Source organism: Aedes albopictus, chromosome 3 (assembly GCF_035046485.1).
Source record: "Aedes albopictus strain Foshan chromosome 3, AalbF5, whole genome shotgun sequence".
In the NCBI taxonomy this organism is placed as follows: Eukaryota; Metazoa; Arthropoda; class Insecta; order Diptera; family Culicidae; genus Aedes; species Aedes albopictus.
Window position 1 is genome coordinate 132,565,585 of NC_085138.1, and position 144,179 is coordinate 132,709,763.

At 40.7% G+C, this 144,179-nt stretch overlaps 1 protein-coding gene across 1 annotated transcript; it reads right to left on the reverse strand.

Annotated features, from left to right (window-relative positions):
• Window positions 1–25,559: 25,559 nt before the first annotated feature.
• LOC109622374 (B-cell lymphoma/leukemia 11B) lies at window positions 25,560–107,220 on the reverse strand. Its single transcript, XM_029878742.2, has 5 exons — window positions 105,826–107,220; window positions 75,317–75,466; window positions 75,000–75,188; window positions 74,557–74,922; window positions 25,560–30,513 (listed from the first exon to the last, which is right to left on the reverse strand). The coding sequence occupies exons 1-5, from the start codon at window positions 105,920–105,922 to the stop codon at window positions 27,950–27,952; spliced, it is 3,366 nt and encodes a 1,121-aa protein (XP_029734602.2). The 5' UTR covers window positions 105,923–107,220; the 3' UTR covers window positions 25,560–27,949.
• Window positions 107,221–144,179: the final 36,959 nt, after the last annotated feature.

Consider the following 144,179-nt stretch of genomic DNA (forward strand, 5'->3'; position numbering starts at 1 on the left):
GGTGGACAGGCCTAATGACCATGGAGCCTAAATGACTTCGAACTGGTTGATAACGTTGCTCTCCTAGCTCAACGGCGCTCTGATACGCATAGCAAGCTCGATGATCTTGCCAATCGCTCCTCAGCGGCAGGTTTTACCATCAACGTCAACAAGACCAAATCGTTGGATGTAAACACGGTCAACCCTTCCAGCTTCACGGTAGCTGGGCAATCAGAGGAGAATGTTGAAAGCTTCCAATATCTTGGTAGCCAAATGGCGGCCGATGGTGGCACCTAGATCGACATTGGTGCACGGATCAAGAAGGCGAGGGCTGCTTTTGCGAGTTTAAGAAATGTATGGAATATCTACCAGATTAGTCGACGCACCAAAATCAGAATTTTTAACTCGAACGTGAAATCTGTGCTGCTATACGCCAGTGAAACCTGGTGTGTATCAATGGAGAACACTCAACGGCTGCACGTCTTCATCAATAGATGCCTGCGGTATATAATTCGTACATGGTAGCCTCACAATTGGATCTCCAACGTGGAGCTCCATCGTCGATGTCATCAAAAGCCGATAGCGAAATAAATTCGGGAGCGAAAGTGGAGGTGGGTCCACCACACTCTACGCAGGGGAGGAAACGAAATCTGCAAACAAGCGTTAGATTGGAACCCACCAGGACATCGCAGCAGAAGCAGACCAAGAGGCTCATAGCGGCACAGCCTCAACAACGACATCAAGCAAGTCGATGGCAGACAATCGCCCAGGAAGGAGATCTTTCAATTCGGCCCTCTGCACCACCGTGGGTGCCCAGGAATAAAAGGAAGTAAGTAGTATCAACTATCTTCGAAAGAATGTCAATTGCCATTTTTCGAAGGTAGGTTTTTTTAAACTGGTCTAGCCTCACAACCCAGTCAGCACACGATCGTATATGATGTTGAATAGGATGCAAAAGTGGAGGCGATATACGCCCTCTTTACACGCGGTTAAATGGAAGCATGTACGCATATGGCCTCCACTTTAGCATCTTATTCAACATCATATAGACTTTGTGTTAGCTGGGAAGTCTCTCATATACCATATTATCAGGTTAAGCTTCCGAAATGAGCTGTTGTAGGTGGTCAAATCTAGGTGAGTTGAAATGATATTTTTGCAATTTCTCATCGTAATTAGGCTGTTTTACCTCACGCAAATCTGACAGGAAAAGGCCTACTTTCCCACACCAAATTAACAGTGCTGTAATGGTTCATTACAGCACTGATTTGCGTTGCGTAATGAACCATTACAGCACTGTTTTCAGTTTTGGTCAACTGCTTGATGCTTTCTGGACGCAGTTTTGAAAAATTGCGACAACTGCACAATATAACATGTTATGTTCAGATTTTCTTAATTTATTTGTAATTTATTTATTTATTATTCATAACATCAACAGGCTTACTAGTGCCCCAATGATGTAAACTTAAAACTAAAAATAAACATCACCAATATTCATACAAAAACAAGAAATCAATAAAAAAAAAATTAGCTTGAACATTGGAAACACAAACATTAGGTACAAAACTTCTACTATTTAACTCTACCAAACCTAGCACACAACTACAATTATGACATAAAACAAGAGTAATTGTTATTGCAAATTAATAAAAATATATCTTATCACACAAGTTCGGGTCTCCACGTGCATCGTATTTTACGGAACTCGCGAAATTTAACGTTCTGAGGCCAAGTCGTTGATAACATTGCGCTTGATTTCCATTTACGATTCAAGACGACTTTAAAAGAGATGTAGTCCAGAGTGCTGCAGTCAACCCATCGTGGAACAAGTTTTCGTATATGTATGAACTCATTGTCGTGTGCGCCTAAACTACGAAAGACCATTCGTTGTATATCATCCTCCGTAACGCTTCCATCGATGTTGGTAAGTAGCAAGTCGAAACTCTCATCTTCACGTATTGAATCTGTCAACCGGTCCGAAGCATCAGGTAGTACATCTGATATTTCACGTGATCTGCTATTGCTATTCATTTGCCGCGATGAGTTTGGGGCATTTGGAGTTGAGTGTCGTATTCCAGCATCCACATTGAAAGCTTCATGTGAAGCAAGAACCAACCGCATGGATTCTACTTTGTTCTTCAACTCTTCGACGTCACGTTGAAGGGGGCATTTTGGCTCCGATACTGATTCGGCGATTAAACATTTTTTGTTTTCACTTCGTTCTTTTCTCCATTTAACGAATTCGACCACGCACTCATCACACAGCCACATATTGTTTTTGTTCGGCGGTGATACCGAAGCAAGCTCGACATGACTCAACCCGACACAAGCGGCATGGTGTACAGCAGCACACAACCCGTTGCAATAAATGTACGGGTGATCTTTTGTTATCACTGGTAGACGACACTTTTTGCAATCCATGGCGAGTTTGATCGAACTATATGTTTTCAATTATATCGTCAAAAATGATACACGATTTTCAATTTCAATTACGGATAAGCGCGGAAAGACGATGGCCGTATTTCTATAATATTTTAGAGAATTATCAACATCAATTTCATCGGAAAATTGAAAATGCAGTAAGCGGTATTAAAAACTGCGTCCGACAATTAAACATGGCTATGAACATCAGTGTGTAGTTTGATGAAAAAGTTCTGTTAAAAACTATCCTCACGGGTATATTATGAAATTGCAAAAAACGTAGTACGCAACTCGGTGCAGAACTCGATTTTTCCAGCACTCGTCGTAATTATCCAACTCGGCAAGCCTCGTTGGATAATTGTACGACTCGTGCTGAAAAAATCAATTTTTTGCAACTTGTTACATAAATAACTATTTTTTGTATGTCACTATCTTTATATCAGTGTTGCATATATTAGTTGGAAAATATAAAAAAAAAGAATACACATTTAGAGATCATTTGAGTATTGCTGCAAAAGCTTGCTTAATTGCTTACAAAACACGACTTAAATATCGATAGAGTTTATTTCATTTCAATCTATAAAAACCGATTTGGCCTTTCTGTGAAGCTCCGTCATGATCCGAAATCGAATACAATTTATAACCTCCACCCCCTTCTAGTTCCTTCATAGCCATTGGTCAGCCCAAACGTTTTCACCAATACAGCACCAACTGAGGACAGTCCAGCAAATCCAATGATCGTCCACTTCAGGCTACAGCACCCTTTCCACCCCACTATTAAATTCCATTCACTGTGGGTGCTATCCTTGCAGTGGCCATTCCGTTCCATGTCCATAAAAACACCCTCTTCTCGAACTAACCAATATCCAACAAAGCGAACACATCCACTAGCACACCAACAGCCACACACACATTCGGAAACTCGGCGAAACAGGGCCCAGATACTCTGCTCGGTTCTTCGCTCGTACAACACTTTTTGTGCACCGGTAAGCAGAAAGCGTCCAGCATTCGGTCGTTGAAATAGCCTCTCATCGTCCCCGGCCACGTCCTGACCAGCATCCTCCACCACCGGGCCTCCCCCATGATTCCGAGAAATTGGATGCTGCTGGTTGATACTTGATACGGACGCCACCATCCAGCCATCCAGCTAGCTAGCCAGTCAGCCGGCGGAACCACCAACGACGACGATGACGACGACCCACTTCAGAGTTCTCTCATCCGAACAACATTCCTCATCCCAACAGCCAGCGATAGAGTCGGTCGAGTACCGGCTGCTGACTGACTGCCTGGGTCGGGTCGAAGCGAACGAATTTACCCATTCCAGCGAAACCGAACCCAAACACACATACGAAGAGCTCAAAAGGACGACGACGTCGACAACGGCGACGGGGACGAAGCAAAAAAGGATCGTTCAAAGTTTTATGGCATACAGAGCAGCGCACAGCCAGCAGCCAGGGGTGCACAATCACACGTACATACACATACATGCACAACAGATGCGGCCACCACGGTCGAAGGATACGTTCACATACGACGACGACGTGGACGACCGGCAGCGTGCTGGCTGTCTCTATAGCTCTACATCCCTACAGCAGCAGCAGGGATGAAGGAATGAAAACAAAAAGGAAAATTATGAAAAATAAATTTTGTGGTAGGGGATGGAGGGATCTCGAGTCTACCTTATAGAGCTCCTGGCTAGGGAGGGGGAATGGTGTTCTGTTCCGTTCGTTAAAGACTGGACAACGGAAGCAGTGTTGCTGGAAATCAGAGAATGCAGTACCTGTGCCATGATCTGTGCTTAAAGATTTCTAATGCTTTGGAACGTGTATGTAAGTATTTACTTTAATGCTAGACAATGAAAACTTTTATAGCCAACTGAATGTTATCTTGGTTCGGATCCCAGAAAATTACATCAAGATTCTCGGAGGTTGATTCCGACAGCTCGGAAAATGAGCATATTATGGGGCGCCATGATCTTGAAGAAATGAACAAAAACGGAGAGGTTCAATGATACATATTACCCTTTTGTGGCATTTACCAAATTGGCTGGTATGCCAGAAACATACTGGAAAAACTTGTAATTAGAAGGTACGAAATATTGCTAATTGACAAATAGAGAGATAAAATTTGTGAAAAAAGTGCATTCTGGCGGGATTTGAACTCACGACTCCGTATTCGCTAAACCGGCGCTTTAACCAACTAAGTCACAGAACAAGTAACAATTCTGACGAATATAACGGAGAACTGTTTACAGAGAGTTTTGTGGCACCAACGTCGTGGTGATTGAAAGATCGCTCTTTCCTCATCGAGCAGTACACAAAGTGACTCATATCTGTGATGGCTTCAGAGAAAAGTAAAGCAACCACATCTGCATAAGCTGAAAATGTAGACTGAGCCTCCTTCGTACCCCATTTAACACAAGCTAGAACCTCCAAAACCCCCGAAAACGCATCCGAAATCCCCTGAAAATTCTCTGGAACTTCATGAAATGTCTCCAAAAACTCCGTGAAATACCCATGGACCCCCTGCACCACACCTGAGACCCTCTTTGACCTCTTAGGGGTGACTATAACCCTTGAACATTGAAATCCGCTGAAAATCCTCTCAAACTTCCTGAAAAATCACCGGAAACCCCCTGAAACCCCTTGGATAACCTATGATGCATCTGAGACCCTCCTAAGCCTAAAAAACGCCCTTGAAACACTCCATAAATCCCCTGAAAATTCTCTGAAATGTTCTGAAAGCATTCGAAAATTCTCTGATACTCCCTCGGACCCCTTGTAGCGCACCTGACATCTTCATAATCCCCAGAAAACCCTTGAAATCTCCTCGAACCTCCTGTAAAACATTTGAGACCCTTCAAAACCCCCTGAAAATGACAATTGAAACTCCTGTGAGACCCTGTATGGCTTAACTTCAATATTCTAACACTTTGTGGAAAAACCAGATTAATCCACCTAGTGGTGATAGTGCCTTTCTCGTCGAACATGTACTTATGATCTTTCCTTGGTTGGGACGGGATGATTTTGCTTCAGAATGTTGGCTTCATCCTTTTGGGGGAATCGAAAACACTAGTTTATCATTTTTTCCGACGTTTCGGTCCGTATGGGGCCTTTTCAAGGGTTCAATCGGTCAAGGTTTCCTAGTCAAGATGGCCTTGCCTAACTTAAAAATGTCATACGGAAGTTTTGGTATTTATTGAGTCCGATCGGTTTGAAACCGTCGTGATGTGGACAATCTCCTACCTATCGGGCAGTCTAGAATTCGGTCCCTGTTTTTGGCATCTTCTACTATGGCTTTGTTTAGCTAGTTTCTGTGCAAGGGCCATCACTCCGAAGCATGATCTTTCCTTCGACGTAATGTGAACTTTTCCTGAATCCTGAGAATACCTTATTTAGAAAAGCAATAATTTTAATAAAATTGAGAAACTTATTAATTGAACATATTCCGACGTTACGTTAAACGTATAGACAGAGCTGAAAAATATCAGAATTTTCAGTTGACTGCTTGAGCACCTTCACTATCACTGAAGACCGATCAACATCAAGACGATAATTACAAGCTAGGATATAACGTCTTTCACAATCACTTGTATGTGTGTGTGTGTTGTGTATGTATGTGTGTGTGTATGCATGTGTGTATGTATGTGTGTATGTGTGTGTACAAATAAACTCACATCAGTTTTTGGCAGTAAACCTCAACCGATTTTAATGACCGATGATTCATTCGACGCGGCATCTGGTCCCATTGTTTCCTATTGAAAATGGTTCGGATCGGTCCAGCCGTTCCGGAGTTATGGCCATTTAGGTGTTCCGGATCGGTACCCCTGGAAGGGGCTAGACATGAAAATGCACCAAACCCATGCATGCGACCCATCAAACCACGGAATTTACGATTATCTGATGAACGGTATGCAGGAAAATAATCTCAGACCATATCTGAACCGGTAGTGTTCCGGAACCGGTTCTGGGTGTCCCGCCGGAAGTGGCCAAATATCAAATTGAACATAACCCATGCATGCGACACATCAAACAACGGCATTTTCGATAATCTGGTAGTGTTCCGGAACCGGTTCCGGATGTTCCGCCGGAACCAGCCAAATATAAACGAGTACCAAACCGATACATGCGACACATCAAACAGCGGCATTTTCGATAATCTTATGAACGGTAAGCAGGAAAAAAATATCAGATCTGAACTGGTAGTGTTGGAACCGGTTCCGGATGTCCCACCGGAAGTGGTCAAATATAAAAGTGAATTAAACCCATGCATGCGACACGTCAAATCACGGTTTTTTCAATAACCTGATGGCCGGTTATTAGGGAAGTAAGCTCAGACCACATACGGGACAGCCGGTTGTATTCCGGAACCAGTTCCGGAAACCAAACCGTACCAAACCGATGCATGCCACTCATCAAACAGCGGCATTTTCGATAACCTGATGAACGGTTAGCAGGAAAACAGTATCAGACCATATCTGAACCGGTAGTTGTCCGGAACCGGTTCCGGGGGTCCCGACGGATATGGCCAAATATAAAAGAGTAGCAAATCCATGCATGCGATACAACAAATAACGGCTTTTCTGATTACCTGATGACTGGTTTTCAAGGAAATAGGTTAGGGCCACATTAGGGACAGCCGGTAGTGTCGCAAGCAGTTCCGGGTGTCCCTCCAAAAGCGGCCAAATATAAAATTGAACTGAACCTAAGTATGCGACACAGAAAAGCTCGTATGTTTTTGATAACCTTATGATCGTTAGCAAGCAGACAGGTTCAGACTGGTAAAAAAATGTTTTACGCATATGGTCAAATCTCAACCGTTACGTAGTAATTGAAGTTTACATGTTTTTGACTTTGCTTGCCTGAAACTGGCTATAACTTGAAAATGGTTAAACTTATACGAATTTGAAAGATTATTAAATTTGCTATCAAAAAAGATCTTGGAATCTATTGGTTTAGTTAGATAACTAAAGCAAAAAGCTCAAAAGTAGTGTTTTGCCTTTCTCGTACACTTAGTGTACTAGAAAACTATATGTTCACTCAAAAAACGATTTTTCGAAAAAAAAGGCTCGTAGGATGAAGTCGCATATACCAATCAACTCAGTTCAACGGTTTGAGATTATTTGTTGGGTTTAATCACCGTTAACAAAAAAGATATAGAATTGAGATTATGTCTGTATGTGTGTATGTATGTATGTATGTATGTATGTATGTGCGCAAAATAAGTTCACTCACTTCTAAGACTCTTCCCATTGGCCGATTTTTCGGAATTGTTTGCTATCAAAAATGGTCCAGATCGGCCAAGGCGTTCCGGAGTTATGGCCATTTCAGCGATCCGGACCAGCACCTGTAGAACTAGCCGTATATAAAACTGAACTAGCCCCATCATGCGATACATCAAACTGTGGCGATTTTTGTAACCTTTAGCATGGTTGACGAGTTTTGTGCGGAAATCAACACTGGAGACCAGAAACTGCACGATGTCGACCCAAAATTCAAGATGGCAGCCAAATGTTCAAGGAGGCGGCTCAAAATTCAAGATAGCGGCTGTTTAATAGAGATTTAGGCTCTTAAAGCATGCTAAATGGAAATATTTGATATGGGGAAGATGTCTGGACTCCTAAAATGGCGACTAGAATATCCAAGATGGCGGTCTAAAATCCAAAATGGTGTCTGCAAATTCAAGATGGCGTCTGTTTAATGAAGCTTTAGGCTCTAAAACCATGCAATATGAGTATATTTGGTATGAGGAAGGTGTGTGGAGTCCAAAAAGGCCGACCAGAATATCCAAGATGGCGATCTAAATTTTAAGATGGCGGCTTTTTACTGAAGTTTTAGGCTTTAAAACCATGCAATATTGGTATATTTGGTATGGGGAAGACTTCCACAGTCCAAAATGGCGATCAGGATCCAAGATGGCGATCTAAAATTCAAGATGGTGGCTCCGAATTCAAAATCGCGGCTGTTTAATGGAGTTTTAGGACCTGAAACAATGCATTATTGGTATATTTGGTATGAGAATATCCAAGATGGTGGTCCAAAATCCAAGATGGCGGCTCCAAATTCAAGATGGCAGCTGCTTAATGAAGTACATTTTTCGTAGGGAAGATGCCTGGACGCCAAAAATGGCGACCAGAACATCCAAGATGGCAATTTTAAATCCTAAATGGCGGCTTCAAATTCAAGATAGCGTCTTTTTCTTAAGAGTTTGAGGCTCAAACACTAAAAGTCAGGTTTACGATATGATTTCTGGTATCATGAAATGGATTTCTGTTAATTGTTTGAAAGTGCGATGTACATCAACATTTCGCTTGAGTTTTATGAAATTGGGTTTGGAAGGCACGAGAAAGGCGCCATCACCGCTAGGTGGATTAATTAGGGTTTTTATATATGGTCTCGGTTGTCATCGGTTGACTCGTGACCCGTCGATTGATGGCATGTTCCATCAACTTGTAAGAAACAGAGCTATGTTGGAGGCTGCTTCCATGTTGTCAAATCACCACTTTGCAACCCCTCATTAAACTTCAGTTTCTTTCGTGTTCAGAACTGCAGAAGATTGCTGATTCACTACAAACTATTCTGCCAACACTGCCCACGTCATATATCCCTTCTTTCTTCCAATTTTCTCGTTACATGTGTGCTCTAAATTGGTTCGAATACTGCCCGACTCCTTTCGAGTCTCATATCCTACTATTCTTGTTACAGCCCAGCTGCGCACACATGTATAGGTCGACTGGCATGTTTGTTCGCACATCATAAAAACGAACGGCGGACGACGGTCCCTGCTGCTGCTGGTCTGGTGGAAGGTAGGTAGTGGTCACACTATCCTTTACCGTTAAAACGAAATGCCAGTTGGAAGGGACCGTAAAAACCCCTCCATGTGAAACAGACAGAGAGGGAAAATGTGTCCCGTAAATTATTAATGCTTGTATTTGTGTGTGAAGGGACAGTCTCGGAATCGTCCCTAGTTGGTGGTTCTTGGCCACTGATGCCGACCGAGAGGGGCGCAATCAACGGTTGTGGTAGTGTTTCGGTTGAGTTGTATCCTTCCAATTGGAGTTATGATTTTTCATGCTATAATCCAATTTGAATATCGGAGAAAGGGCTCACTGCGACAAGGACCCGCACTACTGCCGGACTAATTAAATCTAATGACTCGACGATTTCGACACATTCGACAGCCACAACGGCGTACTGGAGGTCGACTCGAGGGTGGACTTTTTCCTAACGATTCTAACTTTGCATTCGAAGAATCGATTACATGACGGATAGGACTTTGTCTGGTGCTCAAACGACGATGCGAAGATGAGGTTTAATTTGCAATAATGATGTCAGCTGAATCCTTCCGACTCGATGTATAGTGTGATGTGTGAACGATGTATGTAGCGTAGCAGTACGGCGGCACATAAAAGGCATATGCTAATTTGGTTCGAGCTGAAAACATGTGATGACAGATGACTAGTAGGTTTCCGGATATGTATGGCGAAATGTATTTGTCAGATTGGTGACATAATTAATTGCCATGTTTCATTTGTCATGCCTTCCGTTGTTGGCTTTAAGTGGATTTTGGTGATACATAATGCATGGCCAAAATTTTAATCACAATCTAATGTCCATGATGATGACAATACATCTTCAGGCGTTTTATAATTGAGTTTCAATTTGGATAATTCTTTTTTTATTATTATTTCAGAACCTAAACTACATGATAACGGCCTTACAGCCACAGCTGTAAGGGCCTGTCCATAAACTACGTAGACTCATTTTTTGCCACCTCAGACCCCTCCCTCCCCCCTCGTAGACTTTTGTTCATACAAAAATTTCGAAATGTGTATGGAGCGTAGACTTTGGCCAGACCCCCCTGTCCCCCTACGAGTCTACGTAGTTTATGGACAGGCCCTAAGGGCGTGGGTATTCAGCAGTGACGGGTTCGAATCCCAGTCATTCCAAGAATTGATCCTAAAGGAAATTTCCTTGACTTTCTTGGAGTATCTCCGTGTCTGCCATACGAAAAACATATGCAAAATGACCATATACAGAGGAAGATGTCACTTGATAACTGTGAAAGTGCTTATAGAACACTATAACCCAAATAACAATTCAAAATCATTAATAAGCATACCAGTTGATTAAATGTTCTACAAAGGCACCGACAGTTGTACAAGAGTATATGTTGAACAAAATGGCGAATAAATGTTTCATGCAGTGGAAACAGCACGTTTGTTAATCATGTTTCTGCTCATTGAATAATCGTACAGAAAACAGTTGCTTAGGTATTCACATCAGTACCTAATCCGGGGTAACATTGATCAGAATTTTCTATCTTTCTTGAATAATTCTCTTGTTAAAGCAAACGTTACATGTTTTATATTTTTAAAACAAGTACTGCCCCTCTGAGCATGTGTTGAGCTACTCGAAAAAGTATTGTAAAACTTTAAAACATGTTTAAATAAGTTTTTTAATCTAATTTTTGATTGTGTTGATTTGGGGTAACATTGATCATGTCAGTGATCAATGTTCATTTCCCAAGTAACAATTATACTTTTGTGGCAATCCTGAAGTAATTTCTAAGATTGAATAATAAAACTTAGCTATAAAGCTCTTTGTTCTGAAAATTCGAGATAAAATAGGTATAAACTATCCATAAGACTAATCTGGCCCACTCTTCAGGAGATCTTCAAGACTGGTTTTGAAGACTGCTTTGAAACTAGTTGTATTTATGTACTAACACTGATGATTGGTTATAAGAACTTCATAAAACTTTAACAAGAATAGCTTGAAGCATGTTGATCTTTTAGCTGTCTTTCTCAAAAATGCTAATAGTGCATGATAAATGAAATCTTTTACCTCAGCATTATGCAGATGCGAACTAGTTTTGTTTCATGGATGAAATGTTAATTGAACTGCGAATTAATTTTCATCAAATTGAAATGGCTAATGCATCAAAATTGCCTGACAGATCATTGATGACAGGGAATCAAAATTTTCCGTGCCATACCCACTTTGTCATTGATATGCCACCCAAAACATACGAAAATAACAAAGCGCCTCAAAAATAATATCATTCATGAATATACGAAGACATAAATTTCCTGTAAACACAAAAGGCTACGCAACTTTTCCAATTCTTTCTAAACATGGCTGCCGTTCCAGGCGAACAAAAGTCATGCAGCCGCCATCAATTGTTATTACCTTTAATCCAAACCACCTCAAAACAATGATGGAACCAAGTCACCTTGCATGAAATCTACAGCATTTATTGAAGATTGTTTTTACTAGTGATGATCTTAAGGCAGATTTGTTCGTCTTAAATGAAACTTATTCGTTTTATTCAAGAGTAACAGCTTTTGACAATTGTTTGTTTACCTTTTTGGAGCTTGAAGGTTGTTTCTGTACATTTTGCTTCAGGAACTGCCTATTCTATTATAATTTCGTCTATTCAATAAGTGCATTTCTAAAACTTACTAGTACATATTACACTATTTAGCATACGCACGAGCAGAGATGGCATGCTCCTCAGTGCGAAACGTGAGAAGAGAAAACATACACTCTACACACGACTTTCAACGAGAGCGAGGGTGAACTACGCAACTTTTTTCACACACAAACCAGCCGCTCACTCTCTGGCATCCATCAGCGGCACACTCAAAATGAGTGCTCAAACAAATGATAGAACAAAGCATGTTTTTCAGTTTCTGCGTGCACATTTTGTGCGCACAGAAAATGTGCACACAAAAATTCGTTGAGTGCGCACTCAGTCGTGCTTCCAGTGCAATACTGTGTGTACCACAGGGAGTATGAAAGTACTATTACGCCGTCTAGTAGCAAATGCATCTGCTTGTCTAAGATATCACATAAATCATAGACAAATAGATATGTGACACTAACGAAATTTCAATGTCATATATCTCATGATCCTGATTACTTAGAGAGTTGGTGTCTTCGGCAAAGTTGTTTGGCTGGTCAAGGACTAACCGATAATAAAACTTAAGATTCAAAATTCCACCGCTAGGCGGTGCTAGTGAGTTAACAAATTTTATTTTTCATATATATCAGGAAAATTTTCAAAAAACTGCAACTAGCGCCGCCTAGCTGCAGAAACTTGAACCAAACGGTAATTATTCTGAAAGCCCATAATCTACTAAACAATATTGCCGAAGACACCATCTTTCTACAAAATCAGGATGCTGAGATATGCGAAATTTAATATTTGTTTGCTCTCTAGCGCCGCCTAGCGGTAGAATTTTGAATCTCAAGCCTTATTAGCGGTTAGTCCTTGACCAGCCAAACAACTTTGCCGAAGACACCAACTCTCTAAGTAATCAGGATCATGAGATATATGAGATTGAAATTTCGTTAGTGTCACATATCCATTTGTCTGTGATTTATGTGATATCTTAGACAAGCAGATGCAACACTGACAAAATTTCCATCCAATATATCTCAGGATCCTGATTACTTAGAGAGTTGGTTTCTTCGGCAAAGTAGTTCAGCTGGTCATGGGCTTTCACAATATGGGCCGTATGATTCGTGATTTCACCGCTAGGCGGCGCAAGAGAGCGTACAAATTTTACATTTCACATATCTCAGTACTCTGATTCTTTAGAATGATAGTGTCTTCGGCAAAATTGTTTGGTATATCAAGGGCTTTCAGAATAATTACCGTTTGGTTCAAGTTTCTGTAGCTAGGCGGCGCTAGTTGCAATTTTTTGCAAATTTTCCTGATATATATGAAAAACAAAATTTGCTAACTCACTAGCACCGCCTAGCGGTGGAATTTTGAATCTTAAGTTTTATTATCGGTTAGTCCTTGACCAGCCAAACAACTTTGCCGAAGACACCAACTCTCTAAGTAATCAGGATCATGAGATATATGAGATTGAAATTTCGTTGCAATTTTTTGCAAATTTTCCTGCTATATTTGAAAAACAAAATTTGTTAGCTCACTAGCACAGCCTTTTGGTGGAATTTGGAACCAAAATATCCATCAACTGTAAGTTCTTGACCAGCTTAATACGTATGCTTGTCTCTGATATCACAGGATTTGATACCCCTGGTTTTGGACTCACTGGCATGCTTTCGGTTCACCAAATGCTCAAACAACACTGACCCCTTTGAACACACTGCGTGTGCACTGAGTTCTGTTTTTTCAGCGTGCGCGCAGAAATTGCGCACTGGGATTATGATCTGCGGGCTCTCATTGCTCTCACGCAGCACTCTAATCACCCGCACAAAAACTCTGCGTGAGAGAAACTATGTACATTTTATTGTGCGTTTTTTCTCTTTCTCTTTTGTAAGAAAAATGAAAGTGAGAAGTTCAGTGAAAGATGAGCGTAAATGGGCACAGTTTCTGCGTGATATGCCATCCCTGCGCACGAGAAGAGTCACAGTAAGTACCCATTTTAGTTTCGATTCAAGCTGCTGTGGCCTGTGTGAGTAACTGGTTGAAGGTTGGACGACCTCAGCAAGCTACTCGCATTTTTGATTGGCTATAAAATGAATATTTCGTCGATATGATTACTTTTGAGCACCAAAACGGCAAAATTAACAGTGAGCAAAAATGTTTGAGTGTTTATATTTGCATAAAAAAGCCAATTTATTGCATAATTTATTATTTGAATTATTAAGATTTTATTACTCCGCTCAGTTCTTGTTCCAGACTAGTGGCTCTAGCTCAAGAATTGAAAGCTTTAAGAAGTTTTTAAAGGAGAATAACTCAGATGAATTGTACTTGAATAAACGAAGCATAAACTTTTAATAAAGTTTGTTGATGTAATGTGTTGAAAATAACTTCAAATACGTCTTAAAACTCATAATAAGATCAAATGCCTTAGGGAATCAAGTTGTTTTATGCGGAGTTTTCAAAATTAACTTGAAGAAAACTTAAAAACCGCATACGAACGGAGATTATTTTCACTTGATAAAAACAACTATAAATGTTTCATGAATTCTTCATGCTATGATAAAGCTTCCATAAAAATAAACAAATCTAAAAGGAATTTAAATTGCTACTTGGGTTTGTGTTGAAAATACCCTTACTTACTAAATTCGGGGTCGCTGATTTCGAATATGTTGTCCAAATTCTTACAAATTATGTACTTTTTAAGTTATTCTAGGATTAAAATCCTCTAAACCACGAATAACGCCTAAAGGTAGGCAATAGCTTAAGGAATTGATAGCCGACTTTTAATAAATCGTATATTTTACTGAAAAATAGCATTTTCATAAAAGTTTCGTTTATTGAATCCAACTCTAGGATATCATATTGAAGTAATACAGTGATTTCGAACTACATATTGTATCTAGTATTCACGCCAAGCATGAATGTTTGACAATGTATCTCATTGCGCTACGAAACACAGTTATGGAAAAATCGATTTAATTCAATGTTTATGAAATTCAATTTTCTTAAATTGCATGTCATTTAATAGCTAAATGATAGCAGATTACGATATACCATTCCATAACAGAAACTGATTCAATGTAAAATGCTTGTTTGAACATTTCATGAGGTGGGTCAAGCCGATCAATGTTACCCCGCTGATCAATGATACCCCGGATTACGGTATTTTATTCACTGAACAACCCAATTCTTCAGATGATTTCGCTAAAAACAACGGCGGTTGTTAGCTGTAGGTATTCCAACAGATCATTTACAACAAACCTTGGGCTGGTAATATAAGGTGAGACATTTTTGCAAGTAGGTGTATTGTATTTTTTACGAATAATCAGACTTTGGCGACGAAATTGAACTCGCCCTAATATGGTACTAACCTAACATTTATGACACATTTTCGCCTTCTTTTCCCGATTCAGGCGAAACCAGCTGATTTTGTTATGAAAACATAAACAGCTGGTAGCCGAGAACAATAAGGATGAACGTAAACATCGGTGAACCAGCTGGTTTTGCTGGGTAAACATGACCAGCTGGTGGACCGAGAACAAAAGACCCTAATGGTAAACATTGAGACGGCCGACGAAAACTGTCACATTATCGGGCGAGTTGCAAAAACCCTGCGACTGAGATTGACAGCGAAATCGAAAGCGAAATATGAGTACGACGAAATTTATCGCATCAAAGTCTAAGTCGAAAAAAATCGCAATACAATTCCATAAAAAATAGTAATCAATGAAATAAAAACAGGAAAACCAGTCATTTTTATTATTTTCAAAGGCAACACGGTCATAACAGATAAAAGCGTTTCAAATGTTCACTTTTTTCTAATAAGAAAACTTCAAAAAAGGATAACTTCTGTCATTCTCAGCATTTGATAGCATCGGCGTTGTGTCCAAGATTTCTGCCTGCTCCGAATCTTCAGAGGTGATGTTTGAGTTTCCAGTTACGCTTTGCCCTGGCAGTACACTCATTGCACAATTATGGGTCACACACAATTATTAGTCACTTTCTACTTGAATAGATAAATACTAACTAATTGCAAGCTTTTGTTAGCCATTATCATTTTTCGTTGATGAAATGATTTGTTTTGTGTCACTATACGTATCGCACACGGGCTTATACGTCAAAACATACCTATTTTCAGTCATTTTTTGTTCGGAGTAAAACCATCTGTCAAAGTAACGCTTCGATTGTGTACATCAGAAAGTGCGTGCGCTGTTTTCGTAAGCTTTGTAAAGGCGAGCTTTAGTGATTTTCGAGTGCGAAATGGTATCGTCACCAAAACAAAGGTATAATTTACGTTCATGTGACTGCAGCTAATTAAAGCTTATTTCAGACAAAATTTAAATGACTCATTGTGACAAGGGACACCGAAAATCACACAATGGATCATTGAAGCCGACTTTTCCGCTACTCACCGCATCAAAACAAAAGAGCCACCGTATATGGACTGTAACACAGTGACAGCAGTCGAGTTACGTCAAACACACACGGCTACGGTGGCGCTATCTGTTCATTTCATAGCGGCCGTTTTAGTTATTTTAGTGATCCATTATGGGTCACTTTTTGTGCAGCATAATATTGACAGTTCTGCGTGTATGGGAATTGCATACTTTTAGGCGTTTATCAGTGGTTGTGTTGGAGATTTTGTCCCAATTTTGAAAAATTGATTTCAAATCGTGAAAACACGCTTCGTTAAGAGGTTTGAGACCAGTTTTAGATTCCATTATAGTTGATCTAGGGTTTTGTACCATTTGGGCAGGTGTTCCTATTTTCGGCACTTGCTGCTATAATTAAGTCAACTTCAAACCGATTGATTTGAATTTTTGTATAGAGTTAGATACTGTGCGTGCCTAACACTATACAAAAATTCAAATCAATCGGTTTGAAATTGAGTTATTTATAGCAGCAAGTGCCCAAAATAGGTACACCTGCCCAAATGGTACAAAACCCTATCTAGAATAAGTGACCATTCATTGAAAAAATAGACAAAACATTATTGTTGAGCCAATTCCTCTTGAGTGACCCATAATAGGCAACAAATTGACCCATAATTGTTACACAGCCGATTTTGACCCATAATTGTGGTTTTCATTATTCACCGACATTTCAGTAATTTTCACCGCCTAAAGTGAATTTTACAAGCAGATTTTTATATAAAACAATAAAAAGGAGTTTCAATGAAGAGAATATAAAATAAAAATAATGAAAGTGTTATTTTTGTATGAAAAACGATTCATATTATGAAATGATTGTTCCTTGAGTGACCCATAATTGTGCAATGAGTGTATTTAAGAGGCAGATTTTTGAAAGTTGTTTCGAGCGGATTTAAACACCAGGTGTCCAAAATATATGCTCAAGAGAATCCAAAATACATTGGAGTGCCCAAAGCAGTGAGAACAGATGCTTTAAAAATAAGTTTTTTCATCAAATTTTCATCCAGAAATTACCTACTGGTCTCTTTTAACGGACAGTGGAGGCTTTTACGATGATACTACATCATCATTATGTGTAACACCTGCTGAATCTGTTTGATTTTGACTTAAATTCAAACTTATGTCCTCTAGGGGTCCAAAATTCGACCGTTACCCTATACACTCAAACCTCCATTTAAGTAATGAGTCGGGGATACTTAAATGGATCCATTACGTAAATGGATTCATTACGTAAATGGATTCTGTTTTTGACTTAAATAGAGTTCATGCTTTTCCATTGCAGTTTCGTCAAAACATTTACAGTATTATCGAATTAAGCCAATAGACCGTTAGGCCGAAAACGTTATTAGGTCGAAACGGCCATTAGGCCGAAAAAGTTGTTAGGTCGAAGAGGTCATCAGGCCGATATATCGTTTGGTCGGAAAACGGTCGTGTGGCTGAAAAATATTGTAACATCAAAGTGTTTATTTGGCCGAATAGATCATTAGGTGTAATTGGTAATTGGGCCGAATAGGTCATTAAACCGAATAGGTCATTAGGCCGAATATGTCGTTAGGCCGAATAGGTCATTAGCCCGAATAGGTCATTAGGCCGAATAGGTCATTAGGCCGAATAGGTCATTAGGCCGAATAGGTCATTAGGCCGAATAGGTCATTAGGCCGAATAGGTCATTAGGCCGAATAGGTCATTAGGCCGAATAGGTCATTAGGCCGAATAGATCATTAGGCCGAATAGGTCATTAGGCCGAATAGGTCATTAGGCCGAATAGGTCATTAGGCCGAATAGGTCATTAGTAGGGACAATGGAAATTCGCGATTTCGCGGAAGCCGCGAAATACGCGAAATTGCGCCTTGATCGTGAAATTTTAAATATCCCGCGAAATGCTGCGAAATCTGGCAGATTTGAGAAACCTCCAACAAATTTGCATTGATTTTAAACTTTTAAGCAAAAATTGACTGTTAGCTTTTGACGGTGTAGAGTAATTTACGATTCCTTATCTGCATGATGAAAACTTTTCTTATCTGATTTTCATCAAACTTGTTACTTTTTCGATGAATTTATGATTGCTCTTCACAAAATTCAAACAAATTTTTCATTTGGTCTTCAAAATTGAAGTTTTCCTCAACAAAACGGTCAAAAATATGAGTCCGCGAAATTGCCGCGAAATTCACTATAGCAGTCCGCGAAATTTGAGAAATTTTGCCGCGAATTTCCATTGTCCCTAGTCATTAGGCCGAATAGGTCATTAGGCCGAATAGGTCATTAGGCCGAATAGGTCATTAGGCCGAATAGGTCATTAGGCCGAATAGGTCATTAGGCCGAATAGGTCATTAGGCCGAATAGGTCATTAGGCCGAATAGGTCATTAGGCCGAATAGGTCATTAGGCCGAATAGGTCATTAGGCCGAATAGGTCATTAGGCCGAATAGGTCATTAGGCCGAATAGGTCATTAGGCCGAATAGGTCATTAGGCCGAATAGGTCATTAGGCCGAATAGGTCATTAGGCCGAATAGGTCATTAGGCCGAATAGGTCATTAGGCCGAATAGGTCATTAGGGGTAATAGGTCATTAGGCCGAATAGGTAGTTAGGTTGAATAGGTCATTGGGCCGAAGGTGTCATTTGGCCGAAGGTGTCATTTGGCCGAATAAGTCATTAAGGCTGAATAGGTCATTAGGCCGAATAGGTCATTAGGCCGAATAGATCATTAGGCCGAATAGGTCATTAGGCCGAATAGGTAATTAGGCCGAATAGGTAATTAGGCCGAATAGTTAATTAGGCCGAATAGGTCATTAAGCCGAATAGGTCATTAGGGGTAATAGGTCATTAGGCCAAAAAGGTCATTAGGCCGAATAGGTCATTAGGCCGAATAGGTAATTAGGTTGAATAGGTCATTAGGCCGAAGGTGTCATTTGGCCAAAGGTGTCATTAAGGCTGAATAGGTCATTAGGCTAAATAGTCCATTAGGACGAATGGGTCATCAAAAAGTATGTACAAGAAACCTTGCTCGTCATACAGTCGAACCTCCATGAGTCGATGTTCCTTGACTCGATATCGACTCATGGAGGTAATTTTTTCCATACTGAAAAATAATTTCTGGGTTACTATGATAGTCCTTCCAAAATGCCTCTAAAAAGATTTCTGTTCCACTTCTCGATATTTCCATGAATCGTTGGTCCCTTCAATATCGACTCATGGAGGTTTTACTATATTTAGACCTTTTCGGCCTAAAGACCTTTTCGGCCTAAAGACCTTTTCGTCCTAAAGACCTTTTCGGCCTAAAGACCTTTTCGGCCTAAAGACCTTTTCGGCCTAAAGACCTTTTCGGCCTAAAGACCTTTTCGGCCTAAAGACCTTTTCGGCCTAAAGACCTTTTCGGCCTAAAGACCTTTTCGGCCTAAAGACCTTTTCGGCCTAAAGACCTTTTCGGCCTAAAGACCTTTTCGGCCTAAAGACCTTTTCGGCCTAAAGACCTTTTCGGCCTAAAGACCTTTTCGGCCTAAAGACCTTTTCGGCCTAAAGACCTTTTCGGCCTAAAGACCTTTTCGGCCTAAAGACCTTTTCGGCCTAAAGACCTTTTCGGCCTAAAGACCTTTTCGGCCTAAAGACCTTTTCGGCCTAAAGACCTTTTCGGCCTAAAGACCTTTTCGGCCTAAAGACCTTTTCGGCCTAAAGACCTTTTCGGCCTAAAGACCTTTTCGGCCTAAAGACCTTTTCGGCCTAAAGACCTTTTCGGCCTAAAGACCTTTTCGGCCTAAAGACCTTTTCGGCCTAAAGACCTTTTCGGCCTAAAGACCTTTTCGGCCTAAAGACCTTTTCGGCCTAAAGACCTTTTCGGCCTAAAGACCTTTTCGGCCTAAAGACCTTTTCGGCCTAAAGACCTTTTCGGCCTAAAGACCTTTTCGGCCTAAAGACCTTTTCGGCCTAAAGACCTTTTCGGCCTAAAGACCTTTTCGACCTAAAGACCTTTTCGGCCTAAAGACCTTTTCGGCCTAAAGACCTTTTCGGCCTAAAGACCTTTTCGGCCTAAAGACCTTTTCGGCCTAAAGACCTTTTCGGCCTAAAGACCTTTTCGGCCTAAAGACCTTTTCGGCCTAAAGACCTTTTCGGCCTAAAGACCTTTTCGGCCTAAAGACCTTTTCGGCCTAAAGACCTTTTCGGCCTAAAGACCTTTTCGGCCTAAAGACCTTTTCGGCCTAAAGACCTTTTCGGCCTAAAGACCTTTTCGGCCTAAAGACCTTTTCGGCCTAAAGACCTTTTCGGCCTAAAGACCTTTTCGGCCTAAAGACCTTTTCGGCCTAAAGACCTTTTCGGCCTAAAGACCTTTTCGGCCTAAAGACCTTTTCGGCCTAAAGACCTTTTCGGCCTAAAGACCTTTTCGGCCTAAAGACCTTTTCGGCCTAAAGACCTTTTCGGCCTAAAGACCTTTTCGGCCTAAAGACCTTTTCGGCCTAAAGACCTTTTCGGCCTAAAGACCTTTTCGGCCTAAAGACCTTTTCGGCCTAAAGACCTTTTCGGCCTAAAGACCTTTTCGGCCTAAAGACCTTTTCGGCCTAAAGACCTTTTCGGCCTAAAGACCTTTTCGGCCTAAAGACCTTTTCGGCCTAAAGACCTTTTCGGCCTAATGACCTTTTCGGCCTAAAGACCTTTTCGGCCTAAAGACCTTTTCGGCCTAATGACCTTTTCGGCCTAAAGACCTTTTCGGCCTAAAGACCTTTTCGGCCTAAAGACCTTTTCGGCCTAAAGACCTTTTCGGCCTAAAGACCTTTTCGGCCTAAAGACCTTTTCGGCCTAAAGACCTTTTCGGCCTAAAGACCTTTTCGGCCTAAAGACCTTTTCGGCCTAAAGACCTTTTCGGCCTAAAGACCTTTTCGGCCTAAAGACCTTTTCGGCCTAAAGACCTTTTCGGCCTAAAGACCTTTTCGGCCTAAAGACCTTTTCGGCCTAAAGACCTTTTCGGCCTAAAGACCTTTTCGGCCTAAAGACCTTTTCGGCCTAAAGACCTTTTCGGCCTAAAGACCTTTTCGGCCTAAAGACCTTTTCGGCCTAAAGACCTTTTCGGCCTTAAGACCTTTTCGGCCTAAAGACCTTTTCGGCCTAAAGACCTTTTCGGCCTAAAGACCTTTTCGGCCTAAAGACCTTTTCGGCCTAAAGACCTTTTCGGCCTAAAGACCTTTTCGGCCTAAAGACCTTTTCGGCCTAAAGACCTTTTCGGCCTAAAGACCTTTTCGGCCTAAAGACCTTTTCGGCCTAAAGACCTTTTCGGCCTAAAGACCTTTTCGGCCTAAAGACCTTTTCGGCCTAAAGACCTTTTCGGCCTAAAGACCTTTTCGGCCTAAAGACCTTTTCGGCCTAAAGACCTTTTCGGCCTAAAGACCTTTTCGGCCTAAAGACCTTTTCGGCCTAAAGACCTTTTCGGCCTAAAGACCTTTTCGGCCTAAAGACCTTTTCGGCCTAAAGACCTTTTCGGCCTAAAGACCTTTTCGGCCTAAAGACCTTTTCGGCCTAAAGACCTTTTCGGCCTAAAGACCTTTTCGGCCTAAAGACCTTTTCGGCCTAAAGACCTTTTCAGCCTAAAGACCTTTTCGGCCTAAAGACCTTTTCGGCCTAAAGACCTTTTCGGCCTGAAGACCTTTTGCAGTCTAACGATTTTTGCGGCCCAATGACGCATTCAGCCTAATGACCTATTCAGCCTATTGACCTGTTCGGCCTAATGACGTGTTCACCCTCATGACTGGGCTGAAAAGGTCCCTATTCGGCCCATTCAGCCTAATGACCTTCTCGAAGAACAGATGTTTTCGAAATCGTAGCATATTTACATTTGTTTTGCTGTGGATACAGTCAAATTCTATTTAAGTTGCGTTACTTAAATGAAGGGACTTTAATAGAATTTACTTTAATGGATTCGACTTAAATGGAGGTTTGAGTGTATATGCAATTTACCGAGCAATTGCTTCCTGTCCGAACTCGCTATGCTCGTCTAACCTTAAAAAAGGGATAACATGCATGGATTATTACAGGTCGGACTCGATTATCCGGAGACTCGATTATCCGGAGACTCGATTATCCGGAGTTCGATTATCCGGAATTTTAGACTCGATTATCCGGAGTATTTTTATTGCGATATTTTTTTTTTATTTCAATGATAAAATTTGACATAATTAAGTATTATAACATAGTGCTGATACGATTTTGGAAGCCCCCGATTCGTATTCCTCCGATTTAGTCGGCTCTTTGACCCGATTATGTTAGCCTCTTTTTACGAGAAAATTAAAATATTTTACACTCAGCACTAACATTTAACATTTCCAGTATTTTACAGTGTATCTCAAATTTAGTACATTTGATATTTTTTGGCGTCATATACAAATTACGGAACAAAAAAATCTCGCGTAATATTTGAAATGGGCCAAACAATTTTAAATCTCTTCTCAGTTAGAAAACGCTAAATGTTTCATCTGTTTTCAAAACATGCCGTGAATCATTCAGGAAATTTTCCAATAATGGTTGCTGGTATTTCTTCAGATAGTGTTTCTGAGATTTCTCCAAATTTTCCTTCAAAGGGAAATTTTTCAGAGATTTATTTCCTTTTGCTTGGTATTCCTCCAAGAATTCTTCCTGAGACTCCTTTGGGAATTTCTGCTGAGATTCCTCAAGCAATCTCTGCTGGAATTCCGCCAGATATTTTCCGAGGAGATTTTACGAAAAATTTTCCGGGCAATTCTTGTTGGGATTCTATCAGGATTTTATACTGGAATTCTTCCACGGATTTTTGTAGTTATACTCTAAATACCCACAGGTGGATCAACAGTTTTTTTTTCTAGGAATTATGTATAAGATTTTTATGGGGATTTCTCCTGATATTTCTTAAAGTTTTCTCTGGAATATTCTGTTGATATTCCACCAAAAGTCCTTGAGGATTTCTTTAGGTATTCATGAAGAAATTTCTCCTGGGATACTTTCAGGAATTTCTCCAGATATTTTTTTTTTCATTATTTTCTTCATGATTTTTTGCATGGATTTCTTCAGAAATTCTCCCGGATATTCCTCAGAACTCTTTTAGAGATTTCTCCAGAAAATTAGGCTTGTCCACTTTTTCAAAAATGTTCTCTGATTCTCAAGTCCACCCCCATATTTTGATTGGCATCCAAAAAAAAGTAACTGGTCAAAACTTCAGCCAAATCCATTGAAATTAAGAGGTCTAAAGCATGATTGGCCCCGAAAAGCTAGATTTAGTACACATTAGGCTTTCACGAATTTTAAAAATTTTCGCTCAACTCCTACATCATTGATGCCAAAGAAGCAAATAATCAGCAGGAGCAGTTATTTCTTTTTGGAAGCCAATCAAAATATGGGGGTGGACTTGAGAATCACAGAACTTTTTTTTAAAATTAGACTTGCCTATTCTACCTATATTCCTTCAGGAGTTCGATCAAAATGTTTGTTGGGTTGGTATCACTGCTCCCAGTATCGTGTGACACACGGAAGAGGCTGTTTCTAGATTAGAACACTCTGAACATTAACACTGAATTCATCATACAACAGCCCCATTCACTTCAAAAGTTTTTTTTTCTCGTCCCTCAACATTTTCTCCAATTTACACAAATCACACCCTTTTTCCTCAACCATGCCTTCTTTAGGAAACATCCATTAAGTACGTTACGCCAAAATTGGAAAATTTTTATACGGATTTTTCTGTGACGTACTTAATGGATGGCCCCTTACTGTTTATGTTTTGTTTCACGAATCCATAATCTTTTTATTTAGTTCAAAATTGACAGAAAAGTGCCCCGATCTTATCAACCTAAAACACTATAAGGATCTTACTGAATATAGCATACTAAGGGAATGTCCATAAATTACGTCACATTTAAGAGGGGCGGGGAGATGCAGCAAATTGTGCTGACCCATTAAACCTTCAGAAAACTTGTATAAAAAGTTTGACTAGGGGAAGCAGCAAAAAAAGTTTTTTTGACGTAATTTATGGACGATCCCTTATTCGAATTTCTGACTACGCCACTGCTTCATGAAAATAAAATAACAATAACATATATTTTCATACGTTTTTGAATTTTGATTTTATTTTTATATGTGATTCGATTATCCGGAAAATTCGATTATCCGGAGTGAAATAAAAATCGATACTCCGGATAATCGAGTCCGACCTGTATTATGCATTTTTAATTTGTTTATGAAACTTTTGTTATCTATTGCTGACTACATCCCTGTTTCTTCTCTGGAACTTCTGGAATTATTTTAAGCGAATAATCTTTTTCTTTATTTGTCGTTAATATTTAAGCCAAATTTATAACGGGCGTATCTACAATGATCGATTTCTCTTCGTCGATTTTCTCTTTTGTTAATAGCTTTGCCGGAAAAACACTTTTGGTAGTTTTTGTTGTTTTAAATGCTAGTCCTCGTCGTCCTTCACCGAAACACACCGAGAAATCGATCATTGTAGATACGCCTGTATGACACTAAACGCGAGAAAATCGACACTGATTCTTCATTAGGGCCTAACTGACATTTTCGATTTCTCTTCATCGAACCTCTCTTTGTGTTATTACAGAATGTGTATTGAGTTTTCCCAAAAAAAATTGATTGAAATGTTAAGGAGATGACTACATCTTGCTATAGAAACAAAAAGAATAATGATTTTGTTCGGTTTGATCAAGTTATTTGCGAAAGAGAGAGTCGACGAAGAGAAATCGATCAAGTCAGTTAGGCCCTTATGACAAATCATATTGAATTGGAGTTCTTGAGGAAAATACTTTGAAAGGGCCAAATTGAGCGTTTTATTTTATTTTGTTTTTTTTTTTTTGACCGTCCTATCTTAAAATTGGTCACCCTTATGACGAATTAAAAAATACAAGTTTAATGATTTTAGATGAATCATGTATCACCGCCATACCGCCAAGCGTTGAATAGCGCAAGAGCTCACGCCTGCAACGTAGGCAACCAGCTCTGCTCATCCAGGTGCGCAGCAATGCGAGCTTTTTTACCTTTTCGTACACCTTTACGGGTAGGACTTACCTGCCTTACCTGTTCAGTTCAGCCCAAGACGAAAGCATTCCACGGCATCACCGAGGGTAATCGACACACGCAAGAGGCTTCGAGCATGCGTGCGCAGCCAAAGTAAGGGGAACGGAACAAGCTTTTATTATTTTCCCTCTTTATGAAATATGGTAGGTAACGAGCATACGACGAGCATCATGCATACATTCAGGGTGAATCATTCGCGACAGAAGCGGAAGCGAATGAACAGTGGGGTTACCGGCAGACAAAGTTCGTAATAATTGTCATCAACTAATAAGATGAGATTGGGATTTTTTGTAAACATTTATATTTTATTTACTTCTTTTAAGTACGTTTTTATTATCGTTATACAATATAGGATTTTGTAGGTTTTTTTCTGATCTTTTTATTCTCGTTATTTCGCTATTCTTGCATTAAATACAGTAGTGGGATTTTTCATTTCGATTAAATATTTTGTGTTTGTGTGTTGTGATTTTTAGTTTTTCTTTTGTATAATAAGTATGCTCGTTTCATCGTGTGGATGTTTGTGTGAGTTTATGGGTTTGTCTATTCATTTGCGTTTGTCCGTGTATTGTTGAGAACATTGTATAATGCCTGTAATGTGCAATGATGGGATTTCGATTTCCGTCTCATCATTTGTCTTTTTCTAATGGGGATTTTTTATTGTTTGATGAGCTGGTTTTGTTTGTCTCTCCATTAAATAAATTACTAAGTTTTCCTTTGTTGTATTACTTGATTTTCCCATCGTATTTTGTTTATACTTACGATCGATTTGTACATTTACATAAATTCATAATGTTTAATAGGAATCTTCGTGTGATTTTTCATGTTTTTTTCGCCGCCTTAAAAGTTAAAATCAACTGTCGTGACTACATTTTCTCCAGATTTTTTTTTACATTCCGAGTTTCTATTACTTCACAAAGTTTGTCTTTCTCGCAAAATGAAGAGGTTCGGGAATGTCAAACTATTGAAACGGTTATCAATTGTGCTCTAGCAGTTCCGAGTGGAATTGATTTGTTTGTCTTTAGTTGGGATTAGAATGTACAATTTCGAGATCCTTAGACGTTTTCATGAACACTCCTCCTGTGCGGATAGGGAAAGTGTCTATGAACTACGTCGAAGAACTGGAACTAAACGATCCAATAAATAATCCAATAAAATTATTCTAAAAACGCAGAGAAAATAGATCAGTCTTAACTGTAATAACCTAGCACAGAGAAAAAGAACTTCGACTGCCAGCTGGAATATGATACAAAGATCCGGAAGATCACCAGTAATATATACAAACGGGAACGGGATGAAACATAACCTTCGAAACGTGTGTCTAAAGACGGCTCCTAACCTCAACAGAAATAGAGAAAAATAAAGCAAAGAACGCTAAAAAGAGATGAAAACAAACAAGTGAAAATGATTCCTTCTACTACTGCTACTGTTTGCAAGTTTTGGTGATTTCAATTAGCCTAAACAATTATCTTACACAAACAGAGGGGTTAGGGAACAAGGAAACGGAAACTTCTACAGAGATAAGGAAGAGTAGTTCCATTGAAAATTCCATTTTTGTTTTTTTTGTTCTGCTCAAATTTTGCACGAAAAATCCTCGTGCTCGAAACAGACAATATGCATAACTGTTTTTTTAAAGGATCTAATCAAGAATTCCTCAAAATTTACTAAAAAGTTCAAAAAAAGTTGCACTGTAAAAATATTTGTTTTTTTTTTCAATTATTTCAGAGAGAAAAACTAAAAATCAATTTTCTCATTAATGTTTTTTGGTGTTTTTCTTTTGTTATGTTGGATATTTTTAGCAGAGAACTTATTGCACAGTGGGTCAGAATGAGGAAATAGTTGACAAAAAATATATATTTTTTTCAGTCATCGAACCGATTTTATGGAAGTCTGCAAAGTTTGCCATTAAAAAGTTTGCCATTAAGAATAACATTCAAGCAAAATTTGTGCCAAAACAAAACAAATCTACATTCGAAATCGAATGGAACCTCTCGAGATAAAACTATCAACAAAAACATGACCGTTCGCTTCATTCGTCAACAATGCGAATAATCAAAATGGATTATTCTTCTGGGGGGTTTTCATATTTTCTTATCGATTTGAGGGTAATGCATTTACGCTCAAAATTTTCGAATCACTTTTTTTGTTTTGTTTGGGGGGTTGCATTTATTTGTGCCTTAAACCAAGGTTGGTATAGAATGTACATGTTGTCTCTTTCTCGTATAAAGGGAGGAATAATTTATCATTGTAATATATTATATAAACTAAAATTAAATGCCATTCTGTTCACTTACACAGCTAGTATGTACACGGGGTGTGGAGAAATAAAAATCATTTTGTCTAATAATTCTGCCTTCTCGCTGATTTTGTTTTTAACTTTGGTATTAATGCCTCTATTTTCGTCGTAAAACTATGTACTCTCGGTCGTTTTAAAATGGTATAGAAGCGGAAGTGTCTCCCGTTTGGCGTAACGGCCATCCGGCACCCTATGCCAAATGGGGGTACTCCCGTGTGGAACCCTGTCCCTACCGGAGGGCGCGATGCGGAAAAGCGGACACAGCTTAGGAGATCGCAGCGGCGCAGCGCCGAGGATCCCGTACGTTCCGTCCGGGTTTCCCTTCTAGTAGATTCTGGACATCATTCGATTGGGGGGCAACTCGTAGCCACTCCACGGGGGGTAAAGTCATGCGGTGGCCGCTTCCTCCTTGATGATCGGAGTGGCGGGATTGCTGTTGGAGGGTGTGCTGTTCCGGTCCTGGTGCTCCGCCAGGGAGCCCATGGGCGGCGGGACGGGCAGTGGCGGTAGCAGGATAGCGCCCGGGGGCGCATGGTTGGGCGAGACCGGGATCATCGGTCCTTGAGGTTGCTGTTGCTGCTGCTGCTGGAGTTGCTGTTGGAGGTGTTCGCGATGGTGATGCTGTTGGGCGGCGGCTGCCACGGCAGCGGCTTGTTGTTGCTGAGCCGCCGCAGCTGCTGCCATCTGTTGGGCTGCCAGTTGCTGTTGCGCTGCTAGTTGCTGCTGGTGGTGGAGCTGTTGCTGGTGTTGCAGGTGCTGGAGTTCCCGTTGTTGCTGCTGTTGTTGCAGCTTGCCTTGGTTGACGACGCACTTCCGCATGTGCTTCTCGAGGGTCGAGGGCACGCTGAAGGGCATTTCGCAGAACCGACACCGGTAGACGTCTTTGCCCAAGCGGCCGTGCGTTTTCATGTGCCGGGTGAGCTTGGAGCTCTGCGCGCAAGCGTAGGAACATAGTTCGCATTTGTAAGGCTTTTCTCCGGTGTGGCTCCGTCGGTGAACTGTCAGATTCGAGCAATTCTTGAACACCTTGCCGCAGTATTCGCACGTGTCGTTGCGGGACTTGTGCTCTTTTTTCATCATCGGATGCATGAGGCTACCGGAGCCGCGATCACGACCTGGTTTCATGTTTTCGAACAGCGATTCGTTCCGGTGCAGGCCGGGAATGTTCCACCAGCTGTCGCCACCTTCGAGTTTCATGCGCTTGGATGCTTCGAAGGGGTTCTCAAACGGGTTGAACAGAGGAACTTGTGGAAGTTGGGGATTGTGATGCTGCAGCATGTTCTTCGCTAGTTCCTCTTTGATCCGCAGCGCCGCCGGAAGTCCGTTCAACTTCTCGGCCAGGCCGGGGATGGCCATGGCGCTGTTGTTGTTATCTCGATCTTTACTGGTCAGCTGCAGCTTCAACGCGTTTCCCGACTCCTGTAGGGCTTGTTTGTAGGCTTCGGAATATTGGGCAATGTTGGACAGTCCGAACTTGTCCATCAGCTCCCCCACCAGGGAGGACTGCATGTGCACCTGCCCGTCCTTCTTGGCGTGGCTCTGGGTGCTGCTCATGCTGAGATCTTCGGCTTCCTCGCCCAGCTCTCCGTCTCGGTCGTCGTCATTATCGTCGTCGTCGATGTCCTCGGCGTCCATCAGCTCGTTGTCGGAGTCGTCCATGTCGGACTCCATGCTTCCCTGATTACTCATGCCGTCTTCGCTCGGAATTCCGTGCGTTTTCATGTGCTGCTTCAGCTTCGTGATGTCCTCGCAGCAATATTCGCAGCTGGTGCACTTGTAGGGAAGCTCATCGGTGTGCGTCCGACGGTGCACAAGCAGATTCGATTGAAAGCGAAACTTCTTGCCGCAGTACTCGCAGGAGTGCATCGCGTCGGTTAATTGGCTTTGCTTGTTCGGAGGGGTGGACGCCGACCGAGGGGTGTTGGTGATTGATCCGGACTCGAGCCCTCCCAGTTCGGTGTGCTTTTCGGGTGGGGTGAGACTTTGCGGTCGGGAGTTGTTGGTCAACGGGGTAGGGGGAAGCTGTGAGGGAGAGGGGCTGGCGAAAGAGGGGGAATGCTGCTTGCGGGGACTGGGAGAGTTGGAGGTGTTTTGATTAGTCCCTGGACTGGTGGTACCCGCGAGCTGCCGCAAGCGCTGTGAGTAAAAATCCATATGGGGTTCGAGAACCAAACCTTGGGTACCACCTGGTAGCGAGATGCTCCCTGATGAGGGAGGTCGCTCTGTTGTCGGATTGCCGCCGCCGCCGACGCCGCCACCGGCATTAAACTGTTGATTGTGGGTTTTCAGTTGGTTGGCCGCCGCGACTGCAGCCGCTGCAAGATTGAGACCATGGCTGCGAAACTGCTCGGACATGAGATGTTCCATGCGAAAGTCATGGTGACCGCGGCCGCCAAAGAGGGGACTGTGCGGGTGGTGGTTCAACGGCATTCGCAGCAGGTTGAACGGGTTCGGATGCATCTCCGGAGGCGGAAGCAGCGGGTGATGTCTCAAACCCGGCGGTGGAAGACTTTGCGAATCACGTGGTGGTTGTTGTTGTTGTTGCTGTTGCTGCTGCTGGGGTAGTTGCAGCTGGTTCTGCAGCAGATTGATTCCACTGCCTCGAGAGCTATTGCCACTGGAGGAGTTGTTGTTGCTGGAACAGTTTGAACTACCGCTAAGGTTATTCATGGAATGGGATTTACCGCTTTGGGCCAAGGTTTCCGGCTCGTCGTTGTGTGCCGGAGTGTCATCATCGTTATCGAGCTCCGGAACGCGGCTCGATTCGACCTCGGCCGGTTCGTCATGCTCGTCAGCTTCGTCTATATCGCCACAGTCCTCGCCGTCATCGTCATCGAGCAGCGATACCACCTCGTAGATTTTCACCCGGTGGGCATGCTGGACATGTTGCACCAGCCGCCACGCCGAATGGTATTTGGTTTTGCACGTGCTGCAAACGTAGTTACTGGGTTCTGTAATGAGAAGAGAGAGAGAAAGGAATTGTCTAGATTATTTTGGCAATAGTAAGAAATCAAAGCTTGTTTTTCTCAGAGATGGCGCCACCACATTAAAAGTAAAATCACTTTTCTTGTATGGACAAATCGTTGGCTTACACTCGTTCCGCATCGCAGCGATTTGTGCCTTGGGGTAAAAAGTTGCAAATTAGAAACAAAATCATTATCCCTACGCGTTTCTTCTGGATTCATTGCAGTAACTGAGAATTGATTACATCACCATACAAATTTCAAGTTGTTTACTTCTTTTTTTCTGACTGGCATTTTCCACCCGTGTTGCGCATGATGTTTCGAGTGGATAGGTGCCAGGCGGCGCCGCTGTATACGTGAAAAACACATGGAATACGAGCGCCGTCTATGATTCCGTAGCGCAAACTTTTCTGCTTGTTTACACTGTTATCACGTTTACCGCATTTATCAGAAAAGCGCCACTACCGGCACTTTAGCATAAGCGCAGCTGCTTACTTCCTATTCACGATTGCCATGACGTATAAATAGTCATAGCAGAGAGTTAAAATATCGAAAATTTGTTTTGAAAATTGATATTCCCCTTGTCTCTCGTGTGTCATTCTATTCAATATTTGGCAATCCACGCACCAACGTGAACCTCTGCCAAACATTTCTTTCCCAAACACACTGACATCCGCATGAACTTGCGCAGACGCAGTGATACATACATAAGGTAAGCAGGCGACTTATATAATCACTTCCTCCCCCATCTCCTTAACCCTTATGTAGCCGGCAGGGTACCCGGGTACCCAGCACCCATTTAAAATACACGGTGTAGAAAAAAGCATAACGGTTAATGACCTGCATTTTGACGTATCATGCGTCATTCTCGCCACAACATAGAAGATCATCGACATTCACACACTCAAGATGATTGCTTGGGTAAAAGTTATAGACACAATTCCACATGCACATAACCTCTACTTGTCCACTCGATCAGTATGTGAGATTTAATCCTCTGAGCTTTCGTCAGAAATCAATTTTTAAAGTAATTCTACAATCTACAAACTTCCCGGTATGCCTTGGCGTTCGATTTTGTCCCGAAAAAAAAAAAACATTTCAGGAATTGCACGCATCAAAAAACGGTTCATCAAAGTGAGATAAATATTTATGCTCCCTCCATATCAGAGGAGAAGGAGGGACATTCCCATTCGAATGCAGGGCTGATTGAAAAATGCAGCTGCATCCAGTCGGAATTCCACCGCGTTTGGTGTACCAGATTCATCCCCTTTGGTCAGACAGGGAACTGAAAATCGGTGATCATCAGAGAAGGAGGCCCAGTCAGCAACGGGTGCAGAGAATTGGCAACCCAATGATATTTACATAATTTCGCGCAATGTCCTGTTTATATGCGAGCCATCGTCACGGATGCAACTTCGTTCCCCGGATTCTCGGTGCAGCGAACACACACATCAGTCCACCACCTCTGGGCACCCAGAGTCGAGAATGGGAAATATTTATGCAATACGTATGATGATGGCCTTTAATCGCGCGATTCGGATTTTGGTTTTCTCTTTGATGAAAATTAATTAAATATTTTTATTTTCACCACAACGGGGAAAACCGGTTCTTGTTGTTGATGAAAAACGGATGTTTGCACGGTGTCGATTCGGTTTAATGTAACTGTTCTGGAAGGCAGTGCTGAAAATGTCATTTCAATATATCTAGATTCAATCACCTACAGCTCATTTCAGAAGCTGAACTTGAAAATATTGTCTACGAAAAACTTGTGCGGCTAGACCACTTGAACAAGAAAGTCACGGAAAACCCACTCTATCCACAATATTGAAAATTAATGTCATCGAGTTTTTGAGAAATGCCAATTGATATTCATCATGAATATCAATTGACATTATAAAAAAACTACATTGACCTTAAATATTATAGAGAGAGCAGTTTTTCCATGGCCTTCTTATAGAACTGGTCTAGCCACACAAATGTTTCATATACTATGCTTTCAGATTCAGCTTCTGAAATTTGCTGTAGGTGATTGAATCTTGATATGTCGAAATTACATTTTCAGCGCTGTTGGAAGGTCAAAACGGTCGAAAGTGTTTAAATGATGAAATGTCACTAGGGCTGGCATCCCTGCGGAGGGCTGCCAAAACGACTGATGATTCGTTGTTTTAAAAATTTACCTCGGAAAACGCGTCTTCACAGATAAGTAGTTAAGATTTTTCTTCTATCGATACAAAGAGACAAACAACGTGGCTCATAATCCACACGTGGTCCTTACTTTCCCCAACGCCAGAGCTCTACAACACGGATGACGAGCAACATGGACGCACGGACAAGCGCCGGACTAGCCCAGGCGCAGTAAACGACCCGAGCAGAAGTATACTCTGATATACCTATTTGAATACAAATGAGGACAACCTTCCGGCCACGATTGGAGAATGAGACTGCATGTAGGCACTAGGTACTAGGTAGCCACTACTGCCATCAGGGGCCCACCACAGAATGGTGCTTCCATCACACTTGATGGCTCGTCGAGGGTTTTACATGAGAACAGAAAGGAAAGAGAAAAAAAACTGTAGAATATAAATGTCCGCATATTTATATGAGATCCGCAAGAGACACCACCGCCACGTAAAGACGAGCGCGCCAGATGGTGTCCTTTCTCTCCGTCGTCGTCGTTGTCCGACGTTGGCGATGCGATGATGGTGGACCAGCCAGCATGGTTCTCGCCAAGAAATGAACGTATGCGGTTCTGCTGTTTTCTGTTTAGGATTTTTATGTTCCAACGCGGGGCATCTCGGACGGTTCTCACCATGGACAAGCAGACGCGTGGTGCTTCATGAAAACTACAACGCCCAATGCTAAGGAACAACAGCATTGTTTACCGCTAGATGGCAGTAAGACGATTCTTGTAAACGACGTTATTTTTCCGGTAGAGCCAGAGTAAATTTAAGTAAACTAACATTTTGAAATGATGTTTCTAGTTTAAGCAGTTTCAAACGATATTTGGGACGCCCTGAATCTGGTTTTCAAGCGTCGTAATCGCGATTCAATGCAATTGAAACATTTTTGTTCGACGCCTCATATCCATATTCAAACGGCATGTTATGTTCGTGTTTGTGGCGTCGTGATCTAATACTAAAACCAATTGACGCTCGTTCAGGCCTTACTGGGTGACGGTCATCTGGCAGTGAGTGTCATAATTCCTGCGTCGGAGCGACGGTAACATGCGTTAGGGCTACTTCTTCGTATTGAGATTTTCAAAGATTGACAATCTCGAAGTAGAAAATGGCGGATATTGACAAAGAATTCGCGGGATTTGGGAAGAATCGATGCAATTCGGTACATATGTGAAGATCTTTTGACTATTATTGTCACTTTCAGAAGTATTGCCTGGTTTCCGAGAGAAAAAAAAAACTTTTGGCGAACGTGACTATGGTAAGTAGTGGGGTTTGCAAGTACAGTGAAATACATTTCTTGATGTCGATCACATTAGCCATTTCCAAGTATTTTTTTGTAACCAACCACAGAATTGGAAAGCTCTGACACATTATCCAATTGCAATGATTTTCTGGATAAGTAGTTTCTCTGGAAAACGATACTTAATTCTGAGGCCATAATAATCAGAACAACTATAGAATCAATTGTACGCATTTGAAAGGGTTCGACCGAGTTTTTTCCGCGATTTCCCCATTAAGTCATTTAACGACTCGTCCAGAAATTCATCCTATAACTTCTCCAGGAAATCTACATGATTTCTTCTGAAATTCTTTCAAATTCTGATGTCTTCTGAAATTCTTTCAAATTCTTGTAAGAACTTTCCAAAATTTCTTCCGTGATTTTTTTTTTTCAAATATTAGGGATAGTCTACAGAAAGTTTCGAAAGATTTTCTAAATAATTCCTAGGGTCGTTCCTGGAATATATTTTTGGAAATAATTCACATTGCAGGGATTTGAAAAAAAAAACAATTGAAAAATCTCTAAAATATCTTTTGAAAAATACAATAACAAAAAAATGTTGGAGGAATTTTGGATGAAGTCCTATAGAAATAGTTAACCCTCTAATACCCAACCCCGCCTTTAGACGGGGTATAGTTTGAGCATTTTTGCAATTTTTGTTTCGTGGAAAATCCACTTTTTTATATTTTTGGCTGATATTGAGGACTGTTTTGTACATGTCAAAATAGTTTTTGGTGTATTTTAAAACGTATTCACATTTTCTAAAAATCATTGAAAAATTGATGTTTTAGTCACCTCTTAGAAGTCATTGTTTATTTTGTATTGAATCGCTACAATTAACATATTTTAAATTTTTCCCAAATCATTCTACCCTAGTTTAATAGTTTAAGGGAATCGAATACACTCCTAAATTATTTTCCTTAAAATTACACGGAAAATAAAATTTTCTATGAAAAAAGAAATAAATTAAAATATTTCAACAATAATCATAAAATTTCAAAATGTTTTTATCTCAAAAAATCCGTACCCCAAATAGGTTTCCAGGAAAAATATAAAAGTATGGGGATGTTCAAAAATAAAAATTAGAAAAATCAAAAACTGAAATTCACAAAATCGAGAATTAAAAAGAATCACCTTCCAAAACATGTTTAAATCGATTTTAGATGACGAAAAATGATATTTAGATCAAAATAAAAAATTTGGGTATTAGAGGGTTAAAGAAAATCTTAAAAGTATTATTAGAAGAGGAATGTTGTAAGTGTCGTGAGAAGTGTTTCTAGTGTAGTTCTTTGAAGAATCTGATCTGATCTGGGGGAGTCCCATGAAGAATTTCTTATGGAAATTTTTGGTGAATTTCTTTTCCTTGGTTAGATTTTCTGAAAATTAGCTTGGAAGATTTTCTGAAACAGACCTTATAAAAATTTTTGGAGAAATGTTTAAAAAAGTTCTTAGTGGATTTTTTTTCATTAATTACTGATTAAATTGAATGAATTTTCGGAGGAATTTTTGGAGAAATTATCGGGAAAACTTTTGGACCATACTGATTGAACTATATGAGAAACTCTGTTGAGTTATTATAGACGATGCCATGTTGAAAATAATTGAAAAAATCCAAGAGGAGTCCAGAGGAAATTTCATGAACTTCTAGAAAAATCATTGACTTTCTAGAGAAATCTGTAAAGAGTTCCTGGTTGATATTTTGTCTGAATACGTTTCGAAATCCCAGGAATAGTCATTTGGAGTAATATTTAGAGAAATTCTTGAAGGGGCCTTTCTATAAACTACGTAGACTTTTAGGGGTTTAGAGGGGAGCGCTTTGGTCAAAGCCTATGGACTATACACATTTCCAAAATTGTATATGCACAAAAATCTATGAGTAGAAAGAAGCGTATTCTGATATAGCCAAAAATGAGTCTATGTAGTTTATAGACTGCGCCATGGAATTTGATTAGGTTTCCCGAATTAAACTTTCAAAGAGTTTCCAGATAAATTTCAGAAAAAAATTCTTGTATTTTCCAAGGACGGATTTCTTGAAACTCTTGGAAATTCTTGGAAGAACTGTTTGAGCAATCCATAAAGGTATTCTACCAAAGATCTTCTGGAGCCTGACTGTTTTGAAATAGTTCTTCGAATTTGTTCGAATTTCTGAAAGAGTCTTTTGAAGATTAAAAAAAGTATGGAGAAATCCTTAAGGCATGGAAAAAATCTAAAAAAAAAGTATGTAAAAGAAATACAAGAATCATAAATCCCTGAACAAGTCACTGGAGTAGTTCTTGAAAGAAATTCTCCAGACATTCTCCAGGACTTCTCCATTACTTCTTTTGAAAATTTTCATAATAATTCCTCCAAGAACTCCTTTGTAAGATATTCCTACGATTTTTCCAGGATTCCTACGACATTTTTCGAGGATTCTCCAAAACTTCATTCCGGAAATATGGCAATTCTCAAAAGGGTTCGTGCTGGGATTTTTTGTTTGTTCGTCCAGAAAATCTTCTAGAAATTTCTTATAAAATTCTTCCAAAGATTCTTTCAGAGGTTATTTTAAAGATTTCTCTAGAAATTCATCCAAAGTTTTGTAAAGGAGTGCTTTCAAGGATTCTTCCAAAAATTCACCCATGCATTCTTTCTGAAATATTTCGGCGATTTTTTCTCAAAATGCCATCCAGGATTCCTCCAGGTATTCTAACTAAGATTAAATCAGTAATTTTTTCAAGCATTTCTCCGGTAATTCCCAAATGAATTCATAATATAAATTTTACAATTCTTTTAGAGGAGCTCTCCTTAAGACACCTCCTGGGATTTTTCCTATGGTTTGTCCCACAAATTTTCACAAGAATTCTTCCAAGCATTCCTCCAGAAATTCACTCTGTTTGGTCTTCAGTCACTTCATCTAAATGAGGAGGCAGTTGTGCAATCTCGACGGAAAAACCGACCAAGTTACAACCACTTTTTTTTGGCCACGATGGGGCTGAAAGAGTTTATCAAAGATTTTCTAAAGAATTCCTGGCGGAATATATAAAAGAATGTTGGAAAGAATTCTTTAAAAAAAATCCGTGAAGGAAGCTAAGCAGAAATCCCTGAAAAAGTCACTGGACCAATTCTTGAGAGAACCCTTGGGAGAAATACTGAAAAAAATCTCCAGGTACTTCCCAAGGATTTCTCCAAGACTTGTTTTAAGAATTTTTCTAGGAACTCCTCCACGCTCTAAGATTGTTTCAGAATTTCTACGATATTTTTCAAGGATTAAAAACAAAGTTTACCGAAAGAATGGTAACTCTCAAAGGGGTAGAATTTTTCCGTTGTTCATCCAGAAGATCTTCTAAATACATTTTTTGAATTTTCTCAAAGATTTTTCCAGGATTCCTCCATAAACTCTTCCTTGCATTCTTTTAGAAGTTCTTCCAAAGATTTTTCAAGAAATTCTATTACGGGTTCCTACAGATATTCTAAGCAAATTCCTGGATGAAATATAGGAATAATTTCTAAAAGAATCTATGGAATAAAACTTGGAGGTATCTTGAGAAGTTTCCCTAGGAGGGATGGACAGAGCTGTAAAAACAACTCTTTATGGAGTGAGAGTAATTTACAGTAACCGCTTGGAGAGCTGCCTTCATAGCTCTCTTTTATGGCTTTAGTGTGCCTGTTGCTACCTTTACCTAACTCGACGAAATTTAAAATAAAACTACAAGGAAAAAGTTCTACACACACTGTTCCTTTTCTTCTATCTCAGAAGCAAAGGAATGTAACTTTTTGCAAGTGAGTAATCCCATCCCTGGTTTCTAATGTAATTCTTTAAATAATTTCTAAGAGAGTCCTGTAGAAGGTTTCTCGAATTTCTGGAAATAGCCTGAGAAGATTTTCTGGAGCAGACCTTTTTTAGGGTTCTTGAGTATTTCGAAAGAAGTTAAGAATTCTTGTTGGAACAGTTCGAAAATTATTGACGTTATAAAGAAACTATTGGGAACTTTTGAAACATTCCTTGAAGTAATTACCAAAGAAACCCGTGAAGTGAGTTTGAAATGATGCCATGTGCAAAATTTTCGGGAAAAATCGGGAAGATTTTATAGAAAAGTCCTCGAAAAAAAAACCGGATTTCAAAAAAACTTTTTCGAGGATTTTGTGGAGAAATCTTTGTAGGATTATCTAGAGGAATCCCTGGAGAACTTTCTAGAAAAATAATTAGAAGATTTCTGTATGATATTTGAGAGGTGACAAATCCTATGGGGTGGGCTAAACACTTTTTCCCGGAAAACTTCTTGGAAAAATTCCTGGAGGAATCATTGGAGGTGTTCTAGGAAAAATCCTCTGTAGGGTGGATAACGGATCATCGAATAAGTTCTAGGGAAAATTCCTGAATTTTAATAATTATTAACAAAACTCTTATTTCTAAAAAAAATCCTGGAGAAATTTTTTTAAAGGAATTCAAGAATGAGGTTAATCCCTTTGAATTCCTGGAGGACTTTTTGGTAAAAAAAATCTGCAGAAATCTTGGATAGTGCTCTAGGAAAACTCCTCTGCAGGCAGGATGAATTATAATTATTTAAAAAAAACTGAAGCAGTCCTCTGAAGATTTTCCTACTTATTCCTGGAGAAATGTTTGAAAGCAGTATTCCCAAAAAAGCTCGCCGAAAAATCCAAGAAAAAACTCCAGGAAAAACATGATGGTAAACCGATTGATGTTTTGATAGTAAACCATTAAACTTTTTGAAGATGCTCCGGAGGACTTCTTGGAAAAAAATCTGCAGAAAATCTTGGAGGTGTTCTAGGAACAATCATGTGGAGACTAGAGCAAGGATTATTGAATAAGTTCTTGTAAGAGTTTCTGAATTGTAACTATTATTAGAAAAAAAACTTAGAAGAGTTTCTGAAATAATTTTTGAAGCAGTTCTTTGATTCTAAAGTTTTTTTGAATTAATGTTTGCACGAATTCTGGAAATAGTTCCTACAAAAAGTTCGCAAATGCCTCTATGAAGAAATTCCTAGAAAAGTATAAGGTTGCCCAGATTAGCCCTTTGAAGAAGTCCCGGAGGACTTCTTGGAAAAAATCTTCATAGGTCCTTGGAGGTGCTCTTGGAAAAATCCTTTGGAGGCTGGATGATTGGATAAGTTCTTGGAAGAATTCTTTAATTGTGATAATTGTTAGAAAAAATCGTAGAAGAATTCCTGAAACAATTTCTGAAACATTCCTTTGAAGATTTTCGAAAGAATTACTGGAGGAATGTTTGAAAGAATTTTGGAAATAGTGCATATAAAAAGTTCGCAAATGAATTCAAGAAGCGATTCCTGGAAAAGTAGATTGTTGCTCGGATTATTCTTTTGAAAGTGTCCCGCAGGACTTCTTTGAAACATTTTGAGAAATGTTTAGAGATGTTCTTGAAAAAATCCTCTGGAAACTGAATGAAGGTATTGGTATTGGCTATATTTTTGAGAAAATTTGTAATAATTGTTAGACCAATCGTTAAATTGCAAGTTTTAAAATTATTTAAAGATATCTTGAAATAATTTCTTAAGCAGTCCTTTGAGGATTTCTACTATATTTCCTAAGGATTCTCCAAAAAATGCACTGGAAGAATGGTAATTCTCAAACAAGTACGTGATAGAATTTTTCAATTGTTCATCCAGAAAGTCGCCTTAACGATTCATTTGGAAGAGATTCCATAGATTCCTCAAGGATTTTTCCAAAAAATCCTCCAAAAAGTCTTCTATGTATTCTTTCAGAGTTTCTTCCAAAGATTTTTATAGAAATTCCATAATGTATTCCTCCAGGAATTCTATCTAAGATTAAAATTAGTGTTCGTCCCAGCAATTTATCGGTAATTTTCAAAAGAATTGATAATATAATTTTTAAAGTATTCTTCTAGGTACTTTCCCTAAGATACCTCCAGAGTTTTCCCTACGCTTTCTTTAAAAAAATCCATCAGGAATTCTTCCGAGGATTTTTCAATAACAGCATTCTATTTAACTATTTATTCTATGACACATTTTTTTTATTCTTAAGGTCTTGTTATTGACTTTAATTTGCAGCTATTTCAGTCACCCAATGTATTAAACGTTACCGATTCATTTTACCATTGTCTGTGCCCTTTTTCAAGGAAGAACTCTTCTGTACAAATGTTTAATTAGTCATGTTATATTTCAGTTTGAGATTTATATTAATTAACCGCCAGTAGATACTACTCTAGTATCGCCAGCCCAACCACACTTACACAAGGAACTACTAAAATAGCTGCTTTATGACACAAATGACTCAAATTGAGGATAACGTCTCTCTGAAGCCGGCCCACTGATATCTGAGATAGCAGTTTGGGACTAACAAGCATCTTCAGTGTATGAGTGTTGACGATATGCGAGAATAATGCCTGCTACGTTACATTGCAGAAGGGAAAGAAAGTGTATATTGCAAACGCTTACCCACGGCATGCACAAGTTCATGTTGGAAAGATTTTGCGTTTGTTTTGACTTGTGGCTGACTGCTCACGTTTATGCGTGGATACCAGGCGAAAGGTGATAGACTGTATGTTGATTACTCGGAAGATGATACGGCACAGTTCGCTGGTTGCATAGCTCGTAGGTGTTATATGATAGATTGATACAGTGCTATGGGAGTTACAAGCTTCTTCAACCCGTTTCTGGTTCTAGCGATAGCCACGAACAGAGAAAAAAGAAACAGTAGATAGAAAGAGAGATTGATCTCAGGACCTTCTGCATTCGAAACAGAAACGATAACCACTAGTTCACTAGCCAGTCTAAGTATTGTCTGAGTCCGTAAAATTTGGATAATACAAAAGTTTGAAAAGCTTTTTTTATGTGAAAAATGTAGGACATTACAAATTCTCAACACATAGTCAGCCGCAAGAAAGTAGCAGAGTGCAATGTCTGTTTGTCCGTGCCTTCACTTTTCACAAAAAAAAACCTGTGAAAATTGGCTGACTCTTTTTTTATTAAAAAAAAGACGAAAAACTGCCCATATTCTACCGTCACCGTCTACGGCCCACTTTAGGGAAATTTAATAGCTTTCCAGTAGTGGCAGCCTGTGGCAGCGGTTGTGGCGTGTCCAATCGACCGGATATAATGGAGGTGTCAATAGACAAAGTGACAGAATCGAGAGCAACGACTACGACGCGACGTCCAGCAGCATCTAACCTAACCCGACGACAGGACAGAACCGAAGCTGCTGGAGGAGGAGGAGGAGGGTTAAAGATGATCAATGGTTGTAATCACATCCGATGTGTGCGCTCTGATAGATGGGAACGATTGGAGTTTTTTTTCGCCTATCCTCTGCTTCTTTAAAGCCGTCAGGCTATTTATCGATGGAGGGCCAAGCGCAAGGAAAACGAAACATTTATTTTATTGTCCTGACAAGGCCAATAAAAGCGCTGGCTGGCAGGAATAGATCGGCCAGCAGAAAGGAGGAGAAAAAGTTTTCAGTAAGAGAGAGAGTTACACGGGATAGATTTCATTCCGAGCACGTTTTACGCAGGATTGAAACATGTGGTGAATAGATTATGCGGTTTCGGTATCGGAAGGGGCACTTTTTCAAACCGTAAAGGCCATACGGCCCAGGCAGAGGACACTACAGCACACTACAGTCAGTCGGATGATCGGCCGGTGGTAGCTTCTGTTGGTTTTAATTTGCCGAAGGAAAATTGAAAAATTTTCACTTCATTTTCCACGGTCCACAGATAATGACCCATGTGGAAATAATGGGCTCCGGGACAAGGGGACACACCTACAACTGCCAATCCCTAATTGAATTATCGCCGCCAGAACAGCGCGTGAAGTTTCAAAGTTGAAACGCCCACGTTTGCAATTGTAACGCGTAGGTGTAACGCAGCGTTACGATGGAAGGCGACGACGCGCGAACGCATAAACTCTGTGACAATTAATCATTGCTCGCTGGATTCGCTCGCACCGTGTCGTCGAGTCGTCGGATGATAATTTTCCGTAAAACACGGTCCGAAGCGCGAACCACGTTCCCGTCGATTCACACCCGCCCGCATTCTCCAAGCGGGGAGTTCCTCTCGAACAATAATGATAGTGTCTCCGCGCGCGCAGCGAACGCGAACGTGTGTCCAACCGTGTGGGCTCAAAGAGTAAGACATAAACACAGCCCGTCTAACCTCTAATTACGACAGGGCAGATCCCGAAGGTATGTGTAGGTACGTGGCCCGTTTACAATAAGACGAGGCCCGTGGAGTTGACCGTTCTCCGACGCACCACACGTTTCCATATAAGGGGCTGTCCATAAACCACGTGGTCATTTTTTTGGGACTTTTCAACCCCCCCCCCCGTGGTCATATGTCCATACAATTTTTTTTATTTGTCCATACAAAATGGTCATTGGCCGAACCCCCCCCCCCCCCTCATGACCACGTGGTTTATGGACAGCCCCTAACCCCTCGGGAGAGGGTGGGTGACAGTTCAGAACACAGAACAGACGCAGATCGGTAATTTTCTGTGGGCATTGTTCTCGCCTCTTCACCGCAACCCGTCCGTGCTGCCAGCCTGGCATCATCCTCCGCCGCGCCGAGCTGTCATCGAGTGGGACAGGAACGGACCAACCCATCTTAACAACGGAGACGACGTCTTCGCGTCGTCGTCGTCGTCGGCCGATGATGTTTCAATATCGACGTGATCTTTCGCCTTTTCCGCCAGGGAGTGGCCGGCCAGCAGCATTTCGATTGCAAAGATTACTCTCCGCGGGGAAAGATCGAACGGAGCCGGAGGAATCTCCGTCTGCGAGACGGAAAAGAGGCGAGTCCGTTCGCAGAATACCGATCATCTCGGTGATGCTGCGCCGCGGCCGCCGCCGCAGCAGTCGAGATTAATGAGAAAACTGCAATATTGTTATTATGCAAGTGATTTCGCCCACGCGCGCGAGCGCGCCCAGCCTGAATCGCAAGAGAACGCGCGCGCGCAGCACTCGTTCGACCGTGTGGCCAAGATCGTGCGCCGTCTCATTCATTAAAAATGCATTTTAAATTAATTTCTATATTGTTTAGCACTCGTATCGTCTCAGAGACGAAGATTGTGCAAAAATTTTAGCGAGTAATTCATCTAGCAGTAATAGGAGGCAATCAGTGAAGTACTAGATTGAAAGTAGTGAGCTGGATTTTTGTATGGTGAGATAATCGATTCTCCATTTCTGCAATGAAATGGTGCAAACAGCGTAGGTCATATGATTTATTGCCTAATTTGATGCTGATTGAGCAAAAGTTTGGATAACTGTGTTGTTGTATTATTTATTTCTTGCAACTTCAACAACACAGTTACCCAAGCTTTTGCTCAAACAGCATCAAATTAGACAAGAAATCATATAACCCACGCTGTTTGCACCATTTCATTGCAGAAATGGAGAATCAATCATCTCACCATACTAAAATCCAGCTCACTACTTTCAATCTAGTACTTCACTGATTGCCTCCTATTGGCTTCTTTAACTATGTTCAGATAATTCGATATTCTGAATCTGCATGTCAAACTGAGCCGAAATCCTAATTTTCATGAATTTTGGAGCCTGGGAACCTATTTAAAAATCAATATGAAGTTTGTATGGGAGCGATTTGTCGAATCACCCCTCGTCTCAGTTTGTACTGGGCGGAGCTGTCAAACCGTTGTCCAGCTGTCAAAAGGTGATTTCAAAAAATCTCTGTGAAATTGATTTTAGGTACCAAAATAAGGTTCTAAAAATCTGAAAAAATCATAGTGACTCAGAAAAAGGTGCTCTTTCGTATAAAAAAAATCAATACATTTTTCAAAATTTAAAAACCCAATTGGGTGGAATCAGTTTCTATCAATTCTCGCATATTTATATAGTCCATTTTACGAGCCGATTTCATGAATGAATTTTGTCAGGAGGTAGCGTCCAATAACCCGTGAAAATCAATATCATCATCAACATTGTTGTCACTTCGTAAAATGGCTCATTGACACAAGCAGTACTGGTCCAGCAGGGGTGCCAGGAAATTTTTTTTCGAATGTCATCAAAAAGCATACATGATACCCCGGTCAAAAATGTGATACGAGTGTAATATTCGTATCACAGTAGGACAAAAACATATTTTGGACACAGCAACGCGCCAATATTTTTTGGACACTTACGGCAAAAACAAATGGAAGTGTCCAAAATATATAGGCGTAACGCTGTGTCCAAAATACGTTGCTTCCCCTACACCTAGGCAACACTATGGACTGTAGTCAATCATTTTTTACCTCTATCGTCTGTATTGAACCATTTTATCGCATCTTAGAAAATATATAATGACTTTGTTTTTACATATCAGTTTTGCTCAAACTTGATCAGTGTTGCCACCTGAGGTCACAAGTGAACACATGATAGCCCATGGCCAATACTCAAACTTTTCTGAATTCATGGAGAAGTTCAACTAGCTTGAAGTATTTTTTTATTTTGACGGAAGTAAGTACAGAGATTTTCTTGCGCCCTATTTCGTTTAGTTCGAATACCGTCTACCCCCGTTGCTTTGGCCGCATCTGATCTGAACACTTTTCAATTTGACCCCCGCTAATCTGCACATCGTTCAAGCTAAAAATAGTTCAAACGTCATTCTGCTCATGGAACAGGGTGAAACGGAACGTAGAATCAAAACAAAACAGCAAATAAGGTTACCAATGTTTTTTAAGCACATGGAGTTACCAGAAGTTTAAAACCAGTAGTTTAAAAATTAACCCGTTGGTTTACATGAGATGTCGTTCAAACCAACAAGGTAGATGATATTTGAAACTATTTCAGGACAAACAGTGAAATTGTGACCAAGAAAAGTGTCGACGAGTTTCTAGGGAAACTTTGTCACTTTAAAGAATTGTAACTTTTTGACTTTAAAGAATTGTAACAATGTTTTGATGTTCGAGGGTAATGTTGAGAGGACCCATAGGAGAATCGCCGTTGGAATTATAAACGAAACTCTTAGAGGAAGTTCTGGCGGAAATCCTAGAAAAGTATTTGAGAAACTTCTGAAAAAAAAAATTCAATAATTTGAAGGAACGGATGAAAAACTATTTGACAATTCTTTTTAAACTAGGATTTTTGAAAAAAAAACTTGACTAAATATAGTAAGAAAAAAAAACAGAGACGTAGTCCTATGTCAAAAACTGAGTTTCAAAAGCAATTACTGAAGGATTTTTTTAAGAATTTTTGAAAGAAGAACTAAAGGAATTTCTGGAAGAATTGATGAAATAATTTCTGCCTCTTTGGAGTGTTTAGCGGAAATGGTGTGATGAGATCGAATCCCACTCCCGAGAAACTCCCAAAAATGTGAGTTCTTTCCTCGTTAATAAATATAAAAAATCCTGCACTAGTGTTGTGCTATTGAGATAGGCAACCACTATGGAAGAATTTTTGGAAAATACACTAGAATTCCTGCAACAATTGGTGCTGAAATTTGTAGACAAAACCTTGGAGCAACTACTGAAGGAATTTCAGGAAGAACACCTGAAGCAATTCATGGCAAACATCAGTGGGAGTTTGAAAGGGAACTTCCGACGACAAGTTTTGAATGAATTCCTGTAGTACGTCCTGGAGAACTCCGGAAGAAAACTCCTTCTGAAAAAACAATTCTCGGAATTACAGTAGAAACTGAAGAATTATTTTTGAGAAACTTTTCAAGTAATTTCAGGAGTTACTTCAGCAGAATCTTCAGAATGAACCACAGAAGAATTTTGAAGGGATGCACTGGAATTCCTGGTAGAACTGTTGATGGAATTTGAAGGGGAAATCCTGGATTAAATACTGAAGTCATTTCAGGCAGAATACCTGAAGGTATGCATGGCAAACATCATCGGTAGGAGTTTCAAGGGGAACTGCTGTAGACAGTTTTGAACAAATTTCTGTAATAAATCCTAGAAAACTCCGGAAGCAACTCTTGGAAGGAGCTCCTGCCGGAATTTCTGAAGCAACTAGTTTAGGAATTGCTGAGAAATCTTAAGATTTTTTTTGAGAAACTGTTTAAGGAATTTTCAAAAAAAAATGATTAAGAAAGATATCTACGAGAACTTCTGAAGGACTTTAAGAATAAAATATTGAACGAGTACATGGAGAAGCTGCGAAAGAAATTCATGGAGTTACTTCAGTAGGTTTTCAGAGTGAACTATGGAAGTTTTTTTAGGGATGTCCTGAAATTTCTGAGAGAACTGTCGAAGGAATTTATAGTGGGAATTTTCAGGCAGAAAACCCGAAAGAATCAATAGCAAACATCAGTGTGAGTTTGAAGGGGAACTGCTCTCGACTGTTTTGAACAAATTCCTGTAAAAATCCTACAGAACTTTGGAAGTAGCTCCTGGAGAAAAGTTTGAAGAAATTTTCGGAAGGAACTTCTGGAAAAACTACTCCAGGAATTACTAGATTTTTTTTTGAAAAACTGTTTAATCAATTGCAGGAGAGCTTATAGAAAAATTTTTTTACGAAAACTACTGAAGGATTTTCAGAATAAACTATTGTACGACTTCATGGAGGAAGGAATTCACGGAGTTGCTTCAGCGAGATTTTTAGAGTGAACTATGGAAGAATTTTTGAGGGTTGCACTGGAATTTCTGACAGATCTGTCGAAGGAATTTATAGAGAAAATCCTAAAGCAACTTCTGAGGGAGTTTGAAGAAGAACACCTGAAGAATGCATGCCAAACATCAATGGAAGTTGGAAATATGAAGGATTTTTAAGAATAACTGGAAGAACTGCTGAAGAGCTCCTAGAAAAAAAAAACCTGTAGTGTTTACTGAAGAATTTCCATGAAAAACATCTGAAGGAATTCCATGAAAACATCGAAAACTTCAGAAGAGGTTTGGAAGGAAACTGCTGACGACATTTTTGCAAAAAATCCTAAAATAAATCCTGAAGTAACTCCATTTCTGGAGAGATGCTTTTGAAGAAACTCCAGAAGAAATTCATAGAGTTACTTTGAAACGAATTCCAGAGAGAATTATGAAAGTATCTTTAGATGAATTTCTGCAATTTATAGAAGAAATGTTGATGGAATTCACAGAAGATTCCCAGGAGTAACTAGTGAAGCAATACTACGAAGAAAATATGACGGATTTTTTTTTGCGAACTTCAGAAGTAGTTTGAATGGGTACTGCTGACGACATTTTTCCAGAGTGAATTATGGATGAATCTTTAGAAGAATTACTACAATTTATTGAATGTTGATGGAATTCTTGGAAGAATTCTTGGAATAACTACTGAAGTAATACCAGGAAAACGTATGAAGGAATGCATCACAAACTTCAGAAGGAGTTTGGAGGAGTACTGCTGACGATATTTATGAACAAACTCATTAAGCAGAAGTCTTAGAGTAAATTATGAAGGATTTTAGAAACTGTACTGGAATTACTGGAAGAACTGTTGAAGAATGACTAGAAAACACTCTGGAGTATTTACTGAAGGAATTCCAGGCTGAACATCTGAAGGAATTCATGGCAAACTGCTGACGACTTTTTTGAACGAAATCATAAAATAAATCCAGGAAAACTCCTGAAGCAATTTCCGAAGCAATCTCAGAGTAAATTATGTAGGATTTTCAAGAGATTGTACTACAAGTACTTAAAGAACTGTTTGAGAATTCCTATAAGAAACCCGTTCTTGGAATATTTACTGAAGGAATTCATAGTTATCTTCAGAAGAAGTGTGAAGGGAAACTTCTGACATTTTTAAATGAATTCCAAAAATAAATCCTGAAGTAACTCCAGAAGGAATTCTTAAAGGAACTCATAGAGTTCCTTCAGAGGGAATTCACGAGTGAATTATTGAAGAATCTGTGGAGGAATAGTTGTAATTTGAAAACTATTGATGGAATTTCTAGAAGAATCCCTGGAGTAGCTACTGAAGCAATACCAGAAACAACATATGAAACAGTTCATGATGAACTTCAGAAGGAGTTCAGAGTACAGTCACTATATATACAGCCTGGTGAATAGAACTATTGGAGCCAATTCCGTCGGAGCCAAATGAACTTGGCAGTTCGATAGAGCTTTAATATACGAGGGGCATAACAGTAATGATAATAAATCAGTGTTTTGAAAACACAAAGGCTGTTGAAAGCTTGAACTTTTCCTAGTGTTGTCAGTATTTTTGGTTAGATATTCTAGTTGCCAGTTTTCAGGAGCTTTTATTTGAAAGACTGTAACTACAGTGACTGTATTTTGGATGGGGACTTCTGACAAATTTTTTGTACAAATTTCTGAAACAAATCCTAGAGAATTCCTAACACAACTTCCGAAGGAGCTTTTGAAAGAATTTGAGGTGCAATACTTGGGAGGAATTACTCGAGAAGCTTCTGAGAGAATCACTGAGACTGAGGAACTCTTTTCTCGTTTATTTGAAGACTCCCGTTAGAATAGAGACTATCTCGAGAAACTGCCATAAGAAATTTCCCGAATAATTAGCGAAGCAATTCATGTACAAACTGTTTGAGGATTTCCAAGCGGAATAACTGAGCAAATTCCTGCAGCTCATTCCAAATAAAACTCTAGATGAACTATTAATCTTGAAATATTTTTGGGACGAAATTCTAAAAAAAAGCTCCTGAAGAAACTACCGAAAGAACTCGTGTTGGAATTCCTAAAGAAAATGCTGAAAATGTTCCACGGCTACTACTGAACAACCTTTGAAAGAATTTCTAGGATATTTTAAATTACCAGAAAGCACAATCAAAGCAATATCCTACGAGTTGCTTAAGACGTTGTGAAATTTCGCAAATTAAGCTTTTCTAAAGATTTTCTTCTGTGATCTCTAGCGGCATTCTTGGAAAACTTCCTTTAAAATTTGAACAAATTCGTCGGGATGTTTCTAAAGTTCATTTAGCGAAGTAATTCATGGACAACCGGTTTCACGATTTCCCAAAGAATGACTCAGAAAATTCCAGAAGCTCATCCGAAATAAGATTCTATGTACATGAACTACTTGACAAATTCCTCGAAGAACTCCTGAAATAGTTTCGGAACGAATTTCTTGGAGAAACTACTGAACAAACTCATACAGAAATTCCTGGAGAAAGTATTGAAGGTGTTCCCCGACAATTCCTGAAAGAGTTTAAAAAAACTATGAAGGAATTCATGGTGGAATAACAAAAAGAATTTTCGAATGAGTTCTGAAAAAGCTTTTTAGAAAGCCATGTTTGGAAGAGCTGTTGAAAATGCTTCCTAGAAGAACATCTAAAGCATTTTATAGCGAAACTTTGAAAGGAGTTATTGAGAGAACCTGTAGATTTGTTCTGACACAATTCCTAAAAACCCTGGAAGAACTCCTGAAGTCGAAGTAACATCTGGAGGAACTTTTGAAGGAATTGCTTGGTGAACTTGCCAAGTTTTTCCTGGAGGTACTGCTGAAGGAATTTTGTAGAGTATTCACTGAAGGATTTACTGAACACAACCTTCAAGACGTACTGGGAAAACTTTTGGTGGACATTTTCGTGTTAACGGAAATGGTTGCTTTAGACTGTGGGAACTTTAGCTGGGAAACGTGATATTCTCGGCCTTTGCAGTCTTAAAGAGCAGCGAGAAACGATATTCTCTCTACATCCGACGGTTTCGGTAATATATTTTACCTTTTTCAAGGATTAGAGGTTACGTTCTCTTGTACATGTATAGTAATGCTCTACATCGGATAGTCTAGGTACATGGTTATCGAGATGGCGAACGTTGCGGTGCATGTGTCGCGAAATTTTTGCTAGCTACTGTATCGTGGGAGGCTTTTTGCTATAAAAATCTAGCTTTTTGGCTCGCGTTCTATGCTATAATCGCACTGTTTTATCGCCTACGCTTTTGACCTAAACAGTTTGCGGCTGTTTTCGCTAACTTTTTCGTGTTATATTGAAGGAAGAATCTCTTAGGAGATTCATGGATCTCCAAGAGAGCTTTCTAGGACATTTTAAATGGCGAATTCACCAGAGAGCACAGTAAAAGCAAAATCCTACAAGTTGCTAATGACGTAGTGAATTTGCGTACCCGGAGTTTTTAAACAGATTTCCTGGTGGAGACGTTGAGAAATTCTTAGATAAATGGTAATATATCACCAAATTTACGGTCTTACGCTAATCTAGGAAAGGAATGATTTTTTATTCGTTACCTCTACATCTCCATGGTCGTCTCAGTAAGTAATAAGGTTTTTGTAAGTATGGTAGGGAAAGACCTAGGGTACGAACTATGACGCGAAATGCACTCGTCAAACATGAGAACAAACTCCGGTCCGGATGTTAACTCAGATGTAACAACCCTTCCGCATCGCTCAGCTGCAAAATAGTAACACAAAAAACACTCGTCCCTGACATTCCCGTCGACGGTGACGGGTGATATATGCTGAAAAAATGTCACTCTATCGCTCATCGGTGCACGCCGTTTCGTGAGTATCTGTCACTGACTGTCGCATACCTACGAGGAGCCGTGACCTCGCGCACGAGAGAGGCAGTTGATCAAACGATCAATAAAAACGATAAGATGTTTTTTTCCGGACTATCTGCCCTAAAAAGGTCAAATCCAGCTCAGGATAAAAAAGGATGAGCATGTGCTGTGCGCATCCTGCTTCTGTTGTTTACGCACGCGGTGTCCTTTTTTTTGTTGGCCAAGGTGATCTCTGCCCGGTGCGGTGCGCGGTGGCATGTGCTACTCGGAAAATTATTATTACGACAACGACCATTAAAAACCGGGGGGTTTCCTTCGGGTATGTAAATTGACTCACCATCAAAAGCATGGCAGGCAAGGGAAAGTGTTTCCCGGATCGTGTGTTGAGCACGAGGCAAGTCACGCAATGTGCGATCAAACTAGTTTTTTTTTCTGTCGGGTATCCTTTCGATTCGGAACCCGAGGAGAATTGAATTTGGTAAACACAGAGAATTGAAAAAAAAATCAATTCATTCGATTTCATCGGAAGGATGATGATACTTGAATCGAATTCGAATCGTAACGCGCTCATCGCAGCTCAGCAGGATCTCCCGAGTTCGGAATCGATAAATCAATCCCGAGTGTTTGTGGGAGCGATAACGATCTGATTGTGATCCTTTTTTCCACTGGTGTCGTCCTCGTCGCGTCGCCGATGATCACTTTTCTCGGAACCTATTGTGTGCTGGTGGGCGATAAAAGGGTAATCATTTTTCTACTCCTTCCCTATTATCAACTGGGATCAGCACCACCGCTAACCGGTTCGATTCGAGAGGACACGACGAGGAGGAAGGATGTGGAAGGAAATTTATAACGATGGGTCAGTTTGCTGCTTGCAACTAACTTCAAGAGACCCCGGGGCGTAACCCTCTGGGATGACGGTATTTGACAGCAGCGACAATCTGAGCAAATCGAATGCAGGATCTTTTGTTTGGATTGTGCTTGGTCATCTACTTCTTCCAATGAACTCGATGGTTGAGCGTGGGAAAACTGAAACTTTGGAATTGGACGATCAGTTCTGGGACAGGTGCAAATTTATTGTAATGGTGTTCAAATCTACCATTTCTGAAAAATCAGTAGAATGATTCAGCCAAACCAGTCTAGAAATTTGAGAGAAATGTTTTAATTGATCATTTAAGCTCCAACATATTCTTTAAGGATTAATTTTAGCCATCTACCCACTAACTACAGGGGTTTCACACAAGGAAATCCGGCGAGAACCTTCCTTAACATTTACTTCGTCATTTGCGCTAGTTTTCGTCACAACAGATGGAAAATAGTCAATCGTAACAGATGTAGACTATCGATAACCAGCCTCTTTAGCACTGGAAAATAATTACACTGAATTTTACGTTTCGATTATTTTCAATTTTCAATCTCGTTTTGCGTATGACGAAGGCAACCGTACCAAAGCAGCAGCTAGCCGAATTGTTCTTCATCACCGTTCAATTTTCACTTCGTCAGATTCACTTGTTGAACTAACCTTCAATTCACACTCCACAAAAGCTCTATGGTAACGGATTTCACTACTGCAGAATGCAGCAAAAGCTGTTCAATTAATCAAATCAATTGCATTTTCTTGTCGGTAAAATGTAAACTACAAGAATGCAAGCAAATGTGTGCGTGGTTTTTCTACATACGAAACATCGTATTTGTTACCGTTTGTAACAGTAAGTCTGTGTATTTGTGTTAATTTGTGTATTCTATTTGTAAAAAAAATATGTATTGCATGTCTCCGGATTATTTATTCATAAATTTAAATTAGCCTAATGCCATAAAAATACCCCTACACTTATTCACACAAACTCACCACACTGCAATAAAAAGCACCAATAGAGTAGTTATAGTTCAGTGGAAAAAGAGAAACTAAAGGGAAAAAGGGAAAAAGAGAAGATGACTATCGAATGATAGAGGGATCAGGCAGCGTTGAAAGAATGACTCGACCTATTTCTCGAGAGGACCTCATTTGAAACAGTCGTTTGAAACTCTGGAAAAGTTAAGTGCAAAAGTTAATTTGAAGTGAAAGTTCAGCAAAAACCTTCTAAAGCAATACGTATTAGAATCAGGTATGAAAAGAAAAGAAAAAGAAAAAAGTGAAGAGTGGAAGATTTTTAGAAAGCTAAGGTTGCATTTTTCTAAATAGGACCCGTTAGTTCTTGCCTAAAACCCGCTCCTTGTCCGGCATTACGGATAGATCCGGTGACCCGGAGCTCCCGGACGTGCTAAAGTGGACCTTTGGGCTCGGTTGAAGTACCCGATAGTTTGCTGAGAGCCCCACCATCGTGAAGGTCGAAAACGCGAGGTCTTCGGAAACCTAACCTCGCCGGTCCTCAAACCAACGGGGAAGCCAAGTTTGAAGTTGTTTCGGACCCCACGGAGTACTGCCGATACTTACGTGGTCTCCCTTACGCTCGTCAACCGTCGTTGTCGCTGGTCCCACCCCCAGTACGAGACGAGTTCCCACCAAGCACTCCCGCCAATTCTCCAGGAGTTCCCGGCCGGCCATAGGTATTTATAGATAAGAAATACACTGCACACCTACACCCACACAGACCTGTAATTGCTAGGTTAATAAATCTTTAAAGTGTAATTCATTAGCTTTTTCCAATACACCCACATATCCGAGGTCTGATTAGCCGACTAGATTCCACTCCAGCCGACCTTGAGACCAGAGAGGTGCTCCAGATCGCGCTAGCCAGGAAAAGAGGTTGTTGTAGAACCCGGCCTCACACGACAAGCCGTTGCTCTGCCAAGCTTGCCGAGGTCTTTTGTCCTGGTAGCATATTTTACAACCACATAGAAAGATTTTTTCTTTGCACTGTGATGGCGTATTATGATTTGTTGGGCAAAAATATTAATTGGCAAATTTGGTCGTTATTCTAAAGCTACATCCATGTAAATTTAAAACTTACTGCTTAATCGTACACACGATTTGATTTGGATTGTGAAATATTTAACCGATTTCGACTATTCAAATACCTACGGTCAAACCATATTTTTGACTAGCCTGTGTAACATAGTATCACGAAGAAGGTGTGCCGGGAATTAAATTCAAGTTGTGCCCGAAATATACGCGGACTAGACGGGAAAAAGAATTAGAGGTACAATTATTTTATCTTATTATTTTGTGAAGATTGTAGTTCTTTCACAATATTTACATGATAAGGAAGCATTAGGCCATGAGGCATTAGAAGAGGTGCAAGAACAATTTTGATCATTATTGGTCGGTGCTTAGATAGACGGGAAATAGATAAAAACCCTATAACCAAAAAGGAACTCTTCTGTCTTCAGGAATGATTGATTTCAGCAACACGATTCTCGTGACAAAAACTCAATCGAAAAACCACAAAAAAAAATCCCACACGTTGTTACGACGACGGTGGTGGTCACCATCCGGACAATCCGGGTAAGATCACGTACGACCCATTTCGATCCGGAGACACAGAGTTTTTACGACCAAGTCCGGTCGGTTGGTCGGTCGAGAATTAGTCCTATTCAAATTTGCATCCTTCTGATTCTGAACGCCACTCTGAGAGAGGACCCTTGCCACCGCTTATTCATCTTCTTTGTTTGCTAAGGATGCTGGCCGCTCCGTGCCATTTCTGTCTAATCCGATGGAAACCTTCTTAGCCATCATCATCAGCCCTGCCACGCCGCCGGTTCGTTCGTCCGAACCCTGTGGTGGAGGTCGGCTAGCGAAATATGACCAACCGTCATCATCACCATCGCCCATCGTCGATTTTTATTACGGTGCGTGTGCGATGGTGTCCCATTATTATCGAGGCTTACGGATCTCGAACCGGAAGGGTCCACCACCGGTGAATATATAAACAAATGCTTTCCAAGAACCAGGCGCAGCAGAGAGGGACACTTTGGTGTTCTATGTCCCTTTGTGTCGGTCGCCTCAAGAAAAGGGATGAATTTTAACCGATTCGGACATCTCCTCTGCGCGCGCGAAGGCCTTCACGGATGGGACCTAGAAATTTATGCCTTCCAAGAGTGAAATACTAAACAAGCAGTCGTGTCCGAACTTTCCCTCTAAACATACATACGCAGGTAGGTACCTGGTCTTAAAATTTGATTCGTGTGTGGCACGGGACAATCACACTTCCTCGCCCATCCACATCCACCATCAAGAGGAAGATCCTTTTAATTCGAGAAGAACACACAAAAAATCCCGAGATAATTAACATATAAGCACGAGCGCTGCACCGACCGCCACCACCGTCATACCCCTTTCCCGGAATCCAGAAGTGCGCCGCTTCCTTTTCATCCGTTCTTCTGCTGGTCCGGGTCCTTTGATACGCTTCGCATCTGATCCGCGCATTTACGCGTTGTTCTTCGTTCAGCGTGTAGGCAAGCATAAGCATTGCTCGTTACCAGCACCATCATCGACTTCAACGAGTGGTGCGGAGTAACGGCTACACTCTCCCTTTCGTCGTACACCTTTCCGACGTGCAGTAGGACCGCGCGCACCCCGAGTGAAAGATAAACTCAAAACTAGGACTTTTACGTTTTGTTTTGATCAGCTATGTAAAGCGGTGTTCGAGGCGACCAGCTGAGGCATTGCGCCGATTGGTCAGAGGACAGTCGGTATCAAAGATTGCATCACTGGAAAAGACACCTCGTTCCATGACCAACGAGGCGACTAGTTGGTTTATTCAAGCCGGTCCGTGAACGTTCGGACGATCGGTAGCCCACAAGCAGGTCATCGAGACAATTGACATCGCCACAGCCTTCTGATGATCAAGAAGGTATCAAGGCGTTCAGTCCAAGGCTTTCGGCAATTCGCGAGACGATCGGTGTCAATGCTATCACCTTTGACACCGGTGCCGAAACAGCAACTCTATCAACCAACGAGATGATCGACCCCAACGAGGCGTTGGAGGTGATAATCTCCAACGAATCATTCCTTTGGTCAATAAGTGACTTGTCAGAGACTCCCGCTGATCAGTGAACGAACCATACCACACATTGTAAACTTGACGACCTGAGATATTGAAGAAACACACGAACCGAGTAGAGTACTCACCGCTACTGCGTGCGAAGAGCCCATCATGAGTGAGACTCGGTTTCGGAGTCTCCTCAGAAGTGTTGGAACTATCGCACAGCGGAACAGCACAACAGCGCCAGCAGCGGGACGAGAAAGGAATCTTTCCGGACCGGAGTAAAAATAAAACACCTGCGTACGGTTTGACGATCACGAACGAATAACTTTGTTCAATGTTTACATTTCCAAATGTAAACAATAACATTGTTCGACAACACTCAACAGGACCATGGTGTATCCATTAACATCGAAGTTGTCTTCTTTACGAGGGGTATTCGAATGCACGCATTGCAAATTCTTAACCAGAAGGAGGCCTTTGACAAGCGCAACGTGACATCAACCCAGCCACCAATAAAATTTCAAGCAAGCGAGTGCCTAGTTGGTCGGAAGAATCCACTTATCCGCAAGCGGTAATGGCGGCGGCGGGCACAACCAACCGGATCGGATTTTGACGTTTCTTGGGGGAAAGTCAAAACAGTTTCATTCTCCTCCTTACCCCTTCACCCACCGTTTGGTGGCGCCAACCGATTGCGATCCCCAAGAAACGTCAAAATTCGAATCGGTTATTTGTGCCCGCCGCCGCCATTACCGCTCGCGGATAAGTGGATAGAAATACACTAGAACTCCAATGGCGCTGTAGTCACTTTTCGTATTTAAATAAATTTATAACTTTAATTGTAATAATTGATTGTTTTTAAATGTCCAGCTGATAGAGGATCTTTTGTTTTGGTAAACAAAACTTATTTGACACTTCAAGTACCGCTACTGACGCTGTAAGGGCGTGGCAAACTAGATGTTAGTCACACGAATAGTCGCGACATTGGACTTCTGTGGCTAGTTATTCTACTGTCGGAAGCCTCTATAATCAATCGGCATCAACTTGAGTCCATCCCAGAGGAACTTTTCCACTAGCCCAATCAGCCGAATGTGACATTCAAGGGCTAACCGAAGACCTGTCATCAGAAAACATTTGCATTGACACAGCTTCCAAGCCTGTTCTGCGTGCAAATGTCAAGTTGCATAGCGATACCTTCCTAGACATCCCAACCAGATAGCGAGAATTCTCCAGAAACAATGAGGAAGTCACCTCAAGAAGAATGAGCATTCAGAGCCCGCTCACGCGGTGAACTGCCCTAGAAACAATGTGTTCAAACAGCGATATTCGAGCGATTTTGACAAGGTAGGGTATTGTACCATTTGGGCAGGTGTTATTATTTTGGGCACTTGCCGCTACAACTAAGTCAATTTCAAACCGATTGATTTGAATTTTTGTACAGAGTTTGATACTGTGCGTGCCTAACTCTATACAAAAATCCAAATCAAAATGGGTTTGAAATTGGGTTGTTTAGTGAAAAAAATATTCCTATTTTCTATAGCCTGATCGAAAGAGCTCATTTTACTGAGTATAACGTGATTTTATTAGATTTCAATACCTTTGTTGTTTGTTTGTTTGTTTATTTTCGACACTTTACACCAGAGGTGCATTCATGTCGTTTCAATACCTTTGTTTTGATGGTAAAATTAACAAAAGAGTTTCAATTTTCGTGGATAGAATGACAGTTCAATCGATAAAATGACAGTTCGACCCGAACAAAAAAATTTCCCCATACAAACTTAAAATTCATTTTAAAAATAGTTTAAAGACTCCAAAAATTATGAAATTTTGGATTTCGACTGATTTTTGGGCGGAGAATCCGATTATGAAATAATCCGGATACCCCTAAAGAACCCAATTGACTTAGTTATAGCGGCAAGTGCCCAAAATAGGTACACCTGCCCAAATGGTACAAGACCCTATTGCTGCCATCAGTCCAGAGAAGATAACTGACATTCAATACCTCTGATTTGACAATCGACGCAAGTGCTTCCTGCTCATCAGACGTTCAATTGCCTCACTTTTCTCTATGAGAGTAAATCATCACACAATCACCAAGAGCCCAGCGAACGAATACTCAACACCGTTGACCAGACGCGCCAAATTGGGCAAATAAATGGGAGGGGGGGCCAAAGCCTGATTTTTCTGATTTTTTGTATGGAAAAATCGAAAAATCGTCAAATATTGGGGGGGAGGGGGTGGGCAAAACCATGCTTGCCCCCCCCCCCCCCCCCCCTCCATTAAGTTGGCGCCTATGCCGTCGACGATGATGATGACAGCTGCAAGATCGATGAACGCATTTATCCCTCAAGTGAATGACTCGTGAGTGCTACCAGTAATGCGTAATGAAACGTTCTGGATGCTTTCCGGGGTGCTTTAAGGACAAACGTCTTGAAATTCCGCTTCAACAGTGCATCAGAACTTCAGACGCACAAATCTGAAGAAGCAAGCTTCATAGAACAGATCATTGTATTATTGCATTCTTGCTCACTTGTAATAGGCTTAAAGTAAGACGATCAGTTCCGCTGGTTTTGTTTACGAAGAGATTTGGGCGCTTGAAATCGTGAGAAGGTGCCAAAGTCGGCCATTGTGGCGGCCATATTGGGAGTCTAGCAAGTCTGTCCTTAAAGGGCAGGTAATAAATATCAATAAATTACCAGAGTTCGGCAAGTAATTAGGGATCTTTATGCAAACTCTACCGGATCATCCAAACCATGAGAAGCTACCCGAGCAGATGAGAATAGCAAGTTAATAACTACGAAATCACATAACCTGTTTTTATATCTTGTTTTATTATTATTAAATTATCAAAGCATAGCTTTTCCATAACAAATTTTGTTATACAAGCTCATTTTGTTATAATCAAGCTATTGATATACATTAACTAAATTACATTTAAATAACAAGTTTTGTTGAAGTACAAGTTTAGTTATTGTTGTACTATTGATCAACCTATCAACAATAGCACAACAGTAACAAGTTTTGAAATCACAGCAACAATTCGACAATTATGACCTGTCCCTTTGTGTTGTTCCATTTTTGTATTCAGTTAAAAAGGAAATTCCTGGACGACTCCTTTTAAGAATTCCTTTAATAATTTTCGGAAAAGCACTTGGAAATTCTGGAGGAACCTTTCGATAAATCCCTGGAGAAGTCTTCAAGAAAACTACTGGCGCAATTTTCTTAGAAATTCCGAAGTTAATTCTTCTGAGCAATTATTTGGATTTTTAACAGAATCTTTTGAAAAATTCCTGGAGAATCCTTCGAAAAAACTCATGGTGAAATCCTCAAACAAATTTTCAGAAAATCTTAAGATGAACTTCAGGACCAATGATCACCGGGAATTCTGAAGTAACCCTTGAAGGGATTCTATGCAGGATTCTGGAGGAATTTCTGGAGGAGTCTTTGAAAATCCATGAAAGATTCCGTCAAAGAACTCTCGGAGAAAAAATGGCAAAAAATTCTGGTGAAAGTCCTAGAGGAATCATCAGAGGAAGCTCAGGAGAAATTATAGGAAAATTTTTGAAGGAATTCTTGTGGAATCTAGGAGGAATATTCGACATAATTCTTGAATCCAGGAAAAAATCGGAGGAATTAAAACAATCTTTCCAGGAAAATTGTAATAATCTGCACAATATTTCCAATATCCCAAAAATTTTCTGCACAACTGTTGAGCATTCTAAAAATTCTTCAGTTTCTATGCTGAAAAAAAAACAAGGGTCACACGTGTTTCGAAAACAATTAAAGTATAACAGTTTATAAATTACAGGGGGAAATCGAAGCTCGTCGTATTTGATAATATAGAAATGACTAAAGTTCGAATATCTTGACTTCAAATCTCTTAGAATGAATTAAAAGCTGAATATAGTATTTTTCGATCATTTTAAAATATTTCTTACGTCAGAGTGATGAACCTCATGTTATTGGCGGGTTTGTGAGACAAAGCGAATACATAATTTTATATAATAGGTATTATAACTTATTTAGTAACGAGTTTGGTATCATAGCAAATTCTGCTCTCCGATTATTATCAATAACATATTAATATCAAAATTTGTTATTGAAATATTTTCCGAATTCACTGTTATTAAGTTGTTATTGAAACTAACAAAACAAGTTATTGAAATGGTTTTCCAGGAACATTTTTTTTGTTATGGAATTTGTTATTTTGCCGCTTATGACAGACAAGTTTATAACACAATATGTTATGGTAATAACTTAAAAATAATCGATTTTATTATTCAGTTATTTTGCTCAAATAACACAGCTCCTTATGCTGTTGTTATTCCCTTCTGCTCGTGTAGAGTAAGCTGTGAGCAATAACCAGTAAAGAGTGAGCGGTAGTGAGCAGGAAGTAACTTAAATTTTACTAACAAATATCAAGAAATTACCAAAGATAGGCATAACTATACCGAATTATGAGAAATTGAAGTGAGTTGTGAGCAGTAACCAGTGAAGAGTATTTGATAGTGAGGAATTAAAAGTAGTGAGAAATGATTACAGAGTATTGAGCAGGGAAGGGTGAGGAGTAAAAAGTGAGCAGTACAAAGTGAGAAGTGAGCAATGAAGATTGAGCAGTGAGAAGCAGAGATGTCAGATTATTTTTATAAAAAATCTGTATCAATACAGATTTTTCTGTATCGCCGTATTTGAAGGTATAACAGACACCGAGAGCCCTAGATTTCAATAGAAACTAACAAAAATGTACTACTTTTTGAAGGTTTTTAATTGTTAATGGTATTTATTTTTCTAAAACATGTGTAAAAATGTACAAATTTTCATAAATTATTTAAAAATTAAGCAGCAATTTATAAAGTTTTCATTGAATTTATTGAAAAGAACCTCAAGTTTTATGCTTTCTGCAGAAGTCTGTATCACATTTTAAAAATCTGTATTTTTCTGTACTCTGTATCTTGTCTGTATAGAAGGTGAAAAATCTATAAAATACAGAAAAATCTGTATATCTGGCATCTCTGGTGAGAAGTGACCAGTACGAAGTGAGGAGTGACAAATAACGAGTGAGGAGTTAGGAATGAACAGTAAATAATAGTAAGCAGTGTAGAGTGAAAAGTAAGGAGTATGAAGCAGCAAGGAGCATTTATATGGTAAACTGTGAGTGAGGTCTCGAGCTTTGCGCTTGAGTCCTTCCGTAAAGTTTTGCACAGTACCTTCGATCGCTTGCCAAGAAGTTTTTACCTCTTTTTAGTCAAAATCAATCTTATTGAGCAGTGAAGTGTGTAGAGTAAGCATGTGACGAGTAAGAAGAGAATAGCCTAGAGTGAGAAGCGAGGTGCTGGAAGAAAGAAGCAAGGAGTGACCAGTGAAGAGTGAGAAGTGAACTATAAGGAGAGATCAGTGAAGTAATAAGCAGTGCTGAAAATGTCATTTGGCGCTGTCCATAAACTACGTAGACTCAGTTTGGGCCATTTCAGACCCCCCCCTCCCCAAGCCCCTCCCCCTTCGTAGATTTTTGTTCATATAAAATTTCCGAAATTTGGCTGGAGCGTAGACTTTGGCCAGACCTCCCCGTCCCCCCTAAGAGTCTACGTAGTTTATGGACAGGCTCTTTCGATATATTTAAATTAGACCACCTTCAGCTCATTTCAGAAGCTGAACCTAAGAATTTGGTATATGAAAAACTTGTGCGTCTAGTCCTACAGGAATGTCACGAAAACCGCTCTTTTCCGAATATTTAAGGTGAATTTCATCGACAACTTTCGAAAAATGCCAATTGATATTCACTATGACTATCAATTGACATTTTTTAAAGGTAGCCCGTGACATTTACCTTAAATATTCGAAAAAGAGCGGATTTTTCGTCACTTTCTAGAACTGATCTGGCCGCCCAAGTTTTTCATATACTATATTCTCAGGTTTAGCTTCTACACTGAGATGTAGATGATTGAATTTAGATATGTCGAAATGACATTTTCAGCACTGGTAATACGTAATGAAAGGTAAGTAATGAAGAGTGGGTAATGAGCGGTGAAAGTAGAGGGATAAAGAGTGAGGACTGAGGAGTTACAAAAAAGTGGCAGAGTCTGCTTTGTGAATTCATACATTGAAAATAAAGAACGAGGAGAATGAAGCAGTGAGTTGTGAGTAGTTCATTAGCAGTGACCAGTAAGAGAGAGAAATGAGAGGTGAAAAGAGAGGAATGAGAAGCGAGTAGTGTGGAGTTGGTAGTGAGCAGCTAGGGCTGAGTAGTGTAGAGTGAGCAGTTGAGAATTAGCAGTTGGGAATGAGCAGAGAGGAGTGTGGAGCAGAGTGAGCATTGAAAAGTTAAAAACAATGAGTGAGAAAAGAAAAGTGAAGGGTGAGATTGAAGAGTTGGAAATTAATTGTAAGGAATGAGAAATGAAAAACAGGAGTGAGATATGGGAACATATCGGTCGGTCCAGGAACTTTTCGTGAGGGGAGTTTCTTTGACTTCCATAGGACACATTCAAAATGTTCATTGGCAGAGGAAGCACTTGATTAATAACTGTGGAAATGTTCGAAGAATACAGCTCATAGCTGAAAAGCAGGCTTAGTCCCAGTGAGGACGTTACGCCAAGAAGAAATCCGCTGGGACTAGCAGAAATGTCAAAATCGACAGATAAACAAAATTTATGATTCTAAACGCCTCATAAAGCACATGATTGGATTCGCCAATCATTTTGTTATCGAACTCCACTCGGGACACTCTCGCGGTGGCCCGCCGAGTATGAATGAATAATAAATCGAAAGAGGCAAAAACGGCGCATCCGCCGGGTCTGCCACACGCACCGAGGCGATGATCCCCGTCCGTCGTAATGCTGGATCCGCGTAACTGACTGGATGAGGCAGTCAGATGCAAACAGCGGCAATCAAGGTGGGAATGTTTGTTGTACCTACTCCACTCCAAGCAGCAAGCTGTCAAAGTGCGCGCGTGGTACACGTCGTCCGTTTTGTAGGTTAGTCGGCCTACTACGCGACCCGCTGCCGCTGATCAACATCCTTGCTCCCGGCATCGCGCGCACCACCGGCACGCTTTGTTTTCAGGTTGGTGAGTTCGTTTCTTGTCTTTTTTTCATGATTCGGTGCTGCCGCCGGCGCACGGCGATAACTTTTTTTGTTCGATTCTAATAAAATCGAAATTTATTTGGGATCGCGGGCGATGACGGGTGCGTAGTTTCACTTTCACGGTAGCAGCAGCGGGTTGCCAGGACTCGCGGCACAAAAGGGGTTAAAGGGTTCAGGTCCGCTTTTTTCATCCAGAATGAGCCCGGATAATCAGTTGAATATCAGCTGGTGCATTCATCGGGAAAGCGTATTCAACGGCAAGAGCAGATGCTGCCTCTCTCTCTCGCGGTGGTGGTCGCCACCCCCTGCCTGTTTAGTGAGTGTGCTTGGCACGTACCTTCCTACCTACATTCGAACGAAGGGGTTAATCATATTCAAATGCCAACGGAAAAGTATGGAGTTTTGCCAGAAACCGTCGCGTCGCGTCGCCCGTCGCGTCGCAGCACCGATCCGAAGCTGCTGCAGAAGCAGCACTCTTCTGTAAGATGATATTTTGATTGGTTCGAGTGCAGTTGAGGTCTAATCCTTTCCGATGCCACTATCGGCACACCGAGGAACCACAGGAGGACATAACAATGCCAGAGGCATCGCTAGGGTTCTCTGTTAGGGGGTGATTAATGCATGTCCAGAATCTACAGGATTCTGGCAACTGTGGTCAATAGTTTCCTTGGCGCTTCTAACAAAATATGTGCATTCTGACGGCATACAATACTGAAGATTGTACTCAGAACACTTCTCTATAACATCTTCCAGGGTGTCTGTACAAGTTCTCCCAGGATTATTTTCAGAGGTTTCTTGGAGATAGTAATCTCTGTCAGATGTTAGTTCAGAAATTTCTATAAGAGTTCCTCGAAATTCCATTAGGAGCGTATCCAGAAATTCCTTCTGTAGTGGCTTCATGAAGTCCATTCACTCAGGGATTTCTTCCTGAATTTCAAACAGTGAGCATGAGCGCAACTAGATTCTGAAGGTTCTTTGTCGGGAGTTCGCAACCCTAGCTACGCCAACGAGCAAAACACGCCATATCAAGACAATATCAATTACACTTGCGCTGCTTCGGCTCTTTGTCAATCAGAAACAATATCTTCCGCTGCTGGTTCAGCGGGAGTTGACAACGAGGCCTGCCTGCACAGCACACCAACCAACCGAGCAGAAGAAAAAGGATTATCCCCGGTATTGGCCCGGTCCGTCTGAAGGATTGCCAGTAGGTAGCAAATAAGAGTCCACAAATGTCAGGAACAGTTGTGTTGTGTCGCCCCAGCTTTGGTTATGACGACGTATGACGTCACGCAAAACAGCAGCGATGGGGTGCACTGGACGCGGACTCTCGGAACTCTTCGGATCGGAGGAGACACATCCAATATTGACATTTTAATTCACCTCGTTCTACTTTCCATCTCCACTCCGTCCTCTTCGCAGACCAGCGAACCCCTTTGTCTGATAAGCCGGCGAGATAATAACCTCTTTCTCTGTAGCAGTCTAGGACGACTGTGGTTTGGTGTCACCGCCGTGCCGTCGAAGACGGACCAAGCCATGTGACTTCTAAAACTTCCCGGGCGAGGAAAAAGGATTGAACGAGTTTCCTCATCCCACCGTACTGTGACTGTGTGCCCGCGTTCGTTGGTTGCAATCCATACGTGAACCGTCCAACTCCACTCCACGACGTCCTGCAACCAGCCAGCCGAAGAAAGAAGGGGATAAGAAGCTCTTTCTGTCGCAGAAGGAAAATCTATTATTTGCAGGAATGGAATTTCACATAAAAGCAATTGTAGAGTGTGTACTAGTCGCTTCGAAGTCGCAGGTTCGAAGCAGCAGACGGAGATGAGTGGACCCGAACCGACACGGAGGCGAGCGCGACGGCGGCTTATGGTGGTTTTGCTCCTGCAGTGACAAAATGTATTGGTCGAGACAGGATATAAAGTATCGTTTGCTTCCCGCTGCACGGAACGGACGGACGGACGCAACGGACCGACGATCGTCGTCGTACGGTAGTACAATTCTGTGAGATGCATCCGGTTGCATTCCACTTCTGGACTATGTTCGTTCTTCGTCCGTCGTTGGTCGTGTGAAACTGACGGTGGCGCTGCTTGGTTGTTGTGGTGACCGTCCGGAGCCAAAGATGTGCGAGAACAGATGTTCTTGTCACGTTTTTCGGGTGAACCGGATGCTTCACGTGAAAACCGTTTTGGGCATTGGTTAGGATGAAAGTTGTGGACATCTCGTTAGCCGGAATGTTTCGATTATGTGCGGTAGATCTTCGAAAGTGTGTACTTAGCTCTGAAAATTATTAAAATGGTTAATTTCAAGAATTTCAATAAGTTAACGTCATCACAAATGGTCAAAATAATCAGACGTATTTGAAAAAGCTATAGATTGTGTTCCACGTACAAGTTTCATGACAACATTTTCGTAAACCTGGGGAAAATTTTCAGAGCCCAACTCAGTGCCGCAAGTACCAATAGTGGGGTCATAGAGTCAGACATCTGTATGATTTGTGATGTTTGCTGAAAAATGAGCCCGGCAGATGAATCGGAACGTCATTCGTCGCGAATACCCGTTATTCTGCAGTTAGGATTTCTAACAACGTAAATTCTTCACCTACGGACGGTTGATTAATAATCGATCCAGCAGTGAAGTAATCAAGTGATTCTCCAAAGGAATCGTAAGTACTACTTACGCCCAAAGAGCTGTTGGTAAGCCAAATTCAAACTCGACGTAGCATCGAACTTAAAATTTTGAAAATTCTTCTTCACATTTTGAATTTAGCAGATATATGAAAAACAGTTGGGAACGTGTTCTGAAATATTTTCAGCTTAACCGTTATGTGTCCGACAAACTTTTTGCTTTTTTCTACACCGTGCTTTTTAAATGGGCGCTGGGTACCCGGGTACCCTGTCGGCCACATAAGGGTTAATACCAGATACCAAATCTGTCCCCAAATCTGTGCACTCTGCATTGTCGAGTGGAAAAAAATCTCCCATATATCTTCCCTGAGCAATGTTGAAAAACAGACGAAACCACAAAGAAGAAAAACCAAACCAACTAAACCAAACAAAACATATGGCTTGAACTGCAGCCAACGGAAAACCCATAACGCCGCTCGGAAAGGCTCTTCCTTTCCCCACTAGCCAGAGGGAAAGTGGGAAAACTCTTCCCGTGGTCGTCGTCGTGACCACAGCAACAGCAGCAGCAGCGCAGCGGTTGAGATAGTTTCCAAAGAAATAAAATGGCAATAAAACCCGTCTGATTAGCCCATTCTTATACTGAGCCGGCTGGTCCATCCAGTTCTGCACTGCACATATAACCCTTTTTGATGATGCTGCTCTGCCAGCCACTCGGTTCCTGCGGGTGGTAACCGGTCGTAAAAATCTTCAAGTCGACACATTTAAAACAAATTCGCAGCAAATATCAAACGTCGTAAAGCCAAACACCCACATATGACAGGGAAAGGGGCGCGCGAAAGGACCGGTCGGTCGGGGTCACTTTTCTTCCGCGACGGAAACGGGAAACGGGTGTTTCCGCCTTTCGCTGTGTGGTGCAGCATCCGCCGCAACCACATGTGAGCGAGAGAGAAAAGGCCATTATAATGTGCAACGGACGACCGGCATTTGCATAAATGACGACGATGCTGGCTGCGCTTTGCTGCCCGTTCAAGCTTATTCACAAATATTCATGCCATCCCATTAAGACCGCTCCGGTCGACTACCACCACGCATTCCAACAAGCAGTTAGGTATTAAAGTCGTCCACTTTAGGCCAACAGCGGACGGACGGACAGTCAGCCAGTCAACCACCACCAGCGCATGCATGCAGTCTCAAAGTGAGGTTATACTTCGTGTCCAGATTCTTGGTGGATCGTGACGGTTTGAATAGCCACTCGGTAACAATGCGAGGTTTTGATTCCGGCCACCGACAACAACAGACTCCGTCACAGACATACGGACGTTTACTCTATGTGAAACCTCTCCTCTTGACAGGATTCCCCTCAGAATTTAAGGAAAATTCTTTTGAACATCCAGAGATGATTCTCCTCAGAATCAAGAGAGGATTTTCGACATAATCCTGAGAGGATTCTAAAAAGAAAAATTCTTAAGTTCAGAGGATTTAGGACAGAATCCTGAGAGGATTCTCCTCAGAATCCTGAGAGGATTCTCCTCAGAATCCTGAGAGGATTCTCCTCAGAATCCTGAGAGGATTCTCCTCAGAATCCTGAGAGGATTCTCCTCAGAATCCTGAGAGGATTCTCCTCAGAATCCTGAGAGGATTCTCCTCAGAATCCTGAGAGGATTCTCCTCAGAATCCTGAGAGGATTCTCCTCAGAATCCTGAGAGGATTCTCGCCAGAATCCTGAGAGGATTCTCGCCAGAATCCTGAGAGGATTCTCGCCAGAATCCTGAGAGAATTATGCTCAGAATGCTGAGAGGATTCTGCTCAGAATCTTGAGAGAATTCTCGTCAGAATCCTGAGAGGATTCTCGTCAGAATCCTGAGAGGATTCTCGTCAGAATCATGAGAAGCTTCTCGTCAGAATCCTAAGAGGATTCTAGTCAGAATCCTGAGAGGATTCTCCTCAGAATCCTGAGGGGATTCTCATCAGAATCCTGAGGGGATTCTCATCAGAATCCTGAGGGGATTCTCATCAGAATCCTGAGAAGATTCTGCTGAGAATTCAGAGAGGATTCTGCTGAGAATCCTGAGAAGATTCTGCTGAGAACCCTGAGAGGATTATGCTGGGAATCCTGAGAGGATTCTGCTGAGACTCCTGGGAGGATTCTGCTGAGAATCCTGGGAGGATTCTGCTGAGAATCCTGGGAGGATTTTGCTGAGAATCCTGGGAGGATTCTGCTGAGAATCCAGAGAGGATCCTGAGAGGATTCTCGACAGATTCCTGAGAGGATTCTCGACAGAATCCTGAGAGGATTCTCGACAGAATCCTGAGAGGATTCTCGACAGAATCCTGAGAGGATTCTCGACAGAATCCTGAGAGGATTCTCGACAGAATCCTGAGAGGATTCTCGACAGAATCCTGAGAGGATTCTCGTCAGAATCTAAAGAGGATTCTCGTCAGAATCCAGAGAGGATTCTCGTCAGAATCCTGAGAGGATTCTCGTCAGAATCCTGAGAGGATTCTCGTCAGAATCCTGAGAGGATTCTCGTCAGAATCCTGAGAGGTTTCTCGTCAGAATCCTGAGAGGATTCTCGTCAGAATCCTGAGAGGATTCTCGTCAGAATCCTGAGAGGATTCTCGTCAGAATCCTGAGAGGATTATTCTCGTCAGAATCCTGAGAGGATTCTCGACAGAATCCTGAGAGGATTCTCGACAGAATCCTGAGAGGATTCTCGACAGAATCCTGAGAGGATTCTCGACAGAATCCTGAGAGGATTCTTTCCAGAATCCTGAGAGGATTCTTTCCAGAATCCTGAGAGGATTCTTTCCAGAATCCTGAGAGGATTCTTTCCAGAATCCTGAGAGGATTCTTTTCAGAATCCTGAGAGGATTCTTTCCAGAATCCTGAGAGGATTCTTTCCAGAATCCTGAGAGGATTCTTTCCAGAATCCTGAGAGGATTCTTTCCAGAATACTGAGAGGATTCTTTCCAGAATACTGAGAGGATTCTTTCCAGAATCCTGAGAGGATTCTTTCCAGAATCCTGAGAGGATTCTTTCCAGAATCCTGGGAGGATTCTTTCCAGAATCCTGGGAGGATTCTTTCCAGAATCCTGGGAGGATTCTTTCCAGAATCCTGGGAGGATCCTTTCCAGAATCCTGGGAGGATCCTTTCCAGAATCCTGGGAGGATCCTTTCCAGAATCCTGAGAGGATTCTTTCCAGAATCCTGAGAGGATTCTTCCAAGAGGATTTTTCCCAGAATCCTGAGAGGATTCTTCCAAGAATTCTGAGAGGATTCTTCCCAGAATCATGAGAGGATTCTTCCCAGAATCCGAGAAGGATTCTTCCCAGAATCCGGGAAGGATTCTTCTCAGAATCCGGAGAGGATTCTTCCCAGAATCCGGAGAGGATTCTTCCCAGAATCCGGAGAGGATTCTTCCCAGAATCCGGAGAGGATTCTTCCCAGAATCCGGAGAGGATTCTTCCCAGAATCCGGAGAGGATTCATTCCAGAATCCAGAGAGGATTCTTCCCAGAATCCGGAGAGGATTCTTCCCAGAATCCGGAGAGGATTCTTCCCAGAATCCGGAGAGGATTCTTCCCAGAATCCGGAGAGGATTCTTCCCAGAATCCGGAGAGGATTCTTCCCAGAATCCGGAGAGGATTCATTCCAGAATGCAGAGAGGATTCTTCCCAGAATCCTGAGAGGAATCTTCCCAGAATCCTGAGAGGATTATTCCCAGAATCCAGAGAGGATTTTTCCCAGAATCCGGAGAGGATTCATTCCAGAATCCCGAGAGGATTCTTCCCAGAATCCGGAGAGGATTCTTCCCAGAATCCGGAGAGGATTCTTCCCAGAATCCGGAGAGGATTCTTCCCAGAATCCGGAGAGGATTCTTCCCAGAATCCGGAGAGGATTCTTCCCAGAATCCGGAGAGGATTCTTCCCAGAATCCGGAGAGGATTCTTCCCAGAATCCTGAGAGGATTCTTCCAAGAGGATTCTTCCCAGAATCCTGAGAGGATTTTTCCAAGAGTTCTGAGAGGATTCTTCCCAGAATCATGAGAGGATTTTTCCCAGAATCCGGGAAGGATTCTTCCCAGAATCCGGGAAGGATTCTTCCCAGAATCCGGGAAGGATTCTTCCCAGAATCCGGAGAGGATTCTTCCCAGAATCCGGAGAGGATTCTTCCCAGAATCCGGAGAGGATTCTTCCCAGAATCCGGAGAGGATTCTTCCCAGAATCCGGAGAGGATTCTTCCCAGAATCCGGAGAGGATTCTTCCCAGAATCCGGAGAGGATTCTTCCCAGAATCCGGAGAGGATTCTTCCCAGAATCCGGAGAGGATTCTTCCCAGAATCCGGAGAGGATTCATTCCAGAATCCAGAGAGGATTCTTCCCAGAATCCTGAGAGGGTTCTTCCCAGAATCCGGAGAGGATTCTTCCCAGAATCCGGAGAGGATTCATTCCAGAATCCAGAGGGGATTCTTCCCAGAATCCTGAGAGGAATCTTCCCAGAATCCTGAGAGGAATCTTCCCAGAATCCTGAGAGGATTATTCCCAGAATCCTGAGAGGATTCTTCCCAGAATCCTGAGAGGATTCTTCCCAGAATCCTGAGAGGATTCTTCTTAGAATCCGGAGAGGATTCTTCCCAGAATCCGGAGAAGATTCTTCCCAGAATCCGGAGAGGATTCTTCCCAGAATCCGGAGAGGATTCTTCCCAGAATCCGGAAAGGATTCTTCCCAGAATCCGGAGAGGATTCTTCCCAGAATCCGGAGAGGATTCTTCCCAGAATCCGGAGAGGATTCTTCCCAGAATCCGGAGAGGATTCTTCCCAGAATCCGGAGAGGATTCTTCCCAGAATCCGGAGAGGATTCATCCCAGAATCCGGAGAGGATTCTTCCCAGAATCCGGAGAGGATTCTTCCCAGAATCCGGAGAGGATGCTTCCCAGAATCCGGAGAGGATTCTTCCCAGAATCCGGAGAGGATTCTTCCCAGAATCCGGGAAGGATTCTTCCCAGAATCCGGGAAGGATTCTTCCCAGAATCCGGGAAGTATTCTTCCCAAAATCCAGAGAGGATTCTTCCCAGAATCCGGAAAGGATTCTTCCCAGAATCCGGAAAGGATTCTTCCCAGAATCCGGAGAGGATTCTTCCCAGAATCCGGAGAGGATTCTTCCCAGAATCCGGAGAGGATTCTTCCCAGAATCCGGAGAGGATTCTTCCCAGAATCCGGAGAGGATTCTTCCCAGAATCCGGAGAGGATTCTTCCCAGAATCCGGAGAGGATTCTCCCCAGAATCCGGAGAGGATTCTCCCCAGAATCCGGAGAGGATTCTCCCCAGAATCCGGAGAGGATTATTCCCAGAATCCAGAGAGGATTTTTCCCAGAATCCTGAGAGGATTTTTCCCAGAATCCTGAGAGGATTTTTCCCAGAATCCTGAGAGGATTCTTCTTAGAATCCGGAGAGGATTCTTCCCAGAATCCGGAGAAGATTCTTCCCAGAATCCGGAGAGGATTCTTCCCAGAATCCGGAGAGGATTCTTCCCAGAATCCGGAGAGGATTCTTCCCAGAATCCGGAGAGGATTCTTCCCAGAATCCGGAGAGGATTCTTCCCAGAATCCGGAGAGGATTCATTCCAGAATCCAGAGGGGATTCTTCCCAGAATCCTGAGAGGAATCTTCCCAGAATCCTGAGAGGAATCTTCCCAGAATCCTGAGAGGATTATTCCCAGAATCCTGAGAGGATTCTTCCCAGAATCCTGAGAGGATGCTTCCCAGAATCCTGAGAGGATTCTTCTTAGAATCCGGAGAGGATTCTTCCCAGAATCCGGAGAGGATTCTTCCCAGAATCCTGAGAGGAATCTTCCCAGAATCCGGAGAGGATTCATTCCAGAATCCAGAGGGGATTCTTCCCAGAATCCTGAGAGGAATCTTCCCAGAATCCTGAGAGGAATCTTCCCAGAATCCTGAGAGGATTATTCCCAGAATCCTGAGAGGATTCTTCCCAGAATCCTGAGAGGATTCTTCCCAGAATCCTGAGAGGATTCTTCCCAGAATCCTGAGAGGATTCTTCTTAGAATCCGGAGAGGATTCTTCCCAGAATCCGGAGAAGATTCTTCCCAGAATCCGGAGAGGATTCTTCCCAGAATCCGGAGAGGATTCTTCCCAGAATCCGGAGAGGATTCTTCCCAGAATCCGGAGAGGATTCTTCCCAGAATCCGGAGAGGATTCTTCCCAGAATCCGGAGAGGATTCTTCCCAGAATCCGGAGAGGATTCTTCCCAGAATCCGGAGAGGATGCTTCCCAGAATCCGGAGAGGATTCTTCCCAGAATCCGGAGAGGATTCTTCCCAGAATCCGGAGAGGATTCTTCCCAGAATCCGGAGAGGATTCTTCCCAGAATCCGGAGAGGATTCTTCCCAGAATCCGGAGAGGATTCTTCCCAGAATCCGGAGAGGATTCTTCCCAGAATCCGGGAAGGATTCTTCCCAGAATCCGGGAAGGATTCTTCCCAGAATCCGGGAAGGATTCTTCCCAGAATCCGGGAAGGATTCTTCCCAGAATCCGGGAAGGATTCTTCCCAGAATCCAGGAAGGATTCTTCCCAGAATCCAGAGAGGATTCTTCCCAGAATCCGGAGAGGATTCTTCCCAGAATCCGGAGAGGATTCTTCCCAGAATCCGGAGAGGATTCTTCCCAGAATCCGGAGAGGATTCTTCCCAGAATCCGGAGAGGATTCTTCCCAGAATCCGGAGAGGATTCTCCCCAGAATCCGGAGAGGATTCTCCCCAGAATCCGGAGAGGATTATTCCCAGAATCCAGAGAGGATTTTTCCCAGAATCCTGAGAGGATTTTTCCCAGAATCCTGAGAGGATTTTTCCCAGAATCCTGAGAGGATTCTTCTTAGAATCCGGAGAGGATTCTTCCCAGAATCCGGAGAAGATTCTTCCCAGAATCCGGAGAGGATTCTTCCCAGAATCCGGAGAGGATTCTTCCCAGAATCCGGAGAGGATTCTTCCCAGAATCCGGAGAGGATTCATTCCAGAATCCAGAGGGGATTCTTCCCAGAATCCTGAGAGGAATCTTCCCAGAATCCTGAGAGGAATCTTCCCAGAATCCTGAGAGGATTATTCCCAGAATCCTGAGAGGATTCTTCCCAGAATCCTGAGAGGATTCTTCCCAGAATCCTGAGAGGATTCTTCTTAGAATCCGGAGAGGATTCTTCCCAGAATCCGGAGAAGATTCTTCCCAGAATCCGGAGAGGATTCTTCCCAGAATCCGGAGAGGATTCTTCCCAGAATCCGGAGAGGATTCTTCCCAGAATCCGGAGAGGATTCTTCCCAGAATCCGGAGAGGATTCTTCCCAGAATCCGGAGAGGATTCTTCCCAGAATCCGGAGAGGATTCTTCCCAGAATCCGGAGAGGATGCTTCCCAGAATCCGGAGAGGATTCTTCCCAGAATCCGGAGAGGATTCTTCCCAGAATCCGGAGAGGATTCTTCCCAGAATCCGGAGAGGATTCTTCCCAGAATCCGGGAAGGATTCTTCCCAGAATCCGGGAAGGATTCTTCCCAGAATCCGGGAAGGATTCTTCCCAGAATCCGGGAAGGATTCTTCCCAGAATCCAGAGAGGATTCTTCCCAGAATCCGGAAAGGATTCTTCCCAGAATCCGGAGAGGATTCTTCCCAGAATCCGGAGAGGATTCTTCCCAGAATCCGGAGAGGATTCTTCCCAGAATCCGGAGAGGATTCTCCCCAGAATCCGGAGAGGATTCACCCCAGAATCCGGAGAGGATTATTCCCAGAATCCAGAGAGGATTTTTCCCAGAATCCTGAGAGGATTTTTCCCAGAATCCTGAGAGGATTTTTCCCAGAATCCTGAGAGGATTCTTCCAAGAATCCGAAGAGGATTCATTCCAGAATCCAGAGAGGATTCTTCCCAGAATCCTGAGAGGAGTCTTCCAAGAATAGTGAGATGACTCTTAACAGAATCCTGAGAGGATTCTTAACAGAGTCTTGCGAGGGTTATTCCTCAAAAAAAATGTTTTTCGGCTGCAAAAGTAAACAGTGACTGTTTGTGCGGTTAGATTTGGAACAATTATTGCTGGAAGTTTGTTTTCGGTGCAGATAGTAAACATTGAGCGTATTTACCAGCGTATTTAAAAACCAGCATCCGTTGTCCGTTTGCCTATACCGATGCCACAGAGAGAACTAAAAAGCCAGTGTATGCCCGCAACAAAAGGTGCCCGGGTTGGCATTTTTCGGGCCGGACGACATCGCAACGGGAAGACATCGTCATAATCGTTGGTTTCCTATCCCCCTTCCGAATTCGTCGTCGTCGTCGTTGTCGTCGATCTCAATAGTCCAGTCGTCGTCACAGTCATCATCACCGTCATCATCATCACACACGACACAATGGACCCTCCTGACCGGGAGGACACGGTGGATTTTCCAAATCGCCGAATATTATTTGTAAACTCTGGCGGTTTTTTTTTTCTTTCTCTCCTGCCTGCCCGTTCCACTACGGATGAAGAGGGTATTAACACCAATTTACGCAATGGGGGAGAGCCGTACAAAATTCCAAGTTGTTTGTCCGTCAAGGGACAGCGGGAGAGTGGGATGAGGGAAAACACTGCGGGACAAAGCCCGCTGAATGCAACTGCAGCGCCGAGTTTGATTTGATGGACATCTGTGAATGGAAGGGGTTAAACGTATACGACGGACAGCTAGCAGCAGGGCAGTTTGGATCGGAACGGAAAGTATTCAGGCGCAAGAGCATTAAGTCACCGGCCGGCGGGAATTGAAAGGCTCTTACGCAGTAGGACAATACAATGAGTGTTATGGATTTAATCTATTCATTACAATTTTTCGTCGGATTCTCTGGTGGTGAGATGTGTTGGGAGAGATTGAACAGTGGTGGACAATGATTCTGAGGAAGTGGTCTCTGTGCGAGTATACAATTCAGTTCACTGCAGGAAGTCTCGTGGATAGTGAGACGCAGTAGAGTAGCTAAGAGCTACACTCCACGTCCATCCATGTCGTGTCCATTTCGACATCTTATCCAAATCTTTACAATTTAGCAAAGCGGTTAGGATCTGAACCACCTTTTTCGACCACCACTGCACTGCATGAATGTCCAGCTTGGCATCAATAGCTGTTCGCCCAGTTGCATGCTCAAATGTAGGTCGGGCGTACCGATGTTGATGGACATCATCCAGGCGGTGCTACTGGACACAGACTACGGAAGCAGCCCACATCACATGAATAATTAATTAGCAGTAATTGATATTTTTATCCATTCTAACCCAGCAGTTAATCTCGCACAATTGACGTCGTCGTCCGAGTGGACATCGCCGCTCTCCTCTTAGGTGATGTTTCGCAACACAAAAAAATCCATTCACTCAACCCTTTCAATTTCGCACATGTTCTGTTCGTTCCTCGGGGGAAGCCGGGCCAGAACCAGCACCGGTCAAAACATGTAAACACACTGGGTTTAATCGTTTCAGCTGGACATCATCCAACAACAAAACGAAAGGTTGTCGGAAGAATGTGCCGAGAAGTGGCCGAGGGAAGGGGGAAGATTGCAATTTAAATGAATGAATGAGTGGCTGCACTTACCGCCGTTGTTGCTGTTGCTGGTGGTGTTGGATTCGGCGTCTGCCAGTTCCGTGGTGGTAGCGGTGGAGGTGGTACGGGGTTTTTTCGGTGCGGGTTCATCCGACGACGTCGCCGCCGGTAAGCTTCCGTCACCGCAGTCTCCCTCCCGATCCGGATCGGGCTGTTCCTGTTTGATTTCGATTGAGGATGTGGACGCCGTTGCACCTGCCAACGAAGGATCGGTTACGGTGGCGGCCAGCAGCGGATTATTACTTTGCTGGCCTTCGGTGTCCTCGACGGCGGCGGTGGCGGTGGCGCTACTGCTGGAACTGCTGCCCAGTGGGCTTGTTCTGGACGGGCAGCGGGAGGTGGAGGCGTTCTCGGATTCTGGCAGGGGAGAAAACAACGGGAATTTAGCGTTAAATGGTGCCAAATCTTGAAAGGATCCTAATCTAGATCCTCACCTTCGTTGAGCCGCTTGGGCGTACTGGAGGCACCGTCACGCAGCAGCTCGGCCGGACTAGTGGGCGGTGGCGTGTGCACCCGGGACCCGCTGGGTTTCCGCGCCGAGATCGGAGCTGAGATCGAGGGCCGTCGCGAGTTGGCCAACGTGAGGGGTCGCCCGTCATCTGAGTCCCTGTCACCGGCCGTGGCTGTGAAGGGAGAAATTAATAAGAATAAAAAAAATGTGGAAATGTTAAACAGGGAAGGAACTCCAACTCGCGACGAAGGAAGCACATGGTGACATTCCACCGCGTACACGCGACACGGACACACATACCTTGCGAGTAGCACTGGCCGTAATTTTCCTTGTTGCACTGGAGCACTTTGTGCTGGATGAATCGCACAATGTCGGAGAGAGCGAACGTTTTCTGACAGGACCCGCATGTTAGGATATCTTGAGTGCCTTCAGATTCTCCGGTGTCTGAATCTGAAAAGGGAAAAGAAGGGTACAAGAATTAAAAATTATTATCTCATCACAGCTAATTTAATGAATTTAATTAGATTTCTGCCACTGGTTTCAACACTGCTACACTGAGTTGGTTGGTTGGATGGACGGTATGTACCCTACAACAAAGTCTTCGGAAAACGATGCGAATGATGGCGGCTGGGACGGCCGCCAGATGAATGGCGGTTAGGGTGGGGTATACTTTTGAAAAGATTTCTAAAACAAAAAAGAAAATGCCCGGCAAATTATATTGAACAGGATCTCACAATACAAATTCTATAAGGATTATCCACAGAATTCTAATTGAACTGTCCACAGACTTCAAAGGAAATTCTCTCCACAGAACCCTTAGAGAAATACCCACAGATCCTGAGAGGATTCTCCACAGAATCCTGAAAGGATTCTGCACAGAATCCTTAGAGCATTCTCCATTCTGCACAGAATCCTGAGAGAATTCTCCACAGAATCCTGCTGAAAAAATTCTCCACTGAATCCTGAGAGGACTCTCCACAGAATCCTGAGAGAAATCTCCAAAGAATCCCGAGAGGATACTCCACAAAATCCTCTCTGGATTCTCCAACAAATCCTGAGAAAATTCTCCGCAGAATTCTGAGAGGATTCTTCACAGAATTCTGAGAGGATTCTCCACCAAATACTGAGAGGATTCTCCACAGAATCCTGAGAGGATTTTCCACAGAATCCTGAGAGTATTCTCGACAGAATCATGAGAGGATTCTCGACAGAATTCTGAGAGGATTCTTGACAGAATCCTGAGAGGATTCTCCACAGAATCCTGAGAGGATTCTCCACAGAATCCTGAGAGGATTCTCCACAGAATCCTGAGAGGATTCTCCACAGAATCCGGAGAGGATTCTCCACAGAATCCTGAGAGGATTCTCCACAGAATCCGGAGAGGATTCTCCACAGAATCCGGAGAGGATTCTCCACAGAATCCGGAGAGGATTCTCCACAGAATCCGGAGAGGATTCTCCACAGAATCCGGAGAGGATTCTCCACAGAATCCGGAGAGGATTCTCCACAGAATCCGGAGAGGATTCTCCACAGAATCCGGAGAGGATTCTCCACAGAATCCGGAGAGGATTCTCCACAGAATCCGGAGAGGATTCTCCACAGAATCCGGAGAGGATTCTCCACAGAATCCGGAGAGGATTCTCCACAGAATCCGGAGAGGATTCTCCACAGAATCCGGAGAGGATTCTCCACAGAATCCGGAGAGGATTCTCCACAGAATCCGGAGAGGATTCTCCACAGAATCCGGAGAGGATTCTCCACAGAATCCGGAGAGGATTCTCCACAGAATCCGGAGAGGATTCTCCACAGAATCCGGAGAGGATTCTCCACAGAATCCGGAGAGGATTCTCCACAGAATCCGGAGAGGAATCTCCACAGAATCCGGAGAGGATTCTCCACAGAATCCGGAGAAGATTCTCCACAGAATCCGGAGAGGATTCTCCACAGAATCCGGAGAGGATTCTCCACAGAATCCGGAGAGGATTCTCCACAGAATCCGGAGAGGATTCTCCACAGAATCCGGAGAGGATTCTCCACAGAATCCGGAGAGGATTCTCCACAGAATCCGGAGAGGATTCTCCACAAAATCCGGAGAGGATTCTCCACAGAATACGGAGAGGATTCTCCACAGAATCCGGAGAGGATTCTCCACAGAATACGGAGAGGATTCTCTACAGAATCCGGAGAGGATTCTCCACAGAATCCGGAAAGGATTCTTCACAGAATCCGGAGAGGATTCTCTACAGAATCCGGAGAGGATTCTCCACAGAATCCGCAGAGGATTCTCCACAGAATCCGGAGAGGATTCTCCACAGAATCCGGAGAGGATTCTCCACAGAATCCGGAGAGGATTCTCCACAGAATCCGGAGAGGTTTCTCCACAGAATCCGGAGAGGATTCTCCACAGAATCCGGAGAGGAATCTACACAGAATCCGGAGAGGATTCTCCACAGAATCCGGAGAGGATTCTCCACAGAATCCGGAGAGGATTCTCCACAGAATCCGGAGAGGATTCTCCACAGAATCCGGAGAGGATTCTCCACAGAATCCGGAGAGGATTCTCCACAGAATCCGGAGAGGATTCTCCACAGAATCCGGAGAGGATTCTCCACAGAATCCGGAGAGGATTCTCCACAGAATCCGGAGAGGAATCTCCACAGAATCCGGAGAGGATTCTCCACAGAATCCGGAGAGGATTCTCCACATAATCCGGAAAGGATTCTCCACAGAATCCGGAGAGGATTCTCCACAGGATCCGGAAAGGATTCTCCACAGAATCCTGAGAGGGTTCTCCACAGAATCCTGAGAGGATTCTCCACAGAATCCTGAGAGGATTCTCCACAGAATCCTTAGAGGATTCTCCACAGAATCCTTAGAGGATTCTCCACAGAATCCTGAGAGGATTCTCCGCAGAATCCTGAGAGGATTCTCCACAGAACCCTGAGAGGGTTCTCCACAGAATCCTGAGAAGATTCTCCACAGAATCCTGAGAAGATTCTCCACAGAATCCTGAGATGATTCTCCGCAGAATCCTGAGAGGATTTTCCACAGAATCCTGAGAGGATTTTCCACAGAATCCTGAGAGGATTCTCCACAGAATCCTGATAGGATTCTCCACAGAGTCCTGAGAGGATTCTCCACGGAATCCTGATAGGATTCTCCACAGAATCCTGAGAGGATTCTCGTCAGAATCCTGAGAGGATTCGTCATCAAAATACTGAGAGGATTCACTCCAGAACCCTGAGAGGATTCTCTTCAGAATCTTGAGAGGATTCTCCTCAGAATCCTGAGGAGATTATCTCCAAAATCCTGAAAGGATTCTCTTTAGAACCTTGTGCGGATTCTCGTTAGAATCCTGAGTGTTGATTCAAAAATACTCCCAGAAAATTCGTCGCACCCTAACGCCGATAAAACGGGAGTGAATTCCGGTCGGGAGTCGGCTTTATCTGGTGGGCGCCTCCCCCATGTTTAATTAAATGGAATGGGCGCGAGCTCGGAATTCTTTTCCGCGACTACGATGGATTGTGTCCACGGTGGACTTCGCGCGCTGAAAGCTGCCTGCAAGTCAAGTTCCAGCTTTTATTTTTACGAGCTACAAGAATAATAACAATTGGCCGTTAGTGTCAGAAAGTGAAGGAATTCCGGTTGACACTGGAACCGGGAAATTCCGGGCATTTGGCAGCAGGACACAATAGAGACGAGCTTTGTTATACTAAAAGGAAAGGGGTGGGGGGGACTCCGGGGTCAAATGGATGATACCACAGTAACGTGACAGCACGAAAGGAGGAAGAGAAGGGGGGGGCAATAAAAGTTTGTGCGAAAACACTTTCTCGCACAAAACTTATTTATATCGAGAGTTATAAATTGCGCTATTTTCATTTTTCGGAATTAATATAATAAATTCTGTCCCGTTCCGAAGATACTCCGGACCGGAGCGGACCACAGAGCGGCGAACCCAACTCATTTACCCCCTCCATCGAAACGAAACGAACGAACGGGGGTAGTTTTATCCTTTGCTCGGTCTCTCCGAAGGACAAATAAGTTCGATTTTATCTCCCTTCAAGAGCAGAGCTGGTGGCAGGAAAAAGGCAAAGTTAGGGGGTACGAGGGGACAGGATAACACTATATCTATTGGAAGATGTGTAATTAATGTTTCTTGAAAAGTTTGGGATCTTCTTGCAAAGGAGGGAGAAGGGGTGCCAAGGATGCGGGCAGTATACCACAAAGGAAGAAGCCAGCAGCTAAGTTCTAACGGCGAAAGTGGCGGAAATAAAATTGAAATAAAAATCACTGCCAGCGCCAGAAAAGTCTTCTCCACCAGCACCACCGACCACCACACGCCATCCCAATCCACTCGGGAGAGTCATTAAAGAGCGGGGTGTCGTCGTCTTTGGTCGCAGTCGTCGTAAATTAGGGGGGAGGGGGTCGAGATCAATCTACCGAATCCTGGGACAAGTACCAGAAGCTGTTGTAATACGGTAGCTCATTGCTGACAGTAATGTCTGTCGTGAATGAGAGACACTATGGGATCTTCAAAAGTTATCCTGAAATATGTTGGAATCGACTATTTTTAGATTTTTATGGCATTATTAATGCTTGCAGAACGTTGGCGATGCAATATGCAATATGTGGCTTATCAGATTAATATAGTAAGGTAAATTTGTAGAAATTTCAGCCAACGAATATTTAACAGATTTTTGCTTATTTTCAGTGCTTTAGAAAGATCAAAATATTAAGAAAACGGTGCTTCATTGTTTTAGAAAGTGGTACCCTTACTCTACCTAATACCACACAAAATGCTACTATACTGACGACAACTGACAGATTCGTTAGAACTTTTAAGAGGAAATCAGTACATTTCTGAGTTGGTCTCATATAACATGTCATTTGACCATTCGTCGCTAAAAATCCCACTAATTGTTTCACCACTTTTTCCCCACATCTATCCCAGTGTGCACCACATTGCCGGTTACGCGATGCAATGTGAAGTGACCTATTTGCCCCCGAACCGAATAAAAGATATGTATCTCGAGATGAACACGTTCACGTACCAAAACGCTGCAACAACCGGAACCCGACTGGCGAGGCGGCGGCGGAGGTTGAGATTGGGAGGACATTAGTTTCACTGCGCTGCCATCGCATCGGTCCTCATGGTAAGGGATTCGATTTTTACGACCATTCATTCCTTCGGAAGAGGATCGAAACAATTAATATGGTAATTTGGGCCACTTTGCCACACGCACTACTCCGACCGAGGATGCTGACTGCATACAATCTATGGAATTGCGGGGACCCCGAACCGAAACATAATCAATAAATTGTTTGACGAGCGTGTTGGGCTCACGGTTCGTGGTCGGTCGGTCGGTCGGTCTGTCGGGCAAGGATAAATTCATAAATTTCGACACGAATTGATGGGTTTGTGAAGTCGATTGGTGTAACCCGCCCCAGGCCAAATGACGATGGATGAGGATAAAGATAAATTTTATTGGTCATTTAGGAAAGGCTAAGATCCGGGGGCTAAGATGGTAGTTTTGATGTGACGAATAGTGCGCGATAAAAATGGGGTTCTATGAGTAATTAGCAGAGATGGAAAAGTGTACTTCATAGGATGGGTTTCAGATCAGAAAGGAGAATCCTGCCAGAGTTCAGACGAAGATTCTTCCAAATTATCCAAAATCCTCCAAAGAATCTGATTAGAGGATTCTAGTAAGAATTCTTCTGATAAGAACCTCTCAGGATTCTGATCAGAATCCTCTCAGGATTCTGACGAGAATCCTCTCAGGATTCTGACGAGAATCCTCTCAGGATTCTGACGAGAATCCTCTCAGGATTCTGACGAGAATCCTCTCAGGATTCTGACGAGAATCCTCTCAGGATTCTGACGAGAATCCTCTCAGGATTCTGACGAGAATCCTCTCAGGATTCTGACGAGAATCCTCTCAGGATTCTGACGAGAATCCTTTCAGGATTCTGACGAGAATCCTTTCAGGATTCTGACGAGAATCCTCTCAGGATTCTGACGAGAATCCTCTCAGAATTCTGACGAGAATCCTCTAAGGATTATGACGAGAATCCACTCAGGATTATGACGAGAATCCTCTCAGGATTCTGACGAGAATCCTCTCAGGATTCTGACGAGAATCCTCTCAGGATTCTGACGAGAATCCTCTCAGGATTCTGACGAGAATCCTCTCAGGATTCTGACGAGAATCCTCTCAGGATTCTGACAAGAATCCTCTCAGGATTCTGACGAGAATCCTCTCAGGATTCTGACGAGAATCCTCTCAGGATTCTGACGAGAATCCTCTCAGGATTCTGACGAGAATCCTCTCAGGATTCTGACGAGAATCCTCTCAGGATTCTGACGAGAATACTCTCAGGATTCTGACGAGAATCCTCTCAGGATTCTGACGAGAATCCTCTCAGGATTCTGACGAGAATCCTCTCAGGATTCTGACGAGAATCCTCTCAGGATTCTGACGAGAATCCTCTCAGGATTCTGACGAGAATCCTCTCAGGATTCTGACGAGAATCCTCTCAGGATTCTGACGAGAATCCTCTCAGGATTCTGACGAGAATCCTCTCAGGATTCTGACGAGAATCCTCTCAGGATTCTGACGAGAATCCTCTCAGGATTCTGACGAGAATCCTCTCAGGATTCTGACGAGAATCCTCTCAGGATTCTGACGAGAATCCTCTCAGGATTCTGACGAGAATCCTTTCAGGATTCTGACGAGAATCCTCTCAGGATTCTGACGAGAATCCTCTCAGAATTCTGACGAGAATCCTCTAAGGATTATGACGAGAATCCACTCAGGATTATGACGAGAATCCTCTCAGGATTCTGACGAGAATCCTCTCAGGATTCTGACGAGAATCCTCTCAGGATTCTGACGAGAATCCTCTCAGGATTCTGACGAGAATCCTCTCAGGATTCTGACGAGAATCCTCTCAGGATTCTGACGAGAATCCTCTCAGGATTCTGACGAGAATCCTCTCAGGATTCTGACGAGAATCCTCTCAGGATTCTGACGAGAATCCTCTCAGGATTCTGACGAGAATACTCTCAGGATTCTGACGAGAATCCTCTCAGGATTCTGACGAGAATCCTCTCAGGATTCTGACGAGAATCCTCTCAGGATTCTGACGAGAATCCTCTCAGGATTCTGACGAGAATCCTCTCAGGATTCTGACGAGAATCCTCTCAGGATTCTGACGAGAATCCTCTCAGGATTCTGACGAGAATCCTGTCAGAATTCTGACGAGAATCCTCTCAGGATTCTAACGAGAATCCTCTCAGGATTCTGACGAGAATCCTCTCAGGATTCTGACGAGAATCCTCTCAGGATTCTGACGAGAATCCTCTCAGGATTCTGACGAGAATCCTCTCAGGATTCTGACGAGAATCCTCTCAGGATTCTGACGAGAATCCTCTCAGGATTCTGACGAGAATCCTCTCAGGATTCTGACGAGAATCCTCTCAGGATTCTGACGAGAATCCTCTCAGGATTCTGACCAGAATCCTCGCAGGATTCTGACCAGAAACCTCTCAGGATTCTGACGAGAATCCTCGCAGGATTCTGACCAGAACCCTCGCAGGATTCTGATCAGAATCCTCGCAGGAATCTGACCAGAATCCTCGCAGGATTCTGACCAGAATCCTCGCAGGATTCTGACCAGAATCCTCGCAGGATTCTGACCAGAATCCTCGCAGGATTCTGACCAGAATCCTCGCAGGATTCTGACCAGAATCCTCGCAGGATTCTGACCAGAATCCTCGCAGGATTCTGACCAGAATCCTCGCAGGATTCTGACCAGAATCCTCGCAGGATTCTGACCAGAATCCTCGCAGGATTCTGACCAGAATCCTCGCAGGATTCTGACCAGAATCCTCGCAGGATTCTGACCAGAATCCTCGCAGGATTCTGACCAGAATCCTCGCAGGATTCTGACCAGAATCCTCGCAGGATTCTGACCAGAATCCTCGCAGGATTCTGACCAGAATCCTCGCAGGATTCTGACCAGAATCCTCGCAGGATTCTGACCAGAATCCTCGCAGGATTCTGACCAGAATCCTCGCAGGATTCTGACGAGAATCCTCGCAGGACTCTGACGAGAATCCTCACAGGATTCTGATGAGAATCCTCTCAGGATTCTGCGGAGAATCCTCTCAGGATTCTGCGGAGAATCCTCTCAGGATTCTGCGGAGAATCCTCTCAGGATTCTGCGGAGAATCCTCTCAGGATTCTGACGAGAATCCTCTCAGGATTCTGACGAGAATCCTCTCAGGATTCTGACGAGAGTCCTCTCAGGATTCTGACGAGAATCCTCTCAGGATTCTGATGAGAATCCTCTCAGGATTCTGACGAGAATCCTCTCAGGATTCTGATGAGAATCCTCTCAGGATTCTGACGAGAATCCTCTCAGGATTCTGATGAGAATCCTCTCAGGATTCTGATGAGAATCCTCTCAGGATTCTGCGGAGAATCCTCTCAGGATTCTGACGAGAATCCTCTAAGGATTCTGACGAGAATCCTCTCAGGATTCTGCGGAGAATCCTCTCAGGATTCTGCGGAGAATCCTCTCAGGATTCTGCGGAGAATCCTCTCAGGATTCTGCGGAGAATCCTCTCAGGATTCTGCGGAGAATCCTCTCAGGATTCTGCGGAGAATCCTCTCAGGATTCTGACGAGAATCCTCTCAGGATTCTGACGAGAATCCTCTCAGGATTATGACGAGAATCCTCTCAGGATTCTGACGAGAATCCTCTCAGGATTCAGACGAGAATCCTCTCAGGATTCTGACGAGAATCCTCTCAGGATTCTGACGAGAATCCTCTCAGGATTCTGACGAGAATCCTCTCAGAATTCTGACGAGAATCCTCTCAGGATTCTGACGAGAATCCTTTCAGGATTCCGAGAATAATCCTCTCAGGATTCTGAGCAGAATCCTCTCAGGATTCTGAGCAGAATCGTCTCAAGATTTTGAGCAGATTTCAACGAGAATTCTCACTGGATTTTGAGGAGAAACCGCTCAAGAATACTATCAGGATTTTGAGGATTCTGAAGAGAAACCTGTCAGGATCCTGAGGAAACTACTGTCAGGATTCTGAGAATCATATCAGGATTCTGAAGAGAATTCTCTCAGGACTCTGAGGACAAACCTGTCAGGATCTTGAGAAGAAACCTGTCAGGATCCTGAGAAGAATACTCTCAGAATTCTGAGGAGAATACTGTCAGGATTCTGAGGATAATACTGCCAGGATTCCGAGGAGGATCCTCTCAGGATTCTGAGGAGAAACCTGTCAGAATCTTGAAGAGAAACCTGTCGTGATGCTGAGGAGAATCCTATCAGGATTCTGACGAGAATCCTTTCAGGATTCTGATTAAAATCCTTTCAGGATTCTGAGCAAATTCTGAGGAGAACCCTAGCGGCATTTTAGGAGAATCCTCTCACGATTCTGAGGGGAATCCTCCCAGGATTTTGACATGAGTTCTAAAAAAATCCTCTCTGGATTCTGTCAAGAATCCTTTCAGCATTCTGACGAGAATTCTGTTGTGAATCTAACTGTGGATGACAATGGATTTTGGCAAAAATGCTGTTGGGATTTTGACAAGTTGCTTTCTGACATTTTAAGGAAAATTATTTAGGGATTTTTCTTATCTCTTTATTTGACAGGCCCAGTCGAAAGCTTCACGGGGCCAATGAAACTTTTTTTAATTTTTAAAAGACTAATTAATAGAATTACTGCCTTATCCTTAACTCGCTTACAAACAAACAAACCGAACTGTAACTACAGAAATGCATTGCTACAATTTAGTACAATAAAGGGCACACATCCTAAATCGACATTCTCCCACATGTCTCCTGTCATCAATAGTGGCAGCTGATTTTCTTCCATATTGGGTACTGCCTCCTGAACAACTGTCAATTCCTATCTGTATCCGTGGACAATACACGACTGATGATTGACCGATTCGGATTCCGTTGTGCTCTACATCCTGTGCCTTCCCACACGCTCACCACACAAACGAAACTGCCAGTCGCATTTGCTCCGGTTATCGAATTATGAACCGAAATATTGAACCCCTCATTTCGAACAATGGCATGGATGCAGTTGCCATGACTGCTGCACCTATGCACCGAAATAATTACTAAGCCACCACAGGAGAAACCAGGAGTGCGTCGTCCGTTATTCACCACCCGTCCCGTTCTCGTCCTCGTCCCCAGGATCCGAACATAATGGCTAAATCCAATTTGATTCAACCACAGTTTTAGAGGAAAAAACTATCCTCGGTTGAATTGGCACTGTAAATCCATTAGAATTTCGCCGCAACAACCGTGCTATCATTATCCTGCTGACACAAAAAAGCTGCAGCTTCCATCCCGCAAATCGCTGTCAAAAACTGCATTAGAGAGCTGGGTTTTTGTGGCCAATGAATTTTCCGGTGAAATGCTTTCCCGCACTACCTTCTGCACACGGACGACGGTGGCGCGTTGTTTAAAATCCCAAACTCTCCGAATGTGAATGGAGAACGGATCACTCTCCATACCGAACGATATGTTGGAAACCAACATTATCGGTTGGCTGTCGGTTTCGTCCGCTCCGCACACACTGCTTCACCCCCTTTCGTTCGGTCGATCCTCATACATAGTGGAAGGCCGATGCGGCTCCCGTATTGGCTACCGGACCGTCCACTTCTCCGACTTCTCCTTCCGATTTTATCTGTTTGCTTTAGTTTTTAAATTTTCGTCGATACACCGTGTTCGTTTCGTTGTTCGCCGTCTGTCCGTCTCGTCTGTTCGGGTTTCTCACACGCACGCAGCAGCACACCCCATTCACTCGGTTCGTCAGGGTCGGGGAAGCGAACGGCCTTGTCGGATATTGGTCACTCGGTCCGAAAATCGACGGTGGACGCCCATTTTTCTCTCGAATTCTCTTTTGGCTACCACCGCACCGCTGTCTTCGTCGGATCATGTTGTTGCTGTTGTTGTTGGGTTGTCTTGTTTGTCCGGTTCTGTAGTGGTCGTCTCCTCGCGTGTTTTCTTCAATTGGTTCACATGTGTGTGCTGTGCACGTTTCCTTTGTATCCTTTTGCTGATGTGTGTCCGTTAGTATGGGACAGACATCAAATTCTCGCTCCAGTCGACTTTTTTGATTCCATTTAGGTCCCATATGAACTGTGCAAAATTTCAGCGCAATTGGTGAAACTATAATTTAGCGCAAGCGGTTCAAAGTTTTCATAGGATTTACTATGAGAAAAGTTGTACTTTCAATCAAAAAATCCCAGAGGTCGCCCTTTGTCTTTTTAATTCAAATCGATCAACGTTTCTTGTAGAAAAATCATTTGTGAAACTTTCCTTCGAAGACCACAAAACGATTGGATGCTTGTGGAAAAAGTTATTGATTTATTACCGATTAGTGATCCAACGAACGGCTTTTTGTTTTGTTTTATTAGCAGCACTGAAGCTGCTGCCTTGGTTGCTGCTGTTTCTGGGGGTGGTGATGCCTCCCGCCACCCCATGCAACAACGGCAGCAGCAGTGCTGCTGATAAAACAAAACAAAAAGCCGTTCGTTGGATCACTAATCGGTAATAAATTAATAACTTTTTCCACAAGCATCCAATCGTTTTGCGGTCTTCGAAGGAAAGTTTCACAAATGATTTTTCTACAAGAAACATTGATCGATTTGAATTAAGGAGGCAAAGGGCGACCTCTGGGATTTTTTGATTGAAAGTGTAACTTTTCCCATAGTAAATCCTATGAAAACTTTGAACCGCTTGCGCTAAATTATAGTTTCACCGATAGCGCTGAAATTTTGTACAGTTCATATGGGACCTAAATGGGATCTAAAAAGTCGACTGGAGCGAGGATTTATTTTTTCCATACAAGCGTGTCCCATACTAGTGTCCGTCTGTCGAACTGGTTGCGTACTGGACGCACGAAGATTGCCGAAGCGCTGACCAGTGGTCAGCCTGAATCGGTTCGGAAGTGGAAGGGGTTGACACTTCGGACTAGGGACGAATGCGTGCCTTCTATCCCTCTTTCCGACAGAGTTGTTCGACACTTGATTGAAGATTTATATCCCGGAGGGCATACGGCGACGATCCAGGTCCGTTTCCCGGACAGGAAATTGATGTGTGTTCAATAATTAAATTTAATTAATTTGTGACACGAGCGAACGGACAGTGCCAATCCGGCTCCAGGGGTTACCCGGGCTTTGCGCTCTGTCACCGAGCAAGGAAATTACAGAACTCATGGGCCGATGTGTAAATATCACGCAAAAGAGCCTAATCCCCCACTCGCATAGCTTCAGGGGATTATTTGCTCTAGTTATATATGTTTTAATACATCATCCCCCTCATCGGAACCGACTTTCGGCTGCTGACGACGGCGAGGTATGAATTTCCGAACCGCAGAAACCGTAGCCGAGGACGAACGGGTCTAGTTTTATTAATTTAATGACATAAGCGACTGGCCGCGTACTTTGCTTGTGTTGTTTACCCACTGGCTCCCGGTCCGTACAGCAGGTTGCGTTGTCGCCGTCCCTTCTGCTCTCGACCTCAACTAATTCTCTTTATTTGCTTGTTGTTTTGCCCATTTGCTGCGAGTAACTTGCTGAACTGTGCTGTTTATGTTGTTTGCTTATCGGCTAATCTCGATTGTTCTTTTTTGACTGGTTCCAATTTGTTGCTGTCATTATTCAACCAGCTCCCGGACGACATTGTCCGTCCGCCAGCCAGCGCCAAATGCGGCGAGAAACGTCAACCAGAAAAACAAAGCCATATCGTCCGGGCGTCGTCGCCGTTTTCCCTCCTCAAGTCCGGTCACCCGCGGGAACGACCGACCGACAACTGTGGCAGGTTCATTTATCAAATTATTGATAGTTTTGCCATCCTGCCATCGCCCTTGGTTTGGCATTTTGGCCGATAAGCGCCACTGAACCAAACAAGCAAGAGAAAACGGGGCACCAGGATAAGAATAGCTCTCGCGAAGAATCGATACCGACCGACCGAACGCCGAGTTTTCCCATCGAACCAGAATTAATCTAATAAATATACGACTGTGAGCAGTGAGCTTGGAGTTCGGGGGCCGGGCTGGACCGATCAATGTCCGCAGGAGTCTCCAAGGAGCGGACCAGAACGCAAAAACAAAGAATCAGCAAGACACGCTAGTAGAGGGGGTGTTTGAGGAAAGGGGCAAAGCACAATCGTGCGCGACATCAAGGACGCTCCGCTCAACGGCAACAGCGGCAACGACAATGGCTCCGCCGTCGTCTAGGGTTCAGCGACAGAACAATCGAATCTCTCATGTGAACGGATTAGCGATAAGAGAATTGACTTGTGACTGGGTGGTTGTCGAGTTCGGTCGATGGGGATGAGTTTCGCCTTTCTTTTTGCGGATGACCAGCCAGATGATGTAATAACAGAGATGGTCTTTTTCCATTGGCAGTTTCTTTTAATCAACAACAGCATTTAATTGTTGGCGAAGCATTAATTAACTTGAAATTGACCTCAACCTTTCTCCCAAAACCAGAGACAAATATTAGCTTTTGGTTAGATCCTACACAGTAATTAACTAACTTGAGGGAATTCTCCTCAAAACCCTGAGAGGCTTCTCTTCAGAATTCCGAGAGGATTCTCGTCAGAATCCTGCGATGATTTTTGTCAGAATGCAGTGAATATTCTGGTAATAATCCTGAGTGGATTCTCGTGAGTAGGAGGAGGATTGAGAGGATTGTAGTGAAAATCCTAAGAGTATTCTGGTCAGAATCCTGAGTGGATTAGCGTCAGAATCCTGAGGTAAGCCCGTGCACAAAAAGGGGCTCTTGGCGCCACTTCTGTGCACGGGCCTGTTCTGAGGGGATTCTCATCAGAAGCCTGAGAGGAATCGCGACATAATTCTGAGAGGATTTTCGTCAGAATCCTGAGAGGATTCTCTTCAAAGTCTCGAGAGGATTCTCGTCAGATCGTCTTTCTCCGTGTGTCATTTATAACGAATGAGTTCATGGAAATTTATAAAGCCGGTTTCGTCGACGGCCGTTCGATAACGGACCGAATCTTTACCAAACGGCAAATCCTCCAGAAATTCCGTGAATTTCAGATCCGCACGCATCATCTGCTCATGGACTTCAAGGCGGCATACGACAGTATCGACCGCGCAGAGCTATAGAAAATCATGAACGAGAAAGGCTTTCTTGGTATGCTTACAAGGTTGATAAATGCAACGATAGACGGTGGAGAAACTATGAGAAGCGGATAGCGGAGTGCTGACAGAAGAATGAGCGGATTGTTCGATTGCATCATCACATCCTGCCAGTTTCCCACTATTCTCTTCGAAAACAAAAGATCATCAACACTTATGTACTGATGTGCATTGCTATTTACAAGCGATCAATCCCGTAAAGTAATATCTCAAGTTTTTCTAAGTTTTTTTTTCAAGTCAATTCTCATAATTTTGAGTTTATTCCCTCCATTGCAGGAATTCCCTTGTAAACTTCATGCAGCTCTACGAATGTTAGTAGCTATTCTACTCGAAGTTTCTCCACAGAAGTTCCTTCGCCAGCTTTTGCAATAGCAAAATGGGGGTTTACAGAAACAAAAATTAAGGGTCATCAAATTAACATTAACATTTCTAGAAGTCCTCATCGTTCATCGTGAAATCTTGCAGGACAAAGGATGAAATTTTTGAAAAACCACAAAGCTTCCGACACTGCCTCGCCGAACTTGAAGTGCAGTGCACTTCTTGCGACAAAAACAACTCTCTCTCTCCAGCAAAATTGACCGTCAATAGTGTGGTGCTCGGCGAACTTCGAACACAAAACTGCAAACTTTGCGAACTGCATCCCTCAGTTGCATTGCAACAACTGCAGCAAGTCATCATCAACAGCTGTCGGTCGTCGATTGCTGGTCGCGGTTGCATCGAAGCGAACCTAACCTGAAGGGTCCTCCACAGAGTGCGCGGAATAAACAGAGCTTTGACGACGTGTTCGGTTGCCGCGTCGTTATCGTTGTCGTGGCCGTGGTCGATTCGAGGCGGCCACTTAGCCTTGATCTCGCGTGTTCTTCGGTCGTCCAAGACTTCGGCCGGCGTGACTTGCGTGTGATGGGATTTTTTTTCCCGGAAAATGTGTCCCCTTTCGGCAGTAAGGGGTGCCAATCCGTGACCGACGACAACTGTGCAGTTATGTGGAGGCGGATTTGGTCCTGCTGGCATTCAAGTGAATAAGGGGTTGAAGAAGCATGAACGTCGTCCGAAGAGGGTTCAACCGACTTCAACGGTCAACTTCTTGGCCGTTTGGCGACATTATTTCTTACAAGGACATTTGATTTTATTACCGCGTTGACCGGGCTAGGGTGAATGGGAAAGGATTCAGACAGCAACCGAACCAAGCACCCAGCTTTGGATGGGATTTTTTCGGGGTCGGGGTGAGTCGCAAAAAGATTGTTTTCTTCAACGAGGGGACGACCACATCTTCTTCGCATCCTCCGACCGCGACGGACTAACTATAAGGATTTCTCGCATTTCGAGAGGGTTTTCGTCGGTCCTAGGAAATTGCGTCGATTGTCTATTAATCGGGCAATTGGACCAGAAATGGGACGACGTTTAACTGTGCGCGGTGATTCGCGTATTCCGAAATTGAAGCGATAAAATTTTATTAACAACGAACCAATTTCGGGGCCCAACTTCTGGGCTCATTATAATCGCGAAATTGGCTGGTAATATCGGTTTCCCAACGATGAGATGGAGATTGACTGCGCGGTGATGGGAGGCGGAACTATAGATATTGATGTCAACAGTCGCTGATATTAATTCGAACGATTTCGATGAAGACAGCACAAATTGTTTGTTCGTTCCGAAACGAGATGTGATTGACTTTCGATGAATAAATTACCGCACGCGGTGAATCTCGCAAAGCATGTGTAACGAACACACGCTCTCTCTCGTAGACAGGGGCGAGAAATGAGCCCATCAGCTGATTTTGCGGTTTTCTGGAGGAAAAAGAAACAAGGGTGAGGGAACAAATTGTGCGATTCGAGTGTGTCCTAAACATACGCAGGGGTAGCTCAGTGGCAGCACTAGGAAAACTTTGAAGTCTGGAGAACCTATTTCAGAAATATTGTACATTTTTTTTAAACTTAGACTGCCTGGACGTGGCCGGAGCTTGGAATTCACTAACAATGCGAGGACCAGAAAATGCTTACATTTTTTTCTTTATTTTTATATAGTCATTAAATTGATTGAAGTTCATCGCGAACATTTCTAATGCATCAACAGATAGGGTCTGGGACTATTTGGGCAGGAACACCTATTTTGGGCACTTGCTGCTCTAACTCAGTCAATTTTGAATAGATTGACTTGATTTTTTAGACTCGATCAGAAAGGCACAGTATCTAGCCATGTGCAAAAATTCAACTCAATCGGTTTAAAATTGACTAAGTTATAGCAGCAAGTGCCCAAAATAGGTGCTCCTGCCCAAATGGTCCCAGACCCTATGTATGAATTCTAACCTGCACAGGTTTGAAAATGCAGATATGTTTGCCACCTGAGAAATTATCATATTTTTTTTCTTCACTGCTACGGATGCCCTCATAACAGTAGTATGAATATGACAGGTTATGTCTAAAAAATGCATCTACCGCATGTGTTTCTTGCCAATATTTTCTGCCGTGTGTAGCGTAGTTGCCCCATGTCAATGGAGATTCACATAGAATATGGGACAACTATGCTGTACACGGGCTTTTTATTCTCAAGTTGAGGATGTCTAGTTTCAGGATATGTGTTTGGTAGACCTTGAAAAGGGAACCATTTTTTTCCTGAATGAAGCATTTTTGCATCTTTTCTTTCACCGCAGCAAGTGAGAACGAATGATCTCCAGACAGTTTGCTTCACGAGCCATCCGAGCAATGAGGAACAGCGGTCGCAGTTGGTTTGAGTTCTCTTTGCTCTCTATACGCGTGTTCGTTACGCGTGTCATATTCACTCAGATTCAAACACGTCTCGTGTATTTTTATATATTCTCATGCACAGAAACCTCCACATAGTTTGTGACCTAAGAAAAGCGCGCAAAAGCCAAAAAAAAAAACTGGAAATAGTTGCTCCAAATCATATGTCATGGCTGTTTTATGGAGTTGCAGTTGTAAAAAATAGCATTGCCGAAATTCAAAATCAGGCATGGGAAACACTCACTCTATTATTGAGTTTCTTTCATTCAGTCCGGCAAAAAAATTGAAAGCAATTTACTTTTTTATTGTGTATACTATGTCTTTGTTAACCGCCAAGCGAAGCAAGAAATGACGGCTGTACAAATCGGAATTGAATCTGAGAGAAGGATTCAAGTAAAGAAAAAATGAGCAATTGATTACAAAGGACTACTCCACCAATGAACTGAGTTCACTCGACGTGAGCATTTTGACACTAAAGTGGGATCATTTCCAATGAGAATCTTTCAATTCTGATTGGAAATGGCCTCACTCTAGTGTCCAAATTTTCGGGTCAAGTGAATTCTGTTCACCAGCGAATAAGTCCATCTGCCAAGGGAGTTGCATGAATGTGGATGAAATTAACCTTGAGAAAAAGTAGATTCTTCATATGGAAAATGAGAAAGTGGTAGTTGCCAATTCATCCACATTCATTCAATTTTCCTGACCTGTTTGCGTTAGTCGAAAATGCATTTGCTTAGGTACGATTGTTATTTTCTGTTCATTAACCAATGCAAGCTTGTTCTCTTTCGCCATCTATTTGCTTCTCATAAATTACTTTTTGTAAGATGACGTCAGGAATGAACGTTCGGTTCATTCTCGTTCGTTCCGTCCACTTCCCTCTTACACGAATTTTGACAGTTTCCGGAGGTTCATTTTAATTCCCATTCGTTGCCGTTCTTTTCTCCCTCATGGACAGGTTAACTTTTTATGCAAAACACTATTTCGTTCCAGTACTATCACGTGCAAAGAAAGTTCAATAGCATTTATTCTGCATACGCTGCGCTCTCACTCAACATTAGGCGGCTGCCGCTGCCAATTAAGCAATGAAGAGTAGGGACATGAAGCTACAATAACAAACGGTACCACTGTATCTGATTTGAAGAGAAACCAAGATACAAAGTGAAAATTAATCAGCTTGTATAGGTTCATGGCCAACACAAAGTTCACCCAATCAACCTGAACTGGACACCGCTGAAACATTGGACGGGGCAACTTCCAATTAGAATTTGAAGATTCTGATTGGAAATTACCCCGCTCAATTGTCAAAATTCCCGGACCGAGTGAATTCAGTTCACTCGTCGATAAGTTCATGCACACCTTATTCAGATTGCCGGGATATCAGCATTTTTCTTTTCTTTTGTCGTGTTTTGCACTGCCGAGTAATCAGCAAACTACAATTTTGCCGAGATTTCAGCTAACAAACATCACTTTTTGCTGGGATATCAGCTAGTAGTTTTTCTGAGCATACAAATCTGTTTTAAGGACAAGGTATTTGGAGTACATAGCTCAAATTTTCTAGAGCACCGTTTTTGAGAACCGTTAAACGGATTTGGATGAAAATGCATCACCCTGTTGACAATCACTTAGCAATCAGCATGATGCATTTTCAGCCATATCCGTTAAACGGTTCTAAAAAACGGTGCTCTAGAAATTTTGAGCTATGTACTCCAAATGCCTTGTCTTTAAGTATGTGGCATTCAGCCCATGAAATCAAAACCCATACAATGATTCAACGCGTGATGCTTTGGGACGAGTTCCCAACGAACGCTAAACGAACTTACCGAATCAAATGCACTCACCGCCTACTCAGAATGTTGGAAAACGTTTATTACTGCTTCATTCGTCTTTGGAACGCAGACAGACTAGTGCACAGTGAGGGCCGAGTTCACGCGCCCTAAGAATGTTTACATTACAGCGGGATACTCTTCCACCAGATACTTCCAAGCTATAAATCAAACATATGTTGTTCTGCTTTGCTTTTTCAATGAAGTTTTACTCTTAGTCAGTACACAAACTATTTTCAAATGCATTACTTTGAATGCAACATAGAATGATCAAAAATTTTAAACAGAAGGCTACGCTCACAAGCCGCTGAGTAGTAATTATTTGAGAGTGTTCCCCGCTGAAGTGTCACATTTTGCTGCACTCGTCTATGGACTAATCTACCGGTGAACTGAATTCACTCGGTCCGAGAATTTTACCACTAGATTGGTGCCAATCTTCCAATTCTGATTGGAAACGGCCCCACTCTAACGTCAAAATTCACGGACCGAGTGAATTCAATTCACCGGTGGATAAGTCCATTAGACAGCATTCCATTTATCTTCACTCAGTGATTGACAAAGAGAGAGAGAACACAATGGATGGCGAGAGAACTTTCTAGACTGGGTAAGAATCCAATGGGCTTCATGATGCGGTGAGGGCATTGCAATAATTGAGTGAGTGTTTCCCATGTTTGGATGTGGGTACTGCTGAACAGAGCTGCAGATTCGGATCTCACGGCCATAGAGTTTCAACGTTTTTTGTTCAAATGCTTTAACAACAGATGAGTGAAGCTCTCACAAAACGCTGTATTTCATGAAATATTGAAGATTGCGAAGAATTTCGATAAGTTCACTGAAATTACTGCTCACACGCTACCGCCAATATATAAAAAAATCGCAAATAAAATTTCTTACATTAAAGTATAAAATCCCACTATCCTAGAACCTGCCCATGGCCTACTATCACTCACACGTGGCCATAAAATTCATACATCGTATCGCTTCATAATCAAACAATAAGGGATGAATGAAATCGAGAACTTTTACTTCCTTGGCTGACCGAGTGGAAAAAGTCTTTCTTCTCTCGATTGTTGCGTCGTCCGACCTATCGACCGCATGTATTTATTTATTTATTTATTCATAAAGATTTTGATTGAAATCGGAAACAGAGCGCCGCAAGGCGGGGCAGTTCCTCATCTCCACCACTCGTCCCGTCCCGTCCCGAAGCCCAAAGGAAGGAGCGAAGGGAAATAACGTCCCAAATTCGATTAGGAAGTTGTAAATGATATTGTTTGGGACATGCGGTTGTGCAGTAGCGTGGCTCGCTCTCTCCTGGTCGGTCCTGATCCCGATGATGTCAATTGCCGACGTCCGCTCGTCTGTCCGTTCCGCTGCGGAAGGACTCGCAAAAAAAAGAAACGAACGGCTGTCGGCTATTTCCAGTGATTATAGCGTTCACTGGAACCGAAATATGTCCAATTTGGGCTCCCTCTGCCGGCAGCGTCACCGTTGCCAGTTCGCTTGCGGATCAGCAAAATGTCATACGAGAACGGTAGAGGGCCCTGCGGCAGAATAGTACACGCCCGCCATTCGATTGCAAATTTTGGTGAGCACATTGTGGGGTTCGTGGTGGTTAAAAATTGACTAAGGTATCCTTCAACAAATACTAACATTTTCTTCCAATCAAAAGATTGAGGTCATCTCCTCACAAACATGTTATTATTGTCTGATTTCAAAAACTTAGGTCTCATACTAAAGATAACTTTTTACCAAAATTTGCAACACTTCCTAAAATATACAATAAAACTTAAGCCAGTGTTTCTAGAGATAAGTTCGATCAAGTTTTAAGATGAAAACAATAATATTATCTATTTTTATCAGCTCTTAACTATTTTTTTGGAAATTGTTTTTTTTTTTGTCTAAAACCATGTAACTAATGACGTTACAGTATAGCCTAGGATATGCCGAAAAACTTTGCTGAAGACCGCAAAGTGATCCGACGCTTGTGGAAAAAGTTATACTCTCGTAAAATCAGGTCAAAAATTTAGATTTTATTTTTGATGTTATTTCTTTACATGTTAAATGTAGGCCACTTAATACCTAAGTGTCGGATCACTTTGCGGTCTTCGGCAAAATTTTTCGGCATATCCTAGGTTATACTTTGACGTCACAAGCTAGATCGTTTTAGACAAAAAAAAACAATTTACGAGAAAATGCAAAAAGCACGTTTTTCCATACAAAACTCTATAAACATTTCAATAGTAATGCAAAATACAGTAATGCAACCAATCGCTCCCAAAAATTTGCACATTTGTTTTGAACGCTAAAAGACATCCAAAAAGCTTTGTTTCAAAAAATCGACTTTGTTGACCCAGTCTACTAAACATGGTTTTCCGACGAAACCAATCAGGGTTTAACAAAAGAATATTCTATACTCAGTAGAGTAGAGACAGCTAGTGTTGTAGCAATATCCAGTTTCCACATTTGGACGCTGTACCAAACGCACAAACTGTGAATGTATATTTTTATCCATATAATTGTCTAGCAATAGCCCACAATTCGCCAGCGGAAGACATCAACAAGCTAACAAGACACGCGGGCCGACAACAACGACGACGCCAGCGACACACTGACTGTTTGCCCATTGCCAGTCGCTTTGTTTATATGCACGATAACAGAATTAGCGTAACTAGGCCAGAACCTGGTGGGTTGGAAGTTGGAACGCCCGGCGATTGACTTCACTTTCATTGTACGGTGCTGCGGGTTCCCGGTAACGACGAAGGAGGTTCAATTGTGACGATAAATGCGCGGCGATGAGTCAAGGATGGCGCTACAAATATGTACGAACGCACAAGCGCAGCAGTCAGGCAGTGTGGACGTACGGGTAATTTCCGGTCCTTGTGTGGACTACGGAAGGTGATGGCTAGTCGGCTGGCTTATCAGCAGTGGCGCAAACAACAGGTAAAACCGGATCAACGGTCGAGGTGTGTAAACTAGTCGTGACGGTGAAGACAATTCTTCGGTTGAACTGGGAAGTGTTGTTCAGCGTTTTTTGCAGTTAATTACAATAATTGCCAGTGTTGCCAGTTTGTTGGTTCAATAATCAGTTTAGCATCATAAATGAATACTGAGTCAGAACGCAGATTTAGTAAACAGGCAATTAAACTTGAAAGAACACCGTAAGTCTTTAACGATACGGGGTTTTCCCATCAAAAACACAGTCGGCGCAGATCCGATAAGAGCCCAACACCTCGCCAACTGTCGCCGCCCAAAGCAATATGTGTCCCGTGCCCTTTGGACACGCGTCCACAGCAAAAGCCGACCATGATAACACCTTTCGTCGATCGGAATCAATACTGCTGGGGGCTGCAGCCTGCCACCTCCAAAGCAGCTGCACGTCCAGGAATGTCCCACTCTAACCACCCGCCGGCCGTTAGACCGGCACATGGAGACTACTAATCCTCTTCATCCCACCACTCTCTCTTGGTGTGGGCGCCTGCACCGTCCAATCAATCATAATTCACCGTCACCCGAACCAGCATATGCAGCGGCAGCAGCATTGACTCGACATCGTTGTCCACCAGGCCAGAGGTATCCATTTGTGTCACCCGCCCACGCAATCAGCAATTACCGTCACCTTTCGCCAGTCGTTGATGTAGACGGGTTGCGGCGGCGGGTTCCCTCCGACTTCGACATGGTTCGATACCAGTGCGATACATTTGTTTGTTGACACAACGATAAGAGTAGGGACCGACCAGCCAGAGAGGAAAAGTCAGTCAGCCAGCGGGGTTCGTCCCGGTTTGCGGTTGGTGATAAAGCGGGCACTGTGGGGAGTGTGGTACGGTCGAAGTCTGTACGCAGTGGGATAGCATACAACATAAGTCGAGTCAAGTACAAGACACTGAAGACGACCTTACAGTTGAGGTCGAAATACGTATCTGTCAAAGGATGCAAATTCTTAGTGGAATTCAAAGGAACAGTACTTAACACGATTTTCTTTTTTACATAACATACATCTCTGTTTTTTCCGATGGTATTCATAGTAAATACCACTAGAACAAGTAGTACTAGAAGTCCTCTACCAAACCGTCAAATTCAAAGTTTAGCAAAGAACTAACTTCCATCTGCTCTCGCATTTGGACGGAGCGAACAAACTTAGTATATACCAAGCATCCAAGCTCATAGATGGCAGGTAAATATGTCACAGTAACTGCGGATTTCATCAAGATCCGCTGGATGCACCGAAGATTCTTGTCAACTTCATAGTTATGTACTGTAATGCAACTGACCCGGTAATGTCTCGGCGGACGGACAACCACCCACAGGTCCCTCGCACCAGAACCGACCACACCATCCGCCCAAACCGTGCACATCCCAGTTACACACAAGGGCAAACAAATGAGCAACAATGTACCAGCTTGTTTCGGGTTCGGATGAGCGGTTTTTTTCTGGCTATCCACCTCCGCTTCAGCAGAGTGTACCTTTTTTTTTCCTTCATTCGTTCGCTGGCTGCTGATAAGAACCGACCTGGCTGCCGCTGCTGCTGGACGACCGTTGGTGACACCGGCACCACATACATATGCCAACCAACGCGAGAGCCCCTAGCCTAATGCAAACATGTTTGCCCAAAAGAGCGAGCCCCGGTCCACGCAGCGCAGCACTCTACACGGGTAGACAATAACAGAACCTTTTTTTTCTGTGTTCCAATTGATAAGAGCGTCCACCACCCCGGACCCGGGCCCGGGGTTCGTTCCGCGGCGGCGGCGACCGACCGGCCGCGCCGCGCGCAGGTAAACGAGAATGTCCGCCCACATGGCAGTGCAAATATCGTAATATGCATTTAGTTCGTTGGGTTTTTTTCTTGCCTTTTTCCACATATCCACCTTCACCGACGCTGCTGGCTGACTGGTTTGGCTTGGGTCGCTCGCTGCTGATGACGATGCGCCGTCGCGGACGCCGCCGCCGCTGCCACATGTGGAACGTTCAATATTTGCACTATGATTACAAGCGGTATTCAAATTTATGAAGGCGATTTCTTCGGTTCGCCTCCCTCTACGACGACCGGCGGCGTCCTTACCACTAGATGATGGTAAATCTACGAAAAGCAGCGGGCTCAGCTTATCGTGTGTCGAATTGAGTCCAAGTAAAGCTGGAGCTGGAATGCGTTTTCTTACATACTAGAGTGAATCGGATATCTGAGAGTGATGTTTGATACAGGATGCTGGAGGTGACATGTGATGTCAGTGACAACGCATTGGTTTTGGAACAGTTGTGGGTAGTAGGGGCATTTGGTGCAAGATGCACTGTTGAGGCAAAACGTTCCCCTTTATTTTTCATGGATTATCGATTCCGAAGTAAGGTTTCAATTGTCAGTCTCATAGAACATCGTAAGCAATAATCACTTGGCGAATTTCAGAAATCTACGGAAAATATCTAGTGGAATAAAAGAATAAAATAAAAGAGTATAATTCTGATGTAATTTTTCCGATGCTTTGTCGAATGTTAGGATGATGAAAACCAACAAAATTTCAAAATATAACAGTTATTGAAAGCAATACTCAGGAAAAAAAATACATGCTAGGTAGAAGAAATATCGGAAGGTGTCATCAATCCCTCGAAGAATTACGGGATGAATCCAAGAAAGAATCCTGGAAGAAATCCCGAGACAAATCCTGAGAGGAATCTTGGAATGAACCATACAAGGAACATCGGGACGATTTCCGGAAGAAATCATTGAAAGACCCCAGAAGGAATCCCGAAAGAATCCCATAAGGATTCTCTGAAGGAATCTCGAGTGGAATCCCTCAAAACATCTAATTCCTCAAAGGAAATACGAGAAATATTAATCAAGCAATCGTGGCAGAAATTTCTGATGAAATCCATGGAAGAATGCAGGAAAACTTCCCACCGGATTTTCTAATTGCATTTTGGAAGGAATACCTGAACGAATACCAGAAAGAACCTTTGGAACAATCCCTGTAGGATTCCCTGGTGGAATCAATGAAGGAACCTCGGGAAGAATACTTGAAAGAATCCGTGAATAAATCTGAAGAGGAATCTCTATGGGAAACATGGAAAAAAATCAATGAAGTATTTCCGGAAGAAAACCTCAGGAAATGTTCTGGAAGAAATTCTGATGCTATCTCGAGAATAATCCATGAAAACATCATATGTATATGAAATTAAGAAAGAATTCCGTGAAGAAATACCGAAACAAATTCCTATAAGAATACCGAGAGAATAAATGAAGGTCTCCCGGCTGCAATTCCTTAGCCGAACCCTGTAGAAATCCCTAAAGAAAATCTGGTCAGGATTACGAAAGGAATCCCGGGAGAAATCGTTGATAGAATCTCGAAAGCTGTAAAAAACATAAAAAAAAAACTCGGAAGAAATTAACGTAGAAATCCCGGAGTACTCAATATAAGTTACTTGGAAGGAATCCCTGAAGGAAACTAAAAAAAGTACGGAGACTCCGGAGAAATCTCCAAAAGAATCCCGGGAGAAAGCAATGAAGAAATGTGGATAGGAATATTGGGAGAAATCACTAAAGGAATTACGGGAAGAACCCTTGAAAGAATCCCTGATTGAATCTCGGGAGGAATCCTCAAAGCGAACCTGGGAAAATCAATGATAAAATCCTGGGAGCAGCTCCTGAAAGAAGTCCGGAAGAAACTCCTGATCAATACCAAGAAGAAACGTGGAGGATTTTTTAAGTTTTTATTTCCCTGGAACGTGGAGGAATTTCTTATGGAATTTCTGGAATAGTCCGTGAAAGAGCCCGGAACGAAATTCCTAAGAGAATCCTTGATGGAGTAGCAACAAAGCATCCTGGGAGAATTCCCTAAAGTTATCCTGGGGGAATCAATGAAATAATCCCGGGAGAAACTTCTAACGGAAAAAGAAAATCCTGGAGGAATACCAAATTCCAAATAAGTCCCAGGGGAATTCCTTAAAGGAAACCTGAGAAAATCGATGGTATCCCGAAAGAAATCCCGGGGGAAATCGCTGATGGTATGCCGGAAAAAAAAATGCCAGTGAAAATCCTTTCAAGAATCCCGCAAGAAACCAATGATAACATTCTGTATGAAATTGCTGAAGGAATCCTTGACAGAAAACTAGGAGACATTTTAAAAAATCTTGGGAGAAATTTCTAAAGGAATTCCTAAAAGATCCTCGGGAGGTATCCCATTGAGAATACCGGGAAGGCTTCCTCAAGGAATCCTCAGAAGAACTACAGAAAAATTACATGAAAAGTTATCGAGAGAAATTGCAGGACATACCTGAGGTAAGCCTTGTATGGAGACCAAGATAGCCGTAACTTATATCAGTGCCATCTAGTGTGGTAAAGTTTAACTGGAAATATTTTCTAAACATGGCTCTTATACACTTGAAGGATTTAGTTTCAAAACGCTATCTTTATATCTCTTCATTGAGTCGAGATATTACCAACAGTAGTTTTTTTTTCACGTTCACTCCAATGCTACCTATTTGAAAGATGTCTTACTAATAATGTTTTCAGAACACGTCACAGTAGTATATTTTCGTTGAGCTGAGTTATTATCAAAACAAATAAATTATTTTACAGCACCATCTAATGAGAAAATTTCTAACGGGAGATCATTCAATTGGCTTCTTTAACGATGTTGAGATAATTTAATATTCTAAATGTGCACGCCAAACTGGGCCGAAATCCAAATTTTCATGATTTTTAGTGCCCGGGAACCTATTTAAAAATCAATTTGAAGTTCATATGGGAGCGATTTGATGAAGAAGTCTTCATCGGATCGTGTACTGGGCGAGTGGGCGGAGCTGTCAAACGATTGCCCACCTGTCGAAAGGTGAGATTGAAAACTCTCTTTTAAATTGCTTTGAGGTATCGAAATGAAGTTTTTTTAAATCTGAAAAATAACATACTCAGACTCATGCTTTTCTGTGTTAAATTAAAAAAAAATCAATATATTTTTATCAAATTTTACATTCCTAATTGGAAGCCTTGCATACGTATAAACAACTCTGCCGAAGACACCGACTTAAAATATTAAATCAACGTTAAGAAATCAGGAAAACAAGTTTATTCCACATTTTAAATACAACTTTTAAAAACTGCAACCATATGAAAACTTTGCAGCAATGTGCGCCACCTAGTGAACCGATTCTAAAGTAAGTTGTTCATCATGCACGATGTATGAATCTTCTGAACAACTTTTCCGAAGACAGTCTACTGATCTGACATACAGTGCTGGAATTGCTCTCATCATGAAGCAACTCGCGAGTGAAAAACCAACAAACGGCTTACTCACGGTTCCGAGAGCGAGAGTAAGCCCTGTGTGAGTTTATTCGCACCCGCTTGCTTCATGAGTATGAAGCGAAACAAAACAAAAACACTCATGAGTTTTTATTCGCGATGAACTTGTAGAGGTGCGGGAAGTGCATTTTAGAGCGATTTGAAAGACACTACACCGTCTTCATTCAGAGGTTGTACAGACTGAACAAGCACTAACATTAGACAACGGACATCACACGAAACACCCAGTGGACCAGTGGAGAATTTTCCGTTTGAAGAAAAGTTTTCCCCGACTGGAGCGGGAATCGATCCCACACAAAACGATTAGATGACCGACGCCTCTATCCGCACGGCCACGAATCCCACAATTTTGATAGCAAAACAAGTATTCATAGCAAAAGTAATGTTTTGTACTCCATTGTTGGTGAAAAGCAGTATAATGCGCATTTTATTAAACTGAAAAATGTTCAGAACGGCTTCGCGAATCAATTACGAGTGCGTACCAGCTTCGTTAGCTCGCGAGTGAAGAAGTGCGAATCTATTCAGGTTTCTGTTGTTCACGAGTAGGTTAGCTTTGCGTTTGTGTTTGCTCAGCTGCAATCTTCACTATTTTCCATCCCTGCTGATATATTGTGTAACTCTCTAGATTTGCAATTCATAAATACTGTCCTATTAATGAAAAGAACGCTGGGAATTTGGGCTATCTTTCCTATAAATATAACGTTGGACGTATATGAGATAAAACTAGTATTTACAAAAAAATCATTAATACCGAAAGATCGACTATATTAAGGACTACACCAAAGGATTACAGATCTGCGATCCTCTTGGAAAATGATTTTGATGGACATCTTAGTATCCTCAATACTTTTGGTGTGGACCCCAAGTCATGAACAAAGAAGAATGGATTTTGACCTTGATCGAAATTCATGGTAAGACGATGAGGTCTGGAATCTCGACCAAGATCGATTATTGTTTAAACTCTAATACCGCAAAACCCCGCTAACTCGACAATGATCGTTGTAAAATTACCGGGGTTAACTTTAAATTCTACAAATTAGTCATCCTACCGTGTTCTTTGAAATGTGGAAACTCTATTTATTGTTTTGGTTTTAATTTTACGATTTGTTATTGAACACAAATCTAACAAATGTTGTAGTGAAAGAAATGGAAAGCTCGTTCTTTCTACGATTATTTGTTTTGAAGTATGTGATGTCAATATCCAAACATACTTGGAGGTGCATTGAATCACGTAAAAAAAATCCTGTCGTGATCAGGTAAACTTGTACCATTTCATCCCTGTCACACGACAAACACCGATATTGAACCACCGGTGCAACGTTTTAATTCGACAAACTGGTCGGACACCCTAACACGGCTTTGAGCATTGGAATGTGGTAACTGTATTTTTGTTTTGATTCTTGGATTTGCTATAAGCATAGAGTCGGTGGTGTAATGGTAAGCATTATTGCCGCTCACCCCAGTCGATCTCTAGGTTCAATCTTAGTCGACGCCGTCGGTACTTTTGAGACAAAAATATCTGGTCATGCCTTCCCACGGATAAGAAGTGAAGCCGCAGATCCGGGCCCATGCTTAGTTTGTATGTGCTTAGGGATGGCCAGTTGAACTTATCCAACTTTTCTGTGCATTTAGTCGATCTATAGTAGCAACAAAAGCGAAAGTTTGTTTGTTAAAACCAAATAATCATACACACTCACGAAAGCCTATTCCTGGTAACATTTCAAGTTTTATGATGGTTAAAGCAAGTGCAAACTTTGATCATAAAACTGATCTAACAGATTTTTTGTTTTAACATTTCAAAATTATAGACTTTTTTTGTTATTTCATCATTTTCAGCAAAATACTCTCAATAGCACCTCTCATAGAATTAAATTAACTGAGGAATTTCTATGCTCATCACATTTGCCATTAGTTTGTTTGAAATAAGAGTTAAAATAACAAAAACAGTAACTAAATTTCTATGGTATAACAAGTAAAGAATAACTGATTTTGCTATGGTAATAACAAAACAATAGCAAAAAGAATGTCAAAATAATAGCAAATTTGAGTACGATAACAAATTATGTTATTGTTTTGATATTATGGCTGATAGTATGATAGTAATATTTGTTATTATTGTGTTATTATAATATTCAATAATAACACGCCAATTACAAGTTTTACAATGATGGCATGTTTTGTTATTTATGTGTCATTTTGAGCTATTCATAAAAAAAACCAAAAAAAAATCCAAATTTAGATATGATGACAAAATATGTTATTTTTTAGTTATTGATTTGTTATTCACCTCTACCCGGGAGTGCACTTGATGCACCACAGAACCTTGACAAGTGCACCGCGGTACTTCAATAATTTATTGTTTGTTTTATCTGTATTAACGAGATTTATAGATTTTTAGGCTAGTTCATCTCGGGACCCACGCTTTACTTCCCTTCCGAAGGAAGATCTCACATTTTGTGAGTTTGTCGAGAGTGGGATTCGATCCCAGGTCCTTGGCTCATTAATTTAACCTCTACTTCAGTATTTGTTATTGAACTTTTGAATACATTTGATGTTTGCTTAAACAAATCAATGGAAGAATCTAAAAAAGTCACACGGCAATATCTTCTAAAAGTATTTTTTTCTTATTCGTGAAACACACTCTGCAATACTATTTGAAAGGTACTTCAAGCAGTCACGCCTCACAAGAAAAACACCATCTTAATTCACGCCGCAGTATGAGCACCGAGTTCTAAAGAATTCTAAAGAGTATAATTATATTCGAGAATTCATAGGAATCCATAACAACAGACATCCAACAAAAAAATTACAATGTATCTTGAACATATTCTACAAAAAAATCTCATAAGCAATACGCAACTTTGTCAAGCTTCCTAGTACAAACTTGCGTATGATTGTCAATAGAATTTTCTTCCGATCAGGCCACGAGTCCCGAGTTAGCCAAAAGACTCTAAGGAAATCTATCATAATCTTGTCACTAATGTTCCAAAGTTCAATTATCTTCCAATGAGCTCGACTGAAATTTGTCATGAAATCTCGTTCAACAGTTGGCGAATTACCCTAATAGTTTTGCTATTGTTGTTTCACTAATATGTAGGTAGCTCCAAAGTAAACTGTTTTTTACAACGCAACTGTTTTACCGTTTATCGGCACCTCAATTATTATGAAATTTGATACACTTTTTCATATTGCAATTATTCACAGTTTTGTTACAATCAGTTGTTATTGTCATGATTAACGAAGTACCCAACAATTTGTCGTAAAAAATCATTAAGAAAAGAAGAAAATGTACGGAAACTTCAACTTGAGAAACTTTTCCAATTCTTGGGTATGGCAAAGTACGGATTTAAAATCTCAGGCGGCTCCACGCCATACGCCAAAACGCATATGAAGTTAAAAAAAAACTGAAATTCAGTTCAAAACAAACTATCGTACAAAAAAGCATTGGGATTTCATTTCCACCGAACACTTACAGATACTTCAACATTCAACTCAGAACACGAATTCCCATAATTTGCAAAATATTTCAGTATCTACTCTGTCACAAAAATTTCAATTTCATTTTATGTAATACGTTTTTTTAAATTTTAAAAAAGATCACAAAATCAACAAAAACAAATAAAACATAGTGAACGGTTTTTTTTTTCTCGAAAAAGAGTTCCTTTGTTCCAAAATAATTAACCATCCACCACCCACCACCTTGTTCCAAAATAGTGTTCAACAATCAATGCAAACGAATAAAACAAAATCACTCACGATCCCGATTGTGGGAGTAGAACCCGGCATCCTCGCTGGTGGACAGCATCTTCCTGTACCGCTCGTTGTACCACTCGCTGTGCAGAAAATAATTCATCGAGCTGCATACACTCCACACTACGCAATTTACACGAACATCCACACGAAATCAGGTTTAAAAAAATCACTTCCGGTTCACCGCAAAATAAAATTAAAAATCACTGTTTCTACTGCTGCTGCTAATTTGCCTCCGGCACAAATCTCAATTCTCATGGCACTTTGGGTGAATTGCTTTGGTTTTTTTGTTTCTTCTTTTGTACCGACTATTGTTGTTTCACTGATTGGCGATCATAGCCCCGACGATGAATCACTTTGCTATTGTTCCGCGCTGCTCTTCAATCAAAACCGGCGCCAAACGGGGGTTCATTCACAGTTCTGTAAGTTACGAACACACTAAAACAAAAGCACCGTTGTTCCCGAAGCACAATGTTGGCGCCGAAATTTGCACAGCCGAGTGAGCGAGCGATCGATCGTTTCTCGTCCCAAAAACAAAAGCCTAATGGTTGTTATCCTGTTCCTTCCCACGATCGTTTCACACGCGCCGCGCGCGTTGGTGGTCCGGCGAGCGATATTCAAAATATGACACGTTCCGAAACTTCCGATCAATCGAGAGCGAGCGACCGACGACACTGGCCAACAACGACTGACAACCGTTCTGGGACACGTCTTTTTTGTTTCTGATCACACGGTGACGACCTGGGGGACTGATATCCTGTGGTCCTTCTTCCCGTCCCGTCCCGTCTGTGTATCGAAGCGAAAGGCGACACGCACGTCCGTTTTTTATGATGCGCCGTCTCGCTTTCCCACTGGCTGCAGCAGCAGCACAAGGCACTCTCCACGAGATGAACGACACCGACGACGGACGACTGTGTATGATGTTGAATGATCCGACGATAATTGCCGGACAAACGACGTTGAACGAAACCCCGGCTTATCCACGTCCGTCCTGCAGTAGGTACGTCTTCGATACTTCTCATTCGGTCTGCGGAATTGCACTGACTGGCTGGACTGGGAGATTTTCCGAAAAACCATCGTCCTCTTCTTTGAAATCCGCCACCACCTCACCAACACAGCCTTCCTACCGACCGACCGACCGACGACCCTCCTGCTCTTTGACGAACGGTACCGTACGGTTTTTCTAATAATATCCTCCGCGCGCGCTCTCCGACGCTGCTTCGACTATCCATGATGGTCCACACAACACACGGGAGTGTGAGCAGGAGGCACAACGAGGACGACTGGACATAAAAAACTACACACTCACATGTTTTTCCCTCCTCGGCCGTCCGTACAAATCCAGCATGCAAGCACACATTCTCGCACTGGATCTCTCTCATAAAGGGTGTGCGATATACAGTGGTAGATATTTGTTTAGCCGAGGCCTATTTTTTCGCAACTGTAACCATTTTTCGAATTTTTTAGGGTTTTTTTTTGTGAATTATCTAGGTTACCTTCTAGCTAAAAAAAAAGGTGTAATTTATGTTTTGCCATATACTACAAGAAAAATAGGGAGTTCGCATAGACATTAATTCAGCTGAATTTTTCTCACGACAGTTTTTGCAATAATTTATTGCAAAGTGTAGAATTAGCTCTAAGTTAAAATACACATAAATAAAAACAAAAAAAAAAAATAATTTATTGCATTTTTTATTCGTTGATAGACTTTTGAGCCAATCTTCGAAGAGAAAAAATAAATACTCACTCGTCAGTTTGCATGTCAGTTAGCAGCTAAACGAACTATGCATTCATTGCACCAACCAAGAGTGTGCATTCAATGTTGTTTTCGTTAGCGGTGGCAATCTATGGGAAAAGCAGTGGGAGAATATTTTGGTGGGACAAAATTTTCCGCGTGTTAGTCTATTATGGGGTAAAACCCGCAATACTTATTGCCAATAATAATTCTGTACCAGTTCTTCAAAACAACTAAACTAGCTTATATTTGAATGTTTACCGTACATATTGCCCTTATAGGGTAATTGGCAGTTGAGCACTTTTTCGACTGAAATGTTATCAAAAGGTACTTTTAATAGATGCATTGTGCTTAAATTATGAGATTGCACCATTTTTTTGCTTCAGATTTGCCCAAAAACCTATTTTAAAAAATATTTTCCTAAATATGTTTGCTGCTGTGTTCCTATTGTTGTGGTAGTGTTCCTAATGTTGCGGTATCCCATATGATTTCAATGGGATACCGCAACGATAGGAACAAATACCGCAACATTAGGAACACAATGTTCTTTCAGATATAAACGAATAAAATGCTCATAACTACCTCAAAGTGGCAATATTTCGTTATTTTAGATAGATTTTATTATTTTCAATTCAATCCATGTAAAAATGTTGCTTAGGGCGATATAATTGTGGTTTGAACATGAACCCAGTACTTAACTCCTCCATGATCGGTACAATTACCCTATACATTTATGTATCAACGTTCCTTCTTATCGGGAGGAAAAACATAATAATTCTCTGAATTTCATATATAAATAAAATTTTATGTCAATTATCTAGCTCATGTCATGAACTGAAAATCTTGGAGTATATGCTCGAAAAGTACTTATGAAATTGCATTAGTTCCAAACTTTTATTAATCTTGGTTAAACCACTGTCGAGGCAAAAAAAAACTACATTTAACGGGTTCTCACCTCCATTTCTGTTTCAGTGCATATGCAAGTGTGAAGTTTGTATCTTTTTATAAAACTGTATCAGATAAACTACCGATACGATAGAAAGTTTCATTATGAATACTTTTGTATGAGTTTTCTGACACTTTTCAGAACGTTTTTAAACCTCAGCTAAACGAATGTCTATCACTGTACCAAACCCTACATTGCATATTAAAAATAGCTTACCCGCATAACAAATTACAATTTGTATTAATGTCCACACAATAAATATCTTGTATGTATTAATGTTAATGTACCAGACACAGTTGCTTTCATGTTCAACAATATGAAGGTCTACGCATTGGACTGTATTCAATGGAATAATTAACCCATTGCAAGTGGTAACAATGTATTATATTGTGCAGATATTGTTAAGTTATATGGGGATGAATTTTGGCATGAAATAGTTGCAAAATAGAAGCACAGTTTGTCAAATGGTTTATGTTCATATTTGTACAACACACTAACACATGTGCGAACCTTGAACAAAGGATCAAAAAGAAAGAAATTGAATTTGTTTGGTCGCTGCTGTTGAATGGATTTTTGGAAAATCTGTTGCGGGATACTTCTGAAACGACAGATTTTATGCATTTCGGTAAGTATTCTGATAAGATTTGGCGTCACATAGTGCGTCTTCGAACTAAAACATCGAACGTTTCTCTTCGCAGTTGTGAACGGATTTTACCCAGAGACATTTCCCGAAAGATCCAGCCCAGTAACTCCCAGTACCGATGACCTGCGGCAGCTTCAACTTCATCATCAAACTTAAGTAGAAAAGGAACGATGTCGTTTAACAAAATTTGGTTGTAAATTGCAATCGATACCAGCGAATGGTGATCCACTGACTTATACGCTCTGTTTTTGTATTGTAGGCATGGTTCCGATTCTCGTCGCTCAACGTCCAGGAGGGAGAAGTTAGTGTTGATCTCCGGTAAACTTAAGTAGGTTTCTTATGCGCAGCATCGGTATGTAGAAGTGATTGCGAGCGAGTACCAAGCTATCAAATCCGCTCCTCAAGAAACAAGATGAACCTTTTGCGTAATCAACCGTCACCGCTTCGGCATTTTCGAGCCTTTTTATTTTGAAGAAGATGTGGCTCACTGCCGGTATTCGTTGAGGCCGCAACAATTGGTGGAGGAGTTGCATCTAGTAAGATGGGAATGGCTGCTGGGTATGATACAGGAGGTATCTAGTCTTGGGGTCGATGATAAATAGTTGATGAATAAAAAATCTATAGTAAACGCATAATCGCCTTTTTATTTCTGAACGGTTTAAATGCACCAGAACCATAAAGCATGGGAATAAATACCATGAAAGACCATCAATCAATAATAACACTTACAGTGCTCGTTTTCTTCCAGATTTATTGTTAAACTGTTCTCTAACAATTTATTATGCAGTGAATGGTATGAAAAACTGGATAACATATTGACCGTATCCTTTACTGTATTGCGAAAAAAATATTCGAGAAAACGAGCGATTTTTTATGGTAACCTATCTTAACCGCCTATACCACATACTATAATTTGGCGGATTACCATTTGCCAAACTGGCAAATCTGTACATAGAATGGTTTTCTTACTGTTATCTTGGACAGTCTGAGAAATTGCTGCATATCAATATCTAATAGTCATCTACAGAATGGGAAACGTTGTATTTACAGTTTGTGATTATGCGGGTAGTTACTATCAAACCACATGATACTAAACAGAGCTTTGCACATTTCAATTTTGAGTTTGATGGCTCACCTTCTATCCACGATACCACAAAAATACACATCACACTTAAGCTATTCAGCACTTAAATCAATAAGGCCTTTCCATGAGTACTTTTTTTTAACCACACCAAAACTGTTAAATTACAGTTACACGCATATACAAAATATGTAAGCTTTTGCGGTTCACAATTTATGGTAAAATTTACAATAATTCTTGCACGGAAAACAGAGAAGGTTTACAAGTGAAATTCGTGAAACAAAAATACAGATATTTCCCAACCAGAAGATTGTAAGAATTGATTTTGTGATTTATTTGTATGGTCTGGAAATTATGAGTTAAAGCCCGCATAGAGAAATACAATTTGTATTGCATTCCACACGGTATGTCTCTTTTATGTGATACTGTTACAGGTCGGACTCGATTATCCGGAGTCGAGTTCTAGCGCTTCTCAAAATAATATCTCGCGAACGAAATGATATAAGAAGCCGACATTTTGACTAATCACTAATCAAAGTTGGTTTGACAAAATGTCAAAATTTCAGCTTTATAGAGCCCTCCGTTCCCTAGATATATGTTTGAGAAGCATCAGTACCTGACTCCGGATAATCGAGTCCGACCTGTACCATAGACTAATTTCAAGACCTCGATGTACCAAAGAAAACGATCAAATTTTCGGTGACCAGTCCGGTACCCAATAAATATTCATAACCGTGTATTTTTTTCCGTGTAAATTGCCTTTTGTGTAAATTTTATTTAACGTGTTACACTGATCTGACAGCTCTGACAGTAAGGGACTAAACATAAATTACGTAAAGTGAGCACCGAGGATTGTTCACAATCTGCGAAATTGACTGTGGAAAAAAAAATGCGACCATGACGCCGCTGCTGTTACTGTAGCATGGACAGTTGCTTTTCTGTTGAAACTATGAAACTCGAAGCATTCGATCATAAAAAACGGTTTATGTAACCCATTTCAAGTTGTAACAGCATACCATGTTGTGCAAAAATGGTCAAATAATATAAGAGTGAAAACTCAGAAGGCATGGTGGCAATATACAATAGTGTGGGTCATCGGAACCGTTTCTCAGATCAAAGCCTTTTTTGGTTCCGTTTCGGGTCCTGAGTATATGTGCAAAATTTGAGCAGGATCGGTTGCGTCTACACTTTGCGCATTGCAATTTAAATTTGTATGGGAAAACTTACTTTTTTGCATTTTTGTTGAAAAAGTTTGTCTGAAACTTTTTAACCGATACTATAAAATGATAGCCTTGGATGTTCTGAAAAACTTTGTTGAAGACCGAAAAGCGATCCGATGATTGTGAAAATAGTTATAACCAACGAACCGCATGCATGTGTTTATGTTTTAACATGTAAAGGAATAACAATAGCAACAAAATCATGCTGTTTCGCCAAGCAATGCCAACGCTATAACTTTTTTAATGAGCATCATATCACTTCGCGGTCTTCGACAAAGTTGTTCAGGACACCCTAGGCTATGTTTTCACTTTATTGGTTACACGGTTTTAGAAAAATTCGAGCTTGTTATGAGAGAAATGCAAAAAAGTGTGTTTTCCCATGTAAAACCCCATACAAACTTCAAACGCGATGCGCAAAACGTAGAGATAACCGATCGTGCCCAAATTCTGCACACTTATTTGGGTCCTGAAATGGAATCGAAAAAGATTTGATCTGATGAGATACCATTGAATTTTTCATTTTTCCATATAAACGATGACCCACTCTAGTAGATACTTTATTTATTCATATGATACTATATTTGTTTTGAGCATTATTTAACATTTTATATTGCATAATTCCAATATCTTGCACTACAGTATTGTCGTATCACGATGGAAATAATCAATGTAATTTGAATTGTGGTAGAAAATTCTTATGAAGTTCCTGTCTCCATACCAGATCCCCGAATGGAAATACAGAGAAAGTGAAATTACAGAGCAGAAGAAGAGGCATTTACGATGGAAGCGACATAGCTCACCAATGCATCACTATGAAATAAAGCAGAATTACGTTAATTGCACGGCACATCACAAAATGGCGGGGACACGTGTTCACACCACATTTGATAGCAAGCCAGCAAATTTTTGTCTCATTTATCAGAGTTCAAAATCATTATTTTCGAAGCGTTTAGAGCACTTCTTGGTACTATCAATTGTTTTTTTTTGTTCATAATATGCTTGATATTGGAGTTTGGAAAGATTTTGTCTACTGTCATACCACATACCATCGAACCATCTGTTGTATGAATGTAATCAGCATCTGCAGGCAGTAATACTAAAATATGTTCCATGAGTCTATATTTTCATAAGTCGCTTCATGAAGGTTTAACTATACTGAACAAATTGGGAAGGGCTTTCTGGACTTCTTGTAATAATTGTCTACTGATTGACTCATTCAGAAATAAATATGGAAAAAATACGGAGCTTAGATTCGCATTATGCTCGGCATAACCTAGATCGGCGTTTAAACAGATGGAGTTTCTATGAAGGAAAAGCCATGCACTCTCCTTTGCGTATTTCGATCTTATCTTCAAATTCCGCAGAAGTTTATAAAATCTGATTGCTTACCGAAGGTTTGTCTGATCTGGCTATTCTATTCTGGCTCCCAAGTAACAAAATTAATTTTATAATGCTTTTGACGAATTTCGCGCCAACTCGACCAGTGGTTGGCAACACCCTCTCAGAATCGAATGAAACTTGGTGGGCATAAAGACTAGGTTTTTATAAGCAACTTTGCATACTTAAATTTTCGAAAATTTTCAAGAGTAACATTTGAAGAGGGCCTAATTTTTTTTCGAAGAATTTTTTAAAATCGATGTAACTCAAAAATGACAAGACCTATAGAAAAGTGTTGTATGGGGGACTTTTAGAGAATTGTCCAAGCTTTCATGAAAAAATATTTTAAAAATTCTAAATACATTTTTACACGCTAAAAAATATATTTTTTAAATTAAAAGTCAATTTACAGAAAATGCCCACTTTTTTATGTTTTGAATTTTTTTTTCCAAGAAAGTCAATATTGTTGCCTAACTTTCCTCCATACATCACAAGATGGGCACTTTTAAGGAAAAAAAGTTTTTGTAACAAAAACTTTTTCATGTTATTTTTTTTAGCGTGTTGCGCATTAACTCGTACAGGATGTATCAAGAATCCTTATACCCATTTAATAACACTCAATGGACATTACAACTTTGTTTGATTGGGTGCCTTCTTTTTCTTGGCGTTACATCCCAACTGGAATAGAACCTGTTTCTCAGCTTGTTTTGATATCTGAATGCTTAAAACAGCATTCTGTTTGCTGAAATTGTATTATTGTGTGCCTAGAACCAGTGAACTAACATCATTATTAGAAGCGAATGATAAAGAATCGGTTTTATTTCAACAATGGCTAACCACTGATCGATGCAATTTGGAAACTATTACTAAGACTATAGACGAGTTTGTTCCGTATTTTGTAGAAAACGTTGATAATCTTATAACTCATGATTTCATTTATAAAGAACAATCCTCATTTTTGCGGGATAAAAAAGAATCTCTTAAACAGGGTGAAGTATTAACAATTTGTGTCTTTTCAGAAAATTATTCATTTATCATTCAAAATTCAGCTCAAGGTTACCATTGGAATAATTCTCAAGCTACCATTCACCCCTTTGAAGTGTACTACAGAAAAGAAAATAAGTTGGAAAACTTGAGCTTTATAATAATATCTGAAGTACTTACACACGATACAACAGCAGTTCAGTTATTTATATCAAAACTGCTGGATTTCATTAAACAATCGATTGATTTCTCAAAAATTACTTTCATGTCAGATGGAGCAGCAGCTCATTATAAGAACAAAAAAAAATTTGCCAGTTTGTGCAGTTTTCGGTCCAATTATGGATTGGAAGCAGAATGGCACTTCTTCGCAACTTCACATGGCAAAGGTCCATGTGACGCTGTTGGAGGTACTCTCAAGCGAATGGCAAAACGAGCAAGTCTTGCTCGAGATTATGGAAACACAATCACAACTCCTCGAGAACTGTATGACTGGGCAGTTAAACAGTCAGATATACATATAACAAAATTGAATTTCTGCTTTATTTCAAATGAACAATATGCACAAATGACGGATGAACTTGAAGAACTATACACATACAGTCACGTAAAAACAATACCTGGTACACAAAAATTTCATTCAATTGTGCCAATTTCTGAAAATCAAATTGAAGCGAAGAAGTTTTCGAATTCAAAAGATAATCCAAAAAAGTTTACTTTGTTTCAGATAGACTAAAGATCTAATATTCAAAAAACGTTACAATAGAATGTATTAAAGAAGGATGTATATATTGTAGAAAAGAAAATAATTGAATACACATATACATATGTACATATTTCATCAATACACAAGCGTTTTCATTGATATAAAACCCTAAAAGCAAATTTGTCTTGAGCCCTTTCCAATATCAAGCACGTTTTCAATGTCAAGCACGTTAAGATATTAAAAAAGTAGTTGAGCCCATTAAGTTTTAATGGATTGTCATTAGGATTCTGGATACATTACTGTACGAGTTAATGCGCAACACGCTAAAAAAAAAATAAAATGAAAAAGTTTTTTTAGAAAAAATTTTTTCCCTTAAAAGTGCCCATCTTGTGGTGTATGGAGGAAAGTTAGGCAACTATATTGTCTTTCTTGGGAAAAAAATTCAAAACATAAAAAAGTGGACTTTTTCTGTAAATTGACTTTTAATTTTGAAAAGATATTTTTTAGCGTGTAAAACATTTTTTTATATTTTTTAAATATGTTTTCTTGAAAGCTTGGACAATTCCCTAAAAGTCACCCATACATCACTTTTTTGTACAACTTATCATATTCAAGTTATATTTTTTGTGAAAAAAAAACGGTTAATGCGCAACACGCTAAAAAAACTAACATGAAAAAGTTTTTGTTAGAAAAACTTTTTTTCCTCAAAAGTGCCCATCTTATGATGTATGGAGGAAAGTTAGGCAACAATATTGACTTTCTTGGAAAAAAATTTCAAAACATAAAAAAGTGGGCATTTTCTGTAAATTGACTTTTAATTTAAAAAATATATTTTTTAGCGTGTAAAAATGTATTTAGAATTTTTAAAATATTTTTTCATGAAAGCGTGGACAATTCTCTAAATGTCACCCATACATCACTTTTTTGTACATCTTATCATATTCGAGTTATTTTTTGTGAAAAAAAAACGGTTAAAGAACTTTGACTCTTTTTAAATGTTAGTCTAGGTTAATTTTGAAAAAACAAAATACGCAAAGTTGCTTGAAAAGGTAAAGTCTTGAAACCTACAAAATTTCATAACATTCTGAGGGGGTGCTGCCAACCCCGAAGACGAGTTGGTGCGAAATTCGTCTTTTGAAGAATTCTTCAACACCTATTCTTAAAAACCGAACATAAACCAAATTGCTCTGCATTACAATGTCAAACCAATCATAAACCCGCTATAAGCCCAAAGAGGCCCATCCTAAGATAGTCTTGGAGAACTAATTTCAAGATTCTCTCAAAACCTGTTGTACTTCACAAGATGTCCTCTAGGCGAATTGGTTTCTACTTGCAGAGCTCTTCAAGTAAACGATAAAACGATTATAAAATTGTCAGTTTCTGTTGCTGCTGCAGCTTTTATTTTGGAAGATAAGTTAAATTGAGTTAGGAAAAAAACATCATGGAATGATACAATATTATATTCGGGATTAGTTTTTAATACGATTGGGGATGTTTCCGTACTGTAACAAGGTTGTCAACTGCCAAGCGGAATTTATCGTATATATGTTGCAAGATGCTTCCAAAAATTCCAAAAACGCGCTTAGAGAAAAATGCGATAATCAAATATTTAAAATTATTATTTCAGGTCACGAGAGCATTTTTCATGAGTTTTCTCAACATGGCTTCCGTTGTAGTCCGCGGAGACGCCATTAGTTTTCGGTGATTTTAACCAACATCACCATAAGATCGCCTTAAATTCCTTTCTACTGAAGCAAGAGTTGCAAGCATAACTCAAAAGTACTTAGATTTATAACATTCTCCACCAAAAAACCGTCTTTAATTTATTTCAACTTAACAAAGGGTAAGAAGTGTTACTCAAGAGTATTCTTATTTATGACGTTCTTGATGAGGATGTATGCAAACTTTGCCGAGAACGTCATAAATCTTGTATATCAAATAGTAAACAAATGAATTAGAATGAACTTAGATTTTGTATTAATAGGTAGAACGAAACATTTCAAAATTCTGTTTTGCGGCGCAAAAGTTTTGCATTCGGTTTCATACTAGTGATACCGCATACCCCTAATCTCTCGCACCCGTACGCGCGCAAGAAGGAATCGACGACAAAGACGACGGACGGCAAAAAACGCTGCTGGGGTTCCTTGTTTTTTTTTCTACACACTAGTGTCCATGTCCACTTGCCAGAGCCGGATTTACAAATGTGGGGGCCCGGGGCCACAGTGTTGTGAGGGCCCTCTTTCTAAAGGATATATTTTTGCTAATATAGAATGGAAAAAATCGCGAAAACAAACGAATGTACTATTGTCGTTGTGGAAGATTTTAAATCTTATTACAAAAAAAAATTCTACCCATTCATTAGTAATATTCAGATTTGATTCTAGTGTAAAAACAATGATACAAGAAATAACGTAAAGTAAAACAATTTTTTTTCGCGAGTTAGCTCGTGGCATAACATTTTTTACACAGACAGTAAGACAGAGTAATGTGAAGAAGAATTTATAGCAGAGATCTTCGAGAATTTTTGAGTTAATTTGTAATGCAATCGCAGAGGTTTTTGCGCAAGCTTTAAAAAGTATTTCTAGCGCAATCCTTAGAGAAGTTTTTAGCGATCTCCCAAATACATTTTCGAAGAATTTCTGTAATCAACTTCTGGTAAAACTTTATGGATATGTTATAGAGCTATTAAAAAAAGGAACTTCTAATATATTTGCTAAATTCTAATATAGCTGTAATACAGTAACTATTTGTGAAAATTTAGCGATAATCTGTTGTGAGTTCATGACGATGCTTCTGACTTCAAATCATGTACTTGTTTTTGATTTTTTGAGAAATTTCTAGAAAATTGTTGGTGGAGATCTAAGATGATTTTTAGGCCGAATGAAAAAAATCAGAATTTCATCATCTATTGATATTTTCCACAAATTTCTCCAGCAATTTCCTATGAGTTTTGTCAGAAGTTCACCAAAATTACATCTCTAATTCAGAAATAAAATGTCTTAAGAACTGAAGAAATACAGACCGAAACTCTTCGAAATAACCCTTTTATGCGGATTATTTTAAAGAGTTCCGGTCTGTGTTTCTTGCTAGAGTTTCTCTAGTACAGAAATAAACACGAATATTCAGCAGGAACTTTTTGGCTCTCCATTCTACACAGTTTTGGAAATTTCCTGAACTCAGAAGAAGATTTTTACCAGGGCTCTTGTTAGACATCATGTGCAATTGCAGAAGACTGATTTATTAATTCAAATGAAATATTGTTATCAAGTTTTAGAGGAAGTTTGTTGGACAGTTAGCTATATTATTTTCAATTAGGCTCAAACCGAAGAAAATCAATCTACTTCTGCCACAGTGCTTGAATCGTCAAAGGGACGGATGACAAATAATAAATGTATTTGATGTAAATTAAAGAAAACCTTTAAACTTATCGGATTTGTTAAAAAAAAATCATGAATTTTTCGAAGGAGGAAGTAACATTAGCAAAAAAAAAAATGAAATTTTTGTCAGCCTTAAACCACAACACGTCATACACATCCTTAGAAAATTTTATAGTTTTACATTTTCGGGAAGTAAGATTTTGTGGGGGCCCCTAAAATGTGGGGGCCCGGGGCCATGGCCCCCCTGCCCCCCCCGTAAATCCGGCCCTGCCACTTGCATACAAGAAGCAACGACATGTATGCGTGCATGTGTGAAACATCAACCAGCCAGCAGCAGCAGCACATGTGTTTCCAAATCGACTCTCTCGCGCGCCTTGCGCGCGCTCTCTCCCAGTCACACTCTCGCACACACTTCCCCTCCTCGGGACGCTCATTCACGGCCGGCGCTTCCTTGCGTCTCGCTGACAACAGGACAGCCAGCACCAGCACGTCAGAACGATTCCATCCGTCGTACGGAGGACTTCGTGGACGACGGCGCCGATCGCGCCTTGAAGATCCAACTGGCAGAGCAGACTCAATCATGTGTGTGCGACTGCTAGGCGAGCGTGTGTGCACCATCTAACGGTACCTACCGTCGTCGTGTGTGCTGCTGCTGCTGTACCGTACGGCTACGGCAAGAAAGTGTATCCGTGAGGAGGACCACAAGAAGGATGAATGAGACGGAGCGTACGACGACGTCGTTTGAATGGGTTTGTTGGTGTAATTGAAGAGCGGCAATATATCGGTCAAAGGAGCGCTGCTGTGATTTGAACGGGACGGGATGCTATTACTGATTCTAGTAGTTTGAAGTTTTTTTTTTCTGAAACAGAACTCCATGGAAGCTGGGGCAGGGGTAATTATGGTCACAAAACAAAACTTGCTAATTGAAAATGAACTTTTTGTTTTCAGCATGAGCGCATGTTTGTGTGCTTAGCAAGGAAATCGCTTAGTCCGAGATTAACTGAACAGACCTTAAACATATCAGATATAGGTGTGTACTTTTTTAGAAAGCAGAGAAGAACTAGTAATGAGTTCTTAAATATTTTCTGTAAAAACAGAAAAAAATGCATGTTTCAATTTTCATAATACTTATGAAGAATTTATAACACCAGTCATTTGGAGTCCCTATGGAGTAAAAAGTTAGGGTATTGCATTTGGATTTTAGTGGGGTTTTGGGGGCAATTTCAGAGGTGTTTCGTGGGATTTCAAGTTTTAAGGCTTCAAGGAGCTTCAGGGACATCTTGAGGCTTAGGAAGGTCAAGTAGATAGAGGGGACTTTAAGAGGGACTTTAGGAACGTTTCGATGAGTTTCAGGGGTGCTTAACCCTGCTTTTTTTTAGAAATTTTATTAGAAATTATTTAGTACATATAAGGAATATTCTGTCTGTACAGTGTTTCTGAAGACGGTGACAACTAAATAAAAACCCGTTTACACCCAAGGTGTCAAATATTAAAATCTCCATATAAATTTGTTATCACCACTCAACTAAAATAGACATGATTTCACGAAAAATGGGAAGTCTAGTTGTAGTTGCACAAGAAAAAAAAATTCTCGACGTCTGATAAGTTTCTCATGCTCTATTTCAGCACAGCTTTTATGCTTGATTGATTTGATTTGATTCAGATTGATATTCATAGTCCTCGTAGGAATTCCAGGAAAATTATCTGGAGGAATTCAGAATAATAAAAAATCCAAAGAGATATCATAGCAGAATACTGGGGCTCGTGGCGCAGCACGTGTGACCGTTCGCTGCATAAGCGGATGCTCGTGGGTTTGATTGTCAGCCCCGGCACTTGCAAGTTTTCGTAAGGTCCTTGAAGAAATCCCTGGAAAAACCCAGGGAGAAATGCTAGAAAACATCCGGGGATTTCAGGATAGAATTTTTGGAGGAATCCCTTAAAGAATCCAGAAGGAACCTTAGCAGAAACCACAAAGCAACCCATGAAAGATTCCTTGAGCACCATAGAGAAACCTATAAAATCACTGAAATAATCCCAGGAGAAACCTTGAAAGGAATCTCTGAAAGAATGTCAGGAGAAATCCTTGTAAGAATCTTATGAAAAATCATTGTAGGAAATCCAAGAAGAAAAACCCAGATTAATCCACCTAGTGGTGATAGTGCCTTTCTCGTCGAATATGTACTCAAGAGCTATAAGCCGAAGTGTTCCTGAATTCTGAGAATACTCTAAAATGGAACAAATCTCATTTTCTACTTTTGTCACAGTGCTCGTTGACTTATCAATGGGGGAGTAGAGTTGATAAAAAATTAATGTATTTGATGAAAAAATACCCAAACAATTAAGCTAGGCGGATTTGGTAAGAAATCGGATTTGGTAAGAAATTTTCTGGAGGACTCTAATTTCACTTTAAAATTTAAAAAAATATTGGTTAAGGGGGTTTAGGGGCATAATGGACACCCCAAGCAAATGAGTACGTTAGGCCTGTATAAAAGAGAAAAACTTAACATATTATTAGTTGGCTTACAACTTCAGTTTGTTTCCTACGTATTTCAATCATTTACAGCAGGTAGAATGTCTTTATTGTGAAGAAATAATGGATTGGCTGGCAGAGAAGGTACTAGGCGAAATGGACACCCATCGGGGCATAATGGACACCCCTGCATATTTTATGCTAATTTTTTGATTACATCGATCTGTTAAGTAATTTGCCCACGGAGATCGATACCACAGATAAAATACTCCATCTTAGACGAGTTTGCAAAACAAATAAACTTTAGGCTAAAATAATCCAATTGATTTTTTCCAAACACTCTTAAACGCATAAGAGTATGCAATGTACGTACATGCATTCGTAATTACCAGTGTTCTTTTCGCCCCAAATCGACTACAACATTGAAATTTCTATTTTGAGTAAATTCTAATCACAAATAAAATATTTTATACATTGCTAAATCTACGTATACATGCAGATAAGGTAGCAATTCAATGGTTTTTATGGTGGACACACTCAAACACTCGTAATACCTTATTTGCTGCTCCATTGAAATTGTAAGAATCTCACCATATGAAAAACATATTTCAATTTCAATGATATTTAGGTTACTTTAGAGGCATATGAATGTTACTTTTGAAAAGTAGGACGTTGACTTGTTCCTTTACACTTATGCATTAGAAGTTTAGCATAAAAGTCAACGGTTTCGGCAAAAATAGGGGTGTCCATTTCGCCCCGGGTGTCCATTATGCCCCGATCTCCCCTATTTATTTGTGTCTTTCCTCAAAATGATGAATGCCCAGTAAAATTTCCAAGGGGGACCCCTCTTGACTTAAGAGAAAATCGAAATTTATGTCAGCCTTATTCAGAAAAGCAACAATTATATCAAAGCCATAATCGAATTTGGAAACTTATTGATGGCTCATATTCCGAAGTAATGTATTATGTTAAACGTATAAGCAGAGTTGAAAAATATCAAACCAATCAGTTGACTGCTTGACCACCTTCACTAGTACTGGATGCCGATCATTATCAACATATTTCGGCAATTTTTTTCTGCACGCTTTAGCCTTTATTTTATTATCGTTGGTTATAAGATTTATGTAAAATTTGACAAAAAAAAGTGCAAGCTAGTAAAATTTATCATAACAAAACCCATTCAAATTTTAACCATGTTACAGAGCGCGAGGGCTCAACCAGTTGCATCAAAATTGTGTTTAGTAATTTCAACCGCAAAAGGGGATTGATACTATGAAATTAAAATTTCCCCATACAACGTTGATTCATCCTGCTATATAATTACGTCTCAGGAATCTAAAATGGTGTGATTTGACAAGATCGACTTAATTTTTATCAAGATTTGACTCTTTTACGCATATTTATCGCTTGCATTGATTTTGTTCATCTTCGTAATTTCAGCGATGAATCTAGTTCTGATTCTGCAATACTGCTGGTAATCTTAGGTGTGGTCAGAGACTATTTTATTGCTGCCCGTTTATCTGGTTATCCAACATTATTGATGATTCGATGTTTCATATGCATGGGTTCGGTTCACTTTTTTTACCGGCCACTTCCGGCAAGACACCTGGACCCGGTTCCGGAACACAACCGGTTCAGGTATGTTATTTGTGGATTGATTAGTAATTAGGGGCTGTCCATAAACCACGTGGAAATTTTTTTTGGGACTTTTCCTTCCTGTCAAATGCATGGGTTATGTTCACTTTTATATTTGGCCACTTCCGGAAGGACACCCGGAACCGGTTCCGGAACACGGTTCAGACATAGTCTGAGACTATTTTCCTACTTCCCGTTCATCAGATAATCGAAAATGCCGTGGTTTGATGGGTCGCATGCATGGGTTTGTTGCATTTTCATATCCAGCCCCTTCCAGGGGTACAGATCCGGAACACCTAAATGGCCATAACTCCGGAACGGCTGGACCGATCCGAACCATTTTCAATAGGAAACAAAAGGACCAGATTCCGCGTCGAATGAACCGTCGGTCGTTAAAATCGGTTGATGTTTACTATCTAAAAGTTAGGTGACCTTTTTTGTACACACACACACACATACGCACACACATACATACACACACACACACATACACACACACAGACATCATCTCAACTCGTCGAGCTGAGTCGATTGGTATATAACACTTGGCCTCTCCGGAGGCTCTATCAAATTTTCGTCTTTGGAGTGAACATATAGCCTTTCGGTACACCTTGGTGTACGAGAAAGGCAAAAACACAGGAATCGGGAGAAATCTCTGAAATAATTCATGGAAGAATCTATTAGAAAATTCCAAAGGAATCCGCAAAAAAAAACTCGGTGGAAACGCCTGAAAAATGTCTGAAAGAATATGAAAATTTTTGAACGAATCCCGGGGGAATTTTTGGAATTATTCCAGCAGGAATACATAAAAAGGGCCTGGGATGAATCTCAGAATAAACCCCGGAAGAAACCCAAGAAGAATCTCTGAGAAAAAATCCGGTAGAAATCTCTGAAGCAATCCCGAAAAGAATTTTGAAGGATTCCCTGAAAGAATCCCGGGCGAAAGAACAGAAAGAATCCTAAAGGAATTCCAGGAAAAATCCTCGAATAATTTCCCGGAAGAATAGATGTAGGAATCCTGGGAGAAATCATTTAAGAAATCAAAAAAAAAAAATCCCTGAAAGAATCGCTGAAGGAATCTTGAAAGGGTTCCCTGTAATATCTGCAGAAATCCTGGAGGAATCAATGAAGGAATCCTCAGAGAAATCTCTAATGGAATGCTGAAAAATAGCCCTGAAGGGATCCTGGACGAATTTTCTGCTGGAGTCCCGGATGGAATCAATGAAAGGATCTCGGGAGGAGTCTCTAATAGAAATCCAAAAAAAATTTCTGGAGAAAAAGCATTAGAATGAGATATTTCGGGTGAAAGTAATTACAGGTTTTTGAAAGAACTCCGGCAGGAATCCTTGAAAGAATAGGAATCCTTAAAGAAAATCAATGACGAAATTCCGGGAGGAAGTCTTAATAGAATTACAGAAAGAATTCCTGGAGAATTCCCAGGAGAAATCCCTAAAAAATCGGGATGGAATTCTGAAGTAATTTATTCACCATGTACGAAGTATGGATCCTGTGAACAACTTCTATGCTGAAATAATGAGTAATTCTCAAAATATTCACTTCAAAAATACTGTCCTATAGGATACGACACTGAGTAGGTGTGGCTTAATAAGATTTCAGCTGGGATTTTTAGAGGGTGTCAGGGAGCTGTGATCATCATAAATTTGTTTTTTGGGGTCTTCCTATGATTTTTTTTTCATAATTTTGCCGTGAATTCTTACAGAAATTACTCCAGGTATTCAGTCTTAGAATCTACTAAGATTAAGAAGAGGTGAACCAGCCTAAAGAAATAATAATACTAAGATAACCTTCAGAAACTATTCCAGGGACTGTTAAAGAAATTTATCCTAGAGCACTTTCAGGTAGATTTCATGGGTTTATACCGGACCTCCAGCAGGGTTACTTTACAAATTCTTCTGGGAATTCGTTTAAAAAAACCTTCAGAAACTTCTCCAGGAATTCCTTCAGAATGTTCAACAGGTATTCCTTCAGAAATTCTTTCTTCAAGTATTCCAGTAGTTTCTTCATAAAATCTTCTAGAGATTCTTTTAGAAATTCATACAAGTATTCTACCGTGTGCAGCATAGTTGTCCCATGTTCTATGGGAATCCCTATTAACATGGGACAACTATGCTGCACACGGCAGTATTTCTTCAACAAGTCCACTAGATATTTGTTCGAGAATTGCTGTATCGATTCCGTTGAAAATTCTTGCAGAAATATTTTCAAACATGATTCAGGGATTCCTCCATAAAATCCTGCAGGAATCCTGCATAGATTCCTTCATTGTTGCTTTTAGTGATTTAAAAGCAATTCTTCTGAAAGTTCCTGCAAGAGTTCATACAGAGATTTCTTCAGGCTTTCCACAAGATATTTATCCATGTATTAACCCAGAAATTTCTTTGGCGTTTCCTCTATGTATAGTCCGTATTTCTTCACGGATTCTGTAAGATATTTATTACGAAATAATTCTAAGGAATTTCTACAGGATCTTTATAACACCTTGACTAGGACAGTAATTCCTTCAAAAATGTGGCCACAAAAAAGGATTTCTCCACGATTTTTTACCAAAAAATCCCCAATAACTTTGCTAGGAATTCCATAAAGAGTTTCTCCAGAAAGTATTCCTTCAAGAATTTCCATGGATTTTTTTCGGACATTCTTCTAGCGATTTATTCAACAGTACTTCCTGAGATTTCTACAGGGTTTTGACTGGAATTTTCTTGATTAATTTCTCCAGGGATTGTTTCAAAAATATATCCAGATTTTTTTCATGGATATTGTTTTTCGATTATTCAGGAGTTTACGCAAAGGATTTCTGCAAAAATTCTACATGGAATTTTTCAGAAATTCCTCTTGGAGAGTTTTTAAAATTCCTACAGAGATTTTTTCAGAAATTCTGTCAAAGTTTGCTCCAACATTTCCTTAAGAAATTCCTTCAGGAATTCCTGCAGAAATTCCTACAAGTATATTTGTAGAAACAGCACATGTGATTCCGCCAGGAATGATTTCAGATGTTCGTCCAGGGTTTTTTTTTCAGTTCTTCCAGAAATTATACAAAAAATACTGGAATTCTGAAAAAATAAACCCCGGAGGATTGAAGGAATCTCCGGGTTGTACCATTGCATATTGCTGATTAGAAGAAATTCTTAAAAACTTTCAGTAGGGATTCTTCAACAAATATTTCTGAAGAAATTTCTGAAGTTATCTGTGGAGGTGTTCCTGAATGAATACCTGCGAACATACCTGGATAAACTCCTGAAGATACATACCTGATTCCCACAAAAAAAAAATCACGAGAAACTTCTGGAGGAATTCTGGAAGTAACTCCAAGAAATATCCGCGTGAAACATTTCTGGAGGGATTTCTGGAGGACTTTTTCTAAATCTTGGAAGAAATCCTAGAGATAATTTTTAGAAGAATTTCTTATACAAGTTCTGAAAGGATTAGCCAAATGTCTCCAAAGTACTACCTAAAGGAATTTCTGAAGCAAATCCTGAAGAAACAAAAAAAGTGGAGGAAACCTTTAAAGAAACACTGGGAAAAAAATCTAAAAAAAAATGAATTTTCAAAGTAAGTTAGACATACTTGGATGAACCGGAAAATTCTCAATAGTCATTCATAGAACAAATTCTTTAAAAAATGCTTTAAAAATACCAAATAATAGATTCTGAAGTAATTTCTGTAAGAACTGCTAAGATAATGTTTTGAATGATTTCAGAAGCATCGCAACAAAAATTTCGGAAACAACTACTGGAGAAAGGACTGAATAAATCATAAGCAATAACTGGAGGTTCCTCTTGAGAAACCACTGGTGCAACATTCAAATGAATCTCTTGAGAATTTTCTAGAGGAATATTTAAATGAATGCCCAAGAGAATCTCTAAAGGAATCTATGGAAAAATTCCAAATACAATTTCTGCAGAAAAAATCTGAAATTTTTAGGGAAACCCAAAGAGGAATTTCCGAAAGAATCTCTAAATCTCGTGTATACTGAATTTCTGTAAAAAAAAATCTCCTGAAATTGTATCTTTTCAAGAAATCTTTGGAGGAATTCCTGTAGAAACATCTGAAAAATTCGTAGAAGAATTTCTGGAAAAATTAAAAAAATCGATCTTCTGTAGCAATTCTTGAATGAATTTCTTGAAGAATTCTTAACCCTTCAGCACGCGCGCTGTTGAAAAAGTACAACACTACCAAAAACCTCGCTCGTCGTATACAGCACGAGTGCAGTGCAGTTTCGGTTGCTTGATGGTGCGCATCCTGAAAGGTTAAGAATTCCTATATAATTGCTGAAAAAAAAAACCGTGGATTAGTTTCAAGATGAATCTTTTGTTTTTTTTTTTAAATCCAGATTTAATTTTAATTCCACCACAAAAAAGACCCCAAGAAAATTCCTGGTGGAATTTCTACAAGAATCTATGTACGAGATCCGTCAGAAATTCTCAAAGAAACACTAGTCTGGAATTCATTTTAAAAGGGATACTTAAAGGAATCTTTGGAGAAATTTTTGCTGAAATTATGTTTAGAATATCCTGCGAGAATCTTGTTTCTACAATTATTCCGGAAAAATGTTGGTAAATCGCCAAAAGTAAAATTGGATGCATTTTTTTTTAATCTTTGAATTTTTATTGAATATCGGATTAATATTTTCAATTATGCAAAATCAAAGACAAACATATAAGAAAATGCATCCAGTTTCGCCATAAAAGAATTTCTGGTGGTGTCACTGGAGATAATCTTGAAGAAAATTCTAAAAATGCTCAATAAATAGTCCTTTTATCATTGTGAAGGTTCTTCTTAAAAGGTTCAAAGACAATTTCCTTCAAGATTGCCTAGAGGTACACAGAAAAATGAAAAAAATACTAAAAAAATCAGAGCAAAATTCATACGATTTTTTTTTGAGAACTTTTATAAAACAATAATTTATCAAAAATTGTCCTCTTAATATTATTTTCATAAAATCGAAATGTTCTACAAAAATGCTCCAAATATGCATATGCTATTTCATTTTTGGGTTGTGCACCTTGACTTCTCGACATTGATTTTTTTTTGGGACAGCCTAACCAGTATAGAAGAGGACACTGAAATTTGGAAGCCTTGAGTAACTAGCTCTGATTTCCCCATGGCAGCACTGCGAAAAGTTGGTTAGTAGTGAGTCAAAAGCAGGGATAGCTAAAACGTTGCAAAAGTGAGCTGAAAGCTAGGCCAGAGTTACCAGAAAGATTGATAATGATACAGATGGATTGATAACGAGTCAAAAAGAAGTCTTAGATGGCATACTCGAGAGAGGTATGAGAGTGGACCAAAACTAAATCGAAGTTTGTTCGAGTATCAGGTGAAGGTGCTTACAGAGTTAGACGTGGGATAAAGAGGGAGGGAGTGTTGAAGCAATCGCTCGCCCACTGCATATCTTATAGACCATGGTACTGTGTCTGGTAATAGTGATGATTCTGCAGTGCACATTACCTGTCATTTTACTTGAAATGTGATTCAGTATCATATGTGGCAAGCAAACAAAAGCAAATGATACTACTTCTACTGTGTTTTGCAACAAGATATTTTATTCTAGCTTTGCCAAATGAAATACATCTAGCTATAAAACTTGATTCCCGAAAAATTTGTAAACACTTTTTGCGAAAAATAAAAAAAGTAACGACCCTCTATAACGGTACGGTAGCGACCCTCAGCATTTCTACACAGATTTTTTTTCTCTAGGCTGAGAAAAAAAATGAATTCTTTTAGGAAGCCTCGGCCCTTTGCTGCTTGGTCGTGAATTTTTTAGCAATACTAGGTAGGTTGGTAGGTTTTTCTCGAGGGTTAGTTTCCGTTGGATTCGTCTTGTGCGTGCGTAACATTGCGAACAAGTTTCAAATATTGTTATTATTATATCTTTATTATGATGATTTTCCGCACAGTGTGACTCATATATTAGATTGCAAATACTTTCAAAATAAATACCTGCATGAAGTTGTCGAAAATCTTTTGCAAAATATTAGAAAATATGGTGCTTAAGCAACTTTTGAAAGAATTCTTCACCAATGATATTATTTTCTCAAAATATATTTTATTATTTGGTATTTAACAAATACTTTGAAAGTTTTTTCTATGCCTTGTTACTACATTACATTTGAAGGCAACACTACATTTCTGATCAGTTGAAGTTGAAGGTCTACTATTTTCATTTCTTGCTCTCCAGTTCGCCAACCGGATTCAGCATCCCGAACCGCGCGGCACCTTTCATTGTAAGTTCATCCGTTAGAAAGAAGAAAAAAAAACACAACGATGACGACGACGAAAAAAACTTATCCTAGCTAGAAGAAAGCGAATAAATTGCTGTACCCTCCAAGGATAGATGTTTTTTCCTCTGCCTTATTCTGCGCCGGAGAAGCCTGCACTAGATGCTTCTAAGCTTCTTCCGAGCTGTGCCCATACGGATCAATCGCGCGTCCATCCCTTGAACGTACGCACAATTTTCTTCCAAGATGCGTGCGCGGTCCTTCAGTTGATCGGTCGGTCGGTCGCTGGTATCCCTTCCCAAACTAACCGTGGGCCGTTTTTTATGCATATTTTAATGGCTTAAGGGAACAGGGAAAAAATCATCGCTCCAAGGGAAGAACGAAAAAAAAAAACTCATCTCGCAGGACCCTCACCGCAGCAGCAGCACCGGTGCTCTGATGCTGCTAGAGGTCTCAAATCGGCTAGGGGGTAAGAAATAGAACCCGCGTGTAACGGTATTTTTTCCCTAGCGCGATTCACACGTTGGATTTTTTTTTTTGTTTCGTTTCTTTCCTGCTCGGCCGGACTCCTCAGCCGTGATCCTTGGGACAGGAAGGTTGTTTTTTTCCCGTAGCTTCGCATTTCCATGCTCATCATTCATCCGAGGATCTCTTTTGTTATTAATATAAATCAAAGATATAATTAAGCATAAGCGAGTGAGAAAGCGTTTTTTCTATTATTTGGCATTTCGGATCGGAATCGGGATGCACTCCGGGGCAGGGTTGCCGGATTTTTTTTGTAATTCATATACGGATTTTGAAATTTGTCATTGCCGACCATCTTCTCTCTTTTTTCTTTCTTTTGTTTTCCATTTTTCTTGTTATGGCTTCTACCAATTTTTATATTCTATCTTCCATTTTCATTTTATATTTTTTATCTTCCTTTCTTCCTTTCTCCCTGTCTTCCTAACGTCCTATCTTCTCATCTTACTGTCTTCCTACCTTCGTGTTTTCTTATCTTTCTTACTTCCTCTCTTCATATCTTCCTGTCCTTCTATCTAGCTGTCTTCTTATCTTTCAATCTTCATATCTTTCCATCTTCCTATCTTCGTACCTTCCTATCTTTTTATGTCCCCATCATCCTATCTTTCTATATTCTCATCTTACTATCTTTCTACCTTCCTGTTTTCCTATCTTTCTAATTTCCTATCTTCATATCTTCCTGTCCTTCTATCTACCTGTCTTCATATCTTCCTATCTTCTCATCATACGGCAGCCAATTAATCGTCCCATAATAAATTAAAAAGTTTCCATAAATAATTCGAAAATTACCAATAAATAATTAGGGGTGGAAGCAATAATAAACTAGAAAAGTTCCATAAACAATTCAAAAAGCGCATAAATAAATCGAAACTTCCCATAAATAATTGATTTTCTAGCAATAAAAAATGTAAGAATTTCCACAAATAAATCAACAATTGCAATAAAAAACTATATTTTTTCCAACAAAAATTATGGAACATACTACATTATAGAACTATGATAGAAAGACTGAAACTATTGTGCAATTTAACAGACAATCGCTTGCTGTCCGAACTCGCTAACGCTCGTCGGACTTAAAAAAAGGATAACATCTCTGTTCGCATTATACCGGGCAAATTCTTGGATCTGTGGATTGCCTAGAACCGAATCGACGCAGTTACGGCGCATCGGATTTCAGAAACATCGGCGGCCTTCTGCCGCCTCAGTTCCTCAATCCTCTATGCGGCTACGCCGCATGGCTCGGCCGGTATTTTTACCTTGCTCATCAGTTCCTATTTATTGCTAAATTTTCAATTGCTTTTTTGATGTTTTTCAATTGGGAATTTTTATATTATTTATGGAAAAATCAGATTTATTTATGGAAAATGTTAAGTGTTTTGGTGGAAAAAATGTAGTTATTTATTGCAATTATTGAATTATTCGTGGAAATTCCGACGTTTTTTATTGCTCGAAAATCAATTATTTATGGGAAATTTTGATTTATTTATGCACTTTTTGATTTGTTTATGGAAATTTTATAGTTTATTATTGCTCCTACCCCTACTTCTTTATTGGCAATTTCTGATTTTGTTATGGAAAATGATCACTTTTTTATGAGTCGTTTATATTTTAGCCTCATCATACTGTCTTCCCACTTTTCTGTTTTCGTATCTTTCTAACTTCCTATCTCCGTATCTTCCTGTCCTTCTATCTAATTGTCCTCCTATCTTCCAATCTTCTTATCTTTCAATCTACATATATTTCTATCTTCCTATCTTCCTATCTTTTTATCTTCCTATCTTCCTATCTTCCTATCTTCCTATTTCCCTACCTTCCTATCTTCCTATCTTCGTATCTTCCTATCTTCCTATCTTCCAATCTTCCTATCTTCCTATCTTCCTATCTTCCTATCTTCCTATCTTCCTATCTTCCTATCTTCCTATCTTCCTATCTTCCTACCTTCCTATCTTCCTGTCTTCCTATCTTCCTAACTTCCTACCTTTCTATCTTCCTATCATCCCATCTTCCTACCTTCATATTTCCTATCTTCTTATCTTCCTATATTATTAGCTTCCAATCTTACGATGTCCCTGTCTCCCTATCTTATTGTTTTCCTAATTTTATGTTTTCCATCCTGTCTATCTTATCTTCCTATCTACATATCGTCCTATCTTCTTGTTTTCTTGTTTACCCACCCAAGTAACAATTTCAATGCTTTCTGCTCTTAGACATAATTTATTGAGGTTTTATCATGGATTCGTTAAACCCTTTTAGGTTTATTGAAGCAGTTCATGTTGTAAAGCAGCTTTAACGATACAAGCAACTTTAAAACATTTTGTAGATAACTATAAAATCAGCGAATAAAACTTATCTGCTTGCCTTTTTGCCAACCAAAAATGTTATTGTAAACGAACTGTTAAGCACGTATTAAAACTAAATACTAAAACTTCTTTGAAAGCCGCATGGATGTTTTATCTAATTATTCTTAAAACCCGATAGACTGCATAAAGCCGCAATAAAGCAACCTTAAACCTTCTCGGAATTACCATAAGATGCATTAAAGGCAGCTTAAGCAATGCGATCTTCCTTTGATAAATATATTCGATATGCCACACAAACGAAGTAATTTATCAGAATAATTATTCTTCATTTTATTTGAATGGCATGATGGGAACAAACTCGGGTAGGCCTTATTTTCCTGGCTAGGCGACTAAATTGAGCATTCTCCGCTAGATTCCGAATTGCAACCGGGGTTTCCAAAGCAACTGATGAGTGGTGGGGATCGTTTGCTCCAGCTCCGGCAATAAAATAGTGACCGAAGAATGAATTTTATTCACACACGGTTACAGCCGATATCCTGTGATTATAACTATTTACTTACCAAATACTAATAAAATAGCCACGAGAAAACACGAAGCACTACTAAAACCACTGACGAAAGTAAAAAACTTTTGGATTGTTTACATTTTTGACGGCTATCGGCCAAGGGGCGGGTTCTTGAGAGCATTTAGTCTGAATCTGCGTTTCCATAGAACCTAATAGCATATGAGCAGCGTAAATAATTAAGCGTTAAGAATAAGAAGGTGTAATCTAGTCTTTGCACCCTATTCATAAAGAACAGCAACTCTAAAACATGTTCCTTTTGCACTAACTGTTCTTAAACAATCTTAAACAAAGCCAGGAGGATTTAACTTGACGGCATCCATATTTTTCATCACAATGATGAATTCCTGCTGGCAAGCTCTGGGCGCCATGTTATTATTGGATTGTGATTTGAATGAAAATGTTTGCAAGCGAGATAAAAATTGTTATTTGTAATGTGCCGAAACCCTCAAAATGACGGGGCGCTTCGTCTTATACAAAAATAATTTATTGGATTATGCCTATAAACTTTTTTGGCATGAATTTCTTTGTCATAGTAACATAGTTTTTCTCCGTAGAAATTTGGAAATTAATATTATTGAAATGGACGACAGACATATTTTTTTTTATCATTAACAATCTGCAATTTACTTAGTTAACAAGATGATTTTAGTTTCAGATTTGCTTTTAATTTTTGGTTTTAATCGTTCGTTTAAGGCGTTTTTAGAACCATGAAACGGCTTGTTGATCTTCTTGCGAGCTACACAATATATCTTATCTATGCCGCGTAGTATACTACAAGAATATGACACAAAACCAAAAAGCATATAAAATGCTTTAGGGAATTGCTTTAACAACCTCCTGTAGGGTGGGCCCTTTCGGGTTTTACAGGGCTTTATCACGGGTTTATTAGAGCTGTTAGGATTTCTAAGCTTTTAAATAAGTTTTATCGCTTTAATTGTAACAACAGATTGTAGACTGTAAGAAAACTAAAAATGTTACTTGGGCATTTTTCTATAAGCATATCATCTTAACTTCCTATTTTCCTGTCCTCCTACCTTTCTATCTTCCTATCTTCTCATCTTCATATATTCCTATCTTTTTATCTTCCTACCTTCCTATCTTTCTATATTCCTATCTTCCTTTCTTCCTTTCTTCCTATCTTCCTGTCTTCCTATCTTCCTATCTTATTTAGTTCATGTTTATCTTACTATCTTCCTACTTACCTTTCTGTTTTCCTCTCCTTCTAACTTCCTATCTTCATATCTTCTTGTCTTTTTATCTACCTGTCTTCCTATCTTTCTATCTTCTTGTCTTATTACACGCGAAAAAACCGTTCTGATAAACGTGAACAAACAAACGTAAATATGAGAACAAGCAAATATACACCATGAACTGGAACTAGATCCAGCTGTCAATATGGGCGTTCTAGAGAACGTTAAATCTAGTTCACGCTGTACATTTGTTGTTATGGTTGCTATGCATAGTTCCCGTTGCCGTGACTGGGAGTTCACGTATATTGGAACGGATTTTTTAGCGTGTATCTTCATAGCTTCCTATCTTCCTATCCCAATATCTTCCTATCTTCCTATCTTTTTATCTTCCTATCTTCCGATCTCCCTATCTTCCTATCTTCCTATCTTCCAATCTTCCTATCTTCCTATCTACCTATCTTCATATTTCCTATCTTCCTATATTCCTATCTTCCTATTTTCCTATCTTCCTATCTTCCTATCTTCCTATCTTCCTATCTTCCTATCTTCCTATCTTCCTATCTTCCTATCTGCCTATCTTCCTATCTTCCTATCGTAATATCTTCCTATTTTAATATTTCCTTTCTACCTATCTTCATATCTACCGATCTTCCTGTCTTGCTATTTTCATATCTTCATATCTTCTTATCTTCCTATCTTCCTGTATTCCTACCTTCTTTTTTTCCTATCTTTCAATACTCATATCAATCTATCTTCCTTTTTTCCTGTATGTCTATCACTTTATCATTCTATCTTCCTATCTTCTTATCTTCCTATCTTCATCTTTCTATCTTCCTATCTTCCTGCCTTTCTTTCTAACTCCTTGATTTTCTATATTTCTATCCTTATATCTTCTCATTTTAATAATTTCCTATCATCCTATGTTTTGGTTTTCTTATCTGCCTATCTTACGGTACTCCTATCTTTTAATAATTTTATTATTATCTTGGTATTTTTATCATCGATATTTAAATTTTGATTATTTGTCATTTAAGTTCAGTTTTTTCTCATCTTTTCTAGCACTTTGTTTTCTATTTTCTGTTTTTCACCGTTTATCTGATATCTCCTTCGATCTGCTATTCAAATTCTCTGTATTCTGCCTTTTTGGTTGTATTTGCTTATTTTTTCATGTCCTAGCTACGGATTCCACCAAAACTTTTCTGCCATCCCTGTTCGAGAGAGACGCTCTGAGGAAATGGGAATCCGATCTTGACGAGGGACCGTTGTTTTTTCCATTCGAACGGTTTCTCCGGGGGTAATCTTCGCTGTGCGAAGTGATCTATCCTGCGTCCTCCTCGGATCGTCGTCGTCGTCGTCGTCGTCGTATGTGGAAGATGAAAAAATAAATAAAAAACTATCTCATAAAACACGCACTAAACACGCAACTTTCCGATACCAAAAAAGCGATAACGGAGAGAGCTGTTTTTTTCTAACCTAGCTGTGCGTGAGGGTCCCTGATTGAATGGAATCCCGAGTCTCTGCTCATTATTGAGGGGTGGTTGACGACGACGGTGAAGCAAAAAAATCGGGACCGTCTTAGTCGTCATCGTCATCGTCGTCCTCAGGATCAGGATGTAAGGGTTTTTTTTTCCTACCGTCGTCGTTCGAATCCGACGGCGGAACCTGGAGTGCAGCCACAGAGAGATTTTCAATTTAAATAAATTAAAATTTCTTGAAAATGTATTAATTTTCAGGTTTCCTGCGCTGCCGCGCTGCTGCCACTGCTACAGCGTGCAAGGCCCAACTACTGCCGATAGATGGATAGATGTGGATGAAGATGGAGAAGTTTAACGGAAATTTGGCGCTTCCGAAGTGCATAGGCGCTGCTCTGGAAGTGCACCGGCGTTGATTTGGGTGTGAACGAGCATCGTCGGGCGTGGGTTTGCGCGTGTGTGTGCTATGCGAGGATCGGCGGCGGCACTGGAAATAACCCTATCGGAGGCGTATCGGAAATGAGGCTATTTGTTGAGGACGAAGTGAGATGGAGTTATGAGGCTTGCGTTTTAATTGCACTGCATGCAGGTAAAGTAATAATTGAAAAAAATAGGTAGCAGCTGGTTTGTGTTGACTAAAGGTTGGCCGATTTAGTATATGTTTTCGGAAATTAGAGAATGAATACATCCTTGAAAGAAATTCTAAAAAAGTTCCTGAAATAATGCTGGCTTTCTCGGTCTTTGGTTAATCAAACGGCTGGCCGTTTCGTTTTGATTTACCCTAGACTGAGAAAACCAGCATTCCGGAATCAATTTATTCCAGTCGTACTCATCCAGCACATTCCTAAAATAATTTGATGCACCTCCCTTAAATTCGTCATAGTATACTTAAGGCATGCTAAGGGATTCTCGTGTTTTTTTTTTTCTAGGCAGAGTTCCTCTAGAAAGTTCTGGCTAAATTGATGGAAACTACTCTGGTAGGAGTTAACTCAGTATAGTTTCAATCAATTTTTCCAAAACTTTCTCCCGACAATCCACAAAAAAAATGTAAATTACAGTTACAATGTCCAACAAACGTTTTGAAGTCCAATTATGTAGTTTCTTGAAAAGCGTCATAAAACCATCTTCACTTCTTCTGGTTACGTAGAGGTTTTTATGCCTCCTCGAATGTATTTGACATTTGCATCGGTATGTAAAGGGAACTACTGGATTTTTGATGAAATATCCATAGTTTCCAGCTGAAATCTTCGAAAATATCTTCTCAGGAAGAATCTATGATAACGTTCTTGGTCTAATTTTCGAATAAGGTTTTTACTAAATGCATTTTTTTTCTTAGTTTATTCTGTATTTCCTAAAAAAAACTCTGAAAACCCTTCCAAAACGCTGGCCTAACAATACTCAACATGACCATTTGACTTCGAACGACATACGCCGACCATTAAAACAGAGTCTTACCACGCCAAAGCAACTCAAACTAACTCTCGTTCCAGGCAGTACCAACTCGATCGTCGATCGTCTCTTGTTCTTAAAACACGATGAAACACGAAGCTCTGAATGCATGATTTTAATATCTACGCCTTGCATTCATATTCATATGGCGTACTATATCTGGTGCAACAAGTGTACACAAACAAACCTTCATTTGGAGTAAATTTGATGACGGTCGTTCAGCAGTGAGTGTCATAATTTTTGCATTTGAGCGACGGGAATATTCGTAGAGCTGCATGATGTTAGCAACATAGGAACGGTCGATTGTAGCGTCGATGGACGAAAAATAAAAAAAGGAGATCGATGATTTTTTGAGTCAAGATGGCGATCGTGCACAAGGCTGACAGTTAGCTTATGTACGGCTAGCTTCGGAAGATCTTCAGCCAGGAGTGCATTGTGCAACGAGAAAAATGGTGAAAACATTGACATGTTATCTATTTCAACATTACTTTGAACGCAAATTTTGCCATTTAAACTATTAAAGTAAATACATAAACTACGCAAGACCTTTGAATATAGTTAAATCACCAGTACGTAATTACTGTTACGTTAATATGAATCCAGCAGAAAATTGTAGGGATTTGTATGGGGAATTAAGCAGTGGTTTTGATCTGGTAACACCCATGAGCAACATTTTTATGAAATTTCAGAAAAACAAAATACTTGATAAAGTTTCCAGACGGAACTGGAGCGCACATTCTTGACATTTCCCCACATTTGTTGACTTGAACTTTGGATGTTTTTCGGAGTTTTTAAATCATTTTATGAATATTGCCAATGGCCTTGGGATAGAATTGTTGAAAATACTTACAGTTTAGAAGGCAAAGGAATGCACGGGTGTGATTATAATTGCCGAAAAAGCTTCTGCTCTCTGCAACCAGTACGGTGCAGGTGTTTGTTGAAGAAGAAGATTATGAGACCGGGGGAAATCATAACAGGGTAGCGATGTAAAAAATAGATGATTTTTCAAATCATCGAGCATACTGTAAATCTGAAAAATGTTCATCTGTCAAAACTATCGGATACAATCGAAGCAATCAGATAAATAGAAAACAGAAGTAAGAAGATAAAATATATAAAGATATGAAGATAGAAAGATACGAACATTTGAAAATTGAAAAATTGGAGGTTAAGAAGATAAGGAGATAGGAGGCTGGGAAGATACAAAGATAGGAAAATAGGAAGATAGAAAGTTGAGAAGATAGGTGGATACAGAGATAGGAAAATAAAAATACAGTCCCGATTCGTTCGTTGGTGGCTCGATAGATGGGCTGTCTCGATGGTTGAATGTTCACTGGTTGGGGCAAACCCCAACCATAGGCGCCAACTTAGGGGGGCAAGCATGGTTTTGCCCCCCCAATATTTGACGATTTTTCAATTTTTCCATAAAAAAATCAGAAAAAAACCCGGCTTTGCCCCCCAATAATGTGACCAAGTTGGCGCGTCTGACCCCAACTAAAAAGCACAATCAATGTCAAAATAGCTGTCAAATCGAGTTTGACGTTCGATCGCCGTTGTATCGGAGTACCTGTATACAGAACGTTTAAGAAAGTATGCGAGTGTTTCGTGACGTATTTCTCGTCACTCGCGTGTGTCTAGACTCTAGAGCATTTTGATCAGATGTCAGTTGTCCCAACGAACGAATACGATTCGCTAATCGGGGCGCAATCGTGACCCAACCAGCGAATCCAGGCTGTATATGGGGGGCTTTTATTTTTTTTTTTTTCAAATATGCCGTCAAAATCGCTGAGCGGTAGTTTATTTGGATAAACTGTAAATATTACAGAGCATACAGTATTTTTTCACAAATTTACGACCAATTTATGCGACCACAAAAAAAAATATGTCAAAGACTTAGAACATAGGATTAAATTCTTTTCTGATCAGGAAACACACTTGCTACCACTGTACAAAAAAGCCTTTTTTTGAAGGTGATGCGCCAATTCTGCAAGAACTGGTACTTTTTTGTCGTTTCACTAGATCTACATAACTCTTCCTGGTTTTTTTCTGGCGATATCTCTGATGGATTTTTTGTTAGCACATTCCTTGTGAAGTGTGAAAAAAAAAGTTGAAATTTTAAAAATTATATTGACAATTCATACATTTCTTCTTAAATAATTTCATGAATAATATCTTTCAAAATTATACTGTTTATTTTCCAAAAAAAAAGTCGCAAAATTTGTTGATAAGCTTCTTCTAATATTGGAAAAAAAATTCTGGTGTACATCCTTGAAATTTTTTGAAAAATTCCAAAATGAACATTGTAACCGTTTTTGTAGATATATTTTTCTTTCCAAATAGATTTTTAATAAGTTTCTCGCGAACTTCTTAAAGATTTGTTTAGAGAATTATTTAAAAGGCTTGAAAGTTTCTTCATCACAGAATAAAATCAGAAGTACACTCCCGATCAAAAGTTTGAGATCACCCCCTCAAAAACATGTCATTTCTAGGACAATATCTCTGCCAATATGCTCTGTCCGATTTCAAAACCCTAGATCTCATTCAAAAGATAATAAGTTGAAGAAACTTTGAACATGATTTAAATGAAATTTTTACAAAAATGTTTGTATGTAAACTTAACCAAAAAATGCCAAATTTTCTAAAAAATCGATATAAACTTACGGCAGTGTCGCTGGAAATTGGGTCGACCAAATTTTAAGATAAGAGCGGCAATATAACCTATTTTCTATTAGCTTCCAACTGCTTTTTACCGAACTTAGCTAAAAAATCTACAAAAAAAGTTATTAGGTAAATTAACTATTGATGTCATCGACCAAAAGTTTGGGCCCACCAGAGTGAGTCGTGATCCATAGTTTGAGAAACGCTGTTCTAGAAAAGAAATTATAGTAACACAAATTCTTGAAACATGTTTTTTTTGAAATTCTCTCAATTTTTCTAGTGATTTTTTTTCCATATTTTTTTCAGAGATTCTTCGAGAAGTTCTTGCTGAGAATTCTTGCTAGAATTTCTCAAGCCATTTTCTCTGAGCTGGCTCCAGGAATTGAGTTTTGAAATTTTGAAAAGTGCATTGATTTTTTAATTTGATACAAAAGGACACTATGATATTTTCCAGACTTTTAATTCTATATTCTGGTACCTAAAACCAATTTCAAAGAGATTTTGGCAACTGCTTGGCAGCTCTGCCCAGTACAAAATGCGACGAGGGGTGATTCGAAAAAGGTTCCTGAGCATCAAAATTAATGAAAATTTGGATTTTGGCTCAGTTTAGCATGTAGATTCAGAATGCGGAATTATTTCAACACCACCAAAGAAGCCAGTTCCAGATATTCTCCTAGATTTTATTTTCAGGAATTCTTCCGTGGATCTTTTTCAAACAGGGATTTCTTCAGAGATTTCAATAGGAATTCCTCCAATTGTTCTTCTAAGAGTCACTCCAGATTTTTTGTAGGAATTCTTGTAGGGATGCGCTACTGAGTTTCTTCAGACATTGCAATAGAGATTCCTTTAGAAACTACACAAGCGATTTATCCGGGAGCTCTTCTAGATGTTTCTGCAGAAATTACTTACGTGTTTCCTGCAGGAATTTCTTTAGGGTTTCGTTCTATAATTTCTCTGGTAATATCTCCGGGATCTTCCAGCCATTCCTACAAAAATTTCACCTAGATAATTACCAAGGATTTCTCCAGTGATTTCTCTTGGAATTTATCGGAGATTTCTCTATGGATTCTTCCACAGAGATTCGTTTCCAAGATTTTTTAGGCAATTCTCTATGAGTTTACCCAGAGATTCCTTTCAGAAATTATGCTCACTGGTGCAACGACTCCCAGTGTGAATGTACGCCATATACATGACAGGGGACGTTATCGGTTTAGAACTCTTTGGAAATTAAAGCGGAAAGGCAGTGGTAACAATGAAAGCTGCGCTAACCGGTTCCGATTTCACTCTCGTCTACTCCCAAGTAACATTTTAATGGCCAATTAGTCTTGTAGAGGTTTTGAGAACCGTCACAAAACCTTATACCTTTTATTTTGGTTTCAAGATGGTTTTAAGAACTTCTTCTAGTCCATTTGTCTATAAAATGTTACTTGGACTGTTTCCATCCAGTAAACTGTAACTACTACAAGCTGAGAGTAGAACGTGTTCCAGCACGGATGTTATGACAAAAACAAAAAAAAAAAAGAAAAAAATTTAAAAGTTCTGTTGTAAAATGCAAAAAAAAAAAATTCTTGCATTGATGATGCATGCACTCGCCCACTGCATACCGTTTATACTACTGCATTTGTGTAATTTCATGCTGATTAAACCCTCCCCCCTGAACATCTTCGGCGCCCCTTACTCGCTGCTAGTATGTTTGATGAGCTCAGCACCATTATTTATGAGTAAAGGATTGATTTTTAAAAATCGTCTCGATTTTGTCAGGTACCCGATTTTGTCTGCCTGCAATGCTATCAGGCATTGGGAAAATCTGGTCTTCATTGTATTGTGGGGTACTTTTGATGATTATGTGATGTGAAAATGCAATGTAGTGCAAAAATGGTACCGTAAACCGGGGTCAAATTAATCTTCGGGTCGAAATTGATCACACGTTTTTCGGTTAGATTCAGCATATTTTAAATAATTACCTCTTAAGTATCATGCAGTTGGGAACCGATACTACACGATATTTACTTATGACACGAATGCCACAATAATGGTAAAGTGTCGTTAATAAATAGTAATAATAAAAACGATATTTACTTGGAAACTATTTAAAGTATGCTTTATCTAACGGAAAACCGTCTGATCAATTGCGATCCGGAGATCAATAATTTGACCCCGGTTTACGGTATTATAAGTAGACACCTTATATATGTAAAACTACCAAAAAGATTACTAGGAATACTGAAAATCCTGTTAATTTTTTTTTTTGAGACACACAATCCTGACACATATATTGATACTCAAAAGAAATAGATCAAATGAAAAAAAAACAAAATGCATTGCATGACCAAACACTCAAATTCTCATATGATAAACCCGAACGACGGATAAATCGACAAACGATTCGACTAATAGCTGGCTGATGGTAGCAGGTAATCCGCACACCCGCAAACCAGATTGGCAGCAGCAGCAGCAGGTCAAAATTGACCCAAAACATAAAAACCGAGAATAATACGGTCCATCTGAGAGCTGCTCCGATAAATACCGATTAAAGGATTCCGTTTTTTTTTTATTTCGCCCTCTTTCGCCGTTCTGCTCAAGATGCTATTGTCGAACAGCTCCTCGCCTTCTATTCTGCTAGCCTGTGCAGTTGTGGTTGTTGTTGTTGGAATCTCCAATTATGATTCGGGTGTTCGATATTTGATTGATTCTACGTAAATATCGACCCACGTCTTTGTGGTTGTCGTTTTTGTGTTTTTTTTTTCTGAATTGGAATGGTCGGTGTGGGAAAATTTTGCAGGTGATGGAATTTGGAAGGATTCTTTTTTTTAGATTTGACCAATTCGATAGCTCTTGATCCGTGATCAGATAATTACAACAATTTCGGTGACAGGACCCACTCGAATCGACGAGGATTCATTGTCAAGCACTCCGCCTTACCTGACGGCCGATGTACGTGACAGATCTCCCGAAAGCCCATTAACGGCAACCATCCCAGTCCAGACAAACGCAGGACGGTCCGAGAACAATACCCAAACAATTTACATAATATGATGAAAAGCATAAACAGTCCGCCCACAGAGGTGCCTAAAACAAAGAACTCACGCAGCGACCCATCGCCGTGGCAAAAGCGTTTCCTTTCGGAGACGGATAAAACAGACCAAGAATAATACTCAAACAGGCGAACTGCAATTTGTCCGGAGAAGATCGGTCGAACAAACGTACGCGTCCAATTGCTCCGCCCACTCATCCCTGGGATCCCATAATGCACCAGGTAGTTCCCAAATGCACATTTTTTCTCTCCTTGCAAAAAAAAAAAAAAAACTGGTCGTCGGCACCAATTAGCTCACGTCATAAAGTAAAATTTGCTAAGACAATACAACTTATTGTTGTCGCTTTATTAGTTTATGGTTTGTTTTCGAAACCAATCTTGTTCGGACCGATCCTTCTCGATGATGGCCTTCTAATAATGGTCTAGGGAAGTCCTCCCGGAGTAAGGAATCAGGTACCGTTCCGACGAAGACGATCGGACAAAGGGACTCAAGAAGACCGACCGACCGACCGACCGTGTCCATTCTCTCACTAAATGGTAGTGTGGCAATAAAGAGATAAAAATTGTTTTTTCTTCGGCCAGATCTATTGAATTGTCCTCGGGAGGCTCTGACCAGTCTGAAGGAAAAAAGGCCCTCTTCTGAAGGGAAATTTATGGATTTTTCTATCTGTATTCGTTTATGTTTGAGGTTTATTTGGGTTTGCTAGTTTTGTTGGACATGCCTTTGACTGAATTGTTGTCACTACAAAGCTAACATTGTTAGCTCATTCAGTGATGCAACTGTTGTGAAAAGGTTTTCTAAACTAAATACATATAAAAGCTTCTTTGAAGATGAATACTAAACTTGCTGCGGGGTTGAACCAGCCTCAGGCAGAATTTCTCCATACTAAAGAGTTAATAATAATGATACTTAACTTGATGTTTTGCAATAGACTGGTAGCCCAGTGTATAAGTCATATATTTACCATAGTTCAGCAGTGTTGTGCCATGTTCCATTATTTTACCTGCAAGAAAATAAAAAAAAAATATAAGAGATAAAAGGTTTTCAAACAGCTTCGATAGCAAGATGTACCTAACATTTCATTGAATGATATATTTCATGGCTTATTTGTTTTTGTGAAGAAACCAATTGAGCGTGCATAGGAGTTTCCAATTAGTATAAATCTTGTACATTTCGCGTTCTGGAAGGATACTGTCTTTGGCAAAGTTGTACAGAAGACTGAAAGCTTTCACATAGAAAATAATGTAGTTCTAGATTTACTCACTACGTGGCGCTCATGCTGTAATCAGCTACCAGTTTCTATCTTGTGTTCTGTACCACTTGGAAGGATACAGCCTTCGATAAAGTTGCTTAGCAGAGTAAGAGTTTTTACATTGAAAACAATTTAAGTTCAAAACTCACTCACTGCGTAGCGTTAGTGATCTTAGAAGCTCTCAGTATAGTCTTAACGTCGTATATCTCGCGTTCTTGGCTGCTTATAAGGATTCAATATTTACAAAAATTGTTCAGAAGACTGAAAGCTTTCTTTCACAAGGAGAACAGTTTTTCCGAGAATCACTCACTACGTGTCGGAAATTTCTTTACAATTCCGTTCGGCAATCGCTCTGGAAAATCCATGGGGAGTTCCATTGGACATTACTTAAGCATTTCTTTCTGCATTATTTTTCAATTTTTAGCAACTATTTTATAGTTGAATTCGAAAAAAATTGCTCACACATTCCTGCTTTTCTTGACGAAGTTAGAGCGGTAGAAGTAAAACGGTAGTTACGGTAATCGATTTTACTGAGGCTCACTACGCCAGCTGTCTAAACGGGCGCAAAAGATTACAGCAGTCTTGGACTAGGTAAGCTGATGATCATTTTTAAGTGTAGATTCATGCCCTGAGTTCGTGAAGGAAAAAAAATACAATAGAGCGAACATTTTTTCGACTTTCTATAAAAGTCTGACAATTTGAAACAGATTTTTGATATTTTTTTAAATCAAGTTGCTTTCTTCATATAACTCATTCTCCAAAACTAATGCACAGATTGAGCAGATTTGTTTTACCTTAACTTGTTTACATCTTATATTTTAATAGTAGATATAAAAAAGTGAGTTTTTTTCTTATTGAAAAAAAAACAAATACAAATTTTGAAAAATTTGCTAAAATTTGGGGAGATCGTCCAATATACACACCAATATATCGACGTCCACCAATCTGACGCAAAAACTGTCTTCAGACGATCGAAACATATAATAATTAGCTTTCTATTCATAAAAAATGATCGAACATTGGTTGACTGCAATGCAAGATATTTGAATATTAGCAAAATTTGGCCTTTTATTAAAAAAAAAAATCATATCTCAAAAAAATAAAAAAAAAATACATCTCTGATTTTTTATATGTTATGCAAAATTTTCTAAATTTTCTGATAAAAATATGCAACCAGGGTACCCGTTTGGTCCTGAGACCATGAAAACGTGAAAAAAAAACTAATATATTTGCCTATGTTTTACACAAGAACACAATTTGGCCTATTCAATGTATTTTCCCTGAAAACTAGATTTCAATAGCTTCCAAACAAAATAAAAAAAAATTAAAATCGGTTAACGGGAACAAAAGTTATGATTTTTGGAAAAGTTATAGTTTTTAAAAACCATAATTTTTAGAACCACCCTATCTAAAAATTAGTCACCCTTATGACAAAATAAAAAAAAAACGGGTCTAATTATTTTCGATGAACTACAAACTTCACCACAATCGGAGTTGCACTATATCGTTT

Bases quoted from the DNA above. Each gene is read 5' to 3' on its own strand.
- LOC109622374 (XM_029878742.2), bottom strand. From the start codon at position 105,922: ATGAATTATTTTCTGCACAGCGAGTGGTACAACGAGCGGTACAGGAAG. The intron at 75,467-105,825 runs GTGAGTGATTTT...TTCCCTTTTCAG, and splicing joins CTACTCCCACAATCGGGATC to ATTCAGACACCGGAGAATCT. The intron at 74,923-74,999 runs GTGAGGATCTAG...CTCCCCTGCCAG, and splicing joins GCCCAAGCGGCTCAACGAAG to AATCCGAGAACGCCTCCACC.